We start from the raw sequence: 144,179 nt of genomic DNA, 5'->3' as shown, positions 1-144,179 counted from the left end.
TTAGTGTTTAGGTAAAACCACCTGGCTTCCCTCCCCATCTCCCACCCCGAGTCCTCTACCAATTAACCCTCTTCCTCTGCCGTAGAGAACGCTAGAGCCACGCAGCCAGCAGGGATTTCTGAGGTCTTCAGTCCAGCTGAATTTTAATTTTCCAAACAATGATACGTGATACTTACTAAATTATATAGCTCTGCAGTACTTGTGCATGTTTTGTATTGTTGGGAGTGATGCAACTAAGGCTCCTGCCTCAGGTTAACCAGCTGGTCCCCGGCTGAGCTGGGGCTGGAAGCAGGTCACTTGGGACTCAGCTCGGGCTTAGCCTGGGATCCTCCACTGTCATTTCTGAACTGATGTGGACAGTCTGCTTGTTCCCGACCCTTCTGTCTACAGTAAAGAGAGATCTATATTAAGGTTTGTTTGTTCCCATGAAATCATAAATCCCTCTAGGCAGGTCACTGTATGCCCGGCCCCCCTGAAGTTATGCCGCGCACAACCTGTGAGAGGGAACAGGGCGGGCCTGCTTCCAGGGTTAATCCAATAGTGTCAATTCATCCCTCTGGCATGCATGGAACAGTGCCCTTGGGGGGAAATTATGCCTTTGCTCCTGAGACTGGGGCTCCAAATGCACATAATCTAGTATAACTGGGCCCAGCCGTGTGAAAAGAAACGAGGAAGTAAGGGCTTCTCAGTCCCAGACACCCTGGCTGGGGAGGCCCTTGTGCTCTTAGCCAGGCTGGGCTTAGGGGGAGGTGGATGTGTGGACAGGGGAACCATCCTTAGGGGGCAGACAGGAGAGTGTTTCTGGGGGGCTCTGATGGGGCAGAGCTCTCAGGCCCAAGGCAGCTAGAGAAGGAAGAATTCAGTCGTTTCTGTCTTGACTCAGAGGCAACCCTGTGAGTTTATGAGCTCTCCTCCCTCTCCATTATAAGCTCCGTTTCCTCATCTGTTAAAATGAACAGAGCTCTCCTCGGGCTCATGTGCAGGCCCACTGTCTACTGGGCCACGGACGAAGGCCCTGGCCTTGTGGGAAGAGTCTCAGAAAGGCAACCTTGCCATGGCCGCAGGACCGAGGGCAGAGTAAGGACTAATGGTGAGAATTTCTGGAGGGCACATTTTATCCCAATGGTGGGAAGAAGTTTCTATCAATAATAAGAAAACCCTACAATCGAGGTACGGACTCCCTGGCATCTCGGCCCTCTCTGTCCCTCCCTAACTGAGCTACTGCTGGGATGTGTGTGTGTGTGTGTGTGTGTGTGTGTGTGTATAGCTTAATGACACATCAAAAGTGTGCTGTGCAATTACATTCATGGTAAAAAAAAAAGGAAGCTTTTTTGTCCTCAGGTTCTGTTAAAGTAGATATATCTTGAGCCAACCAAACACTGACCCCTGACTACCGAGTTCCACCCCAAAATCAAGGCTCAGTGGACAACCCAGTTAAGCAGCGCTTCTCAAAAAGTGATCCCTTTGGCCAGACTCACTCATGTCTGGGTATGTCCACATTGGAAAAGCATTCCTACACCGAGTTGCTACGTTGATCTGCCAACGTTGAGTGGGGTAGGCAGACGAGCGTTAACTTCCTTTTGCAAAAGAGGAAATAAATACCTTGCCGGAGGTTGCATGGCCAGCAAGCAGCAGGCCTGGGTGAGGAAGGCGGGTCTTCTGGTTCCTTCTACTAAGCCTTGTCCCGGAAAGGAGTGGGCTGCCTCGGCAGTTGCTGCAGCTCCAAGCAGATAACTGTGGGACCAATCCTGGAAGAACCTCTGGAGCCCGGCTTTGTACTGTCAAAGTGTCCTCCTGCTCTGGTCGGGGCAGAATTTTTAGGAGCATAATTTGGCACTGTGCATGAGAAACTTGAAAGATGCGCTATGATTTGACCAGTTATTTTCATGGCTAAGAATGTACCTTAAAGCAATAATCAGAAATGGACACTAGGTTAAAAAGTTAGACATAGGATTACCATATGACACAGCAATTCCCCTCCTAGGAAATAAAAACATACGTCCGTAAAAAAAATGTTATATGGGAATGTTCATGGCAGCACTGTTTATATTTGCCACTCAAATGAAAACGAGCCAATGTTCGTCCGCTGTTGAGTGGATAAAATGTGACATATTCATACAAGGGAATATTATTCAGCAATAAAGGGAGTGAAGCCCTGACACTTCCCACAACACGGATGACCCTGGAAAACATTCAATGAAAGAAGCCTCTCACAAAAGACCATACACTGTATGATTCCATCTACATGAAATGTCCAGAACTTGTCTCTATAGGGAAATTGATAGAGACGGAAAGTAGATTAGTGGTTGATCAGGGCTGGGGCAGGTGAGCGGGGAGGAACAGAGATGGGCTGCTATGGGTATAGGGCTTATTTTAGGGGGAACAAAAAATTCTAAAATTAGATTGTGGTGATGGTTGTACCACGCTGAAAATACTAAAAAACATTAAACTGTACACTCTAAACAGGTGACTTGTATGGTATGTTATTTGTATCTCATTAGAGCTGTTTTTAAAAAAATGGACACCAGCATGCTGTTCTCAGCATTTTAAAATAATAATAGCAAAATATTTAAAAATAATCCAGATCCCTAGGAAAAACAAATAATTAAAAAATTATAATATATCCATAGATGAAATATAAGCAGTCAACAAATATATATATATTATAAAAAATAAAATATAAAACATATGTAAAGCATGATCCCAGTTTTATCTAATTAAAAAAAATTAAATGTTTTATTTTGAGATAATTGTAGGTTCACACTCAGCTTTAAGGAATAATACAGAGAGGTCCTGTGTACCCTTCACCAATTTTCCCCAATGGTAATGTTTTGCAAAACTATAAGTAGTACAACACCACAACGGATACTGACATTAATACATAAGGCACAGAACGTTCCCATCACTGCTAGGATCCCTCAGGATGCCCTCTAAGGGCTATGCCCGCTTTCTGTCCCCATTCCCATCTTAACTCCTGGCAATCCCTAATCTGTTCTCCATATCTATAATTTTGTCATTTCAAAAATGTTACATAAATGGAATTGTACAGTATACAACCTTTAGTGATTCAATTTTTTTCACTCAGCATAATTCTCTGGAGATTCATCTAGGTTGTTACATGTATCAATCATTCATTCCTTTTTAGTGCCACGTAATAGTCCATGGTGTGGATGGACCGCATTCACCCAGTGAAGGACATCAGGCTGTTTACAGTTTTAGAGCATGACAAAGCTACTATAAACATTTGTGTACTTAAAATTTAAATATAAGTTTTTATTTCTCTGGGATAATGCCCAAGTGTGCAACTACTTGGGGTGTATGGTAGTTGCATGTTTGGGTTTTCAGGTTTTTTTTATTTTTTATTTTTTGCGGTACGCGGGCCTCTCACTGTTGGGGCCTCTCACTGTTTTGGCCTCTCCCGTTGTGGAGCACAGGCTCAGCGGCCATAGCTCACGGGCCCAGCCGCTCCGCGGCATGTGGGATCTTCCCGGATCGGGGCACGAACCCATGTCCCCTGAATCGGCAGGCGGACTCTCAACCACTGTGCCACCAGGGAAGCCCGGTTTTTAGTTTTTTTCTTAAGAAACTGCCAACCTGTTCTCCAGAGTGGCTGTACCATTTTACATCCCTGCCTACAATGCATATATGATCTAGTTTCTCTGCATCATTGTCCATGTGGTGTTGTCACTCTTTTTTATTTCAATCCTGAAGATACATAATGATGTCTCATTGTGGTTTTAATTGGCATTTCCCTAATAAATAATATTAAGCATCTTTTCATGTGCTTATTTGCCACCTGTGCATCCTCTTTGATGAAATGTCTCCTCATGTTCTTTGCCCATTATTTGCTGATTGGATTTTTTTTACTGTTGACTTTTGAGGGTTCTTTACAGATTCTAGATACTAGTCCTTTGTCAAATATGTGGTTTGCAAATATTTTCTCCCAGTCTGGAGTGGACATTCCTGACCTTAGGGAAAAGCACTCAGTCTTTCACTGTTAGGTATAACGTTAGCTGTAGGCTTTTGCAGATGCTGTTTATCAAGTTGAAGAAGTTCTTCTCTACTCCTTTTTTTCTGATAGTTTTAAAATTATAAATGAGTGTTGAATTTTGTCAATTTTCTTTCTGCATCAATTAATATGATCATGTGAATTTTCTTCTTTTGCCTATTAATATGGTGAATTGCACCAATGAATTTTTTTTAAAAATTAATTTAATTAATTTTTTAATATCCACCAATGGATTTTGAACATTGAACCAGTCTTGTATTTCTGGAATAAACCCACTTGGTAACAGTGTATAATTCTTTTTAGATATTGTTGAATTCTATTTGCTACTATTTTAAAATGGATTTTGCATCTGTAGTCATTGAGGATATTGGTCTATAGTTTCCTCTTTTTTTGTACACTGCTTTTGGTGTTAGGGTAATGCTGGTTCCATAAAATGAATTGGGAAATGTTCCTTCTCTTCTCTGTAAGAGATTGTATAGATCTTCTGGATCTGTAGATTTATTTTTGGGGGAGTTTTAAAATTACAAATTCAATTTCTTTGATAGTTATAGGGTTCTTCAAATTATCTATTTCATTTTGTGTAAGTTGTTGTAGTTTGTGTTTTTCAAGGAATTGGTCCATTTCGTCCAGTTGTCAGATTTATGTGGGAGAATTGTTTGTAGCATTCCATCAATATCTTTTTGATGTCTCTAGGGTCTGCGGTGGTATTTTATTTTATTTTGTTCCTATTTGTAATTTGTGTCTTCTCTTTTTATCTTTGTCAGTCTTGCTAGAGGTTTGTCAATTTTATTGATCTTACCAAAAAACTAGCCCTTTGTTTTGTTGATTTTCTCCATTTTTCTGTTTTTAATTTAATTGATTTTGGCTTTTCTCTTTGTTATTTCCTTATTTCTGCTTTCCTTGGATTTATGTTGCTCTTCTCTTTCTAGGTTCTTGAGGTGGGAGCTTAGGTTATTAATTTGAGGTTTTTCCTCTTTTCTAATATATTCACTTAGTCCTATAAATTTTCCTTGCAGTGCTGCTTTAGCAGTGTCCCACTAGTTTCAAAGTATTGTGTTTTCATTTTCATCCAGTTCAATGCGTTTCTTTAAAATTGACTTTGAGACTTCCTCTTTGACCCATGGATTGTTTAGATGTGTATTTAGTGATTTGAGGTTTTCCTATTATCCTTTTGTTATTGATTTCTTTTTGTTATTTGATTCCATATGGCTGGATAACATATTCTGTTAAGATTTTTCTGAACATGTTGAGATTTGTCTTCTGGGGCAGAATATGATCTATCTTGGTATCCATATCTTGGACTATAAGAAAATGCTCATGGACGTACTGTTACATAAAATATATAAATTATAAAATGTATGCACAGTGTGATCCCAGTTTTATTTTTTAAATATACACATATCTACATGAGAAAAATCCTGGAAGGCTATACACCAAATGTTGACTGCTCTTTATTTTCTTCCTTATCTTTTTCTGAATTAAAGTTTAAAAAAATCTCGCTTTTATGATCAGAAACTTTTTTTTTTTTTTTTTTTTTTTAAAGATTTATTTTATTTATTTTTGGCTGAGTTGGGTCTTTGTTGCTGCATGCGGGCTTTCTCTAGTTGCAGCGAGCGGGGGCCACCCTTCATTGCTGAGCCAGGGCTTCTCATTGCGGTGGCTTCCCCTGCTGCGGAGCACGGGCTCTAGGCGCGTGGGCCTCAGCAGCTGTGGCTCACGGGCTCTAGAGCGCAGGCTCAGAAGTTGTGGCGCACGGGCCCAGCCGCTCCGCGGCATGTGGGATCCTCCCGGACAAGGGCTCGAACCCGCGTCCCCTGCATTGGCAGGCGGACCCTTAACCACTGCGCCACCAGGGAAGCCCAGAAACTTTTTTTTTTTTAATAAAAAGAGCAGTGGCTTGTGTATAGGATATAGGTTCAAAACACTGGGCTATCATTTACTTAACACAGCAATCCAGCCATCTCAGTTATTCTTACTGCGCTTCATTTTCAGCATCTATAAAATGGGAATAATAATATCCAAGTTGTTGTATTAAAGAAGCCAGAGCCAGCATTTGTTAAAGCCCTTGGCAAATGCTAAGAACTGTGTACATGTTACAGTGATGTTCTTCTCCTCATGAGGGAACTGGGCTTTTTAATCTCTTGGGTCACTACAATGATTTGCTTTTAAGCGTCCGTGATTCTCTCACTGAAGAGCAAATAGAAGGACAATGGCATTAAAAGGAGTTTGAAGTGTGCTGTGCCCGTGGGTAAGGTTCTGCAAAAACTGCTCTTCTTCAGGTATTTCTGGAAGCCTTTGCATATAATTGGGATTATTAGGTAACTAATTTGGATTTTTTGGGAAAGTTCCAATTTGTTCTTTTAGTGTAAGAGTACTTACCGCACCATGTAATTTCATTTCCGGTGAGGAAAATATGGATATTAAATCCAAAGATTCACCCGAAAGGGGAAGACAAATCCCCGGATGTCTGCCATACACCTTCCTCCGGGCTCTTCCCCTCCCTTCTGGGTCCGTAATCCCCAAAGCAGGTGGCTGTAATCAAGAAGTTCCCAAGAATCAGGATATCAGTTGGATTTTATAACCCAATTTCCTAGTGGCCGGAAGGGAGTGGAACCTGCAGGTGTGTCAGGGAGGGACCGAGAGCTCTGGGGGTGAATGGGTTCCCTCCACTACCACTTAATTTAAAGGTCCTTCTCCTCGCCTCTCTGTGACTCCCAACCCCCCCCCCCCGCCCCGAGCTGGCTCCCAGGGGACTTGCTGCCCTGTCTCTCACTGTCTCCTTGGGAACCTCCAGTCCTGAGGCTCAGGCTGGGTTCTCCCTTCCCTGACCTACACCCGTATGTTCAACATTGTACATTTTATTACTTAGATGACTATTTATAGGTGATAGTTTTGTGTCCATAGACCCTGGACCGTACATTTCTTGAGGACAGGGACTTTGTTTTCTCTTTATGGCTCAGAGGGTGTTCTAGTAGAACCTGTTAGTGGAGTGGTGAACATACAGGTATAGGTTTCCGTAGAAAGTCAGACAAAAACAGATAGAATTAGAGGGAATTAGAGAAAAAACAGAGTTAAGAGGGATTTCCAACTAACAGACATGTTCTTCTCCATCATGTCTGAGACAGAGGACATCCCAAGAAACCCTTCCCTCTAGGGCAGTGCCTGCAAACACAGGGGCGAGGGGCCCTGGACCAGCTCCTGCTGTTCCTGGCCTTGCTCCCGTCCTGCAGCCTGAAGGGAAAGGCTGCTCAGGGCTTTCAGGCCACAGGAAGGAAAAACAGACTGCAATAAGGCTGTGTCCCGAGAGCAAGTTCTTAAACAACTACTGAATAGAGGGGAAAAATATGTCAGGATGAAGTGGAGGTTGGTTGTATTTGGAAAGAAGTGGAAGCTCCAGGGAAAGATGGGGGTGGGCGGGAGAGTCCAGAATGGGATGTGAAGACCAGAGACAGAAGTAATTGAGGGAAAGCTTAGAGTAAAAGGAAGGAGGGATGGAGGGGGCAGATCTTAAAGTAGAGAGATGCTGGTGACAGCAGGGGAGAGGAGGAGAGAGAAAGAGACGGAGGAGAGAAGACAGGGCAATACAGGTCTAAACGAGGGAAGAATGGAAAGAAAACGATGAGAAGGCTTCGAAAGAGAGTTAAACACATCGAGAATCAGAAACAGAAAACCGACAGCACGAGAGGTCTGGCAGAGAGAAGCCCACACATCAGGGGATGGGGGGGCATGGAGGGAGAGAGGAAGTTAGATCTAAAAACAGGGTACAGGATTGGCATCACCACATCTTTTCTTGGCATTTAGGAAGAGCCTGATTTAAATGTTTGCGACTCTTGGACACAGACCCGAGGTGACCTGCGGGGCTGAGAATCTCGACCACCAAGATGACTTCTTGGAACATGTAGACCTTCCTCCAGACCTGCACTGACCTTGAGGAAAAGTAGACTCAAGCTTCTGCTTCTGGACCCTCGTAGGGTGACTCCCTCCACAGCCTGGGATTGTCCCTGCAAGGTGCTCCCGTGGTGTGTTTGCAGACAATTTGTAGGTGCGGTCGGTCACGGCTGCCCTCACTTTCCTCCCTGATTTAGGCAGGCTGCAGTCACTCCATGTACAGTCACGTTATCCACACACATTCTGGTAGAGAAACGGCCTCCGGGATGCTTCTCCCACCACCGCTCTGTGGTCTCAGTGCCACGTGAAGACATCCGATGACTCCAGGGCACGGGAGGACGGGGTGGCGAAGAGAAATGAGACTCGACATTTATGGAGCTTGAGGCTGGGCTGGGGAAAAATCTTGCAATCATCAGATGTAACACAGTAAGGGATGGACTTGGTTCCTCTCAAAGCCTAATCAACACTGAGGTTTTCATGTGTTGGGAATACACACAATGATGTAGCTTGGGCAGTTGTGATGCACCCCACATCTCTTGGGTGACTCGGGATCTCCGGTCCTGGAGATGTTTCAGTTCTGCAGCCCACCTGTTGGTGCTTTCACTGAACAGTAGCTACCTGAAGGCAGGTGTTTCTCATCTCCAGTGAACAGCCTAGTGCCTGGCAGGGAGCAGACAGTCAACAAATAATTGTAAGATTTATAAATGAATGAATGAAACTCACGTTGGAATCAGTATCTGATAGTTCCTTCTCCAAGCACCATGAATGGAGCTTTGTCTGCACAACAGCAGAGACCAGTCCTGATGAAGATGCGATCCCAGATGAAGGAAATGTCCTTTTCCTCACCTACCACCTCCCTTCCAGCAGGTCGACGAAGGTTAGAATTGAGAATGTTGGTGGGGCCGGATTCCAGCATCCAATTTCCTACGCCTTGTTGAAGTCCCCATGTTCTAGGTTAAAGAAATCTTGTTTTTAGCCAGTTCTTTGGAGTTTCCTGACGTCCCTGCATTTTTTTTAAACAGAGCGCTTGCCTGTTGCAAAACCTCTTTGCCTGTTTTTGTTCCCTTTCAGTGGAAACCTCTCTTTGGCGCCAGAACTGAGTTTCCTCACAGGTTTTGGGTTACAAAGAGTCCTCCTCCAGTCCCGGAGCGTCTCCGCTGGGAACACTGTATTATTTTTTGAAATTGTGACTGTGCAGAATCTGAGACTTAGATGAGGCCACAAAGCCTCCAGATCCAAGAACTGAAAATTTACTTTCAAAATTACGTAGAGGACTTTGGACCCAGATTTTTGTTTGGAGAGCCTGGTTCTTGGAAATGCAGCTGGTATCTCTTGGGATATCTTAGAAAAGCTTTCATGCATAACTTCAGGCGTTTACTTACCAACCACCTATGCAAAGCCTGCGAGAGGGGCTTCATGGAATACAGAGGCTCCCCCCACGTAGCCAACGCTCCTGCACAGGTCCATTTTCTCATTTGGTGTTCTCTGTACGCCTCTCAAGATCTGTGCTTATTGTGAAACTCTTTTTCACCCCTGATCAAAATCTTCCCTGTGGATGTTTAAGACCATTTCCTGTGGCTCAGTTCTTCCTGGAAAGGAAGACTATCTTGTTTTTGGCCATGCTGCATGGCTTGTGGGATATCACTTCCCCTACCAGAGATCAAACCCGGGCCTGCAGTGGAAGTTTAGAGTCCTAACCACTGGACCGCCAGGGAATTCCCAGAAGACCATCTCTTTACCAGCTTCTGCCTAATCCCCCTCTGTCTGAGCTGAAAGACCTTAATCCAGTCCCTCTGGAGTATTTTCTTTCCCTCCTTTGGTGGTGCCGATGGTGATGGGGGAGGGGTCCGTGGGGAGAAGTTACAATCTCAGCCCAGGCTGATGACACATTCTGGGCTGTTAGCACCTGTTTTCCAACCAGGTCTGTCGCCTTGGCTGCGATGGCTCAGGGAGAAGTTCTGGGGCTTCCAGCCCGCTACAGAAGGGGTACTGAGGATGGGGCCTGAGCTGGCCCGGCTGGAGACCTCCCCTGCAGGGGCGAGGAAGTCCATGGGGATTGATATCTTTAGGGTGGTCATTTCCCCCAGTCAGGGTGTAATCAGTACCAGCAGCGCTTTCTGGAGAAAGAAGCTCCCCAAAGAAAAATCCGAAGTTGTGTCAACGGGCTGGGTGGAAACAAACATCAGCCCCTCATCAGAGACCCTGCTTTGTCTTCAGTTTGGAAGGATGGAGGGGTCTGAGTGGAAAAAGAGTCTGGGAATAGCAGCCACTCTGCTCGCTGGTGGGCATTGGCCTCAACTGGCAGGACCGCACGCCTGGGGGCAAATGCTCTGCCATCCTCATTGTGGTCCAGGGCAAAGAACCCAGGGACGCACCTCCCCTCTGAAACCCTCTCCTCTGCTTCTGCCACTCTGCTGGCTCCTGGCACCTCTTCCATCCGACCACATGCTTCCGTCTCCGTGGGCACCTGGTGCCCACCATGTTGCAGCCCTGCCCTAGGAGTGAAGGACAGCGTGGGGGGCAGGACTGGGCACGTGGTTCAGGGGGCCCTGTGCAAAACGAAAATGTGGCCCCTGATTCTTAATAATTGAAAAATCGGTAGGAATTTCTGAGAAGGGTGGCGACAGCATAGCATCGAACTAAGCTCGGGGCTCTTCTGAGCGTGGGCTCTGAGCGATGCCTTGAGAGCTTGGATTCTGTCTCCAGCCTGTTTCTCCCCACACTCCATCCTCTCCCAGCTGCCTCGATTCCTGCAGCTTCCTAGGGGCACCGATGACCTCCAGATCTTCCACCCAGCCTGGCCCCAAACTCATGCTTCTGGAATGAGTTTGGAAGGCCCATTACCTGAAAAATCAACAAGACCGAAAAAAAAAAAAGGAGTTTATTATCTTGTCCCTTCTCTCGTGTCCTCCAGCCGTCAAAATGAAACAGAAATCTTTCTCTCTCTCAATTCTCACTTTCAGACAAGGATTATGCCATCAGCCCAGGTGCCCGAGTCCTTCTGGCCTCTTCCTTTCCTGAATCCCACCAAGCTCTGTCTAGTTATCTTCTTAATCCATTTCCCTCTTTCTGCCATTCACTCCCTGTGGCCACTGCCTTGTGTCACACCCTGTCCTCTCTCGCTTGGGCTGTCACCCAGGTTTCATGACTTGCTTCTGTTTACTCCACCTCTAATCTTCATCTTCGAATGGCCGCCAGCATGTTTTCTCCCCCAAATCAATCCCCTGCGTAAAAGTAACCCTTGCCTCCCCACTGCCTGCGGTGTGAAGACCAGACCTCTGAGAAGGGTGGGCAGGTCTTCAACACCTCACCATCCTGCCTCCCCACAATGAGCTCCAGTATCTCTGGTTGGGACACACTTGGTGTCCCCATCCATCCATCCATCCTTGCATCCATCCATCCATCCATCCATCCATCCATCCTTCCATCCATCCATCCTTCTATCCATCCATCCATCCATCCACCCACCCATCCATCCATCTATCCATCCATCCATCCTTGCATCCATCCATCCATCCTTCCATCCTTCCATCCATCCTTCCATCCTTCCATCCTTCCATCCTTCCATCCATCCTTCCACCCATCCATCCTTCCACCCATCCATCCATCCTTCCACCCATCCATCCATCCTTGCATCCATCCATCCATCCTTCCATCCTTCCATCCATCCATCCTTCCACCCATCCATCCATCCTTCCACTCATCCATCCATCCATCCATCCTTCCACCCATCCATCCATCCATCCATCTATCCATCCATCCATCCTTGCATCCATCCTTCCATCCATCCATCCATCCATCCTTCCATCCTTGCATCCATCCATCCATCTATCCTTCCTTCCATCCATCCATCCATCCACACACTTGCTTTGAACAATGACCCTCTGCCAGTTCTCTGCGAGGCATTCGGAGATGAAGTTGATGAACTCAAAGAGGTGACAGCCCCATTGGGAGATCACAGATCATGACAATATCACAAGGTAAGTGCAGAGGTCACAGGTCTGCAGCAAGTGTCACAGAGGACAGAGCGAAGGGATCTGACCCAACCTGGAGGGATTGGAAAGTCAGCCTTCCTGGAGGATTGAACAGGATTAGAAGGAAGGACAGGAGGTGATCGCTCCTTTGTGCCTCTCTGCCTTCTTCCATGCTGTACACTCAGCCTGGGAAGAGCAAATCCAGGCCTGCTTACCCCCCCACCCCATCACACTGCCTGGCTGCTATCAGGACTCAGCTGGTGAGTCACCTGTGTGTAGTCCTTCCCTGCCCTCCCCTGCCCCTCCACTGGCTGGACAGCCGAGGCATTTCCTCCTCCACACATCCACTTTCTCCTCCACCCCCCGGCACTGTCTTGTAACCACTTCTTTACTGATCTTCCCTCCATTTATGGTGAGGTCCTGAGTCTTAATCATCTTTGTGTCCCTTGAAGTCCAGCACGTACACACACGCACACACACGCTCAACAATATTTGTCAGATGAGCAGCATATCACTTGCGCACAAGTCTGGTTTGACCACGAGCTTCATGCTTAGAGGTGCCGTATTCAGCACAGGGAGATGTGGCCCCACCGCCACTGGCATTGGTCACACCTGGCTAGGGCCCGGTGACACATCGACAAGAGAGACTTTGAAACGCTAAAGCATGTCAAGAGGTGAGGCGGCCTGAACGTGTGTCACATAAGAAACTCTGGAGGGAATTAGAGCTACTTTGCAGAGGAGAGAGTGTAGGGCAGGATCTGATGGTCTCAATAGCTGTTTGAAGAACTGACAGAGAGAAGGCGTTCGGCATATTTTCTGGGGCTGTGGAATCTACCCAGGATGTAGGTAGAAGGAAGAAAGACACATTTCAGACCCACATAAGGGAACACTTTCTAAGCATAAGAATTATCCAACTGTTGGCCAATTGACCTTGAACTCTCTAATGGACACTTTCAAGGAGATGCAAACCAGCCGTCTCTCCGGGGCGCTGTCATACTTAGGCCTTTCATCCTGGGTGGGAAATCAGGCCAGATAACTCCTAAGGCGGTGTACAGACCCAAGATTCTTCAAGTCTAAAATTTTATCCCTACCTCAGGCTCCCTGGTAAGAACGTCACGTTGCATTCAGTCAGGGGGATGGAGAGAACGCACCCTCAGGTTCTGAAGCACTGTGCATTGTCACGCCGACTCCAGTGACTGTTTTACTTCTCAGAGGCGCTGAGATTGGGAGAGGTGAGTCTGCAGTACCAGTGTCTGGGAAGCGGCAACAGAGTGCATCAGAAGGTGTTTTTCCATGTGGCAAGATCTCTTTTCTCCTCGGATTCTCTCAGAGTCTAGTGTGTATGACTCATGAAATCAGAGCTGGACCAGGAGAAAACCAGTTCGGGGACTCAGACTAAGACACGAATCTGTGATACCCCTAACCCCGCCTTATACAGGGAGTATTGTGCACTTGTTGGGCAGCTGTAACCAAGAGCCACAAATTGTGGGGCTTAAACAACAGAAATTATTCTCTCCCAGTCCTGGAGGCTGGAGGTCCAACATCAAGGAGTCAGCCGGGCTGGTTCCTCCTGAGGCTGCTCTCCTGGGTACTAGACGGCCGTCTTCTCCTGGTGTCCTCACGTGATCGTCCAACTGTGTCCAAATTTACCCATCTTGGGAATTCCCTGGCAGTCCAGTGGTTAGGACTCTGCACTCTTGCTGCCCTGGTTTGGGTTCAGTCCCTGGTCAGGGAACTGAGATCCCACAAGCCATGTGGCATGGTCAAAAAAATAATAACGAAATAAATAAAAACTGAAAAAACCCTCCACAAATTTCCCCTTCTTAGAAGGACGTCAGTGTTGGGACCCAACCTAATGGCCTCACTCTAACTTGACTACCTCCATAATGACTCTATCCCCAAATAAGGTCACACCCTGAGGTTCTGGGGGTCAAGACTGCAATATGTGAATTTGGGGGGACATAATTCAACCCACGAGGACATGAGTCTCTTATGATTGCCCATCATCACCCCACGATGTGAGTCTGGGGGGAGGCAGCATTCTCCCACAACAGAAGCTTGGAGGCCCAGACATTCCCGAGCTCCTCTCTCCAGTGACAAAGGCCTGGGCCCAGCTTTGGCCAGAGGGATGCCTGCTCAGCACTGCGAACTGATTGGCATCTACTGTCACGAAGACATGGGCCAGGGCAGAACTCTCTCCTGGTGATGGCGGCCTCCTCCAGTTCCTTGGGGCAGCAGGTGCCCCACACTGCATTGCCCTCCAGTGCCTGGGCAAGGGTGGGGGGCCACGCAGTGAGGACCCCATGCAGGGCCCAGGGCTGTGGGAGGCTTCACAAGACTCCCTCTGCAGCCATCCAGGCGCTGGCACAGCGGCTCTCATGGCTCCCTCAACACCAGCGGATGTCTGTCTTCTCTCTGCGTCCTGGCTGCCCACACCCTGCCCAGCAGCTGTTCCCACTTGCAGGCCTTTCCCATCAATGTGCCTTTTGCAGCTCTGCTGGAGCCTCAAGACTTCTGCAAGGTCAGGCTGCCGTCAGTCTCAGGCTGCTTGCTCCGAGAAGCTTCTCTGTGATGGTGGGAAGGATGCTGGCTCTGGAGCTGGTCAGACCCAGGTTCAAACTCTGATTTACTAGATGCGTGATTTGGGGGAAGCTATTTAGACTCTTGAGGCCTCAATCTTCTCTAAAATGGGCTCATTAAAGCAGCTGCCACACTTGCTTGTTTTGAGGATTTAAGGAGCTGAAAATGCAATGCCTGGTGAGCAGTTCACACCGTCCGGTCTCGGCATGGAAGCCTGCCTTCAGTGAGACCTGAACATCTATCCTGGGAGCCCTCCCAACCAGCCTGCAGGGCACGTGATGGATGAGAGATGGGCCAGCTCAGTGTCCAGGGAGATGAGCTTTACTCATAGGCTGGCAGTGTCGCACGAGGTCCATTTCCCCGTGGCGGGTGGAGGAGGGTGGGGGAGGGTGGGGGAGGGTGGGGGAGGGTGGGGAAGGGTGGGGGAGGGTGGGGAAGGGTGGGGTCCCTCCACCAATGCTCAGCTATCCCAAGCCTGCAGGGCAGCACCAGGTGACCAGCCAGGACATCCTGGGCCCACCTGACGCTAGACTCCAGATGCCACCCCTCCTTCTGTACCAAGGGCCTGGCTCCTTCCCCTCCCTGGAGATTCTGAGGCCATTAGAAAGGTGGGAAGAGTGGAGGAGGTGCTTAGGGGACAGTGTGAGATTCCTTCACTGACTGTCTCCACAGGTACTGTCTCCCCGGGCATGGAAACCCGCCATCCTTTCTAGGTCAATTCAAGCGCGTCTCCCAGGACTAGCCCCAAGACATTTCCGTTCCCCACGCTTGGCGGAAGGTGCCCCAGCCCCCCAGCCCCTGGCACCTGGTCAGAGGGCTAGGGGAGGCCTTTAACCGGTTGCTTCCCCTCTGGGTGGGGGGACGGGGTGTCCAGGCACCTGAGAACCTGGTTGCTATAGAAACAACCACCCAAAAGGCAGGATGGTGGGGAGGTTGGCAGGTGAGTAGGGCCCAGACCTTTTTCAGAGACAGGTTTTTTTTTGCTTTGTTTTTTGGTGGAGAAACACATCTTGTATTCCTCATTCATATTCATCGTGGGCAGTCTCCACCCCACACGTGAGTTTTAATTTTAAATTTCTCCAGGGGAACAACGGAGTCATTTTTAGCAGGCTGGTTTGGGGAGACTTTGAGCGGCCCCTGGAATCCGCAGGAGCCTGCGGGGCTGAGCTGTATTTGATTTAAAATTGGAAACAGGAGGCAGAAGAGTGGCTTTATATAGCCTGGGAGGTCCAGGAGCCCTGTACTGATTTATGACAGGCCTGCCGAAAGCACATGGAAGCCGAGGTAATATTTATAAATTCCTTCCCCAAGGATGGATGGAATGTTCTGAGCTGCAGTCAGAAAGCACCTTTTTGGGGGATGAAGGGAGGTTAAGTCCAGTTATTCGTGGACTGAAAGGAAAAGGGAACTTGAGCTTGGAGGGGCTGCTCCAAGTCTGTTCCGGAAACGCAGGCTGCTCTGCAGGCCTGGACTCCTCGCTCAGGTCCTCAGGGCCCCACTCCCAACCTCCTCCCTCCCCCCTGCCCCGTCCTACTCAACAAGGCCAAGGACCTACACCTGGCAATACGGTGACTGCACTTTACCAACAAAACGTCTATCTAGGTGTCTGGGGACAACACAAGTCCTGGCACTGTGGGGAGGGAGAAGGAAAAGAAGATGGAGTGGGGGGGGTGGCGGGGGGGTGGAGAGGAGGCTGAAGACAGACGCGGGTGTGGCCCAGGAGCCCGAGTCCCTGGCCGAGGCCCAGGTGTGACGACGGGACACCCGGAGTGGGAGTGGCCGGTGCCCGGCATGGAGGTGGGCACTGTGAAGGGTTCGCCTGGCTGTCAGCAACCGTGAAGGACTTGCACCCACTGCAGTTTGGACACACCGACCAAGGCAGGGGACCCCCAGATTCAGAGAGCGCCACCCTCTGTGCGCCCCTTGGCTGGCATCCCTGTCCCTAACCTAGCAGTTTGGGAGAGCATCCAGCCACGTGGCAGAGCTGGCTGACGGCCTTGCTTGAATGAGAAAGGACAACAGAAAACATTAAAAAAAATTGTGTCAGGAAAGTAAAACCCAGGGGGGCACATTCAGCTCTGTGGTCCCCTCAGCCTTGATGCCTGATTCCCATCTGCACGCAGAAGGGAGGCCCGTGTATCACTAACCTGTGTGTGCCGGTCCCCCATGGGATGCACTCCCCCCAGTGCTCCGGGTCACGAGAGCCAAGCTGGAAACTGGAAACAGCAGGTGGTGGTCGGAGGGGCTCTGCTGTCTCTGGGGACGGGGGAGAAACTGTCATCTTGGTTCCAGTCTGTTCAGACCCCTCATCCGCAGCCTGGTTTCTGGGTGTCACCGGCACACCCACGGGAGGGACAGGAGGTCTTTCCAACACCAGCTGCGTTCCTGCCCTGGCCCCAGGGGTTCTCACGACAGGTTCTAAAGCCAGTTAAATGCAGGCAGGGTGGTTCCGGGTGTGATGCCAGGAGGCCGGACAGAGATGCAGAAAGACACCTCACCCCTTCCAGCTTAAGTGCTGGCAGGCACACAGGTCCCCATACTTCAGGGCACCCACCAGCAGAGAGGGGATTGAATGCCAGCTCCCCAGCCAGGCCCACACTGGCAACTGTAGACCCGTGGACACTGTGCAGGGAGACCTGGAACCTCCCCTTCCTTACCTCTGCTTCTTTCCCTCCCGCAGCACTGAGCACACGTTCCATGAAAGACACAAGGTCCCTGGGGATGACGTCAGTGCTTCTTTTGGCAGATGGGACCATGATGCACATCTGAGCCTCTGAGGTGACAACAGGCTTGGGTCTCTGCTCATGGCACCGGGGCAGCCACGTCCATGGCACCTAGACGTTCCGTCCACTCTTACAGGCTTGCTCCCAAGCCTGCACCTGCAGGAGTTCAGCCACCCCCGACTGTTGAGGCTGTGGAAGGATGAGCCCAAAGAGGCCGAGCCTGCAAGGCCCCGCGGTCAGAGCACTGGTTTCTTTTCCTGCACGAAGTGGGTTCTGCAGCTGCCCCGCCGGGGCCAGTTCCCAAACCAGACCCTGGCTTTTCCCTTGGACTGTTCCGACGGGTGGAAATACAGAGTGTTGGTGCTGGAAGGATGATAGCAATGGTAGCTGTCATTTATTAAGCACCTACTGCATACCAGGCATGTTAAGATGATTTCTGATCCTCACAAGTGCTGGAGGAGGCGCGATTCTCATCATCAGGTCACGGTGGAGGCCATGGAGCTCTAGGGAGGCTGTGAGTGAGATCAGGGGCACAGACCTGCATCCAACTCCAGCTCTGCCCCTTACCAGCTGTGGGACAGGCTGCTTTCTTAAGCTCTCAGTGTCTTGGCTTCCTCATCTGTAGACAGGGAAGCTGCAGAGGGTGGCCCCCTGTAGGGTGGTAGTGAGTCACTGCACAGGCAGTGTGCTCACAGCAGGGCCCGGCGCCCAGGAAGGGCCGCCAGAGTGTCAGCTGTCACCATGGGGAGGACGAGTGATTTGGGCCCAGTCGGCAGGGCAGCAATAACTACATTCCCAGTCTGTCCGGCCCCAGAGCCCATGCTCTTCCCTTTACATATGAGGAAATGTGCATGGTGGGGAGGGTGTCAGGAAAGAGGACTTGTCAAGATGGGCCAGCTGCTCTGTGACTGTCCCAGGGCTGGTAGCCCTCTCTGATAACCCCAGGTGTAGTGTCCACCCCACGAAAACACTGAAATAATCTCTGACAAGCCCCTTCGGCCTTGGGGTTATCTGATGCCACCTCTGGGAGCCAGGGTTTAACGCGGGAAGCACTGTCTCTTGCTTTTGCACCACACGGGCCCTCTCCAGCCCTGACTTTCTTCAAACCGCACTTCCCAACAACTCGATCATGAATGTAAGAAATCCATGAACACAGACCACTGTTCCTTCCCCACCATAATCGACTCAGATCTTAGAAGCTCTACATGGATTTTTAACCACCCTTTGCTGCCAACTTCTCCATTTTATTTGAAATAAATATTCAAGATTTACCTTGCCTAGACTCCTCTCTGTTCGCTACGCCCATCAATACAAGATTTCACCGCACTTCCAAAAAGCACAAAAAGAGAGATTCCTGCCTCTTTTAAACCCTGAACTCAACAAGGATCATTTCCACTGGAACCAGAGAAAAACAGACGTTTTCTTTATTCCCCTGTGGCCTCTTTCTCCCTTTCAAATTTCCCTCCAAGAAGGTGAATACAAACGTGTTACAACTGACTCCCAGCTTTAAGAGACAAATCACCTCGCTGCGGTTTGGCACAGAGACAGAAGGGAACAAGAGAGCGCAGGGGAGTCGGGGGCGGGGAAAGGAGGTGGTGTTTCTCAGGAGGCCAGACCCTGGTTGTCAGCCTCCAAGAGTGCCCCTCGCCCCAGGGCCCTGGTCCGCAGTGGATGGAGGTACCGGGTGCGCTTTAGGGATCCCACGTGGAGGGCTCCCGGAGGGCACACCGCGCCCTCCCTGGGGCATGAGCGGCCAGTGAGGCTGTGACCATCCTCCTGCCCTGGTCGGTGCACAGGGACATCCCTGAGCTTCTGCTCCCGAGGGATGGAACATTTGGGGTTTGCTGGGCTTGGGAGCGGCCTGTGTCATCCTGCAAGGAGAAGGTGGGGAGGTAGGCAGGAACGAGGAGAGGAGAGGAAAGGGGGACAGACAGCTGGATCAGGTCAACCAGCGGAGGAGCAGTGCCCGGAGGGGCCGGGGGAACGGAGGCAGGTCCTCCGGCGCCACGTGCAGAGCCCGGACACCCTGGGTGGGGATGGGGGTGGGGGTGGAGGTGGGTCTGTGGCCGCCCTTGGAAACCAGCAAGCGCATGAACACCTCGTAGCGTACCAGCTCGTCCCCGTCCACGTCCGCCGCCCGGATCATCTCGTCCACTTCCTGGTCTCTCGGCTTCTCGCCCAGCCGGGTCATCACGTGCCGCAGCTCGGCCGTGCCCATCAGGCCGTTGCCGTCCTTGTCGAAGACGCAGAAGGCCTCCCGCATCTGGTCCTTGGCGTCCCTGCCCTTCACCTTACGGGCCATTAGGCCCAGGAGCTCGGGGAAGCCCACGGTGCTGCTGCCGTCGCGGTCCAGCTCGCCCACCAGGTCCTGGAGCTCGGCCTCAGTGGGTTTCTGGCCCGGCGACCGCAGGACGGTGCCCAGCTCCCGCGTGCTGATGGCGCCGTCTCCGTCCTCATCGAAAGGGGAGAGGGCCTCCTTGAACTCGGCCACCTGCTCCTCGGTCAGCTGCTTGGCCCTGACCGTTGCGGGGAGGAGGTCCTGCACACGGACGTGGCCGGGCGCCGGGAGGTGGCCGGGTGCAGGGCCGGCGGCTGGTGTTCTGGCCCCGGCTTGACTTGCTGGCGCTGAAGAAGGAGTTGGGATGCCCCTCACCGTGCACGCGCCCGGCCCTGCGGTTGCCTGAAGTCCAGGTCCTGTTGGAACAGGAGTCCAGGCCCAGGCAGTGGGCCGGCCGGCTAGTTGCACTGACGCCAGCAGCTCTGGGAAAGGCTGGGCTCTCCTCCCCACCGCCCAGAGTCCCCGGGACCAGTGGGGACACCTCCAGAGAGGCTGGTAGACAGCCTCTAGAGAGATGAGTTCTGGGTTTGCCTACCGGAATCCCCCCGCCCCCCCCAGTCTTCACACCCTCCACTCAGTGAAACCACTGGCTCTGAGCTCTTCCCTGCCTGCAGCTGAGGGTTTTGGCAGGAGGAAGAACAGAGGTTGTCTTTGCCTGAAAAGAACTCCCTTTCCTTTTCTTTGGTTTCCGAAGTCTGAAAACCTTAGGCTTCCCAAGAGGGTTTTCAGAGGAGGAGAAAAGAAAAATATTTTTTCTTTAGATAGAAGCAGGCTGTCCCCAGATCCTCCAGAGGCTCATATGTATTCCAACCACAACACAGCTAGTTAGCGAGGAAACTAACAGAAACAAGCAAGATAATGAGATACTTTCAATAAATGCTATCAAGGAAATAAAGGGTGGTGATGGACAGCAGGTGGGGAGGGTACTTCTGCAGCGATGGTTGCGGAAGTCTTCTCTGCAGAGGTGGCACACAAGGGTGACCTGAGGGGGAGAAGGGGCCTTCCAGGCGGAGGCCAACAGGTTCCAGGTCCAAAGGTGGGAGAGGCTCGGTGTGGCCAAGGAACAGAAAAGAGGCTGGTGCAGCTGCAGCCCAGGGTGAAGGGGAGAAAGCGGGAGATGAAGAAAGGAAGACAAGCGAGATTTGTCAGAGGCGAGAGGAATTCACGTTTATCCTCCAATGCATGGGAACCCCTGCACATTTTAGCAAGGCCATGGCTGAAAGTCTGAGCTTCTGGTTTCGGGAATGGGAATGGACAGAGCTGAAGAAAGGGGTGTTTTTAAGAGGAGGTTCTCGAGAAGGTGAAGTGGGATGCCAACCAGGCACACACGCTCAGAGCTCGACTCCCAGGAAGCCCGGGGAAGGACCAGCCACGGAGTGAGAAGAGGTGGCTTTGCCTGTGGGAATCCATGCAGATCCAAAGTGGTGAGACCCAGAGGAGCCAGCGAAGGACGGAAGGGGAGGAACGAGGCCGGATGCTGCCCAACTTCGAAACTTACTGTCGAGCTGCAGCGATCCAGGCAGTGTGGTGCTGGCTGGAGAGCAGACAAGTAGATCAGTGTAACCAAATAGGGAACCTAGAGAGGGACCCCTATCAAGAGAGTCACCTGAGCTTCGACAATGGAGCAAAGACGGTCTCTTCAACAAATGGTCTGTAGTTTGAGTTTGGGTTGGGTTTAGATGATGACCTGTGAAAGAAAGAAATGACAAACTGAATGCTTTAGTCCTAATGTGTCTCCCCTCAAATTCGTATGCTGGGGGGATGTATTCATGAAATGCTGCAAGGGCAGGAGCAGGAGAACCACTGGACAACGGCGTGTAGCTGACAGCGCCCTGGGGAACCAAGGGCCAGCATCATGATGAAACTTGTGCCTGACACTGTCCCACTGATGGACTGCATCCTGCCTCACCTACGAAGGGTAAGTGGACAACAGGTATCTGCAGGTTTCTGGGTCATGGCCTGTGTTCTTCAAAAAGACACGTTGAAAGGGAGCTCAGTAAGGGTTTTAAACAGAGCTGCTCATGACTCACAAGGCACAGGGCTGTGACAACTAAATTGTTGCAACTCGCTGGTTAGGAAACTATGACAGAGGGAATGTTTTTAATTTGCTAGGCTTCTGTATTCTCCCCCTGCGGCCTCTCAGTGCACTGATTCCTTTCCCTCCAGCATATACTTGTGGTCTTAGGACCTATTTAAACATTTCAAAATTACTGGGGACTCTAAAGAGCTTTTTAAAATGTCTGTCAATATTTACTGGGTTTGAAATTAAAACTAATAAAATTTTAAAATATTTAAATATATTTTTATGTATTTATAACTTTTAAAAAACAAATAAAAAAACCCATTACACGTCAATACAAATAACGTAGTTTTATAAAAAAATTAATTACACTGTATAAAAAATAAGAGTGGTACCTAAAAACATAATTTTGCAAATCTCTTTAATGCCCGGATTTATGAAAGCATGTCTGCTTCCGCACTTGATCTGTGGGAAGATGTTTTGATGTGAAGTGCATGATAATCCAGCTTCACACAGCTATGCACAGCTGGCAAAGGAGAGAGCATTTAATGACCCTTTCAGGTAACTGTGGTTATTCTTCGTCGGTACCATATCAAAATTTGACAGGCGGTAGCTTCTTAAAGGTTGGTTGTAGTGTGAACTCTGAAACCATGCCAACGAACTTTTCATCCTGTTCCATTAAAATCCATCGCTCACTCCTGTGCTTTGAATGGATCTTTTACTCATGCATGATTCTGTGATGCTATGCATTGGTCATTTGGAAAATCCTGAGTTCTGCAGATCTTCTGCATGTTGAATCATTGCATGTATAATTTTAAAAAATCACATTCATTAATATTACCACCAATCCCATTAGAAAAGTCTTTAAGTATTGGGAAGTCTCAAGCTCACAGTGGCAAATACAAAATCTAGAAAGTTCTAATTTTCATTTGGATGCTGAAATTTATTATTGCAACAAATACTGTCAGTTATTTTCCTTGAAGTGCTAGGCTCACTTCATCGCTTTTTGAGAAAATGCCAAATACCAAGTTTGAGTAACCGCAGTTTGTCTATCAGCTGTTTTTTCCCCAAAAACTGGTGTTCCATGAAAAAAGCTTATCTTGTGACTTACGTATGCACACAAGTGCTTTTCTTACAACAAATCATACTAGACTACGCAGCAGAGTATTAAGGATGTGCACGCAAGGGTTGAAATAATAATTTTACTACTTCTGCAAGAACGTTCTTAAATGAAGCTGGCTTTTTAAAAACTTGAGACCATGTGGTGGTGAAGGCTATAATGACTGCTGGTACAGGAGCCTTGATTCTTGCTAAGGGGCTGGTGATTTCACCCACCAGTGCTCTGAGCTCAGTGCAAAAAGCTGACACGGTGAAAGTGGCAAACCGTGTCTGGTGTTACGAGAATAGTTGTGACCACCCAGGCTTCCTGAAAGGGTACTGGGGACACCCTCCCCTCAAATAGATCCGTGGAACACACTTGGAGGACCACAGTGGTAGAGCTGAGAATCAGGAGTGAACCCGGTGTAGAATTGCCTGGGCTGGAGGTGAGAGGCACCGAGGATGCTGGGACCCTGGTGGGAACAGCGGGGTTGGCCTCACAGAGTATAGTGTTAATAAGGACCTCAACAGACCCACAACAGGGGAGGGCCTGCTGCAGCTACTTCCTTAGAAGAGCAGATGACCCAGGGTGTTGCCTTCCCCCCTGAAATGGTGCTACTACAGCTTCTGTTAAACAGAATTTGTGCCTCTCCTGCTGGGCGCTATAGAGAAAGATATAGATTGGGATGCTTAGTCTTTTCAACCAGCTCCATTCCTGTGCCCTCCTAGAATGGGTGTGGCCACGGGCCTCTCTCTCTCCTTCTCTCTCTCCCTCTTTTTCTCCCACCCCCCTATTTCCATACAGCCACTCACCAGCCCTAACATTTACTTATCTACTTCCTTTCCCCCCAGCAAAACGCAAACACCTTGTCTTAGTGTTATCATGTTGCTATAACAACATGCCACCCCCGGGGGGCTTGTTAACAGCAGAAACTTATTGCTCACAGTCCTGGAGTCAGGAAGTCTGAGGCCCCGGGGAGGCCTGGCGGGGGGAGGGCCCTCTTCCAGGTTGCAGACTTCTTGTGTCCTCCATCACTGGATGGAAAGGACCTGGGCTCTCTCTGGACTCTCTTTAAGGTCGCTAATCCCACTGATGGAGGATCCTCCCTCCGGAACTCATCACCTCCCAAAAGCCCTGCCAACTAATACCATCACCTGGGGGTTAGGATTTCCACATATGAATTTGGCGGGGACACAAACACTCAGAGCATAGTACACCTTTCCAGTGGAATATTTATGGGTCAACTGCCTGTTCATTGGGCAGTTACTCTGTAGCAAGCGTGTATCAGGCACTTTCATTCCTATTGTCTCATGTCTCCACGTTACAGATGAAGGATGTGAGAACTAGCAAATGCATGAAGGTCAGATGACCAGCAGGCTGAAAACTCAGGACCTAGACCTTCCAATTCCTACCGCTCCCCGCCTGTGGCTGTTGTCTTCGCGGTTCTCCCCAACTCAGTCTTAGACCTTCTTACTCGGCACCTGGAAAACCCACTCGGGAGGCGGGGGACTCACGCGCAGTAGGTATCCTCCATTATGGGAAATGTTGGGACACACCTGCTGGTGCAGAGCCCTCCTGCCAAGCTCCTTGGGGATCCACCTGCCAACTGAGCCCCTGCATTTGATGTTTGGAGAGACCCTCAAAGTTAACATGACAAAGTGGAGCCGTTGGTCCTCATCTGAACCTGCTTCCCCTCAATCTCCCCATCTCTTAAAAAAAACCCGTCCGGTTGTTCAGAACCAAACCCAGAGCCTCATCTAATTCCTCCCTTTCTCTCACACCTCATACCCCATCTTTCAGCTTCACCTCGACACATCCTCTGTGCCAGGCCGCGTCATCTCCAGGCAGGACCACGGCCCCAGACTCGTAATGGGTCTCCCCTTTTGTGGTATTCTTCAGTGATGTCATTTTCTGCTGAAACGCTATAATGGGCTTTCTTTGGGTTTCAGTAGAATCCAAACTCCCTACGGTGGCCCTCTTGACCACATCACCACAACACTCTGCTCCAAGCACACTGGCCTACTTTCTGCTCCTTGAACACTCCCATCCTGATTTCCACCTTGGTATCTTTGCACGAGCTGCTCCATCTGCCTGGACACTCTGTCCCCGACATTCAAGCGGCCGCTCTCTCTTGTCACTTTAGTCAAAAGTCAAATATCGCTTCATTGCCAAGCCTTCCCCAACCGCCCACTTCTAATTAACCACCCTCCTCCACCTCATCCCTCTCCTGTCTTATTCTTCTCCTTTATTTTCTTCATAACTTTTACTTCTACATTGATCTTCCCTGTGGACCTGCTTCCTTTCTGTTTCTTCCCATGTAATTTTCACAAGAGGCAAGGCTGCTTCTGATTTCTTCCCCTGCCAAGCCCTCTGTGGTAGGATGGCCCCCGCGCCCAGGAGATATTTGCTGAATGAACAGAGTACAGGAGGGTCCGCCTTGCCTCCACCTGCAAGAGGATTGGACCCGTGTCTCTCTTCAAGCCCTTCCCTGTGGTTCAAACCCCATGGGGTGCCTCAGATGCTCTTGCCCAGGTGCCCACTTTATCCACTGTGTGGCCTGTCATCTCCCCTTACTGTTCGCAGGTTTGCCGAGTGGCTATGTGGGGATGGGTGACCTCTGTGTTGACCCCTGGGAGCAGCTGCTGATGCTTTACCTTCTGTACCTCCACCTGTGGCTTCTCCCCAGTTTCACAGCCCTGCACTGATGCTAGAAATGTGCACCCCACCCCCATGCACACAGTCGTGCTGTCTGGGCCTCAGGAGGATGGACTTACCTCCCAACTCCCTGCAAGCCGTCTGCTACCTGGCACTTTTGTCCGACTTGCTCTTTATTATGGGATGCTGGCCCAGCTCCTTAGAGAGGCCCGAGCACAGTCAGGGTGATGAGGCCTGGCAGATCCAGCGGAGAGCGGACTTCTCCCCTCAAAGCCGAATGTCCGACTGGTATGAATCTAGAGGGACCAGGCGGAGGAAGGGCTCAGGACGGAGGTGGGAGAGGGTCCTGGGAAGCGGAGCGTGGCCCAAGGACCTGGGGTAGGGCCTCCATCTTCTCCCCTGTGGCTTTAGGGACAATCTGGAAACTCCCAATAGCTCCTTGGGGTCTCCCCGATTCCAACCCACTCTTCCCAGGGTGAGTGCAGGGCTATCCCTCGTCTCAGGCTGTCTTTGGGGTGTTTGGTCTCAGCAGCTAAAGTTCCTACCTCTGACTTTCCATCCCTAAATCTCCCAGAAATGATGAGACACACCTGGGTTTGTGGGGGGCATGCAGCTTGCATTGCTGTTCTGGGATCTTTGCAGTTCACAGTCTAAGAAGCAACAAGACTGACAAAGACAAACACGGGACGTGGTGATGAGACACCGACAGTGGAGTTCAGGCTCACCTGGGGACAGCGGTGGCCTCTGTACCGCGCACGTATTCTTGACCAGCTCCTCTACTGCTTCTTACTTTTCAAGGCCGGGAGGCGATGGCGACGCTTTGCTCTACTTTCCGACTTCCACTGACCACGGGAAAAGCAATGCTTTCTTAGTCACACTCGTTGCCAGGAGAGGGTCTTCTCAGCTGGGGGGAGGGGGGGGGCTCCTTGTGTGGGAACCAGGGGTCCTGGCCCGTTCTCACCTCCCACCGAAGGCCATTCCAGCCTCAGAGCCTGAGCCAGCTCTGAGAATGACGTTTGCTCAGTCTTGGTCTTGTGTGAATCATCAAGATTCCTCCAGGCCTGTCCCGGGCTGGGCTGCAGTTTCAGTTCAGGGAGGAGACCACTGATCTGGGATCGGAGCTGTGCATCGTTGAACTGAAGTCTGACAAATAACCAGGTACGTCATCTTCCAGGACACAGGCACTGCCTTGTGCCTCCTACTCAGGGATCACACGCTGCCGGGTGGTTTGCGTTTATGACTCGAGGCCTCACCTGCGGAATGAAGTCCGCCGAGTGCGGAGGCAGCCAAAGGCCTGGATTGTTCTGAGCGTTTCCTGGTCTTCCTGGGTTGGTGGGTCCTCCTGGCAGGTCCTGCTGCTTTCTCCAGGCGTCTGGTCTTCAAGTCAGCCTCCAGGGTACACCCCGGGGCCCCACCTGCCTTTAATCCTTCCACCTGCACCCTCAGTCTCTGGGGGCCTCATCGTGCTTTCATGCCCAAGGCGACACAGGGACATAAAGTGGCCTGTGTTTAACTGCTGAGAGCCACTTTGATTCAGGATTAAACCATCACCAAAAACCAAAGCACATCGGTGCTAAATCTCACAATAAAAGTAGCCGAACAAGTCAAAGTCTGCTTTCCTGGGAAAAGGACGATGTTTTGTGATTCCTGAGGGCTCAGTAATCTTTCCCAAGTAGCTCGTCCTGCAGTCACTCACTGCCTGCCCTGTCCGTGGGCAGGGGAAGGGGTTCCGGGCTGGCCCCGGGGCAGAGGCCAGAGGAGAGCAGGCTGGAGGGGCCAGGGCTCACGTGTATGACCCGCCCGCCTTTCAAACTTCTATCTGATGTTTTGAAAAAAATTGACAAACCGAAACGATGACAGGGACTGATATTGCGGAGGCGCTAGAACTCCGTGCTACAAATCTTTTGATATCAAGACGCACTTGGTAAGTGGTTAAGGAGGCCCGTCAGTTCCTCTAAGTCCCCATCGCGAGGGGGTGGGGGGCTGGGTGGCGGTGGTGCTAATTACATTGAGGAGAACAAGCTGCTCTCCCCCGAGGGGTCTGGGACTCACTAAGAGGCTGGAAAGGTGTTGGTTCCAAGTTCCAAGCCTTTGAAGTTTACGGTGGTGATGAAAACCTTTGTGTTTAATACAGGAAGATGCGTGTGCGTGCGCGCGCGTGAGCGAGGACATGCATGAGGCTCAAGCCTTCATGTGTGAATGCGTGTACCTAATGGTGAGCCCGTGAGGTGTGGAGGAAGCAGGAGGCTTGGGGCGTGAGCTGGGCACCTGGACAAGCCATCAGAAGGAGCAAAGTGGCTTGGAAAATCACAGTTCCAGCTCCCTTTGAGGTCATTCATCCAGTGGACTTGAACTTGGTCTCAGAGACCCTTGGACTCTGCAGAGGTCCTTCCAGAGACGCCAAGGAAGCAGGAGAAGGTGAAGCGGAGCAACTCGATTTCCTTCCTTTCCCCACCGCCAAGCAGGAAAGTCTGCTTTTAACTGCTTCATCTGTGTTGGGCAAATTGCAGCTCTCTGGTTCACGGTTCTCACCTGTAAACTGGGCGCAGCGTGGCCCAGGGCACTGTGCGTCAATGCATGGAAGGTTCAGGAGGGTAGCTGGAACAGTAAGAACCCAATGAATATTAACGATTATCTGTCATACGAGTAAGATTTCATTTGCAACGTGGCTCAACTGCTAATGAAATTCTGAAAGCTACCATCCAGTGCAACACCCTCATTTTCCAGACACTATAACCCATCAAGTGTGAGCAGTTACCCAGGTCTGTACTACTGCTTAGTGAGGGACAAAAATGGGCCTCGCAGTAGGATCTCCTGGCTCCAAGGCAGGTCCTCTTGGTGCTGCCCAGGACGGCTGTCCTTGGGGAATGGACCCGAGGGCATTTGCAGCTGCAGAGGGAATCTCTCTCCAGCCCCGGTCTCCCTGGAGGAAGAGAGAGTGTCTGGTCACTGCAGGCTCTCGAGGTCCAGCTTGGCTCTGGCATATCTGTTGAATGAATGACAAAAGCTCTGACCAAGGTCACACGGCTGTGCTGGGATAGAACTCAGGTCTCCCGGGACGAGTGACCGACTGGAATTGGGTGAAGGCGGGGGTGGGGGGCGGGCTTGGTGCCACACGTGGCCTGTGTGATGGGGAGGATGGGGCGAGAGGGCTTATGACGCTGTGTCATCAACTGTGTGGTCCCAGCATCCCAGGGAGAACCAAGGTCCAGTCCTGGCTCTGAGAGCCACCAACAGAAAGCCCTCCATGTGCCCGCCTGGGGACGTTGAGACAGGAGGGGTGAGCTCAGTGCAGGGTCTGTCTGGGGACCTGGCACCCCACCCTCCACTACCCCCTCCATCCTCCATTTCCTCACCCAGACCACAGGCTTCGTGCCTGATCTGAGTTCTTGGGAGAGAAGGGACTAAAAGCTGGAATCGCTATTTTCGCTAGTGGGGCGCTAGCAGAACCAACATTTGTGTGGTCTCTGTAACCAACTGGATGCAGGAGAGACGGGCCTCCTGGCACCTGGGAAAGCTGGCTGCTCTGTGGTCAGCTCTGGAGAGCATCCCCGGGCCTGGGCAGCCCCTGACCCCTAGACCTGATGGCATGAAGGCCAAGGCAACCTTTCGGAGGGAAGCCTCGGGAGAGAAGACCCTGGGCGGGCACTGTTTTCATTCCAGAAAGGACATGGATGATGCATGACACGTGAAGTGCTGGGGAAGGGGAGGGTGCTCTGGGTTGGGGGGGAGCTCTTCATGGTGGCCAGTAAGAGAAAGGGCCCCCCAGGCTGTGCCCCAATCCACCCAACACCTTACTAAAAATGAAACAGGGTGTTCCAAAACCGTGGCTTCTAGATACAAATAAAGTCCACTTGGAGGAAGGAATTGCAAATGCATCTCAAGGGAAAGTGGTGTAGCTTGAGGAAACAAACAAAAAACCGTGAACCCAATATTTAGAACTGGTTTAGAGCACTTTTCACTGTAAATGATAACAGCTTGGAATATACTCCAAGGGAAATGGGCCAGTATAAATGACAGGCTCTACGAACAAGAAAAAGAGAGAATCACATAACAGCAAACACCTGCCTTTTCTGATCCTGCGGGCTGTGGAATCAAGCAGGCGAGTCAAGCCAGGATCTGGGGGAGGGCGTGGAGAGCAGGACAAGGAGAACTCCGGCCAGAACAGAACAGAAGGATGTTAAAATTATAATAAAACGGAGGACCAAGGAAGGAGAAAAAGCTCCACTCTCTTTTCAAGATGCCAGAAAGTGGTCAGGCATGCTTTTAAAAAGTGAAGAAAGCTATGAAAGGAGAGTTAAAGGCTAGAGATCTTCAAAACACCTGCATTGTTTCCACCTGTTCACCAAGCACAGCCATTACTAACACGGGTGAAGAAATTGGAATAAAATTAGGGGAAAAACCTCAAGTTCAAAGGAATCTGCGGAGCCAGAGATGAGGGTCTCAAGATAGAGAGGAGGTCAAGCTAGATCAGAGGGCAGCTTGTCATACAATGTTCCGGAAGATAGGAGAACAGTGGTAGACTTAATGAGTACTGACGGCGGCAGGTGATGCTGAAAGGATGTTGCAAAATGATGGCGTTCTCGGTAAAATTGTTTCCAAGGGCTTCATAGAGAAGTCCTGAGAACCGCCTGTGTACCACCAAATCCACTGACCCAGTTAGCTAATTGAAACTGTAAAACTGACTCGAATCAGGTAACCAGCATCATCTGGGCTGTGCCGCCCAGCCAGGCACTTGGTGAGAGGCAGAGAGTGGGGATTGAAACACATCTCCTTCAGGCTCGTCTCTGGTCTTACCATCAATCCACAGCCCCCGCCCTTCTGCCAGAGCAAAGCCAGGTCCCTGAGCAGAGCTGTGCCCGTGCTTTGCCACAGTTCATGCAGTCAGGTGTTGATGGAGTGGTCGAGCCTGGCTGCCAGCTCTCACCAGGGCTCCAAGGGCTGCGGGGGCAGGGCCTGGCTGTCCTCAGCAGCTGGCGTGTGAAGGTCGGTTATCAGAAGCTGAGCTGTGCCGTGATGCGTGATGCGGGACAGAAGGGGTTGGGCTCTGCAGTTAGGCAAACCCAGATGCAAATTCCCGGCTCTTCCATGAACCTGTTTTGTGACTTCTCTGAGCCTCAGTTGCTTCATCTGGAACATAGGAATAAACAGTGAGGACAAGATGAGATCACCCTTTAGAGCCCTTTGCATGGCACCTGGCACACAGGAGCTCAGGTGTGAATATGAACGTCACCCTCTCCCCCAGATAAATGGGGCAGAGGCATAGGCATGGCTCTACCAGGTTAGGCAATGAGGTGTTGACAGGCGGGGATGGATGTCCAAGGAAAGGGTAAAGCTGGTGACAACTGACATCACTGAACACAGATGCAAAAGGTCCTCATCAACCCATCACCGAGGGTGGGAGAGTACCAGGGGCCGTGTTGTATCATGTACAGAGCTCTCCCTCACTGTCGACCAGTTAAAGCTGATACGAGGCTCCAAAGCAGGAAAGAGCAATTTCCCTAAAGAAAGAAGCAGTATGAGAAACACATTCTGTTTCTAGGAAACTTGGTTGGCTGGACAGGATTGTGGCAGAGAGACCACGGCTATGGTGGCATAGAAAGGGCTCCTAGGGTCTTATGATGAGGGAGGATGGAAAGGAGACACACCAGCTGTGTAGATAAGACAAAAGCCTCAGGGCCACTTCTTAGAATGTAAAAGAGTTAAAAGAGTTACGAGAGGAGGTAGGTGTAGGAATGAATCCCACCAGAGGAAAAAGAAGGCTGAGATTCGAGTTAGGGGTGAGAGGTAAAGGGCGTCTGGATTGGTGAGACCGTGAACCACGGCGGTTGGGAAAATTGCAGTGATGGATAATCACTGCAAATATGTAGATGGTTTTAATAATTAAACATCTGTCCAAGAAGAGACCTGGAAACGTATCTGTGGCTTATGTACAGGCTTTGGAAGCAAGATGCTCAAGGGACCCAGGGCGGTGGTGCTCAGACGCGGGATAACAATAAGGGTGGGTGAGCTTGGGAACCATGAGATGGCTGGTGGGAAACAGGACCCGACATCTACCACAGGGGAGGCGAAGTTACCTGCCCCAGCCTTGTGGGGAGCCAGCCCCGTACCCACAGCTTCCTGGGTCCAAAGGCAGTGATCAACCACCTGCTCTGTGGCCTCGGTGGGAGCCCTGTGTTCAGGGTGTGGGCCCAGCAGGGCTCCTGGGAGGGCAGCCCGATCACCCGCCATCTCTACTGGCCTGAAGAAGGGCGCGGAGCCAGGGTTAGTCTCCCGGGATGACAGCGACTCCCACACGGTGTCCGCTCTCGCTTCCCGGGGTGGATCTCCCTGGGCAAGGGCAGGGCAGGGCCGTCCCCGGGGAGACTGGCACAGGGGGAGGGACGGGCAGGTCCCTGCAAGTCGGGGGAGGCAGAGGAGCCTCCAAGACCTGTCCTGCAGGTTCCTCGGTATTTCACCCACAAAACCCAAACAGCAGTGGACGCACTGGCGTGTATTCCCGGGTCAGGGCCCTGGGAAGCTGAAGCCACCTGCCCTCGCGCTGGCTCTGGAGGCCTGCACACCTCCCACCAACACACACTCATGCACACACGTCACTCTCACACAGACACACGGCTACTGCACGTGAAGCCTCTTCCGCCCCAAGGGCTCACCCAGCCGCCCTGGAGGGGGTCACCCGTCCTGTCACAGCTGCAGGGGACTCAACATCCTCCAGGAAGGGGATGCCCCTCCTCCTGCAGGGTCCCCACGGCCCAAGCTCTTGATCTAAACTCTGCTACACAGAGCAGTGGGCAGAGATGAAACAGGTAAGACCATGGGTCCAGGGAGTTTCCTAAACGGGTTTCTGTGCTTGGGGCTGACTTAGTAAACCCACGAGCCAGGCCAAGTTCACAGCTTCAGCCACCCGATTCTACATCCTCCTACCCCCTAGCATCTTCAGGGGCTGCCTACTCCAGCCCAGTGCTTTCCAGTCTTCCCGCAGCTCCCAGGCAGGACCCCTCTGAGATCGTAAATGAAGGGGCCCCTCCTTCCTGGTGTCTCTGTAGAGAACCCTGGTCTTAATAGAACGGAATCAGAGAAACTGGGGAGCTAGAGGAGGAGTATTCTGCAGGGACAGGAAGCCTTCTCCTCAGCTCTGAAATCACACTTTGAACATTCAGTTAATAAACAAGTCTCAGCACCACCTGTGCACCAGGCTCTGCATGCAACTGGCTCCGCGCTTTCCCTAAGCAAAAAGGCAGGCAGCCGCATCCCCGCCTAAGGATCTGCCAGCCACACTGGGCTGGAGGGCGATGACGCCCGCAGTGCCATTCTGGGAGAATCCCACTCAATTCTACCACCATCTGCCCTCCACCAGCCCCGCCCCATGGGATGAGAGCTGGCCAGCAGCCCCGAGAGAGCACAGGAATGCTGGACACAGCCCTTCCACTCCTCCAGTGTCTGCCATGTCCACTGAGGGAGGCTCCTCTCCCCTTCCCACCCGTCTCTAAAATTGGGAAATCCCTCTTGAGCCCCCCTCCCCAGCTTGGCCAGGGTCCCTGTGGGAGTCACATGGGCAAAAGCCTCTGGGGTGCCGTGGTTGGCCATCGGGAGTAGGTGAAGCCCGGGGTGCCTGCCACCTCTCCTGGGCAGACCGGCCGCTCCAGTTCCTGCATTTCTCGGCTGTCCCTCCCTAGGAGGAGGATTTCACCCTAGGACGTGGGGTGGGGAGGGAGTCTTCTTGCTCCCTTTGCTCGGATTTTCAGAAAAGGAGCGGTTCCCATCCTGTGGCAAGGCTGCCACTGGAGCTCTGTCCTCACGCCGACAGAGCCTCGGTCCCGCCGCTTGTCCCAGCTCTGACGTGAGCCCCTTGGGCGGGTTGGCAGCAAGCTCTGTAGAAGGTGCGAGAGACATGGCTGAGCAGCTGTCCAAAGAGCAGGCGGCCGAGTTCATGGAGACCTTCCACAGATTCGACAAGGACAAAGACAGTGCCATCAGCACCCAGGAGCTGGGCGCCGTGATGCAGGAGCGGGGCCTGAACCCGTCAGAGGCCGCGCTGAAAGGGTTCATCGCCAGGGACGATGCAGACGGGGATGGTGTCATCAGCTCCCAGGAGTTCCTGGCAGTGATAGCCAAGGGGGTTCAGGCCCGGGCCAGAGAGGATGACCTGAGGACAGCCTTCCATGCCTTTGACCTGGATGGCGACGGCCACATCAGCATGGATGAGCTCAAGCAGGCCATGGCCCAGCTGGAGGTGTCCCAGGAGGAGTTGGACATCATGATCCGGGAAGCTGACGTGGACCAGGACGGGCAGGTGAGCTACGAGGAGTTCGTGCGCGTCCTCATGCTGAAGTGAAGCCTCCCGACCGCCGCCCCCTCCTGCCTGACGCCGGGCCTGCTGCGGGGTCCGGCCCGGCTTCTGAGCCGGGGACGCCAAGGGACAGTCTAGGTGGTGGGTGGGAGGGGCCTCCCCGTGGGGACCCCTGGCCTCTCCTGGGCCCGGGATCTGCTCTCTGTCCGGCGAGACCTCGTGTGCTCGTACGACGGGGGTGCTCCGTACCTCGCAGGGCTGTTGTGAGGACCCCAAAGTGACGTGGTGATTGGAATAAAAGGGATCTGAGCTTCGAGGTGGTGACACTGCGCTTGAATGGGGGGTGTCCAAGGGCCCCAGACGATGGGGTTCTGTTGAGCCTCTCCCTCTTTCACTTGGCCCTAGTGGGGGACACGGCCAGTAGACCCCCGTCTGATGCCCGTGGACGAGGAGGCTGGTGAGCGCCACGGGGTGGGAGGGGGATGGAGGGGGATGGAGGGGGATGGAGGGGGATGGAGGGGGATGGAGGGGGATGGAGGGGGATGGAGGGGGATGGAGGGGGATGGAGGGGACCCGAGGGTCTGCCTAAGCTTCTGGTCAGGACCTGAGGCCGGAGCCTGGACCAAGGGCTGGGACATACCTGCACCACAAACGAAGTTTATCATCCTTTGCATGTAGCCAACTGTTCTTCAGGCTCGAGCTAAAAGAAAAAGATGCGTGTGTACATGCGTGCATATGTGAGCGCGTGCACGCATGCGTGTGTTTGTCCTGCCTTTGAGACATGGGATCTTCTACAGTGAAGGTGGTGGCCCCGGAGGACCGGCCCTGCCCCACCTGAAGGAGGGCAGGACAGGTGGGAACGGGAAGGACGAGAGGTGCTGTGATGGGTAAAGGGCAGGGGGCTGCACTTGGGGGGGCGTTTCCCAGTCAGATCTGAGGAGGACACGGCTCAGGGAGGAAGGGGCCCCCCCAGACCCCTTGGCTGCAGCCTCTCAGGGCCTTTTTGTGGTGGGGGGCTCTGAAGTGGCTCCCAGGCTGGGGAGCGCCCATGGAGGGGTGGGGGGAGTCCAGAACATGGAGATGGGAGACGAGGGTCTGCCTGCAGCACCGCCCCCCGCGTCAAGCTGAGGTACCATTTGAACTTGGGTTTCTGTGCTGTTGCTGTGTTTTTAAAAAACTCTCTTAGCCGGGGAATTCCCTGGCAGGCCGGTGGTTAGGACTCTGTGCTTTCATTGCCCAGGGCGTGGGTTTGATACTTGGTCGGGGAACTAAGATCCTTCAAGCCATGCAGCACGGCTAAAAGAAAAAAACAAAACAAAACAAAACACAAACCAAAAAAAAAACAGCAACGAAAATCATCCTAGCCAGAGCCAAGGCAAAGGTTCTCAGCGCAGGGTGGGGAGAGGCAGAACCCGCTTACCTGAGGAGTTATTGCAAAATACCTGCCCGGCCCTTTACCATCCCCCTCATTCCGGCACGTGGGCGGGTGAGTGACAGCTCTGTCCCAGTGCAGTGGGAGCGGTATCACGCTACCCAGGTGCAGCTATGGTATCGATGAAGTTGTTCCATTTGGGGACATTTTCAGTGGGTCACTCAGCCTCCCGTGACCTCACAGAGGGCTGCCCCGTCCATCCTAGCCCTGACTCAGGGTCTGGCCGAAGTCCTTTCTTTGGGCCTGGGTTGGAGGGTGGGGAGACAGAGAAGAAAGGCAGGAGGCTCCTGTCCCTGAGGGTTCTGGGGGGGAGGGGCTGGAGCATCTGGAGGAGATAAGACGGGAGACAAGAAGTGGGGCACAATCAGAGGAGGGGACGGTGGCAGCAGCAGGCACCCATCCTGGATGGGGGTGGTTCCCCCAGGTGCTTCCCCCCGCCAAGAAAGTCCCCATCCTCTTAGGGACGCAGGTCATAGAAGTTAGTTTCTAAATGAGAGGTTCCTAAATGCCAGGCCGGTCCAGGAGGAAGTGTTCCAGGCTCTGTGTGGAAACAAGAAAAATAAAGACGTTTTGACGAACCTAATGTATTCAGTTTCTTAAATTCTGAGAACATGCTCTTTCTATAGTTTGTGTTAAATGTCCTTTCTTTCATGAAGTGACTATGATGATAAGTGATAGTTTTGTGAGTTTTTTTTCTTTCACGTACTTCCTTCTGAAGTGTGGGGAATTCCACAAGTGCCCAACATTAATTTTGACATCTTACTGTCCCATGAGGCCCAAAGCTCTGAGGACAGTGGCTCAAGTCTGTGGAGTATAAAACTGGTTTTCTTTCCTTAAAAACACTACTCAGTAAACTCCAAGTTCAGGACTGGTGCTTCCTCTGGAGGAGGAGGAGGGATCCGGGAGGCTCTTGATCAATGCCTCCAGGTTTTGCTTCCTAGGCTGCCTGGTTCTAGGATGCTAATACAGGGATGTTACTTTATTCTCCATATTCTCGTGTGTGTAAAATATGTTCTACGGAGAACAATGCAAGCAGTTCATGGACGGTTAGAACTTACAGAGGGAAGGAGAGAGGTAAAGCCACCAGCAGTCCAGGGAGGTGGAGGTCAGGCTGGGGTGAGAGGTGGGACCCCTGAGGCTCATCCCTGCCGAGCTGTTGCCGAAAAGTGTTCGATGGGGCCACAAGGCAGGAAGAAAGCAGCAGAAATATCTCTTCATCTATTGCCTGGGGAACAGAACGGGAATCTGGGGGTCTGGGAGAGGAAGTGACTTACTTCAGGCCTCGGATGAGAGAAGGACCTGGATGGACCGCAGCTGCTTTCCAGGGCGCGTCCCGGTGGGCCCACCCTTGGAGGAAGGAGCCCTGGGGAGGGGTCTGGTGGGGACCAGGGCTTCACCATCTTCTTAAATCTGCCGGCCTGTGTTTTAGTGACTTTCTCTTTACACCGGACACTGCAGGGGACAGAAAAAGAGCTTCACGTTGGCTCCAGGGGGCCTGGATAACCTTGGTGGTGGTGGTGGGGGTGGCCCAGGTTACCCAGCCCCTAGTCCTGAAGCTTCCCTGCCCCATCTAGACCCCGAGAGGATAAGGAGAGCGAGCTAGAAGCCTCCCAGGAGCCAAGGCGGCTCGAGGTCACATCAGGAAACCAGGGGCTCCGAAAGCCACCTCTGAAAATCCATTTGCTGAGACTAGTTCTGCAAATGGTCCGCTTGCTGGTATTTCCCAATTTCCCAGAAAATTATTTCTAAAGACACTTCACAGGATTACAGGGATTCACATTGGATAAGATGTTCTTAGCCGTTGTTGAATATTTCTCTGAAGTTTTGTTTAGTTTGATATTTCAGTTTTTAGTGTGACTGTGGCTTGGAAATTGTTTGAGTTGCTGTCAGTTCACCTAAACATCGAACGATCACCTGACAGAGATGAACAGTCGCATTTCATCGCCAGCGTGGATGCAGAGCGGAGCTGACCTGTTCGCTGCTGTCCTGCAAACAGGAGCCGACACTCACCCCGAGTGCCTGGAATGTGAATCACACAAAAAACTGACATTTGGCTAAGCAGAACTGAACTGATACATTTACGGGAACTGGTTGGGGTGAAACCACTTTGGTGAAAACAAAACTAATCTCAACTAAAGCAAAAATTCCTCCAAATCCTTCCAGGCATTAACTTTAATGAATTATGCTACCTCTGGTCAAAACAGATGTTTCAAATTCCATATACTAAATAATACATTTTCTTCACTGAATTGTCCCTGTATCTTTTAAATCTTAATTTATATCTATTCCTGACAGGCCTTCTAAGGTCCATATCAAATGCCTCCTCCTCCAGGAAGCCCTCCCGAACAGGACCTAGCATGCTGTGGATCCTTAACATATACCCTTAACATATACCCATATATACCCATATATCCTTAACATATACCCTTAACATATCCTTAACATATACTAAACATCTCCCTCTAATATGAGTCTCTCAAAGTGCATCTCGTATTGTAATTCCTTGTGAACAAGGCCAAGTCTCCTTCCTCAGGACCCCACATAACAAAATAAAACTCATCAACATTTACCCTAGATTGTAAACCCGTTGAGCTCAGGGCGTGTGGATTTCTGGATTGGGGTTGGTTTAGTACAAACCCTCCCACCATCTGCACTAGATGCCCGGAGACCTGGCAGGCTCCCTCCCACACGAGGCATGACCTCTGCAGGGAGGAGGTGGCTCCCGTGCTGCCGATGGGGTGAAAAGGAATCTCTACAACTTCACACTCGACGGGAAGATGTGTGACTGGAGAGAGAGGGCACCTTATGCCCCGGCTTCTAAGAACCATGAAGACCGTCCGCATATGATAACATCCCAGCTGTTCTGTATTCGGGTTCTCCAGAGAAACAGAGCCACAGAACCGGTAGGGTCTGTAGAGACACGAGGAGATTTGTTATAGGAATCAGCTCATGCATTACGGAGGAGGCAGAGAAGCCCCAGGACCTGCCTGCTGTGGGTGGAGACCCGGGAGACCTGGGGACGTAGTTCAGTCCAAACCAAAGCCTGAGCCTCGGGAGCTGACAGGGTAAGTCCTGATCTTAGTCTGAAGGCTCAAACCAGACCCATGTCCGAGGGCAGGAGAAGGTGGATGTCTCAGCTCAAACCAGAGAGTGAACTTGCCCTTCCTCTCCCTTTTCGTTCTGTTTGGGACCCTCAGTGGATTGGGTGATGCCTACCCACAATGGGGAGAGAAATCTGCTGACCCCGGTCACATGCTCAGGGCTGCTGGACACACCCTCACACACGCACCCATTAACAGTTTCCCCAGCTCCATTTAGCCCAGCCAAGATGCCACGTTAAAGTTAACCATCACAAAGTTCTTTCCCTCTCGGTGTAGGAGGGAAATAGATTCCAGGGCAGGTAACTGGTAGGACAAACAACCATTTAGATGTCAGGCCACTTGTACCAGTTGATAAGATTTCAGATCAATGCTTCTCTCTTCAAGCACCCCACTCCCCCCCCCAAAAAGAAGTTAAGACTATGTTCTCAATAGATACAGGCTATGCCCTAGATTCTCAGGAACAATCCAGATAAATTATCCAGCCCCATTTTCTGTCAACCTGTTCGGGTTCTGAGTTTGGGGGTCATGAATATGGCTGCCCTACCCCTCCCCTTCACCAGGACTCTGCTGGGTGGTCACGCTCCAGAGGGAGCAGCCCACTCCTGGGAAACCAGGGCCCTCCCCCCACCCCCGGCATTACCCAGCACAGGTGACCTCACCTGCCCCTCCTGTGTTCTGCTCCGTTATTACCACAACTTGGGAAAGGGCCCGAGTGCCTCTGCAAGCTCCGTCTTGCTCACCTGCCGCTGTTGGCTATCTCGAGCGCTTGGGTCTCTTTCCCACTCAGATGACCCCGCCCTAGGGCACTGGCACGAGCTTCCTGCATCACCTTTGCCCTTCCAGCCCAAGCCTTCTCTATAAGCTGTGATTCTCACCCCTAGTTGCCAACTAAAGCACCTGCAGAGCTTTTGAGAAAGGCCACGTGTGGGCCTCCCCCTCCATGATGTTATGACCCTCTCCTTGGTCCAGGGATCCCAGGCTAAGCCACCTGCTTCATGCTCCCAGGTGCTTGTATGGCCAAGGTTGAGAAGCCAAGAAGAGTATGAAACCCTTACCTGCCCCGAAGCCATGGTTCTGCCCAGTGCCCCAGGCCTGAGCCTCCTCTGGCCCACTAGGAAGGGGGCGCAGTGCTGGGGGGTGGAGCAGGGTGGCGAGCACAGGCTCTGCAGCCCACACTGGGAGGCTGCTGTCACCCAAGTCCAGTCTGAGTCACTTTGGGAACAGACAGTACTCTGCTGGGTGACCCACGGCCCCCCACCTGCTCTGCCCCCTGAGAGCCAACATGGAGCCCCCACCTTTCTGACCTTTGGCCCAGAAGGAAGTCAGTTCTTGGGGAGGGGATGCCAGTGCTCTCAAGGAGTACTAGTTTTCCTGCATCCAGACCCGTGTGGTCACGACAGCGAGGTGGTGATGGCGGTGACATTCACTCACTCATTCATTCCTCCCACAGTGTTTCCTTGAGCCCCACGCCTCCCCGTGGGCCTGTGAGGATGGGGGGAAGGTCACAGCAGGCTCAGGGGGAGATGGGAGCCGCCCGAGTGTGCAAACAGGAGCCAACACTCACCCCGAGAGCCGGGCTCCTGCTGGAGCTCAGGGACTCCTTTGTCCTTGCATCTTCCCCTCCTTCTCTCTTTTCTTCCTTCACCATTATTTCCTGACACAGTGTTAGGCGCTGGTGATGCAAGAAAGCCTCCACTTTGAAAGCTCCCTGTATCGGGGACTAACGTGAGCACAGATGATCGCTGCTGGGGAGGGGGTGCCCACTGGAGAGCTGGTACCCCCTGGGATGGGGACTCACCCTGCCGGGGGCAGAGGCAGCTGGACATGACGTTTCAGCCGGGTCTCTCAGTGTCCAGGGCTTCTAAGACCATGTGGGTAGTGGGCATTTCAGGCCCAGGGAGAGTTCGGGGTTCACTGGAGCCAGGACTGCAGAGCCTGCCTTTTAAGCACCCTCTGTGCCCATCTTTAGGCTCGTGGTTCGTCCTGGTCAGAAGCAGCCTCATACCTTTGGGGAAGGCGCCAAACACCTGGACCCCGTGCTTGTCCAGAGAAGTGTGGGCTGCCTAAACTGCTACATAATCCTCTCTCCTCGAAGCCACTGAAATTCTGGAATCTGTCTTTAAGGACGAGCCTCCTTCCCAGGGCGATGACCTTGGGTGGGCCTGCACTGGCTGAGCTGCCCCTGCTTCAGAGGCACCTAAGGTCTGGAGAGAGAAAGGAGCTGGTGGGGCCTTTGGGAAGGGGGTGTGCAGGAGGGGGGCTCTGCTACCTTAGGGACTTTGCCTGAGCTGCTATCCTTGTCATTGGATCTCAGCCCAGAGCGCCTGCCTCACTATTGACGGTCGTGCTTCCACTCCAGGGAGCATGGCTCCGCTCTGTCCCTTGCTTGTTCCTCTGTGTCCACCATTCCTCCCCCCGCCAGAACATGAGTGTCAGGACCGCTGGACTCCATGCGTCCTGCGCAGTGCTGTTATCCCAGCGGCGGGGCTGATTTCATAGGATGGATGAACAGCATAGACACGGCCATTGCTTTCATTTCCAGGCGCCTTACCTTCTCGGTGAAGGGTAGAGATGGACTGGAACCTGCCCAGAGAAGGGTGACAAGGAAGACACTGCAGGGGGGGCGTTCAGCCCAGAGCAGGAAGACCCGAACAGTGGCTGCTGCACAGCTGAAGAGCCGCCCCTGGAAAGGGGTTCGGACCTGCTCCAAGCGGCCCCAGGGCCGGCATGTGTGCTGGGGGCAGGGGGTGAGGTGGGGTGGGGAGCCCGACGGCAGCTCAGCAGGATGACGCTCCCGGACCGCAGGGCCACCCGAGGGGTCTGGGGCTGCCTCGGGAGACGGGGGACAGAGGAGTTCCCTAAGATGCTCGGGAGACATTTGGGAAGGACCGTGGAGGAGTCTCACCCATCCCGCGGGTCCTGGGCTGGATGGACGTTGATGTTCCTCCCGTTTCTGAAGTTCAATGGTTCTGTAGTTTGGGAATCGTTTAGAAGGTGGGTCTAAAGATCCTTGTTTTATTGGAAATACTGAGTGTTACGGGCTGCATTTTGTGTCCCCCCAAATTTATGTGTTGAACTCTAACGATGTGTGAAGTTTTCTCTGGGAAACAGACCCTGGACAGAGTGGGGAAGGCCAGGGATGGAAGGGTTGCTTCTACAAGCCAGGTGTGCCGAGGATGCAGACAGCCACCAGCACCCCAAGAGGCGAGGAGGAGACTCTCCCCGGAGCCTCCCGTTGGGAACCAGCCCTGCCTGCCCACAGACACCTGGCCTCCAGATCTGCGAGGACAGAGCCACCAGGTTTGCGGTCACTCATTCCAGCAGCCACAAGAGACAAGTATAAGTGGGTAAAAAGTGTCCAGTACTTGCTCACAAATGCATGTCGAGGAAGGAGTTCCCTGGCTCTCCAGGGCATCGCCCAGCAGAGCCAGCGAGTTTCTCCTGATGCTCAGGGACATCTGAGCAGCTCCGCCCATCTTTGATCACATCTGGAAAACAAATGAAGCAGCAACTGTGGTTTGTTGGGTGAAAACACAGTTTGGGGAATAGCAGGGGTCCGGGGTGGGAGAAAAGTTGGGAGGCGTCAGATGCGAGATTCTTGAAGATCCTCCACTGCGAGGCCAGAGCAGGCGGGGGGACAGAGGTCTCCTAGGCTGTGGGGCAGCCACACGCCAGGCCCTGGAAGTGAGAGCCAGGGGTTTGAGAAGGGCTGGGGGGGCACCCACCCCCCAACTCCCGAGGCCGAGCCCCCCAGCCCCCAACTCCCGAGGCCGAGCCCCGTTAACCCCGGGCAGAGGGGTTGGGTGGCGGGTGGTCTTTGACGTGAGGATGCAACCCTGTAACTGAGGCCCAGCTGTTCCCTGGGGCTATGGCCCAGGCAAGGACAGGCGTCATGGTCCCTGAGGGGAGAGAAGGCAGGACAAGGCACCCTATCACCAGGAGAGGAGGCCCAGGGAAGTCTGTGGGCATGGCGGGGTGGGCTGGGGGCACCAGGGCAGAGGCCGACCCAGACTCTCCCCCTACAGCTGCTCAGAACACACAAGTGGCCTCGGGGTTCGGGAAGGAAGGGCAATACATTTGGTGAGGACTTACTCATGCCCACTGTGGGTGCGGGAGCGAAGCTGACCTTGTTAGATCTCTGGCAGAGCTCTTGGCCCTGGTTTGCTCGTTTGCAAAATGGAGGTAGCAACAGCTCTTCCTCTGCGGGCTTTATCAAGTGGTAGTTGGACTCCAAACCAGCTCGGATCTGGTAAAACACAGTGCAGAGGCAACCGCATGGGGCCTCGGTGGTGTGTGCGTCTTGTCGCAGGCTCCCGGGTCCCTGCAAGCGTGTGCAGAGCCCATGGGCTTCCGGACCCGAGAAGATGGGCTGGTTTCACTCCAACATCTTGGGGTGGAGCCTGAACAGTCCTCGCGACTCCACTTCCTCCTCTGGGTTTTCCATGAGGCAGAGGGGATTTCCTGGCAGGAACCACCACGGTATCTGTCAGGGCCAGTGGGCAGAGATATTGGAAACACAGCCTGTTATCGCTCCCCAGACAATGCTGGTGTCTTGCTCCGTGGTTGGTGCTAGCAAAAAAAGAACAAAAACAAAAACGCTTTTTTGGCATACGCACTTTTAGACCAGAGGATTGTGTTTGCATGTATGTTATGATTATTACGGGGTGGGGGCGGAAGAGAGGGGAGAAAGAAACAGAAAAGTAACTTGTAGACTTTTTTTCTTTTAATTTTTTGGCCATGGTGCGTGGCACGTGGAATCTTAGTTCCCTGACCAGGGATCGAACCCATGCCCCCTGCAGTGGAAGCGTGGAGTCTTAACCACGGGACTACCAGGGAAGTCCTAAACTGGTAGATCTGAAAGGGAGTCCGTTGTTGACTAAAGTTTGGGGCCTGATGGTACCTGAGATGATTTTAGGACTTAACCTGGCAAAGGTAACAAAGGAGAGAGGTGACCTCCCTTTCAAGGCAAGAGTGTCTCGGGCAGGACTTACCGTGTTGCTTTCAGGATGGTGATTGTTATTGTTTCCTTCTGGTTATAGCGAGGGAAGCTGGTTTTCCACTTATAATCACCATCTTTTAAATACACTTACTAAACGCAGAATGTGTCGATTAAAGAATAGCGGGTAGAGAATGGTTAAAAAATGCAGAATTGTGACTGTGGCTCTAAATGACTGGGCCTGGATGTGCTCCAAACCTTCCATTATACTGAGGATGGGCTGAGGCCACGGAAGGGGTGGGCTTGAGCGAGTCCCAAGAGGAAAAGATGAGTGCCTTGGAGAATGAGAAAGACAGAGGATAAGTGACAGTGAGGGATGCAGGAGAGAACTTCACCTACATAGACTCTTCCAGGGGGAGCCGGGGGCAGGGCAGGCACAGGTGGGGGCAGAGGAGCCCTGGGCCTCGAGCTCCTGCAGGTGCAGCCAGCCTGCCTACCTTGGCTCTCCCCCTGTGGAGGGGGCACAGCACAGGCACTTCCTGACCCTTTCTCAAGACCAAAGGGAGCTCAGAACTCAAGCCAGGGGCCAAAATCTGGCTGCAGCCACGGGGGGACCTTTTTAAAGATTCAGCTTTCAAAACTTCTGATTCATTTCCAAAGGTTTGCGAAAACTCCCCAAGGTCTCAGAACTTGTTTTTGCTCATCAAGAAGAGCACCAGGGACCACTTCCTGCGTCGTGACCTGTAGGTTTCCATCCAACCCAAAGGGAGGCGGAGAAGCAGGGGGTGGGAGGGGGATGGTCACTGTTTGGTCTGAAGTGAGGAGAGAAGAGAGAGGGCTTGTTCTTCGGGTCCAGGGGAGGTGGAGAACGAAGGGCCAGTTAAGTAACTCCAGGAGGGAGTTCGGAAGGCATCCAGAAAATATTCTCAATACAAATGAATAGGTGACGGTCGGCAGGTCATCTGGTAAACCTGCCCAAGCTCTGACGCCAGCGGCTTAGCCAAGTCACTGCTGGAACCTTCTAGTGTACACAGAAGTCTGGATGGAAGGGTAGTGAGGAGGTGCAGAGAGAAGAGAGCCTTTCTGAGACTACCCTGCAGGCTCTCCTCTGCATCTCATTCTCCTGCTGGGCCTCCCAGCACATTGGGGACACGGCTGCAGAGGCTGGGAGACAGCCCTGCTTCTGAGGAAAGGATCTCTCCGGAGACTGAAGAAAGGACGTCTCCAGGGACTGGGTGACGAGAGTCCTGCCCGGGCCTGGGGGTGGGTGGGAAGCTGTGTAGCTGAATTTAAGGGGTCCCCTGGGGAACACCAGGTAGAACCTGGGGGAGATTGCAGACACCGCCCAGGCTGGATGTGGAGTTACCGCCGCAATTAGTGCAAGAGCCACCAGAAGCGTGAAGGACAGGCCGTTGGGGGAGTGACTACCGTCCTGGCCAGTAGGCGGGGGCAGGTGATGCGTGGGTGAGGGAGGCGATCAGCCTTGAAGCCAGTCCGTGGGGCAGTGCAGCCCAGAGCAGCTCGGCTGGAGTCAGAGGAACGGGGCGCAGCTCTCAACCCAGCAGACAAGTCAGTCCTCCGCTGTAAAGTCAAGAGATTGAGTAAGACCGGGGCTTTCAAGGTCAGCTTGTTTGCCTTGTCCAGTGGGATGCAGGATTCAGGGACAGAGGGCAGCAGGCCTTAGACCACAGCTGCGTCTGGTTGATGTTTATGACCTACTCCCTTGTTTGGGGCCCCGGGAGACGAGCCTTGGTTTCTCTTCCTGAGGTTTGCACTAACCTGCTCTCTCTGGTTTGGTCCAAACCCCAGGGCCTAAGAGCCCCCTCGGACCGGGCTCTCCCCAGGTCTCCCCACGACAGCTCCAACCCAGCTCACCTATCAGGGTCTGTACTTACCTATCACTACGATAAGAAGTTCCGTAAAAACTGTTACTAAACCTGGCTCAGTTTGCGTAGCAGCCAGACACCGAGGCACTGAGGTTTGCAGCCGAGAAAGAGCAGAAGCAGCTGGACGAGTAGACTGGAGAACAAACCGCAAATCTACGTCCCTGAAGGCGAGGGCCTGGGGTATTTATGGGGTAAGGAAGCAGCGTAGTCTGAGGCGTGGGGCGTGGCAGAAAGGTGATTGGAAATAAGAAAAAGGTGAGTTTCATTGTTGTTCTGAGCAGGTGTTAAGCTGCAGGCTTTTCCACGGGAGCTTGTTCAGAAGACGGAGGAGTTAGCAGTTCTGAAGGTGGCGTTTTGGGATCCTGATGACAAAAGGTCACTAAGCAGATACTTGTGCATGCCCAGTTGGAGGATCAGTGGTCCTAAGAAGCCTTAAGTGGCTGGGGCTTGAACTAGACACAGCTGACTCCAAGTTCCTGGAAAACAGCTAGGGCAAACATCTTATTGTTTGGGCTCCGTGACATGTGGAGGACGTTCAAGTCTTTCGTGGCAGCAATGAAAGCGAGCTTCATAGGTGAGGGCAGGTACAGGTGCAATGGACTTAACTGGACGTCACCCTCGGCTTCAAAACCTTCATCAACACACACAATCTCACAATTTCTCCAGGAGCAAATCAAAGAGTGGTTCTGGCCCAGCATCTTTGATGAGGTTGCATCATCCAAAGGCTCGGCTTGGGGCGCGAGGTCTGCCCCCCACCCCGTGTCTCCCTCACGCGGTGGGCAAGCTGGTGTTGGCTGTGGGCACGTCAGTTCCTCCGCCCGGGGGCCTCTCCACAGGCCAGCATGAGTGTCCTCACAGCATAGTGTCTGGCTTCCTCCAGGACCGAGTAAGGCAGAAGTGGCTTCAAAGTCACATGCTGTCATGTCCATCTTATTCTGTTGGTCATGCAGACCAGCCCGGATGCATTGCGGGAAGGGGCTGGAGAAGGTCTGAATTCCAGGATGGGGGCTCATCGGAGGCCTGGCTGCCACAGGGCCCTCGCGGGGCTGGAAGTCTTCAACCAGATCGTTTCCTGTAACACTGACTCTTGCTGAGGCAGAGCTGAGATAATTTAGCCTTCCTGGTTCATTTAGCAAACACGTCCGAGCACTTTCTCTACGTCAGGAGAACTGGTGGGTAGGACACAAAGACCAGTAATCTTACAGACGAGTAGAGAAGGTGATGCTCACACTGGAAAGTGTTAAATGTCACAGGGGTAGCCACAGACCCCCGGTGCGGTGGGGACGCAGCGGGGGGATGGGTCTACAGGGGTGTCAGAGGCCTGCAACAGGGGAGGCCTAGCTGGGTCTGAAGGATCAAAACCGAGGGTGATCATTAACTAACTCCATCGCACCTGCCTTTACTAATCAAGGTTGTTTTAATTGTTGCTACAAAAAACTTGCTTGTTCTCCAGGCCGCATGGAGCCTAAACAATAAGATGTTTGCTCCAGTTTTTTTCCAGAAAGTTGGAGTCGGCTGCATCTAGTTCAGCTGAGCGAGAGTCAGCTGTGTCCAGTTCGAACTGAGCTGGTTAAGACTGGGTGGGACCACTGACCCTTCAACTGGGCAGGCGTGCATGTCCACGTGGTGGGTGACCTTTTGAACGTGCAGAGGCCTGTAGCTTAGTTACGCCTGCGCAGAACGACCATCACCACACCTTTTCCCAATCAGCTCTCCCCACGCTCCCCATGCCTCAGATCACCCTACTTCTTTAGTCCTCATCCCTTAAGTGCCCTGGCCGCTTGCCTTCGGGGAGCCGGATTGGAGATTTGTTTTCCTATCTCCTCGCCTGGCTGCCTTGCAAATAATCCCTCTCTTTGCTGCAAACCTTGGCGTCTCAGCATTTTGGGTTGCTGTACACGGGGCAAAACAAGCCTGATTCAGGATGAGTAGGAGGTCACTAGACAGAGGGAAGGAGAGAGAGGGGGAGGGAGGGGGGAACAGCTTCCCAGGTTGGGGAGCCAGCCTGGCTGCTGCAGGGGAGGGAGGCTCAAGGTGCCGGCATTGCCGGGTTAGGGTGTCACTTTTCACTGCTCTGATTTTGGCACCTTATTTCGCATCCCTTTGACCCATGCTGTTCAGCAGGCATATGCCAACAGCTGCACTTGTTTGTTACTGCAAAAAAGAAACTCACTGCAAAGTTCTCAGAGATCCAGCCCCAGAGGACCTAGCCTGTAAGTTAGAGCAGCAGAGAATGACTGCAGAAATAGTTTCCTCTTGTGGAAAAGATTCACGCCCCTGCCGTGCAGGCAAACATCATTTTGTGCTGCAGGGACTCTGCCTAGTTGCTCTCAGATGGGAGGTGCGGGAGTGTGTATTTACTTGCCTGTGTGTCATTTTCCTTTGTTTTGGGCAAGTGCGCTGCCCGCTGGGATCAGGCACGCGTAGGTCTGAGGGAACACACCTGACTCAGGCCTGCCGGTCCCCGGGCCGCGTGAAGGCGGTGCTGGGTTTCCAGCTACCTCTGCTGCCCTGTAAGAAGCATGTACCTTTGACGCTACGGAAACATCACCTGCTGGCTATTTGTCTATCCCTGTGGTTTGTGACGTTGGTCCCGTGTGGGTTTCACTGCTGGCTGTCTTGGGCCACATGTTCCTTTGGGGCAGAGACTCTGTGCGAAGGTGCCCCCCGCCCCCGTCCCTTGCCTGGAGGGCACTGAGTACAGGCCCTGGAAACGGGAGAAGAGCAGGAAGAAAGTGGGGGCGAGGGCTCCACCCTACACCTCATTCGCCTGTATCTGCAGCGTCGACCTCGGGGAACCGCCTGCCCTTCCCCCTCCCTCTCTTCCCCGTCATCACAGCTTCCACGTGTTTTCTCTGACAATCGGGTGAAGAGCCGAGCGCTGAGCATCACACCTGGAGATGGCCCGAGATGAACATCCAGGTGGGCCTGCGGGGGTGCCTGGTAGGGAGAAGGCGGACCAGCTTGAACTCAATGCTCGACGGTTGGCGAAGGTGCGCAATGTCAGCTAACAGCCTTTTTCCAGTCCTGGGGCAGTTTCTAGGAGCGGAGGGGGGCCTGGTGCCAGCCACTCAAGTCACGTTCAACGGGCAGCTATAGCCCGAGCCGCTGGAGGGGAGAGAATTACTTCAACCAGAGGGCTGCAGCCTGCTCCTTCCTCATTCCGTCCCCCAGCGCTGCCGGGGAGGGGGCGATTGGCAGCCCTGGGCCTCTGCCCACGGGGCACAGAGGAGAGGCCCCGCTCGGACTCCAGGCAGAGACACAGAAGAGGCAAGGGCCTCTGCCCGGGGCTGGTCCACCCCTGCTCAGCTGGGACAGAGGCAGCTCCAGCCCAGACTCAACAGGGGTGGACAAACGGCAGTTCGGAGCCCCTCTCACCCAGACTGCGGGCACCCTGGGCACATGCCTGCCTTAGATCCTGACCCTTCAGGAGCTGGAGGTGCCGCTGCCCTGGGTGGGCGGGGCCTGCGATTAGAGCCTGAGACCTGGCCTCTGGGTGCACAATGTCCCCGAGCAGCCGTGGGCTGAGAGCGAGGGCTCCTGGCCCGGTCGTTCAGGCAGACGGGCCTGAATCACTGTGCTAGGTGCTCGCCGGCAATGCGTGTAGAACGTGTGCTCTGTCACCCCAGTTTTGATCTCTGTAGACAGTCTTTGAAGGATGTGTGCTCCTAGTGGCACATTGGGACTGGGTAATTTTTTTCTTTCTCTTAAAAAAAAAAAAAACAATATTCTTAGAGCATCTTTAGGTTCATGGCCAAATGAGGTGGAAAGTGTAGAGTTCCTGCATCCCTCGGCCCTCATACCCGCGGCCTCCCCCACCATCACCATCCCCACCAGACGGCACATTTGTTATAACTGATGAACCTGCATGGACACGTCATCCTCACCCAGAGTCTACTGTTGACATTAGGGTTCACTCTTGTGTTGTATATTCTGTGGGTTTGGACAAATGTATAATGACGTGTATCCATCATTACAGTAGCATTCAGGGTAGTTTCACTGCCCTAAAAACCCTCTGTGCCTCACCTATTTATCCCTCCCTCTCCACTAACCCCTCAAAATCAATGATCTTTTTACTGTTTGCATAGTTTTGCCTTTCCCATAACATCAGTATAGTTGGAATCATACAGCATGTAGCCTTTAAGTTTCCTCCCTGTCTTTTTCGTGGCTTGACAGCTCATTTATTTTTAGCGTTGAATAATATTCCACTGTCTGGATGCACTGCAGTTTACTTATCCATTCATCTACTGCAGCACATCTTGGTTGTTTCCAAGTTTTGGCAATCATGAATAAAGATGCTGTAAAAGCATCCATGTGCAAGTTTTTGTGTAGACATAAGTTTTCAACTTCTTTGGGTGAATGCCTAAAAGCATGATTGCTAGATCACGTGGTAGGTTGTAGTTTGGTTAGACTGCCAAAACTGTCTTTCAAAGTGGCTGCACAATTTTGCCTTCCTGCCAGCAATGAATGAAGGGTTCCTGTTGCTCCACAGCCTCGTCAGCATTTGGTGTTGTCAGTGTTTTGAATCTGGGCCATTATGATGTTGAATATCTTTTCATGTTTGCCACCCGTGTATGTTCTTTGGTGAGCTGTCTACTCAAGTCTTTTTAAACTGGTTTGCTCATTTTCTTATTGCTGAGTTTTAAGAGGTTCTTTTTAAGAGGTTTTTTGTTTGTTTTTTGGGTATATTTTTGGGTAACAGTACTTTATCAGATGTGTCTTTTACAAATACTTTCCTCCAGTCTGTGGAGCCTGTGGGGTCTGAGATGAGGGTATTCTCATTCTCTAGAGGCAATTTCTTTTTTATACTTTCCTGAGTTATCGAAATTTTCCATGATGAAAATGTATGATTTTATTTATTTTAGTTTGGGCTGCGCTGCTGCGCTCGGGCTTTCTCTATTTGCGGCGAGCGGGGGCTGCTCTTCGTTGCGGTGTGCGGGCTTCTCATTGCGGTGGCTTCTTTTGTTGCAGAGCACGGGCTCTAGGCGCACGGGCTTCAGTAGTTGTGGCTCATGGGCTCCAGAGTGCAGGGTCAGTAGTTGTGGCGCACGGGCTTAGTTGCTCCATGGCATGTGGGATCTTCCCGGACCAGGGCTCGAATCCGTGTCCCCTGCACTGGCAGGTGGATTCTTAACCACTGCACCACCAGGGAAGTCTGAAACTGTACGATTTTTAACAACAGAAAAAATTATTTTTAGAGCTCTAACATTTTGCTTTGAGATATATATATATATATATAATATATATACATTTTGAAGAGCAAATATCAATTCTCAGAGGAAATAGTTAAATCTTCTGGATTGAAATAAGGACTACGCCACTTGAAACTAAATGTGAAAACAAGAGCAAGGAGTTAAAAAAAAGAGGATGTTTGTGCCTTACAAATAAAAACCACCCAGAGGAAGACCAGGAACGAACTGGAGAGCAAATGTAAGGACTAGGATATACAGCTGGCACAGACTATCATTGACCTACTTAAGGAAGACTATTACTGTTATCTAGGGTAGAAACATGACCTTTACATTTATTATAAGACTTAGAAGAGAGCCTTATGTAGGAAATTTACAGTTCAGCCCATCTCCAATTTTCCTTTCTTCAGGTACCATTCTAGCAAGTTGCTAAGATGTTTTGAAGGTGCGTTTTAAAGGTTTCCCTTAAAGACTTAGTGTTTAGGATAATGACCTTGTTGTTTCCATGAAGTGGAGTACACAAAACCAAGAGATTTGATAACTTATCATGATCTAATTCTTTAGAAAGATCATTCTGGTTGCTGTATGGAGGGTGGATTGAGAGTGGTGAGGAGTGGAATGTAGGGACCAGAGTTTACTGCAGCTCACCCTGGGTGGGATTCTGAATGTGATGTGAAGTCAAGGTGACGCGGCTCAGAGAGTGAGTGGTCATGGCATGTGAGTGAATTAGAGGAATCAAGGGTGGATGGACGGTGGTGTCATCTACTGAGATGGGGGAAGGTTCAGGGTGGCGGGGGAGAGGATTAGGGGTGGACAAGCAGTGGTCCTCTTGGGTCACGTCAAATGTGAGATCTTAGATTTCCAAGTGGGCACATGGGAGAGGCTGCCATGCCAGGTGGCGAGGCTGGAGCTCACGGGAGGGGTGAGGGCTGGAGGTGTCCTTTGGGAATTGTCAGGCACTGGTGACAGTAAAGTCATGGGAATGGATCAGGTTTCCCAGGAGCATAGAAGAAGAGGTCTGGGGACCGAGCCCTGTGGCTCTCTGCCATTTCAGGTCTGGAAGAGAAGGGCCCAGAGGAGAGAAGATGTGAGGGAGGGAGGACTAGGGGAATGTGCTGGCACGGCAGCTGGAGGACGAGGGCCTTCAGGAAGGAAGGTGGTGCCCGCTCCCAGGGACCGAATCTGGAGAATTAACCCAGAGGGCGAGGCCTACCGGGGACGGGAGGGATGGTGGGTTTAAGTTGGCTCTTCTTAGAGGAAGCTGAGGGGTAAGGCACATGCTGCTCGGGGCCACATGGGCCGCAGTGCGAGCTCCAGGTGCTCAGGGCCAGCGTGAAGGGCGGACGAGGCCTGCCAGGAGGGGACCCCAGACAGTGGGAGCCATGGGGACGGACGCATATGGTCCTCGAGCTGTGCCCGCTGGTCTGCCGGGGGCGTGGGGCTGATTTTGCAGAGTGCTGGGAGCACAGCAAGAACGAAGACTCTCAGGGCCCGTGTTTGGGATTTGGCAGAGTGGGGTTGGGGAAGCGCTGGAGACACCCTCTACCGGGAGCGGCTTGTGTCCTGGAGGGAGCAGGCTGGGGGGAAGGCAGGCTGGGTGGGCACCAGGCAGCAAGTTGGGCCTGTATTCAGAGGGACGAGGGAGCCACCTGATCACATAGGTTGTGGGTAACACAGCGGATGACACCAGGCGCTGGTCAAACCTGAGGGTGCGGGTCTCTAAACGCACAGAGAAGCCGGTGTTTGAGGGGAAAGAAAGGGAGACAGAATGTCCAGTTAAACCTCTGCTTCCTAGTTTAGCGGGGGCAGCACCCTGGTTGGAAGGCTGGGACCAACAGGCCTTGAGGCCTCGGCACAAGCAGAGAGCTTAGAGGCCAGGGCCGTGGAGCCCAGGTCAACCCACCCCCCATTTTCTAAACCAGGGAAACGGGGTCACGTCTTTTCTTCCCCTTCACTCCCAACACTTCTGCCAGCCCTGCACCACCCTCTTCCCTTTCAAACTGAAAGAGCACCTGTGGCCACCTGGGTGGGGGGACACCGACAGGCCACCCTCTGCCACCCCTTCCCTGCACCCCAGCTTTAACATCCCCCCACCCCCAGACCTCCTGGGACGGCAAGTTGTGAACACAGTAAGTGGAGTAAACAGCACCAGCAGTCCGAGCCCAGTTTCCAGCTCCATCTTTGTCACCTGCCAGCTATGAGGCCCCGGGAGATGCTTTGACTCTGAGCCTGCACCTGCATAACAAAGAAGATGGCACTCAGTCTGAGAAGTATAAGACATCAAGGCTGGAGAGAGCTCTGGTTTCTGGTTTCCGATTTGAGAACAGTGTCAGCTCCTGGGAACAGAATGAAACCAGTTTCTGCAGAGCTGTGTGAAGAGATGAACTGACCGGGGTTGTACCTGCTGCCTATTGGAACCAGACACGAACCTCTGCTGTGGTCACTACTCATAACACACTCGTTTCCAAGGTCTGCGGGAGTCCTCCAAGGCGGGTCCTCTGAACCTCCGTGGGCTGGCAGCAGAGGCGGCATCTTCAGGGGACACACACAGGCCGGCACAGGACTTTAACCTCAGCTCTGCTACACACCCGCCGGCTTATCCTGGGCGAGTCATGTGATGTTTCCAGATCTCAGATGCCTCAGCCGGTGAAGAGGGGATCAGACTAAACTCTGTGTGAGGTTCCAGGCCTGACTTTATTGATTTGTCTCTCCTGGCCCTGCCCAGAGAGTGAGGGAAACAAGACCCCCACCCCTGCCCCCAGCAGCAGCTACAGAGGAATCTGAATTCCGTGGAAGGTCAGCTGAATTCTTCGAAGGTAGCTGATTTTGTCTCACTTTCTGGGCTACTCAGCAGCAGAAACATTACCAGAGATTGTAATGCTGTCTCCTCTCTTAAGGGGCAGAGATGTAGTTAACCAACTGGCCCTTGCTGGAAATTCTCAGGGTCAGGCCGCATGGAGTCACTTCACTGGGGACCTGGGAACATCTTTCTCACTGCCTCAGCTCAGGGTGGAAAACACGTTCGTGTGCCTGGGAAAGCGGGCAGGTGAAGGAAGCAGATGATGGTAGAGGGAGACATACAGGGAAAGGAAAGTAGAGGGAGGAAAAGGCTGTGTGGATTAAACCAGAATGCAGATTAGTCTGATCCTGTCGCCAAATTGTAACAGAGGACACAAATGTTGAATTTAGGCAAAAGGTTTGTGTATCTGTGAGAGGGTAGAGAGCAAATCATCTATATTTGATAAACATTCTGCCTTTATTTTGAAAAGTGAAGACTGGGGGTTCAGAGTGGGTTAAGAGACTGAGAAGTTGGAAACATTAGGATCCTGGAATTTCATTAAGTTCTTTTTCTTTTTTAACTTCTGCTTTTTTAGTGAAAAATGTCACTTATCTTCAAAAAGATATGCAAAGAATATAATGAATTCTCATGATCTCTCATCCTGTTTAAGCAATCCTGAACTGCTGGCCAATCTGGTTTCATTTTTATCCCTAACCATGCTCCTGCCCTGTAATTTTGAAGGAAATCTCAGACCTCATACAATTTTATTGGCACAGTGGCTAAGAATCCTCCTGCCCATGCAGGAGACATGGGTTTGAGCCCTGGTCCAGAAGATCCCACATGCTGCAGAGCAACTAAGCCTGTGTGCCACAACTACTGAGCCTGCGCTCTAGAGCCCACGAGCCACAACTACTGAGCCCACGCGCCTAGAGCCTGTGCTCTGCGATAAGAGAAGCCCCCGCTCGCCGCAACTAGAGAAAGCCTGTGTGCAGCAGTGAAGACCCAACACAGCCAAATATAAATAAATTTATATATAAAAAAACCCCCATATCTAGGGGACTTTAAATATCCAGTCTATCCTGGATATTTCAGATTGTCTTATTTAAAAACAATTTGATTTAGGATCCAAGTAAGTCCATACATTGCAATGGTTTGACATGTCTCTTAAGTCATAGATACCTCCATCTTTCTCTTTCAATTTTATTTTGTTGAAGAAACTGTCATTTGTCTTAATTTCCTGCAGATGCAACTCAGGCTGATTTTCTTGGGAAGACTGCTTAGGTGGTGGGGGGCACCACTGTCAGGAGGTACGCCGTGGCTGGTGGTCTTTATTAATGGCTGAAATCTAGATCCATCAATCCACCAGGGCTTACAAAATGGTGATATTCTATCATGCCTTCTTCATTGATTAGCTGGGCTACTGCTATAAAGAAAATCTTCCCTTCCTCAGCTGTTCAGTTACCCTGAGATACAGTTTGTAGAGGAAAAGGCAGAATAAATGCTTGATTTTTTTAAAATCAGTTCTCAAAGGAGTAAGTTGGTTTCATGAGATACTCCAAAGGCGATTTAAAAGGTTGTGCTTTTTCTTACAGACTCATTTTGAAGCTATGGATTTAAACATTTATTTGTTACCCTAGTGGATGCTCCCATTGTCTCAAAGCGTGCATGCTAAATAAGATTATGTACCACCAGACCTGAGGAAACCACCATATCTGGTAAGTTCCTCAGACTTGCAGTTGGTTCTGGAGTTGCTCAAATATGCAAGCAAAACCCCAAACTCCTCTGATCTAGGAAGTTCTAGACTCTAGGACTGAGGGAGATTTACTTTGCTAGGATATTCCTCTCATGGGTATTAGCTTCAATGGACAAAGGAATGCGATTCTTTCAAGGGTGTTCGCTAATGCTGATTAAGAAAAGCCCAAGTTTGCAGGCTGAGGTATCACCTACTTTGAATCCCAGGACTTCTAACCCTAACAGACAATACTACCCACCAGTTTCCCCTTTAGGGACAGGCAGGAGTTCTAATAAGGAAGAGAACTGGAGAGATGCCCCCTTTGGTCTGTATCTCAGTCATCAAGACTGACAGATGGGAGCCTTAGCCAGGCATTGGCAGATGGCTGTAAAATGAATTCAGTAACATTAGCATTAGCCATACATATACTGTAGAAAACCAAGTACTGTGCTGGGTCTGCATGTTTACTCAAGCACTAAACATAAAGTAGAGCTAAGCCAGCACAAGAGTGGCGAGTCGCCTCCCGGATCAGCTGAGAAAATGCCAGTCTTAATAGATTCAAGGGTCATTTAGTGACACTGGTGTCCCACTGGCTGACAGTTAATCCAGATACCCGAGCTTCCCCTCCCACCTGTGTGCACACATCCTAGGTTGAGCCCTCAGTTCAGAGAGACTACCCTTTGCTCAAAATATACAAACATGCTCATGGAAAGAAGTTAAAAGAAAAACTGTACTTACCTCAACTCAGACTCTGAAGAGTTTAAAGGTAAACTGAGAAGCTAATAGATATATGTCAGTACTTACTATATAGCATTTACATAATGGCTACTGGCTAGATCAGTGATTACTAAGTGCTGACCCAAGGAATGCACTGTATCAGAATCACTAGGGGGGAGTGTTTACAAATATAAATTATCAGCCCTCTACTCCCACCCCCCAGATACTGACTCAGTGAAACAGGTGTAGGAATTGGGGGAGGGGAGCTAGGGGGTGCGGCCCAGTTACCTTTATTTTTTTCAAAGTACCCCTCGTGACTCTGATGCCCAAACAGGCTTGAGAACTACTAGGCTAAATCGTCAGATGTTCTCAAATATAGATGCAATTTATGAAGAGTGTCCATTCTACACAATTATTCAGTTTCTGGGTCTTATTTTTTCCCTTGAGTGAACCCAAGGAAGCTAGAGTTTTCAGTAAAACATCATTTCATTAACAATATTAGAACTACTATTGTTTCTACAACTTGAGGCTGATCAAGGTAATTCTGGAAGAGACTGTATCTTATAACATCTCTACAAATGATTAGAAATCTGCTGATTTTTCAGATCACAACCACTGATATAATCTACACTACTGACTTTGAATTTCCAGAGTTAGAAACCTGAGATACCTAAGTTAAAATCTGAAATTAATCAAATTAATGAGGATGCTTTGCTAATAGCTTTACTATTGTATCCAGAAAGTGGCCAGATGTTCAGCTGTCTTCAATTCAACTGCTATTTCTGATTATAATGTGTTCTAAATGGTTTAATAAGATTCAAAAAACTTGACCTAATTGAATCTTTTTCTCTTACTTTTCAATGAATTTCAAAGGTGTAAGTATTTATGACTTTTTAAAGAACTTTGTGAGGCTTGCCATCACCCCCTTTGCTATACCAACGCATTCTGGCAAACGTCCCCCAAACATCCACCAGCCAAGAAACCTTTAAGGGTGATTATGTGTGTGACTTTCTTTTTTTAATTGTATAATTCATTTATACAGAGAAATCATTTGGATGTAACTATTTACAGTCTTTTTCAATTTTCATTTCCACTGGCCAAATATAGTTCACATAATAGTCAACATTTACTTGAGCTGATAACCATTACAAATCTGCCATGACATAGGGCTTTTAGCACCCCGCCTTAAAGACTACGATCTCATTTGAACAGAAACATTTCATAGTAAAAGATTCACCAGTCTCTTATGAATACATCTGCCAAAACTGATCTCATATGGTCAAATTTTCAACACATTTTCTTTTCAAACCCATTATTTGCACGTATTGTAAACCAAGGCAAATACAGTTCACTTCCCTCAAGCCTTCTACAACTTACTACACACTCTCAAGTTTAGCTTTTACTATCTTTCATAAATGTCTGACACAACCAGACATTTTTTACTTTAAGACAAAACTACACTCTTTTTCCCTCTTTTTTTTTTTTTTTTAATACTTATTACCAGCCAACTTCCTTCCCTCTTGCTTTTCAGACAATATTAACTTTCCATGAAATCCTTAAGGTGGTTTTCTTTCAGTAGTCCGGAATATACTGAGTCATTTCATGTATGTTCTAACCCTGAAATACTACACTTTAAAAATTGCAATTTTCTTAACTGGCTCAAAAACAGTATGGCTTGATTTCACTTGGTAAAGTTAATATGATTTAAAAAAATACACACACACACACACACACACACACACACACACACACACACACACATTTTTAATCAAGGAAGAAAAACACTTTAAAGACATGCCAATTTGAAAAGGCATCAAAGTAAAAAAATAAAAGCAAATACTAAAAACTACTTTACAATGAAAAAATTAAATAATTGGCAGGTTAAATCAATGAAAAATGAGGAATGTGCAGTGAAAAACAAACTAATAAAAAGCATTCCAGTTGGTAAAATGGAAAACCTATTAAGTTTTGTTTTTCCAAGGAACTTATGTTTCAACATAAATTCTGAAATATTGCAAACATATATTCCAAGTAGATCTTAGATGCCGATGTTAAAATTTCAAATTCTGCATGCAAAGTTTATCAAATAAACACTGGTAAAATCCTTGTATTTGCAAAATTTTAAGCTTTGGCCAATATTATAAACATCACAATTGGTATTAAAAAGTGATGGGGCTTCCCTGGTGGCGCAGTGGTTGAGAGTCTGCCTGCCGATGCAGGGGACACGGGTTTGTGCCCTGGTCCAGGAAGATCCCACATGCCACGGAGCGGCTGGGCCCGTGAGCCATGGCCGCTGAGCCTGTGCGTCCGGAGCCTGTGCTCCACAACGGGAGAGGCCACAACAGTGAGAGGCCCGCATAACGCAAAAAAGAAAAAGAAAAAAAAAAGTCACGATGAATGCAGAATGAAGAGAAAACCCATTTCATAAGTATTTCATTTGATTAAAAATACCAGACTTACATGTTCTAGATGATCTGAGGAAAAAAAAAAAAACACTGCAGTTTAACAGTAATCTGCATATATATCTTTAGCTGCCATTAAAAAAAATTAAAAAATAAAAAACCACCACCAAAACCCAACCAAAAACACAGAAAATGTGAAGACTGGTATTAAGTAACCCTGCAACGCTCCCATACTCACATTACAAGAAAGAACAACTGTACACAGTTATAAATAAAGTCTCTCCCCCGGTTACCACAGAGCTTCCTTTACACCAGTGTCTCTTTCCGCTTGCCACCGACCTGGGCTTTGTCCCTGGCTTTTCGGAGGCCAGCCTGGGCTCGGGGCGCTTTTGTGCCCTTAGCATTGTCTGCTGTGTGCACCGGGGTGCCACTTTCGGAAGCGTCTCCATCAACTTCCACCTGAGTCACGCTGGATGCCGTGGACGCCCGTCTCTGGGCCCTGGCATTGCTGGCAGGGGGGCAGTTCTCTCCGTACTCCTCGTGGGGCTCCGGCAAGCCCTGCAGCTCGGAGGGGCTGGTGGCCTGTCGGGAAGGGGCCATGGCAGCTCGGATACAATTGAACCACTGCTGCTTGTGGAACACATCATTGGCTTGTAGAGTGTGGGACTGGCCTGGAGAGGGGTCTTGGAAGCGAACTCGAAAGATATTTTTAGCTAGAAAAAGAAAAATTAAAAAATGGAAATCAGACTTAAAAAGTTTATTCTAGATAAAGTGAATATGGGTGCTGGTATTTATACAGCATGCACATGTTAGGCAGATACATTACATAGTGCCTAGATGTTACTTATTAGGTACATGTGCTGGTGTCAGAGCAGCACAGCACCTGCCAACTCAAGGAGTGTAATAGGTATAGGATGATGGAACCCATTTCATTGTTAGTTTTTTGTGTGGGGACAGAATTCTTATAGATTAAAACTGAGTTTATGATTATTGAAACTATTTTAAAGCGTGTATTTTTACCTTTATCTGAATTGCTGAAAGCCCCTCGAAAGGACCCTCCCATCCTCACATCTCCATCCTGCAGGTCTTCCAAGACCAGCTCCTGGATTGGGATTGGCTGCCGGTAAACCTGGTAGGAGTGACGCTCGTTTCGTGTAACAGGCCGAGTCAAAACCAAGATGTCTTGAAACAGGAAAATGTAGAGTTTCTGGAGAAATGAGAAAAAAAAATGCTTCCTAAATATGGAACTTTGTGACTTTAAGTTGACTGAAATCCATTGTAAAAACAACTTAATTTGATCTTACTAATTTCATCAAATTGATTTACTAAGATCCCCCTTACAAATGACTTCATAACGATGGTGATTTTAAAGTTATGTATGTTCTCCTCGGAGAGCTTTTGTCATCACAGACTATATGCAACTTTTTTATCCGTGTGTAACATTAGATTCAGCAGCAGCTGAGCAAACGCCATGCACCACAAAGACCTGACTGTCGGTGGTAACGTGACTGGAAACACCAGGACTATACACCACAGTCTTCTAACAGGGTGAGAATTTAAAAATGTAAGCTGGTAAAAATGTTAATTGTTCTGTTTTGTCCCACATAAATTTAAGCTTTTATAGAACAATGAGGCCTCATGATAGAAATCAGAGATGAAAGATTAACTCTTTTCCAAAAAAGAACCTCAACTTACAAATTGGGCTTCTGAAAAGCACGTAATGAAATAAAAATACCATCCCATGCTTATACTTAGTTCTAGCAGGTACCTTTGTAATTAAGATTTAAAAAATAAGTTTGCTCTCATTCAATCTGCTACAAAAATTTGTTTAGTAGTGCTAAAAACTACTTCTATTACTATAAACTCTGCAAAAAATTTTTTTGAAGGATATGCTTTTTTATTGAACATCATAAAACTAATAATTTATTTAGAAAGGAACCCCTAGCCAAACAAGTTGATTTATGCTTCAAAACTAAAAAATAAATGATTACTGATTCTCCACCAAGACATTTAACTTATTCGGTAATGACAGAAACCAAATGTTTGCTTTACCAAAGCTGGTAACATAAAATCCAGTTACCTTCTTTCAGTATGTGATGAGTTTATTTTATAAACCTGCTTCATAATCAATGTGGAAAAAAATTAAACAGTGAGAAAAGGGCAGTAACTGCTCATTTCATATGTTAGTGTCCAAATGCACTTACATGTCCATTTTTATTTTTCAGTTCCCCATGGCAAAGCAATACTTTGCTAGCTTCAATTCTAGGGTCCTTCTGCTTTTCATCCAGATACTCCAGCTTGTCAATATAATACTGGCATTCTGATTCACCTTTCTTCAAGTTGATATCAGAGAGAACTCCTTGTATTATCAATATCTAAAAATAATAAAAAAAAAATCAATGTAGCATTTTCAGCATATTAGTTTATTTTAGTCCTGTTTCCCTACAGGACTAAAATGTCACATTAAAATGATAAAATGTTAAAGCTTGAAGGGACTCTAGAAATCGGGTAATTCAGCCGTCCCTTCATTTTACAGCCTCAGCCAAATGGGTGATTTGCCCAAAGTCACACAGCTAGCTGATGGAAGAGATCAGATTAGAATCCGGTCTTCTAACTAAAATATAAATATAAAATGTGTTATGTATTACACATCTCTTTATTAGTGCACAGTGCAGTAACATACGAGAACTTAAAACGACTACAGAAAACTTCACTGTGCTGATTCAACATGCAGACAGTGTGAGAGTATCATTGTATATCTTTCTCAGGCAAGCTAATATGTAAACTTGAAAAACGTAAGAATCACTTATTGGACTACTTACAGCTTCCTCCAGAAGCTGAACATCAGAGTGGTCTTTTGGAGTGTGTCTAAGAATTTCTTTCAACAGTAAAGGGTATTTAACGAGGCGGCTTCGAGGAATATCTAGGAAGCTCCAAAGATCTAGTTTTCGACTGAAGGGAGACTCAAGACATCGCTGGAGGAAGTCTTGGACTCTTGGATCCTGTTTCTTTTGATCAAGAAGAGCTTTGGCTGCCAGCTGGTTACTGCAGTAGCCTTTGTAGGCATTCAAGCCTGGCAACTGAAGAGTAATAAGAGAAAACAAAGTATAATGAGTTCCTGTTACAATTTAGTCCATTAGTAAGACTGTGGACACAAAACAGAAAACTTATAGCTATTCTTTTTTTTAATCAAAAGCTTATTATATGATCCTTTGAGGTTTATCACAGTAGTTCAGAATCAGTTTAACATTTGAAAAACCAACATAATTTACCATAGAATACTTATAGCTATTCTTGAAAGTTTTAACAAGCTGTGAAAATTCTCCTGCAGGTGATAATGGGGGTTGGATAGTATTTCGGGCCAATCTGAGAATGCCCTTTTTCAATTTCCCTAATATGGCTAAATCCAAACAAAGACTCATGCCTCTTACTTCCCCAGCCTCAGTTACATGCTGGTCTCCTGTATTCCCAGGACACCTGAGCCCTCCTCTCTCACATTCTTCAACAGCCTTGAGACTGGTTATTTACTGCCTGTTCTCTCACTTGACTATAAATGCAGAGACCATCTTTTATCACTGAATCTCTAGTCACCCCTCCTAGAACAGTGGCAGGCATCTGGCAGGCACTCAAATGTTAACTGAGAGAATAAAACAGATAACTGATGGTATATAATGTGGGAATTCTGTCTAAGGAGGAACATATTCTTCAAACAAATGAAACTGCATCATTCATGAAATATTTTTTAAACAGAGACTATAACTTCTACAGCTATGTAAATTTGTTCAGTTTTAACGCCTTATTTATCTGATTTTAGAATCCAGTAACTGGATCAAATCAATGTGATATTGATCATAAATGACAAGTCTGGCAAATCTGTATAAACCTATCTGAAGGTAACAACTTGCTACATACCCAGTTCACAAGAATGTGACCAATCTGCTCTACTGTTCCACCAGGCTTGGTTGCTTCTCCTATTCTTGCCAACAAATCTGAAGTGTAAAGAAGCAGAAATGCCAATAGGTTTATTTAAAAAATAATTCAGGGAGGAGCAAGATAGGGGCAGGGGATTAAGAGGTACAAACTACTGTGTATAATATAAATAAGCTACAAGGATATATTGTACAGCACAGGGTATATAGTCAATATTTTATAGTAACTTTAAATGGAGTATAATCTATAAAAAATCTTAATCACTATGCTGTACACCTGAAACTAATATAATATTTAAATTAACTATACTTCAATAAAAATTTAAAAAATATTCAGCACTAAGTTACAAGTTTAGATTTAAAATTACTTGTTACTGCTGTTCAGAATCCTATGAAAATTAGGTAGCATATCTTACCTTCATGCAGGGGTATATAAGCGTCCAAATCACCAAATATCTGTGTGAGTTCCTCTTCTGACATAATAGACAACTTTAACATGGGGTCATGGTAGGCCTGTCAGAGGGGAGAAATGTGTCACACAAAGAGATCAAGCAAATAAAACATGATGAGAGATCTGTACTTGAATGCAAGCATGACGAACTATGTAAAACTAGTGTGGATTCTATTTTATACATAAAAGAAATTAAAGTATATGTTAAGCCCAAAATAGACTTACTGATATTCATATTTGAAGAGATGCATCTAATAAACCTCATCTAAAAGAAGTATTCACCAGTAGATATTCTCTACTTTTCAACTTCTAAAGGTAAGAAAATCATCCTTTAGAATTTGTGAAACGTAATTTTTAAAAACTATGGCACATGATAGAAAGTTATTTACTGACCTTTCTTGCAAGCTTGAGATCCTCAATTAAATCCTGTTCACCTCGGGACATTTCATATATTGCCTAAAAAAAAATCCAGCAAACATCATAGATCACTCCTCCCTTTGAGAAACAAAAATTATATACAACTGGTATTTACCATTTAACTGACGTTTTGAATGGCGCTTTTTAAAGTGATTCCGTCTGAAAACTAATTCAGAATGGAATCTCAAATTAGCGGATGCCGTAGGTTTCATAATTCTACCCCATCCGAGTTGTTAAACTGGATGACCATCCCCCATCTCAGGTGCTGCTCAGCATGTGTTATGAATGGCATTCAAGTACAAAAATGCAAGTTTATCTTGCCATAGGCATTAGTTTGCTATTCTTCTGGCAAAACATATGTTTAAGAATCAGGGTCGGGGCTTCCCTGGTGGCGCAGTGGTTGAGAGTCCGCCTGCCGATGCAGGGGACACGGGTTCGTGCCCCGGTCCGGGAGGATCCCACAGGCCGCAGAGCGGCTGGGCCCGTGAGCCATGGCCGCGGAGCCTGTGCTCCGCAATGGGAGCAGCCACACAGTGAGAGGCCCGCGTACCTCAAAAAAAAAAAAAAAAAAAAAAAAAAAAAACAGAATCAGGGTCTATTTTTTTTTAGTTTAAGCCAGTACACATGGTCTTGCTACTGAGCATGGCACACCTCCTGACGTTTGATCTCTCTGGAGGTTAAAGACTGCTTCATGTTGACGTCTAACATCTCCGACCACAGGGCACTGCTTCTCCTTTTGGCGGGCGCCGGGACTGTAGATCTGCTGGATAACTTCTGGGCAGAAGCGGGGGATCTGTTGTCACCACGAAGGGTAAATGACTGAAAAGAAAAGAAAGAGGTGAACGAGAAGAAGGTTTGGAGGATACAGGAATTATTACTTTTTTTCTTAAAAAAAAAATAGAAAGACAAATTAAAAGCAAGGTTCTGAGAATTTCTCTATGCATAAAACAATCATTTATCCAAGCTTCTATCTAGCAGTATTCTAAATATTTATCAGTCAAAATTCTCTCTGGGAATAAAAACTATCAAAGATCTTGCTTTGATATAAGATACAAACTAATATAATGAGGTTATATAAATATTGTTCTGGCAACAATATGCCTTACCAGCACATTCCAAAAAAGGAAAGTTATGTTTAAGTATAATAGTAAAAACCTGTTTGTATGACTCAAAGAAAATGCAAATTTTAGGCTTCTATAAAAAGTCCCCTCACTACATTACTTGTCCCTACCTGTATGGTTTGACCAAATCGTCTGACGGCTCCATTTCTTACAGGAGAAATTAAATTTGCCAAGGATGTGACCCGAGCTAGAGGCCGAACTCTTTTATTGCTTGGCTCCTGTGAAAACAAAAACAAGTTATACTAAATGTGTGTTTAGGTGTAATGATTTCAAACAAGTTTGGACAAAGTTAAGCCCTCTCAAAAACCAGATATTTGTACAGTATAAAACGCAGAAACATGGAACTCTGAAAATGAATGTTGTTTTTCATTGTTGAAATACAAAGAACACTAAAGAATAACAGTAATTTATTAAATAATAAATGGTATAAGAAAGGCCAGTCAAATATCTGAACATCACTCTGAGAACATAACATACTATCATTAAACAGAAAAAAACCCAAAATTAAAACAAACAATTAGATTCTAAAAACCTTTAGAAGCTTTTAGCTTAATATAGAGAGTAACTTTTAAAAAACACCTCCTTATTTAGAAAAATTTCAAACATACACAAAAGGGGAGAACAGCATAATGGACCTCATGTACTTAATCACTCAGCTTCAGCGGTTTTTAGTATAACAATTTGTTTCATCTCTGCCTCTACTGAAATATTTTAAAGCAAATGCCAGACATTCTATCATTTTACTCCTGAATACTTCAGTTAGAGAATAGCTTTTAAATGAACACATCTGACATTGGAATGGGTCAGCTCTAAAGGCAGTGAGGTAGGTCCCTGTTGTGGAGGTATTCTAGCACAGTTAGGACAGTGGTTAAGAGGACACTCCGCCTCTGGAATCAGACTGACTGGGCCCAAATCCTGGTTTGGACACTTGATAGGAAACATCCTCGGTCCCAGTTTTCTCATCTGTAAAATGGGGTTAATATTAGAACTTCTCTTATAAAGGTGTTATGAAGATTAAGGTATGTTTAAAGGGCTCAGAACAGTTCTTGGAGCATACTAAGTTTTACCCATTACTAACATTCTTTCTTAGGAATATTTCCACTTACTATGTAAATGCTGGTATTTATAAATAATTAGATCCTCTTTCATACATTTAATTAACTTCAAGGAAAAATATATACAAATTCAGAGGACATATTATTTTACATGTATTGTTTTTAAAATAATAATAGTATAGCAAACATCACTTATCATTCAAAGACCTCAAAATTTTACAAATTTTTTTATTACTCTAATTTTACTGCTAGGAAAATGGAGGCATACCATTAGGTGACTCACACAGCTATTGAGATAAAGAAGGCCAGATCACAGAACAGGCCTATCCTTTATGATGTCTATGGAGCATAATTATTTGTTTATATTTGGTGCCTTTGACAATTGTGGCATACTTGACAAAATAATTTTAATGAGACTTCAGAAGGATATACGATAAAAAATTATATAAAAATTACCACTTAAAAATGACAGATAAAAAAGTTTTTTTCCTAAGAATTATTTGATGTGACCAATCAAAGAATTGATCGGTCATAAAAAAGAGATGAGGAAAGTGAGTAAAAATAATTCCCTAAGAATAATTTAAAAGTAAAGTGGCAGAAAGGGTTAAAATCCTCTGGAAAGAAACTTAAATGATTTGAATATTCAAAGAAGCAGTTAGACTTATTAAAGCTCCTAAAGGTATATACACATATGAGGAGGGAATGTGACCCACTAAGGTAAGAAGACTTTGTGGGCAACCAACAGAGTTCAGGCCCCTGAGTCCTTAAGAGGTGGTGCTGTAGACCAACCCTCCCCCGCCAAAATAATTAACTCCAAAGTAAAACTATGACTATAAAGCCACTAATGTGCCAATGTTAAATGAACCGAAAAAGAAGGCTCCAGGATATGTAGTAAAATGACACTGTGTGGCCAAGGCCATGTGTGGATGCCTTTACCAGACCCATCTGTGCGAGACTGAAGCGACACATGCATGGGCAGAAGGCGGCAGAAGGCATTCCTTTCTCTTGAGTAAAGACAGGACAAAGACGCTTCTGTTTGAATGGGGATATAATTACCTCACAAAGTAAGATATGCCAACGCCAACTAGAAACAAAGCAGTTGTCAGAAAGTTCTGTTCCATAGTTTGGAAAGAGGTTAATTCCTCTTCCTTGTTTAGATCATAACCCATTTGACTTCCTAGTAAATCATAAAATATTTAATTTCAATTTAAAAGTGTTTGGAAAGGTGCTCTTCCCAGTGAATTTGAAAGGAAACGTTAGTTTAGCTGGAAGGAAAAGAATATTTGATATCTAATTTAATACATAAAATCAAAAAATTCTTATCTTTGGATCAGTACAACTATTAATTTCCTGGTAATTTAAAACTGTGATATTTAAAATAAAAACTACAGAATTTAGATTTAGATAATTAAGTGTAAACATATCTAAAGCACCTTTCTGAAACTAAAACTCTGAAATGTGGATTTTGTCTCTTTAGTGTGTCAGGATATAATGCTAATAAGCAGTATTTTGTTATTAAATATGTTCCACAGTCCTTTAGAAACCCACCTATAATCTCACTTCTTCACAAAGAGATGTTAGTCTCAGGGCTGTATCTAATCTAAAACGTCTGGTAAGAGCGCCTGGCTAGCTCAGTGAGTACAGCATGATACTCTTAAATCTCTCTGTACCAAAGTAGTGCTGAATCAGGAAGTACATGGGGGAGGGGGTGGGGTGGGAGGACACCTTGTACTTTTCACACAGGCTTTTAAGATCCAAAAGTAACTTTCCTGCCTTACTAAAAGTTCATATGTGATGAATGTTTGGCAGACACAACACAAACTTTTAGCATATATATTTACTTCAAAAGTATGAAGAATTTTAATGAATAAAATAACTCAAAAAGTGTGACTGAAATGTAAAGGCATAATACTGAATATGGCTCACGAATTTCAGGATAAATACATTATTTGAAAAAAATCATACAGACAGCTTTTGTGGAAAAGTGTTATGAACTACGCATTCACAGGTCACCTATAGGGTAGGGACAAAAAATTGTCTCTTTATTGATTAGAATTTGGTTCATGTGAGCTACAACCAAAAGCAGTTTTTCTTTAGAGGTCTAGACGAGCCACTTTATTTTGATTTGGTGTTTTGAGAGCTGGGATTCCGCCCACCTCTGCCCCTTTGCAGACACAATGCAGGTACAGGGTCTGGAGGTAAAGAAGGAAGAGAGGAGTAGGACTCTACCTATCTTACCATCACCCAAAATAAGGCTTTCATAATGGTTTTGCTGCCGTGGTTGTTTATTTTTGTTTTGGAGCATTGTTAACAGCATTATGGTAAATACAAGAAGCTTAAAGAACGAGTACAGATACTGAAACTACACACCCTCCTCAAAAGACAATCTGAAAACTTACGGGAATAGATAAAGAACACCAACAAGTTGTACATACTCAAGGAACTTTTTCTACTGTAGGCAACCTTTCACCAGGGCTAGAGTTCACTTTACGAACTGTAATATTCATTTATGTTGTTTACTTAGGTTACCTTTTAACCACACTATCTAGTTTAGCCAGGCAATCACATGCGTTGTTATAGGGAATCTGACTTGAGACGAGTTTTTAATCAATCTATTTATTTTACTAATCCAGTTGTAGTCAGATTTTATGCCTTAAAATATTTTCTGGATATCTATAAACAGAAAATTGTTAACATCAATTTCAAATCTTTTACTGGAATGTACCTTGCACATAAAAGCAACAACATGGAAAAATTCTGTTGTGAACCCGGTTTTTTTGTAAAACGTTTTTTTTCTCCTAATGATGTCACATAAGAGAATATATTCCAGGAGGGTCTCTTCTAGAGTCAACCAAATCAAGACACACAAAAAAAATGTGTCTGGGTTTACTCATTTGGGTTACTAGATAAATAATTTTCTCCTCTACCTGGCAAGAACTTTAAGAAGAATGAAAAGAAAAAGTTATTTATAAAAAGATAAAGATGAGTTATCTCACAGGATGTCTTCCCTTTCCTCTTAGTAATAGAAATAGTCAAATTTAGTTATTTATTTAAGGCTGTGTTGCTAAAAACCTGACAACATTCCTGGTGTTTTTAATCTTTGGAATAAAGGTATGCCAGAACATGGCTGGTGTCTGATACCAAACAAAAAGACTAGTTCAAAAGACTAGTTCAGTTTTAGTATTTACACTGATGACCACTTTTGAGAAAACAGAAACATATAAACAAAAGCCAAAACCAAACAAATAGAAAAACAAAGCCAAATCACACCAAATAAAAGCATACCTTTGAAAGACGGCAGCTATTCTAACTACCAAAAGGTGTGCGTATGTATGATACACAGCTATACTGAGATATACAACACATTGCACATATTTAAAATGTATAATTAGACAATTTTGATATATGTATACAGCCACAAAACCATCACCCCAATGAAGATAAGAAATATAATAATATAGTATAACCATGGAGTGTATATATATTGTGGTGTGCTATATAAATAGAATGCCCACAATTAAGGCAACTATCAAAATTAAATAAAATGGCATAAAAATCACTTATTTTGATAAATGTTCATAAAGACTTTAAAAAAGTACGACTTACGTAATTAAAGCAAGGAGGGCAGAAGCACCTAAATAACGGTTTGTTGGCTGAAATATTTTAACACATTTTGCTTTCTTAAGAACAAAAGTCACACACAATGAACTTATTAGACGTGGAAAGAAAAATGAACACTAGGTCAGATGGCATTTTGTTCACTAGCACTAACTTGCAAGGAAGGGATTCTTATTTTCCTACTCCACAAAGCAGTTCTTAAGACTTACTAGGTAATATAAATAAATGCAGGTCAAAACCCCCCCAAAACCAAAAAACCCCAACCAAACAGAAAACTGTATTAAGCATCAGAAATGTGACCAATTTAACCAAACTGAACAGCATATACATTTAAAATATTTTTCTTTTGTATAAAAGTTTGTGTACACTCAAGCTACACTATGCATAAATAGTTCCTAAACACATTTCAAACCTGCATGTAAATCAAAGTCATACGTTTTAATACTCAGTGAGATCAAAAGTTAAGTTTAACAATATACTGTTAATAAACTGTTAAACATCGTTCAAGTTCCGTGGAGTTAGAAACCTTCCTTTGGCTTTTCAAGTCTCACCTCCTGCTCTCTGAAGGACTGGTTGTTCACATCGAGGACTCGTATAGTCCTTTTAATAGGTAGGAGACCTCCGACCTCATCGTGCGCCACCATGCTTTCCGAGTACCTCACGCCCCCAGCCCAAGTCCTCCCGGAGGCTAAGTTCCCGGCTCGGCCCGGCTCGGCTCGGTTCAGCTCGGCTGGGCGCTCAGCTGCCCCGCGCAGCCATCACCCAGCGTCTCCAGCGTAGCGGCTTCTGCGGGCGCTCGAGACACCAGCAGCACTCCAGGCTCTGTGGGCGGGGCCGGCTGGGCCGGGTCTAGTGGGCGGGCACCCGAGGGACACGTGACAGCCCTTAACTGACAGCGGGGCACACCTAGGCCTCTCCGCTTTCTCTGCCAGAGAAAGCTCTTTATCAAGAGGTTTGGAATTTCTATAGTGAGACCAGAGGGGAAAAGGAAACTGGGTTACTGTAAGGCTTTTCCTGATTTAAAAAGCATTCCCAAAGACAAATGAATTGCGTATCTAGGTTACCTTTCTTAGTACTTAGCTGCACACAGGGATACTTTTTCTATAAAACCCTATTTCCTAGAAAATAATTTAGAACGGACAACTTGACAACTTTAAGAAAATTGTAATTCAGAGTTAAAAAATGTATATACTAAAGAAAAGCCTAATTATCCAGGAGCCTTGCTTTTATATTACGTAAGTGCAATTTCTAGTCCAAAGCCTTGCATCTATGAAGCAACCCTACTTCTGTTGGTTTGATAGGCCTGCAACAAAGCAGAGTTTCTTCTTTAACAGTAAGTACTGTATTCGATTTCGAAAAGTAGGATTTCCTCTTAACCATATGCTACTATGAATGATATGATGCTGATAATTTGCAAAAACATTTCTATTAGGATTTATTAGGGTCAGAGAAATCTGAGAAATCTATGTAAAAGGCACTATTCTAGATGCTATGGGTGATAGAAAAAAATAGGTTTCATATACGCTCCTAAAGCGCTAACAGACCATTGTGTAAAGCTAGGCCACACGAAGAGATAAGTAATGCAAGACAGCTTTTGACAAGTCCAAAATAAGCTGTACAGCTAGCAAGGAGTTCAGGAGAAGAAACCAATTCTGGCAGATGAGATGAGGGTGGCAAAGACACTAGGGAAGAGGCTGTAACATGTTGTTTCAGTACCTTGAAGGTCATGTTATTTTTTTCAAAGGTCTGAGCAAGGGAAAAGTGCAAGGCTTTCCCAAAGGAGCATGAAAAGCAAACTCACAGCCTGACGTCTCAGGCTGTGGGTAAAGACAGACGAGCAGAGGGCTTTACTGAGCACGTGAGAGAGATAATGAGAGGTATGTTGTAAGGTGGTGTTTAAGATGGCTTGAAAGATGGCTGGAACCATAATGCAAAAATCACAGTCAGGGATCAAGAACTTTGCCTAAGGTAGGACCAGTGGGAAAGGAAAAGGATATATGCAAGAAGTCAAAGATGCCAACAACTGTAAAGTTAGGAAGGGTAACTGTTAATGCAAATAAAGAAATACAGAGGAATAAGCTTTGAAAGAAAATTCTGGGTTTCATTTTAGATATACTGAGTCTTGGGTGGTGGAAAAACATGCAAATAAAACTATTGAGCTAGAACCTGGAAATGTTGGACAAGGACTTGAAGAGGTCAGAGGGTGGATTTAGACTGGGGAGTCGGAGACACAGGGATCAGAGTTGAAGCTCTGAAGTGAATGAGATGCCTGGGGGAGAAAATCTGGACAAAAAGAAAAGAGGCCCAAGGATCTAACTTTGGAGAGATGCCAAGGGAAGAAAAGGTGTTAGTTACGACAAAAAGATTAAGATGGGTAAGAAAAGATTCATGGATTTAGTGATTACAAGTTTAATGAAGACCTCAAGTGTGCTAGTTCAGCAGAAGACAAAAGAGAAAACCACAAAGGTTTGAAGAGTGAATAGAGCAGAGTAATAGTGGACATAGACTATAATGACAAATAATCTATAAAAAACAATTTACTAAGGTTCGCAGGACAGTGTTACTTCTTGCAGGAAGAAAGAATGCTGCCCTTACATAAACATCAATGTGTTTTGCATTTGGGATGATGTTCTTAATTTGTCTTTCTGCTTTTAGACTTTTGAAAAAAGTAATGGTGATTGGTTATATTTCGTCAACTATTCTTTATTACCAGGTCACACCTGGGCAACATGCGTGATGCAGTTGGCCTTGAGAGGCTGTTTGTGGTAGGTAGTTCCACAGCATTAAAGTGGAAGCACCTGAGAGATCATGGAATCCAGTTCCGTAATTTTACAGGTAAGAACGCTGATCCGCTTAAGCCCTCAGAGTTAATAAGAACCCAGTAGTCTGGTTCAGTTAGTTTCATCAGTTAAAAGATGGTTGCAAGTAAGGCCAATACTTTATGGCTACTTAGTTTCATAAGGGAATAAAGGACTTATGCAGAGTGGGAGTGAGGAAAGAAGTTGCTAGGGCATTCTCATGGTCTCTTACCTGATGTCTTTCTCCAAACTATGTTTTTCTATTTAGTTCTGATAGAGGTAAGACCAAGGTAACGAGGGAAAAGGATATCTCTCATTTCTCTCCTTCAGTAAGGATCCGAAGGGTAAAGGTAGAAGTCTTAAATGCAGAAATAGCCTGCAAAAACCAAGTAGGGTCTAATAGTGAATAGTCCCAGTAGAAAAATCCCAGCTCACCAAACCTAAAATCTTAGTTTCATTTTGGATGTTCAGGTTTGTGGTCTAAATATAATTCAGACAACTGTAGACAGCATCTATAAGAGCAACAATGGACAAGGAATGTTCAGTTAGCACTCTGAGCCATGAGCCTGAGAGAATCTTGACTCTAACAATGCTCTATAAAATACAAGGGCTGAAAAGGTCCTTTGTGATCATTAATTCATCCTCCTCAGTTTTCTTAGGAGGAAACTGGATAGTGAGGAAAAAGAAAAAGGAAATGTGAGTCCTTACTCTGTGCCAGGAGCTTTATGCATATTATCTTATTCAACCAACTTTATGAAGTATGTATTATTACCTTCATTTTACAGATGGAGGAAACTCAGAAAGTTTAAGAAACTTGTCCCAAGTTGCATGGGTCATCAGTGGCTGAACAGGTTTGAATCTGGTCTGCTCAACTGTGGCTGCAACGTCTCTTCCCCGTGAGACAATCCGTGTACCACCTTCAGCACCGGTCTGTACAGCTCAGTGCTCAGGCACTGCTAGTTGTCATTCTACGAGTTAGGAGCAGAGCTGGGTTTAAAACCCAATCTCCTAGTCCCAGGCTAGTTTTGCTAAATAACTGCCAACATTTTATAGAGAAGGAAAGCATAAAACCACAGTAGAGAGATTACTTGTATTATAGGCAGGTAAATAAAAAGATAGTAACAAAATAGTTCCAGCTGCTTAAGTTTTAGAAGAGATCCTATTTCAATCAATGGTTTACTTTACTGATCATGTTATTAATAGCAATTATTTATATGACTTTCTACAATTGAAACACAGATTGGTTGAGTGTCTTTTCTTTGTGTAGAAAATCTAGAGTTTATAAACTTAAAAACATAACTGTGTTATCTAAAAATAATAATGCAGCTTTGTTTAAGAAATCAAGTTTTTGATAAAATTACTGTTTTCCAAAAACCAGGTTTAGTTATAGCCTCTGTTCTTCTGTTTGTATGGAGTCTTCAATGCTTCCTTTCCTAAAATTTGAATAAGGTAAAGAGAGAGATGTTTCCCTTCTCTACAGAAAAAGGACTATTACCCTACTTACCGTTTTTCTCCTTTTAATGTGAAATTAGAATTCTGGAATTTAGAAATAAAGCTGAAGAATAATCATTACTTTTTTTGGTACAGATATTTGTTTTTATTTACTTTTGTCTGGAACAATAACAAGCAATTGGAACTTAGGCTAGGAAAGCCTTATTATGGGTAAAGAAAAAACAAAATCTAAGCTCTCTGCTGCCCTCTACAAGGGATATTGTGAAATGCAATTGCCAACCTACTTTTTTCCACTTTATGTTTGTAAGGGCTTATATTGATAGTAAAATTTTTATCTTTAGCCCTATGTAGCTCTCATGTTTTATATTGATAAATTAAACATATATTTTAAAATTGTACAAGTGTATAAAAAGATTCCACAGTTCACAAGAAATATTTTAAGGACTTTTTCTAAATATAAAAAAACGATGTTCCATTTTAAAACTCTAGAGTTCAAGATTACAAATAACTACTATGTATCTCACTAAAAATAGGTTAGTTAAAAACAGAATTTCAAATCTTACTAAAAAAGGAAACACTGATTGAAATATTAACAAGATGGAACTTCTGAGGAATCAGAGTTCTAAAATATCTAGTAATAAGTTTAAAAACAACACTAAAACAGGCAGTTACATTTGGATGAGATGAGCATGAAAGAAGTTAGTAATGAAGTTGTACGTGGATTTGAGTTCTTAAAAGTCATTTGGATTAAAATTTCAGTATGTCCAAGCTTTACTAAGAATTTACTTTGGGAAAAGATCAACTCAGATCAGTTAATACTATTAGAAAGACTAAGAAGCTTGGTGTTATCAAAACCATGGTTCTTTTTGCAATGATAATACAAGCAGCAAATAAAACTGAGTATTGGTGCTGTTAGTGGTGACTTTTTATTTCAAGTACACAGGGATCTTCCAGTATCATGTAAAGATCGCTTATACTTATGTAACAAAATGTTGAGTGGGATTTTCTGCCTTTTTTCCCTGAAACTCAGCTAAGGTCAAAACCTGACGACCAACAACACTGTCTCGCACCGGCCTCCTGTTTTCTCAGCTCATTTCTTACTCCAGTTGTTGCTGCAGCAACCAGCCCCGCCTCCAACAGGTCCTGGCCTCAGCTGCGCCCCTCTTGCTTTCCACCCTTGGCTTCTCGGATGCCGAGTGTGGCATTTACACGTGTAGCCTGGAAGTGTGAGGGATTAACACCCCATGGGACAGCCACTGACTAATGGAGCACAGGAGCTAGTGGATAAAAGCCCCTCTTCAGACCCTTGAGAAGACAACTGTGTGGTGTATTTTACATGGCTCTTTAGAAGGTCCCATAATTAGATGTGTGCATGAGCTGCCTCCTTGTTCCCTGGCACCACACCTGAAAAGAGACTACCTGTCAATTATCTCGCGTCTCAGGCTCTGATTTCTGGAGGGAACACCGGCTAAGACACTGACACTGAGACTGGCACTAGAGATTAGACACACCGGATGGGATTCTGGAACTGGTCACTCATTGATAAAATGGTGATAAGGACCAAGATATGAATTGGGTACAGATGGAGCAGTGAAGCAATGACATATGTATAGCAGTGGTGACAAATGAACAACATGGGGGCAATAGTAATTGTAAGGATTGCAGAGTTGGCTGGCGTTTGTTAATTGCTTTAAAAGCCTGAAAAAGTAGGTGGTAACCTTCAAGTTCTCAGAGTCATTACAGAGGGAAAGGCCAAGTGGGAGCCCCTGAAATTTCACCCCCTACACCTGGGCCAAGGTAATAAACCGAAGCAATATTGCACACCGAGAGAAAACGCAGAGATGGCCATCAGAATTACAGCAGGTAGGAGTGGTAGTCTCTACTGTATCTCCATTCAGTTGATCTGTGTGCCTCCTGCAGCGAGATGGCCTGTGATGGCTAACAGTGGACCACTGAAAACTTAAGTGGGAGCTTTAATCTCAACTGTTGTGCAAGATGTAGAACCTTTACTGGGACAGATCAACACATCTCTAGTATTTGGTATACAGCTATTAATCTAGCCTGTGTGTTCTTTTCAATAACCATTAGTAAGGAGCAAACGTAGTTATCTTTTACGTGGTAAAGACAGCACTCTACATTTCATGTCCTGAGGCTGTTAACATTTTTGTTCTCTGTCACAGAGTCCACAAGGACCTTGACATCCCATAGAGCATCATGTTAGTCTAGAATACTGATGACACCATACTAACAGGATGTGGTGAATGGGAAATGACAAGTATTCTGGACAGTCTAGGAAGTCAAATGCATGCCAAGAAAATTCAAGGGCTGCCATATTAGAAAAATTTTAATAGGTCCAATGGCCTGAGGCTTTCTGGGATCTCCCCTCCTGGGTAAAGGTCAAATTGTTGCACCTTGCATCCCAGCACTAAGAAAGAGGCATGGCACTAGGTTGAAGAGAGCAGATACTGCACATGGAAATTCTGCTCTGACCCATTAATGAGGTAATCTGAAACGCTCACAGTTTTGAGTAGGATCCAGAGCAAGAGAGGCCACTGTAGCAGGTCCAGGCTGGGTGTCAGGTGCCCTGCAGGCCATGTGAGCCAGTGTATCTGATCAAGCTTGAGATGTCTATGGTAGACAAAGATGCTGTGTGACGTCTTTGGCAAGGCCAGGAAGAGAAATTCAATGCAGATTCCTAGGGTTCTGAAGCTAGGTATGCTTTCCATGGCAGGAAACCACTTGCTGTTTGAACAGCAGCTCCTGGTGTGCTAGCAGCCATAGTAAAGACTGAGGACCTGCCCACGTTACATCATGTGACTAATGCAATTAGAGCCGCCCCAAATGAACAAGGCCAAGTATACCAACTGAGTCACAGGATTGGCCAGGTACCATGGAAATGGTCATTTGGAATCAGGCCTGAGCCAGTCCAAAGGGCATAAGTAAATTACTGAACAGATTGCCATGTTATCCGGTACATTACACTGAAATTTCCCCTTCAACTCCTCATCTGTTGGTGGGGGTGGGGTGGGGTTCTCAATAATCAACTAACATAGGAGAAAAACTTGGCCCTAGTTCACGGGTGGATAGCTTCATCTGTTGTTTTGAGCACGATTACGGACCCATTTAGGGATGGTAAAGCTCTACCCAGTGGGTAGAGCTGTAGGCAGCACATGTGGCTGTTCACTTTATACAAAGGGAGAAAGGGCATGAAGTACTGATCCATACAGGCCCCTGAGAAGTGGTGAATGGTCTGGCTGATTGGTCAGGGACTTGGAAGGAGCAAAATCAGAAAGATTGAGACAAAATATTTTGGAGAAGAGGCATGCAGATGGACCTTCGGAGTGTGCACAAAGTGGGAGAATCCCTGTCTCATGTTAATGCTTATCAAGAGTACAGAGGTGCTAGTATTCTGGAGGCATTAGTTAAACAGGATGATTTATCTCGTGCATATCAGCAGGTCTCTCCCTGGGACTATCCCAGCAAAATAAGAAAAGGCCTGAGAAATAAAGCTGTTGGTCTTTGGGGCCCTGCACTTTTCATGGAAAGAGATTATTCTCTCTTCTCCTCAAGCCCTCCATCCTTTAGGGACTCTCAACAGCAGAGAGGGCCAATATGGCACTGACTCCACATGAGTTTCCGGTTCTACCAGTATGAGGAACAGAGAAGAGACTGGGGAGATGGTCTTACTGGCATGGTTGCATCAGGGTAGGCAGACCCTACCCTGGGATGGCAGCATGCACTGGAAGGGCTGTTGGTATGATGCTTGCTAAGGTCATCAAAAAGATGTGGCTAAATCTTGCAAGAGACTACCAATACCTAGGGGAGTTTCCCAGAATGGATTCCTCATTAGCCATCACTCATTCTCATTGATCCCATAGAGGGAAATTTAGAACAGAAGTTACAGCCAACAATGAAAAGGATTGTAATCTCATCCAGTAAGGTGACTATCTTATTTCCAGTCCTTTCTCCCTGCCTAACATCCTGGAGGAGACTGGGTCTTAAGGAGGTGAAGAGAGGTATTCAAAGACTAGAATACATGTCTCCCCCACAGATTTCTAGAGTCGCAGACAGCTATAATCTATGACCCCAATAGGATGTAAGCTTCATGAGGGCAAAGACTGTTTTGCTCTCTGTGTCTGGCACATAGTAGGAGCTCCAAAATATATTGATAGAAATGAGTGAGTGAATGAATGAATGAAGATCGAATATGCTGGGGAGTGGAGAAGAGCTACGAATGAAGTTTGAGATTAAAATTTTATCTTTAAGTATACAGATAACAGAGGCTTAGAATGGCTATATAAGTTATACAGTCAAACAACTAGTAACACACAACTGTTAAGTCCAAAAGTTAGAGTTCATAACTTCTAAACAAGCTTCACTGGCCATAGCATAATTTCATTTGATTTATGGCTTATTTTATATTAGTTAGTAGAGCAAATAGGAGATGTTAAAAGAAATATAATTAATATCCCCAGAAACCTAACAGAGAAAATATATTAATAAAAAAAAGACTATTATGAGAAAACAAAACAAAGAACTAGAGATTGTGGAAATTAAAAAGAAATTGTCAAAATAAAAATGTCAATAGTTAGGCTAAATAGCAGAACAGGCACTAATGAGCACATTAAGCACATTAGCACATTAAGGAATTCTCCCAGAAAATAGCACAAAAGACTAAGAGATGGAAGAATTAAAAAAAAAAAAGAAAGAAAAAATGGAAGAATAAAAGAGAGTAATAAACATATAAAGTAATTCAAGATGTTCCAGATATTCCAAAATCTTCTGAATAGGAGTTTTAGAAGCAGAGACCAGAGAATAAAAGGATGAAAATAAACTAAAAAACAAGAAAATTTCACAATGCTGAATTAAATATTAATCTTTAGATTAGGTAGGTTGGTAGGTTGTGTGTTTCTAGAAATTTGTCCACTTCATCTAGGTTATCCATTCTATTAGTGTACAATTGTTCATAGTACTCTTGTAATCCTTTTTAATCCTGTAAATTGGTAGTAATATCTCCACTTTCATTTCTAGAATTTAGTAATTTGAGTCTTGTCTTTTTTTTCCTTAGTCATTTTACCTAAAGGTTTGTCAACTCTGATCTTTTCAAAGAAACATATTTTAGTTTCATCGATTTTTCTCAATTTCTCTCTTGACTGTTCTATTCCCTATTTTATTTCAGTCTACTCTAATCTTTATTATTTCCTTCATTCTGCTAGCTTTGAGTCTAGCTTGTTTGTCTTTTTCTGGTTCCTTAAAGTGTGAAGTTAGGTTGTTGATTTGAGATCTTTCTTTCTTTCTTTTTTTTTTTTTTGCGATACACGGGCCTCTCACTGTTGTGGCCTCTCTCGTTGCGAAGCACCGGCTCCGGACGCGCAGGCTCAGTGGCCATGGCTCACGGGCCCAGCTGCTCCGCGCCATGTGGGATCTTCCCGGACCGGGGCACGAACCCGTGTCCCCTGCATTGGCAGGCGGGCTCCCAACCACTGCGCCACCAGAGAAGCCCCTCTTTCTTTTTTTTTTTTTTCTTTCTTTTTAATGTGAGCATTCAGAGCTATATATTTCTCTCTTAGCACTGCTTTTGCTACATCCCATTAGTTTTGGTATATTTTGCTTTCATTTTCATTTGTCTCAAGGTCTTTTCTAATTTCCCCTGTGATTTCATCTCTGACCCATCAGCTGTTTACTAGTATGTTGTTTAATTTTTACTTACTTGTGATTTTTCCAGTTTTCCTTCTGTTACTGATTTCTAGTTTCATTCCACTGTGATTGGAATAGTACTTTGCATAATTTCTATCTTTTCAAATTTATTAGGACTTGTTTTGTGGCCTAAAATATAGTCTATCCTGGAGAATGCTCTATGTGCACCTGAGAAAAATATATATTCCTCTGTTTTGCAGTAAGATGTTCTGTATTTGTCTGTTAGGTCCAATTGGTTTATGGTGGTGTTCAAGTTCTCTATTTCCTTATTAATTTTCTGTCTGGTTGTCTATCACAACAATTGGAAAAAGGTTTTACATATTAATAAAATCCAGGGCTAACAAGAGTATAGGGATATGTTTATTATCATAGACTGATGGAGAAGTTAAATCTATCAAATTTTTCTGGAAGGCAAATGAACAGTATTATCAAAACTGAAATTTGCAACCCAGCAATTCCACTTCTGGGTAACTGTATTAGAGACATAAGCATGGTCCCTCCTTTGTGCACAAGCAAGAGGTACATTAAGCATTATTTTTAATGTGGAAAGAAAAGAAAAATATACTAAAGGGCCATACTTAAAGGACTGGTTAAGTAGACTATGGTACTTTAATAATATGGAATACTATTAAAAAAAAAAAAAAGCACGAGGTAGCCCTATATGTAGTGATAAGATATAAATAGCAAAAGCAAGCTATAGCATAAGTACAGGATAATCATATATATGTCACCATTATACACCCTGTGTGAAAGTAGGTAAATAAACAGAAAAGGACCTGGAACACATAAAATAATAACTGGTTGCCTCAGAGGATGGAGGTGATAAGAGGGGACTTGAAAAAGTTGTTTTACTTTTGTACAAGGACAATGCATTTGTGTGTTACTTTTACAATTAAAAAGCACACAAAAGTATTTAGATGCACATAGCAGTCTAGGAATGATTCATAGCTATCTAGGAATGATTAAGTTTAAGGATAAATAGCTCTGGATTAATGGCTTTTTAGAGCATTATCAGGAATAATTGTTTTATATTTAATTTTTATATTTTAAGTTAAGAGGAACCATTTTGATATACCTTTGGTTTCTCTTAACTTTTATCACCTGTACCAGCAGTTGGCTTTATTTTCTGGACTTTTGTCACAGAGAAACAATGTTTTATTATTTTACAGGGCAACCAGTAGAGATCACAAGTTATATCAAAATGCAAAGTGAAGGGCGGTAAGGTAGCCTTGTTCAACAAGTTATATCAAAATGCCAAGTGAAGGGTGGTAAGGTAGCCTTATTCATAAGTTAAGTCACCAGCTTTTGTGTGTCAGCTAGCTTCAAACTTTTCAAATCTGTGCCCCAGGAAAATAACCAATTACCTGTCATAGTTATTAAGGAATAAAATACATAATTTAGTATTAGGCTTAATCTAAAATTGCACAGTACAGCAATACTCAAAATATAACACTTCAATAGGCTATTTAACTTTTAAGAAAATGAGATCCCCAAATCTGAACGTTGAGAAAAAGAACGAACCGTTCATATATTTTAAAAGATTTCTTCTGAAGTGTTTTGGTTTGTTTTTTGATCACTGACTATCAGAGTTAAAGAACTTCAGTCATAAAAATGACTCAGTATTACTCATCCCAGTATTATTTCACATTAACAAAGTAAACAGTCACTTCTGACTCTTCCTATCAGGAGAAAAAGGCAAGGTTATGGCTGCTAGGAAACAGAGCTGAGAAACACCTTTGGAATGTGTTTTTTTTTTAAATGAATAAACTTATACATACCACAGTAGTAAGACAACCTGATAAAAGATAGTGCTGAAATTTTACTTAGAGACAAATTTGATAAGCAATCACAGCTTCATAGCCAATGATGCATCACATGATAATTCAATTAATACTAAATTCTTCATATAAGATATCCTAAGTCAAAATACATAACACAATGCTCATGTTACATCCTTACCCAAATCCAAGGTCTTATTTCATTTATTTGACCAATATTACTTATCTGTTCATTCATCAAACAGATGGCTATGAAATATAGAGGTAAATAAAGTGAATGATTTTCAGCAACAGGCATTAAATGATCATACGAACTGATTACATTTAGCTTATTACATACTAACTATCGTACTTAGATGAAAGCCCACGCAAAAAACGGGTTGGGGAGTCGACACAGTATCTATTTTTGGGGGAAGGATAAGTTTAAGAATGCCATACTCTAACTCAGTAGTTTTCAACCCTGGCTATAAGCAAGAATCACCTGGACATCTTAAAAACAAACAAACAAAAAAACCAAACAAATTCCCTCCTCCCCAGATGTTCCTAGGTCCCAATGTCATCCACCCTCATTCCTTACACCATCACCCCACTTTCACATAGTCTGGGATAAGGCCCAGCAGCACATTTCTTCCCCTAAAAGCTCCCAGGTGACTCTGACCTGCCGGCAGGGTCGAGCACCTCTGTTTTGGCCGGTCATTATTTTCAAGGTATATATACAGCTTAATGCTACTGTGAACTTCATTGCTAACTTCTTTCCTCCTCATGGAATCCTAACTTGCTCCTTCCCCATTCAATTCTCCCTACCAAGGGGCATATAGGAGAAGTAGCCACCCTAGGCGGCTGGGGGCATGAAATACACAAAGAGAGGTAAGACTCTGGGAAGGGCTCCTGGAGATAATGCCTGAATAGCGGATAAAGAGGCATAAGCCAGGTAAAGAAAGGGAATGAGGATGTGCAAAGGAAAGGGAATAGGAAGTATGATACGAAAAATTCTGGAGCGATGGAGTAGGGAAACTCATCATAAAGGGGTTTATATGTTAAGTGAAAGATTTGATTTTTATCTTTAAAGCAATAAACAGCTTCTGAAAGAACTCAAGCAAGGTACTAAAAAGACCAAGTTGTGAAGAAAGATCAATATGGCACCATAAAGAGGCTATAGGCAGGGAGGCCAGTTACAAACCCCTAGAAGCAATTGGATAAAAAGTTCTGAACATTAGGACTGTGATCTGGCTTAAGGATTCAGACTAGGAGTCATCAGTTTTAGACAGCAGCATCTACTGACTGAATGAGTTCTCCGAGAAGGAAACTAAGAAGAAAAGATTGATAAAGATGGAACCTTAGGAATGCTGTTTTCATTTCCACAGCCATTACTCCAATTCAAGGCCTCTAGACTATACCAGACCATTACTAACCTATACCAGACCATTACTAACCCATACTTTCTATACAGATGGAAAGACTATACTTCAGAAAATCATTTCAAGAATCCAGAATGTTGTTTCTGTTGATTTTCATGTGAGATCAATAAATTCTTCAGCCTATCATTTATAGCCTTCAACTAAGTGGCCAATTAACCTTCTGTACTTCATTTCTTCGTTCTCCTATATTTCTTTGACTCTTTCCAAATCATTTGTTCATCATTATATTAATATAACTGATTTTAATTCCTGGTATTTGTAGATGCCCCTTCTCTATCTGGGTTGGTCTTCCTAAGTTCACATTTGCTTTCATAACAACCCAACTCCAAACCAAGACCTGCAAAATATCTTCTATTACTCTCATTCCTCCTTCTAATACCAACTGGTACTTCTGCACAGTCTATTGTAATCTATGCAGGCATGATTTTGTCAGAGGTTCTTGTTTCCTGTTTGTATATAATCTTATCTCTAAGGTCCAGTATGGTGCTTGGAACATTGTGGGTGCTCCATGAATGTTTGTGGAATTTAAAAAAAAAAAAAAAGAGGGCTTCCCTGGAGGTGTAGTGGTTAAGAATCCACCTGCCAATGCAGGGGACACGGGTTCGAGCCCTGGTCTGGGAAGATCCCACAGGCCGTGGAGCAACTAAGCCCTTGTGCCACAACTACTGAGCCTGCACTCTAGAGCCCGTGAGCCACAACTACTGAGCCTGCATGCTGCAACTACTGAAGCCCACGTGCCTAAAGCCTGTGCTCCGCAACAAGAGAAGACACTGCAATAAGAAGCCTGCGTACTGCAACGAAGAGTAGCCCCTGCTCACCGCAACTAGAGAAAGCCCATTTGCCTAGTTGGTGAGTATTAGTTCATAATATAATATCTACCCTAAAAATTATAGTAATTCAAATAATTCCAGTAAATTCAATGTCAATAAAATCTGCTAAAATTACATTAGGTTTAGAAGAATGCTGAATTTGCCTTTCACCACACTGGGAACAAAATAACATGAGGCAGAATTCTGGGAATAAGGTGGTGGCAGTGGTACAGTTTTACAATTTTTCCAAATCCTTCCATAAGGACATGTAGAGCAAGTACAGCAAAACCAAAACCCAAAGTCAATATGCACAGCACTCTGTAACAAGATATACATCTCCATGAATCCAAAAATACACGTTAACATGGATAAACTAACAACAACTCTAAGACCTATATGGTATCGGATGAGAAAGCAGAGAAGAATAACAAAACATCTGCCAGATCTGAGTAGAGAAGAATCCCCAAAACTATTAACAGCTCCTCACTGCAGAGTGAGGCAAGCCATTCTGAGAATAGCAACTGCAACTGGAAAGAGTTTTATATACTCAAGGGTGACAGTAAGGAGTTTGTGACTGGAACACCTGAGCGTAATGGACTTTCAAAGCTCACTCAAAGGACAAAGCCCTACACATGGAGCAGGTTCTGGGAAGATTTCAAATACAAACACAGTAGAGTAGAGCTGACAGATACAGGAAAGAAAAAGTTCAGATAAAAGTTGAGGAGAAAAACAGGTCCTGGAGAACTCAGAAAGTATATCTATATATTTATCATTTCTTTCTTTTTTTTAGCCACACAGTGCAGCTCGTGGGATCTCAGTTCCCCAACCAGGGACTGAACCTGGGCCCTTGGCAGTGAAAGCACAGAGTCCTAACAGAAGAGGAATTTTTAGAGTCATGAAGCTCTGCTGACTCATTCCTTCTTTCTAAAACTATTTTCACATAACAATGACCAAGAAAAAGAATCATAATCAAATCCAATACAAATTTTTTATATTAAAAAAAGATATAGGGGAAAAAACATCCCTACAAAAAATAAAGGCATTGGGGCTTCCCTGGTGGCGCAGTGGTTAAGAATCCACCTACCAATGCAGGGGACACAGGTTCGAGCCCTGGGCCAGGAAGATCCCACGTGCTGCAGAGCAACTAAGCCAGTGCGCCACAACTACTGAGCCTGTGCTCTAGAGCCCATGAGCCACAACTACTGAAGCCCGCGTGCCACAACTACTGAAGCCTGCGCGCCTAGAGCCTGTGCTCCGCAACAAGAGAAGCCACCGCAGTGAGAAGCCTATGTGTTGCAACGAGGAGTGGCCCCTGCTCACTGCAACTAGAGAAAGCCCACGCACAGCAACGAAGACACAACGCAGCCAAAAAAAAAATAAAAAAAAAAAAATAAAGGCATGGTAGAAAAACATACTCACAAAAACTATAATATTCCAAAATTAGCTATGAAGGGACATAAATCAGAATTAGAAAGGCAATAAAATTAAGGAAAGAATGAGGCAGAAAATACCAAAACTTGAAACCAGACAAAAAGGATGCCCGAATGCTTTTTCATTAGATTATCTCATTTTCTAGGGCTGTGTACCTTTTGCTTGATTCACTATTTGCTATTAAGGTTTTTTTGTTACAACTCTGTAAGGGTAGATGTTAACCCTGTAGGGACTGATAGCAATGTAAATATATTTGGTAGGCAGACATGTAGATGAAGCTATTAATCTATTTTGTATCAAATTTAGCAATTGTACTCCACCATTCCTTATTTCAGTTATTAGAATACTTCAGTGTTTCCTATAGCTCTTTGACCAGCTTTACCATTCTGTTGGCTTACTCATCAATACATTAATACACTAATCTTTGACAGGTCTTCACTCTTTAAAGAAAAACAAAAGGCAGATAGAGCGACTACCATAGCAAAACAGAAAACCCAATAAACACCAAAAATGAGAGTGCTTCCCCCCACACCTTTTGTTGGTCAGATGGAGGCAAACTGAACAGCTATGAGACCCACATGGTTTCAGCATCTGTGCACAGAGAAGCAAAGGGAAGGCAACTGGGCTTGTCTGATGGCCCCAAGAATAGGGGAACCCCCACAGTGGTGCACTGCGAACAGTGGTCTAAACTGGGAAGGATTCCAAGGACCAAAGCCTCACGCCATGGGCAAGAGCACTCCCAAGTAACAAGGTTTATTGGTGCTGGAGCAGTCTGGGCCACAGAAACTCTTGAAACTAACACTGCACTGAGAAAAATTTCTAGGAGTAGGATCCAAATTGAGCAGAACAGGTTAACAGAAGCAAAGACAAGAAACAGTCCAGATAAAAGAGAAAGGGAGCAGAAACGAACGATTTCAGAAAACATGAGGCCATACTTTTTTTTTTTTTTTTTGGTATGCGGGCCTCTCACTGTTGTGGCCTCTCCCGTTGCAGAGCACAGGCTTCAGACGCGCTGGCTCAGCAGCCATGGCTCATGGGCCCAGCCGCTCCGTGGCATGTGGGATCTTCCCGGACTGGGGCACGAACCCGTGTCTCCTGCATTGGCAGGTGGACTCTCAACCACTGCGCCACCAGGGAAAAGCCCCATACTTTTTTTTTAATAGATCTTTATGGGAGTATAGTTGCTTCACAATACTGTGTTAGTTTCTGTTGCACAACAAAGCAAATCAGCCATATGCATATACATGTCCCCATATCCCCTCCCTCTTGAGCCTCCCTCCTATCCTCCCTATCCCACCCCTCTACGTCATCGCAAAGCATGGAGCCGATCTCCCTGTGCTAATGCTGCTGCTTCCCACCAGCCAACTATTTTACATTCGGTAGTGTATATATGCCCATGCTACCCTCACTTCATTCCAGCTTTGCCCCCGCCCCCCCCCATGTCCTCAAGTCCATTCTCTATGTCTACCTCTTTATTCCTGCCCTGCAACTAGGTTCATCAGTACCATTTTGTTTTTTAGATTCCATATATATGCGTTAGCATACGGTATTTGTTTTTCTCTTTCTGACTTACTTCACTCTGTATGACAGACTCAAGTCCATCCACCTCACTACAAATAACTCAATTTCGTTTCTTTTTATGGCTGAGTAATATTCCACTGTATATATGTGCCACATCTTCTTTATCCATTTATCTGTCGATGGACATTTAAGTTGGTTCCATGTCCTGGCTATTGTAAATAGTGCTGCAATGAACATGTGGTACATGTCTCTTTTTGAATTATGGTTTTCTCAGGGTATATTCTCAGTAGTGGGATTGCTTGTCATATGGTAGTTCTATTTTTAGTTTTCTAAGGACAAAGGAGGCAAGAACATACAATGGAGAAAAGACAGCCTCTTCAATAAGTGGTGCTGGGAAAACTGGACAGCTACATGTACAAGAATGAAATTAGAACACTACCTAACACCATATTCAAAAATAAACTCCAAATGGATTAAAGACTTAACTGTAAGACCAGAAACTGTAAAACTCTTAGAGGAAAAATGGTCTTTGACATAAACCACAGCAAGATCTTTTTTGACCCACCTCCTAGAGTAACAGAAATAAAAACAAACAAATGGGACTTAATTAAACTTAAAAGCTTTTGCACAGCAAAGGAAACCATAAACAAGACAAAGAGGCCATACTTTTAAAAATCACTTGTGAAAACAACACAAGAGGGGCTCTAGAGTCATGAAGCTGAAAACAGGCTACCATGGCCCACTCCTCTCACCTAAAAATACAGGAAAGGAAAACTTCATGTACTTCATAAAAGAATCATGAAACCCATTTAAAACTACTATAAGAAAACAAAATGTGGAGTAGAATAATGTCTTTATAGCCTAAAATAAATGAAAATTATAGAAGCTATGAAAGAACATAAAGTTCAGAAATTAGGTAAGTGGAGAAAGGAGGATTTGAAATGAAGTGATAGAAGGAAAGAATTAAAAATAAAATTATTTCAGAATGAAAAAAAACAATGACTAATGCATTGAGAGAAAAAGAAGGTAAAAAAGGAAGATGAATTTAAAAATAAAAAAGACAAAAAAATGTTTTGAAAGAAAGTGATAAAAAGATACAAAAAGAAGACCCAACCTAAGTATAAAGGGCAGGGAGGAGAGGCAAAAACAATAGAAAAAATACCAAAAACTATAATTCAAGAAAAAATGCTCCTAAAACAAAAGATGACTTGAAACTATATTATTATAACTTTTCAACAGTGGCACTTTATACCAGAAAACAATGGAGTAAAATATTTAATATATTCAAGGAAAGAAAATATGAGCCTTAGATTTCATATTCATCCAAACTAACCTTCAAGTATAAAGGCTGCAAACAAACTGATATGAACATTCAATAACTCAGGGAATACTGCTCCCATGAACACTTCCTCTGAATTTACTCAACTCTAGAGCAGGGGTCAGCAAACTTTTTCTGTAAAAAAAAAACAGTAAATATTTTAGCCTTTGCAGGTCACATGGTCTCTGTCACAACTATTCAACTTCTGCCACTGTAGTGTTTTTAAAAGCAGCCATAAACAATATGTAAATAAATGGGCAGGTCAGATATGGCTTGTGGGCCACAGTTTGCTGACCCTTGTGCTAAAGAATGAGCTTCAGAAAACCAAAAACCTAAAAAGGTATAGATATAAGGACTGGTGCTGATCATTAAATATATACTTACCTGTAGAACTAAGTCTAAATGGTGGTTATCAGGGTACACAGCATAGTTTATAATGGCTGAATGTGCTGACCCTGGAGATAACAGCAAAACTATTTTTTTAAAAATGGAGAATGATGAGTGTACATGAAAAGTAAAATAAGCACTTATTACTTTAAATATATTAACTTAGAATAAAGAGAGATTACTTCAGTCAGAGGAGAGGAGAGGAGAGGAGGGAGAAGAGGTGCTAGTTAATTAAAACAATGCTCACAGGAATGAACAAATCTACAATAGACAAAAAGAGAGAAGTGAAGGCATCATAGAAAGATAACCAATAGAACAAATACATGAATCTTCCTAAACGCTGAAAGATATAACAAAGCTAAAACATACAAGTAAAACAAAAAGGAGAGAATAAAACAGAACACATAAGGAAAGATAACATGCTATTGTTTATCCAAGAAAGTGAGATATACAACATATGCAATTACTTATAATTTTAAAAAGTGGAAGGATAAACCATGAAATTAATAAAAGGAAAAAAAAAACATTTTGTATAGAAGAAAGAAGTAGGGTAGAAGAGCCAGGGATAGAAACAAGAATCTTGTAGAACTGACTTTGAAATTCTACACAATTTTGTTACATGGTTATAAGAAAAATTAAATTTAAAAAGCAGTATTCTTAAAAATTGCAAATAAAGTGAGTTGGCATAACTACACATAGAAGAGAACTAGTTCAATAATTTTAAAACATAAAATTTATATATCCTCACTATAACCTATATATAAAAAACAAAAAATGTGAAACATAAAATTTTTTCAGTAATTTTATCATTTGTAGTAATGTGGTAGTAATTTGTAATAATGTAGATTTGTCTTTGAACCAAGGGTAAATCAAGTGAGTAATTATGTCAGTGTCCCACAGAAACCAGATTTTCGGTGCAGGTGAAAGAGATCTAGACAGTAAGATTAATGAGATTAAGTAAAAGATCCATTAGCACTGAATTTAAAATATCAGTATAAACTCATAATTTATTTTATCTTAAAAAGTATATATATATTTTTAGCTCTGTCCATTAAAAAGGCGTAAAAACAATGATCAACTGGTAGCAACAAGTGTTCAAAATGCCCAGATTTTAGCCTCTAAAATCAGGGCTTTTAGAAATGACCGATTCCAGGTATGGAGCAGGAAAAAAAGAAATGTACAAGTTGGCTTGGAATAACCTGTCATCCAGGAAGAAAAGGAGGCCATTTAGCCTCTAGATATAAGGTGAGGGTCATGTCAAAAGGACATAGGTAATCAAAACGTTGTACACCTTAAATTTATACAATGTTATATGTCAATTATATCTTAATAAAGCTGGGGGAAAAGGACATAGGAGCCCTCCTGAGGCAGCACTCAGAGACCGAAGATGGGAAAATTTGAGCATAGTAAGAGTAATAACTAAAATGGATCAAAACACAAAAAATGTGTTCATATCCATAAGTTCATAATAATATTAAAAAGAAAAATCATTAGTTACTTTTAGAGCATTTTAATGAATAACTCATTATTTTTGAAAACTGATAAAGGAAAGGAATCAAACACTTGTCCTACCTTTATTATAAATCAGTACCTTTGAGTAACCAAGGCTGATGAGGGGAATTTTCTCTTTACAGAAGTATTCCAGTTAATAAACAAAGGACTGATAAAGGCACAATATAACCCCTTTGCAACCTCCAATGAATAAATGGATCTAGGCAATGATAATTAACGTTGGGAACATCACAAAAAGACATTACATACCTTCTGAGGGAAGTACATAATAGCCCCAAACACTCTCTAGATCTAACTACCAATTTATCAGAAATACAGAGAAAAGAGGAACACAGGAAATGATACCATGGGGATGCAGTCACAACTTTTCAGGCTGTGGAAAGCTCCCCAGGAAAAAAGACATGGTTCCCTCAACAACAACAAAAATTTGCAAGAAAACAAAGAGCTAGAGAGGAAACCTATATATCAAAAGATACTAAAGAGATATAATCAATCCCCCTGTATGGACCTTACATGAATTACAATTCAAACAGATAAAATGAACAAAAACAAAACAAAACATGTTTAAGACAATCAAGGAAAGTGAGAACACTGAATCTGATGATACAGATGAAATAATACAATGTCTAGGATTTGCTTCAAAATAATCCAGGGGAAGGTAGGTGAGTGGATAGATGATATGAGACTGATCTGATGGTATATTAATTATTGCTGAAGCTGGGGTGAAAAAAAGGAGGATTGTCTTTAAGTAGATCTGACCATGGATTTTATTGTGGCAAACTCTTATTTCTGCATATGATTTCATTTGAAGCATACCTAAAAATACTCAGGGTTGCCATTCACACCTTTTTCTTTCTTTGAAAACAAGATTTAAAAAATGTAACTAAAACTGTTTTGCAAACAGCCTAACACTTAAAACACATAATTCTTCTATAAAGACATGTACACATACCCACAAAATCTGGATTGCCAGATTTGCTAAAATGTTGATGGGCAGACCTATAAAAATTTAATTTTTAGAAAATACCTTGTCTTTAAAAAGAAGCAGGGACTTCCCTGGTGGTGCAGTGGATAAGAATCTGCCTGCCAATGCAGGGGACCCAGGTTCGATCCGCGGTATGGGAAGATCCCACATGCCATGGAGCAACTAAGCCTGTGCGCCACAACTACTGAGCCTGCGTGCCATGACTACTGAAGCCTGTGCGCCTAGAACCTGTGCTCCGCAACAAGAGAAGCCACCGCAAGGAGAAGCCTGTGCACCACAATGAAGAGTAGCCCCCTGCTCACCGCAACTAGAGAAAGCCTGTGTGCAGCAACGAAAACCCAACACAGCCAAAAATAAATAAAAAATTAAATCTTAAAAAAAAATTTTTTTTCCAACCCTTTAAAAAAGAAAATAAAAAGCAGCAGCTGCCATCGTTAAACGTGATGTCAAACATTTTTTTAAAATCTCACTTTAAAAATGTATAACTTTTCCATAACAATCTTTTTAAAAAGGTTCCTTAAAACCAAGATGGTTCTGTAAAACTTGCCAACTGACAAAAATGAAATAAGTAATTTCAAAGATGCCAGAATTTTGGACTTAACTACAATTTTACAGAAGAGGATTATTTGGGGGGGGCAGTTTTTAAAAATATTATTACATTTTTCTTATTCTTTTTAAAAATTTTTATTTGAGTATAACTGATTTACAATACATTATTAAATATAATTATTTACATAATTAAATAATTAAAAATAATTATTACAATTATTAAAAATAATTATTTTTAAGTTTGCACTGGGTTTTAGTTTATCATAGATCACACATTGGACACCCCTGGGCTACATCTGGCTTGTAGACAAGTTGTTTGGCTTGCATAGCTTTTTAGGTTTGGGGGCTAGAGCAAAGGAGCAGCTACCTCTCTTGAGGAGAGGCATGGTGCCCTTCTAGTTCACCACAGTCCCCCACCTACTCCTTTCTCTGCATAGACTACAGGCCTGGTCTCCTTAGGCATGTGAGTTTGTGTTCACTATTATTCTGAGGGAGGTTTTCTACTTGTTCTTAACCAAGAAGTAGAACAGAAAAAGAAGGAGATCTGTGACAGCCAATATTATTCAGTTTTGCACTTAAAAAATGCAAAATGCAAAAACCCCAGCATTCATTATTTTTACAGCACAGAAATAAAATGCTATCTGCATACTCTTAAATGCTTTTCCTTGCCAGAGCAGTAAGGCTTACCTTCAGATCAAGGCTGCTAAGGCTTATGACATCATCATCTTTTGCTCTTCGTTTTCTTTTCTATAAAAAAGAAAAAATTTTATTCTTATATAGAAGGCATGCATGTTAGTCCATTAAACAAAGACCACATACAACTAGAAAAATCAGTTTTAAAAAGTGAAGTCTTACGCTGTATTCATAAGAAAATTATTTTTGTGAGGGATGCCCATAAATTATCGCCAGCACATACTATATACTTTCTAAAAAGTCCCCTCTGACTAAATCATCCCTTGCTGTGAAGTGATTCCACCCTATTAAAAAACTTACTTATCTAAAGTTTTTCAGAACAGAACTCTTATGTAAGTCAAGTCTATACTTGTTAGAGAAAAAGTAAAATATGTTTTATATATAAAGATAACAAATTTCTTAAAAAAGGAACACATATTATTTATCCTATGGGGGGGTTGATTTCACTAGGAAAAAAATATCCTTTTCTCATGGCCCAAGTAATTAAGATTTGTTGCCTGAAGCAGGATTTATCAGGTGGAAAATGAACATGCATGTACCTGGAGTACCTTCCAGTTATCATTCATCACCTTCATTCAGCCCTACTGGTGCCAGTAGTGACAAAACTGTGTATATAGCTTTAAGTTCTGGTCCTTAATCAATACTGAAAAAGAATCCTTAAGTAACGTTTCTTCCCTTAAACCTCAAAATAACTTTTCAGGTTACTTGTGATACAGCCTAGCTCTTGTGAACTCTCAAAACTGACAAGCCAGGGCTCCCTTCCAGGACCTGGCCCCACCCTGAGGAGAAACTGTTGAGAGCAGAATCAACATAGAGCAGGATGGGGGCAACTGAGAAAAGGAAAGATAAAGTCCAGATAGAAGTGGGGGAAATATATGGAGCCTGGAAGTCTCAGAAGCAAGCCCCATGAAAACAACAAAAGAGGGAACTCTATGAAGTTAGAAAAGCTATCTGCACCAAGCCTCTTTGTAAAAGTTCAGGAAAACTAAATTCATATTAAAATGAACAGAAAATTCCCCAAGTCAAATTCTACACAAAATAACTGTAAGAAAAAAGAGAGAGAATAAGGGGCAGAATAACATCCCTACAGGGAATGAAGTCACCTCAAAAGGAAATGCTCACAGATGCAGAGCAAACCTATAAAATACTATTTCGAACTTAGCTAAAAAGACATTAAGAAAATGATACAAGACATGAAAGAACAATATAAATCAGAACTGGGAAAAACTAAAAAATGAGGTGACAGAACTCAAGAAATCTCTATTGATTCTAAGGTTATATCCAGAAGATGCAGCAAAGTATGAATAATATGATCCTAATTTTGAAAAGCAAACTAAACAAAAATCCTGCTTATGTGTATCTTATCTGTGAGGCTGTGTATTTGTGAATAATTATTTGAGCAAAATATAGAGGGATACATACAGTGTTGGTGACATGGGTTAGTGTGGAACTGGGGGAATGGAAGGACTTACATGGGGAGAAGAGAGGAAAGGGGGAGGAAACTGCCAAGCAAAAAGAAGATTGTACTGAGGGAAAAAAAGCATGTACAGGATCATACTTATGTATTTATATAAAATCTACACATGTGTGGGCATATGTATAAAGAAATTTAACAGATTGTAAAACATTCTACTATATTTTCTTTTAACTATTTTAAAGTTTCATTTTTCATATTTGTATATTCAACCCATCTAGAATTTATTTTTGTATGTATGTGGTATAAGGTAATTTGGCCAACTGTCCCCACCCCTAACATCATTTGCTGAGAGCACCATTCTTTCATAACGCCTATGATACAATAAGTTCTCATAAGTCGGTTTCTGGGTTCTCTATTTCACTCCAACGGTCTATTTATCTACACTTGCACCCATATAATGCTGTGTAATTTCTGTACCTTTGGAGTGAGTCTTAATAGCTTATACGCTCAGTCATAATGCTCCCTGATGGGTACACTACTTTCCCGGTCCTGGGCCTTCTATTTCTCTGCATGAATTGGGATCTATTACATTCTAATGAGATTTCTATCAGAACAGCATTGCCTTTATGAATTAATTTGGGAAGAATGGACATTTTTATGCTATTGAGCCTTTCCTTGTATGAAATGGTATATCTGTCCATTTCATTAGGTGTCCTATGTTCTTTACTAATGCTTTCCAGTTTTTCCCATAAAAGTCTCACCCATCTTTTCATAGATTTATTCCTAGTTTAAAATTTTTTTATTTCAATAAAAGCATCTTTAAAAATTACATTTGTTGGGCTTCCCTGGTGGTGCAGTGGTTGAGAATCTGCCTGCCAATGCAGGGGACATGGGTTTGAGCCCTGGTATGGGAAGATCCCACATGCCGCGGAGCAACTAGGCCCGTGAGCCACAACTATTGAGCCTGCGCGTCTGGAGCCTGTGCTCCGCAACAAGAGAGGCTGCGATAGTAAGAGGCCCACGCACCGCTATGAAGAGTGGCCCCCGCTTGCCGCAACTAGAGAAAGCCCTCGCACAGAAACGAAGACCCAACACAGCCAAAAATAAATAAATAAATTTTTAAAAATTACATTTGTTTGTTACTAACATACATACGTGCTATTGATTTCTTTTTATAACTTTTATGGCCTTGCTCAAACTCTTATTAGTCCTAATAGTTGCTATTAATATTCTCTTGGATATTCTATGTAGACAATCATATTGTCTCTAAGTAATGAAATCAGACTGTCTCTTCCTTTCTAATTTGGGTACCACTTGTTTTCCTGTCCTACTGTGTTGGCTAAGAGCGCTAGTACAATGCTGCATAAATATGATGACAGCATGTTTTCTAAATTTAAAGGGACTGTCACTATCATTTTATCATTATGTATGTTGTTTGTGGTAGGTCTCAGGCTAAGGAAGTTCTATTCTATCCCTGGTTTGCCAAGAATTTTATCATGATTGGGTGTTGATTTTATTTTTTCCACTCTTACTTCTCCTCTTTTCTTTGATTTACTCTATTGTTCTTTTTCTCACCTCTTGAGTGCTTAATTTTTGTTCTTTTCCCTTCTTAAACTATGTATTTAAAAAGTTATAAATCTCCCTCTTAGTACTCCTTAATCAATCACATTCCAAAAGTTTTAATACATGAACCGTTAGATATTTCTTTTGTCACAGAGACCTCTACACAAGTGTTTTCCCAAGTGAGATGCATCTGTCCCAGACGATATGCAAGGTAACTTTCCTGGAATACATGAGGAAAATGTTAGAACTTCATTTTTATGTATTTCTTAATCCTTAAAAAATAAGCTTTACTAAAATTTAATACACAGATGATGAGCTCATCATCAACCACATTTAAAAATGTGAGTTAAAGATAATGGCAATCTTATCAAATCCATTTTAGAAGCCAGCCCCAAACTGAAATTATCCCGACTATTTGAAATATACATTTATGTCCACTATCATTAATCTCACCCTAAGTGAGTACTGAGCTTTGAAATATTAGCTAATAAAGTTGCTACATACCTAAAAATTATAAATAAATATATCAGGGGTAATGCTCAAAATATTTTTGCTGATAGTCTTGCAAAATCAAATTTGGAGGCACTTCTCTACTAGTTTTTCTGTTTAAGTTTAGGTTCTTCAACTAGTAAGGGAAAGGGACCAAGATGAAAAAAGTTTGAAAGGAAAATGTGGAACTGCATTAAAATCAGGAGACTCTTACCATGAATGCTTTACTGACCACTTAATGTATGTAAATGCTATTATTCACAGAAATCTCGAACAGGAGTCCCCAACAGAAAAACAAATTAAATACAGCAGAACAGAATACAAATGAAATGGCACATCCTCAATACATGCACATACGTAAAGTTTGGCAAACTAGAGGCAGAATCGTTTTTGCTATTTCCCCCAAATAAGAAGAGATAAGAATCATGTTCTATTTGTACATATTTTATTTATATGAGTATTGTGAAGTAATGAGTATTTAATTATAAAATCCCCCAATTTTCTGGTGTCACTTTGCACAAGATTAGATGCCTCTGTAAAGTCTCATTCTAAAAATAATGGAGTCCCTCTATACTAAGATGACTAATAAAAGATTCATTCATTATATATATTATCTACAAGCATTTTTATATTTTTCAACCAAGAAAAAAGCTGTTAGAGTGTGTGCATAAAAATAGCCTCACGTTTCATTAATATAGTCTCTTAAGTTTAACACGGGTAGGGATGAGAGAAAGAATTGCATAGAGTTAAAGATGAATAGATCTGATACTTTTCAAAATATATTTTATATTTAATTGAAATAAAAATTTCTTTCAGTTTGTTAGCAGAAAAGAATTAAATTAGGCTGCCAAAGATGGTGATAGAAACTCTGTACTTCAAGGTTTTCAGAGGTATAGACAACTGAGCTGTACACCAGACTGAAACACAACCCAGGAATTAACTAATGTCTTGAAATAAAAAACCTAGGTGTCTACTCACCAAAGTGAAGTCCCAATGGGGGCCAGGTGTTAAAAATGTGAAGGAGCTACCTCTCTGAAGGGAATATCTGTTAACAGAAAATTCAAACAATAAATACACTGAGAGTAACTTCAGTAAAATAAAGCACTAGACAGATAAAAAGCTATCTTTTTCATAGTTTCAAAACTGTTCAAAGTAGCCTTATTAGTCATTCAATTGTAGAAATAAGAGGAAGGGTATGTAAAAAAGAAACCACAAAAAGTAAAAAATCAGGGTATAGGTTCTGGTCATTTTCAGAAACTTTACAAAAATGAAAGGAGCTTTATAAAATTAGTGAACAGATTAAGAGTATTTAAAGAAAATAATTCAAAACAAGCAGAGTTTATTCTAGGAACATACACATGGCTCAATAATATGAAATATATTTATACAATATACTGCACTAATAGGTTAAATAAAAACCAGTAAATGATGCAAAAATTACTTGATAAAATTCAGCATTCATGCTTAATATTTTAAAAATAAGAATAAAAGAATACTCTTAACATAATAAAACCTAAATGCATTTATTTTGTATTTCATGTTTAAATCTCTTCCATGTACTGATTTTTTTTAAAAAATTATGATTTAATAAACCAAATAAAAAGCTTTGAATAACTATATAGGAGACAAAGGTCTCAAGTAAGATTAAAATTTGACTAGGATTTTTTCCTTTACTACTAAGTGATACATTTTTATTCTGTGTCATCTTGTCATTCAATGTAAAGAAACAAAATAATCCTTATGACAAAAATCTGTCTTCACCTTTATAAAATATAAACCTCTATGTTTATAAAACAAAATGACAAAAATCTGTCTTCACCTTTATAAAATATAAACCTCTGTCTTCACCTTTATAAAATATAAACCTCTATGTTTATAAAACATGTAGAAAATCACGAAACATAGCTAGCACATGAAATAAATTTTATAAACTATACTTATGAGAAAAGCAAAGGCTATTTATTCAGAGCTTGCTACAGCAAGGGAGATGGCCACCATCACTTGCGTTTAGGCAGACTCAAAGGCAGGCTGAGCAATGAGAAAGCTTTACAGTGGAAAAAAGGGAAGGCTTCTGGTGTACCCTGACTGGCAGGGGGAAGCTGTAGGCAGGCTAACTAGGACTAGGGTATCCTATGTGATTTACTGGGTGCAGATTTGATTTGCTCTAGTTGGTTTTAAGTTGGAAGCAAGGACAAAAATTAGGGAAGCTGGCAGCTACTGATCAAGTCCTGGCCATCTGGGGCTGATTATTACAGAAATTACTGCACTTAGCTTCCTGCATTGTCAGGCCATTGTCCACTTGTATATTCTGTCTCTCACCCTTGACCCTCATAAGGGGTCTATAAGTTACAGAAAACCACAGATGGCCATTATTTCTACAAATATTTAGAAGCTTAAATCAAACACAAAAACTTTTATAGTTTTCTAAGCTAAATATAAAGCAGAAGTTTATTTGACAAGGAACACAAGTGAAAATGGCTACAAGGAGAAAGAGGATAGCAAAATGGCTTCACAGAAGAATTAATACTTAAGTAATACTAAAGCTGAATCAAAGAGAAATAGCAATTAGCAAAGCATACAAGAGCCAGGAAGGCTCTGTGGGGAAAGGGAATAGTACATGTTAAGGGGGAGTGAACTGAATTATATTCAGGAAACTGCAAGTAGTTCCTTATGTTTGAGTATCAAAAGAAATAAAAAAGGGCTAGATCATGATAAAAGGCCTCACATACAATCCTTAAAGAGTATGGACTTGATCTTGAATATGTACGGCAACTGTCAGCAATTGAGTTCTAAGAAAGAAGAAGGCTGGATTGGAAGAAGGCCACACTGGTCAGGAAGACAAGTTAAGAGGCAGTTCCAATATTGCTTACAACAGATGGTAAGGGGCAGAGGGGCAGCAGCAAGGTTAGAGAGGAAAAGCAGACCAGAGAGAGGGCTCAATGGCATAACTGGATGGAGAATTCTTTTCCTCCCTAGGCCTGTTCAGTTACTATTAAGGTTCCTGACATAGCGAAATAGGATGACACTAATAATAATTAGAAACAGTTGCACAAAGATCTTAAGTTTTTTTTTTTTTTTTTGCTGTACGTGGGCCTCTCACTGTTGTGGCCTCTCCCGTTGCGGAGCACAGGCTCCGGACATGCAGGCTCAGCAGCCATGGCTCACGGGCCCAGCCGCTCCGCGGCATGTGGGATCTTCCCAGACCAGGGCACGAACCCGTGTCCCCTGCATCAGCAGACGGACTCTCAACCCCTGCACCACCAGGGAAGCCCCCAGATCTTAAGATATTTAAAGCAAACATTTCCTAAATAATTATTTGGAGCTCAAAAAAATTTTTGAGGGCCTCTTTAGTGGAGAAGAATAACCTAAGGAACTGATGATTTCTTGCCATTGCAGAAAAGTCAAGCAACAATGAAGAAAATAGCATGATTTTTGATAAAACACTAAGACATCAGCAATAAATTATAATTCACATGACTGAAGAATACATGGGGGGCTTCCCTGGTGGCGCAGTAGCTGAGAATCCGCCTGCCAATGCAGGGGACACGGATTCGAGCCCTGGTCCGGGAAGATACCACATGCCGCGGAGCAACTAAGCCTGTGTGCCACAACTACTGAGCCTGCGCTCTAGAGCCCGCGTGCCACAACTACTGAAGCCTGCGTGCCTAGAGCCCGTGCTCCGCAACGAGAAGCCACCGCAATGAGAAGCCCGTGCACTACAACGAAGAGTAGCCCCCGCCCGCTGCAACTAGAGAAGAGCCCGCACACAGCAACGAAGACCCAACGCAGCCAAAAATAAAAATAAACAAATAAAAAAAAATAAAGAATACATGGATATGGTATTATAGTATACATAGATAATATCAATAATATTATAAGCAAATGCCAAAAGATTACAGGGAAAACAGGACCTTCATAACTTATGAGTCCACAGAGCACACTTTTTAAAAACACTCCTCTAGGTAAGTGCTATCATATACTACACAGTTAAAAAGAGCCCCAGTAGGGACTGGGTTGAGAAGCAACAATTATGATTTCCCAGATTATCTTTAATGTAATACAAATATTCATTACAAAGTAGTAATCATAGTGGCACTTAAAACAGTCAATAAACACTTCCTTTTGGATATAAGACAAGTATTAAGGAGAACACAAAACCAAAGCTATTCATTTCTTTATTCCCTAGAATTGTCCATACTGACCTCAGAATGAATCTGATGTTTGAAAGCTGGAAAGAATTAGCTGTTCGGAATTTTAAACAGGTCAACAAACTGGAAAAATATTTCCAATTGGATGGCAAGATTCTTTCCAGCACCAGTTGTAATCAGCTTTACAGTAATGCTATTTTTTCCTATTTCAGTAACAAGTACCTATTTATTTTGAAAACTCATGTAAAACAGGAACCCAAAAAACAAATTGTGCCCTGAAAGCATGTGAGTCAGTGCCGGCTTTCAAAAATCTTGGAAAGATATATAATCATTTTTTCACAGGGTCAGACTCAAAATGTAATACAGCTATTTTAAATCCTTGTGGGAAAAATTTTTGATTTCATAAAACATTAAAAATGGCCTTTCTAGAAGATACCCAGTACAGTCCATTTAAAAGGGAGCTCAAAGGCTGAAATAAGAAGTGACAGTTCTTCATCTTTTCAAGAATTTTTGTCCAATCCTTTTTTTCATATATCCAAATAATTACAACATTTAAAGCATAAAATAAACTAATACCTAAAGGAACTAGCTTGGTATATTAATTGTGTTTCCTACTAACCCCATTGTGATTATTCCTTGGCCTCTAACACATTTCCTTTTGTATCACTTGGTGTGTTTTCAAACTATTATTTTTACACTAAACTAAATTTAGTCTAAACAAAGCGTAATTAAAATGGCAAAGTTGATGTTCAAAAGAAAATCATCCTGTTATTTCATTCTTAAACCGAATTGTATTTTCAGAGATTATGACTTGTGTCACTGTCCTCCTCTATCATGGCAGGTAATTAAGAGCTGAATTGGATTTATAATGGCAGATTTATAAATGGCAACATTTTCATAAAGTGTACCAGACAATATAAGTGACTATTCTAATTAAAAAGGAAAATAAACCACAAAAATATAAAGATACTGGCTTATAATAAGATAGGTATTTAAGGTTTTACAATGAAAATAACCAAAATGAGTTAGCAAAGTAATGTTTTTTAAAAAGCAAGCTAAATAGAAGGGCTAATGATAGGAGTATAGCAGAGTAGGTCACTGAAATTAGCAAAAAAGAAGACTTGAGGCATAGGGGCATTTGAAATATGACAAAGTATAACTGAAAAGTTTTTGGATGCCTCCAGATCTGTTAAGAAAAATTACTTCCTATGTGAAAACAAGAACACAGTATTACTGATATGCAGCTGTTGGGTGCAACTCAAACACATTTCTCAGCCTGATTACAAACAACTATACGTAACTCACAGATAGCTAAATTAAAAATGTAATCTGTAAATGCCAAAGGTACCATGAATGCATCAATCTTATAGAATGAATGGTGTAAACTATTCTTTATAGATAACATTTGTTGGTATTTAGGGTGCTGAACTACTCAGTGTCTCAAGTGCTTTGCAAATTAGACAAACAATGACAAAATTCACTTATCTGGGTTTAATATCTGAGGAAGCAGACATCTCCTACTGCTTTGACTGCTTAGCATCTTAAGGGATTGTCTCCTCTCCACTTCGGAAAGAGCCTGGTGGAGCTGATAATCATGTAGACTATCTCCTCTACCACACTGGGGTTTTCTCACCTGTATCTGAGAGTCCCAAGTAACAGATACATCTTGGAACATCTCTAGTCCAGAACACAGCTGAGCATCTAGAAACCAGCATGCACACACATTCCAGACATCACAACATCCTACACTAATACTCAAGACTATCATTCAATGCCTTTGCGTTACGAATTTCTAATATACTTATCAGGTTGCCTTGCCCACAGCATCAGATTCAGGAGACAGGGTACAGGGGATAATGCCAGCAGCAAGTAATAGTGAGGGAAGAGAAAAATATCTAAAAGCTACTTCGTTAAAAATCTAGTAGCCTTTGGAAAACAGTTTGGCAATTCCTTAAAAGGTTAAACATAAGCTTACCATATGACTCAGCAATTCCAGTTCTAGGAATCTACCCAAGAGAAATGAAAACATATGTCCACACAAAGACTTGTATGTAAATGGTCACAGCAGCATTATCCATAATAGCGAAAACTGGAAACAATTCAAATCTCCAGCAACTGGTAAATGGAGTAACAAAATGTGGAATATTCATTTCATATAATGGAATACTATTTAGCAGTAAAATGGAATGAAATACTGATACATGTCATAATATGGACAAACTGCAAAACATGCAAATGCAAAAGATTATATATTGTATAATTCTATTTATAAGAGATGTCCAGAAATAGACATTTATAGACATGGAAAGCAGATTAGTGGCTGCCTAGGTCTGGGGGTAGGAGCAAGGACAAACTGCAAACAAACTTGAGGGAGTATTTGGGATGATGAATGTTCTAACAGTGAACTGTGTCTATAAATTTACTAATAATCACTAAACTGCACACTTACAATGGGTGAATGTTATGACATGTAAATTATATCTCAATAAAACTGTTAAAAAGTACAGTCATTTCAATGTGGGAGGAAACAGCCTTAGGAGCTAGGTGGGGGCATCCTTTTATTTTCAGCAACTAGTAATATAAATAGTAATAATAATGACAATCCGGGATTATCAAGGATTGGCTCAATTTGTGTTTATATGCCCTAATTTAGTTTTTTAAATGTTCTGAAAAATAGTCCATCCAAAAAGTTAAATTCCCTTAAAGGCAACAGGAATCCTCAGCTCTAAGTTAACAGAACAGCTAGCTTGGCTTAAGAATATACCTTTAACCCTGGATGTCCATTCTACAAATTCATCAGTTTCACTAGGAAAACAAAAGTCAAAGATCTAGCATTGTGCTGTTACCAACTATACTGTACCACCTCTACAAAAACTGACAACAGAGGTAATTGCTAAATATTCCTTGATAGAGGGTAAGTAAGTTATAGCTCTAGTGCTTCCTGCAGAAAACGAAAATAATGACACAAGATTTCTGGAGTATTTGCTGTGTCTAGGTACTATTCTAATGTTTTACTTGAATTACCTACCATAATTTTCACAACCTTATGAGACAGATACTATATGAAGTGAGATTTAAAGAGATTAATCACAGCCTTATGAGATAGATACTAATAATGAGCTAGACACTATGAAGTGAGACTTAAAAGAGATTAAGTCCTCAAGAGCAAGAGTTTGAACCCAAGGAGCCTGACTGTAAAGCCTAAACTCTTTAAACGCTAATGTTTTATTTGGCTGTGGGTCACAGTCTCAAAGAGTGTACATTCCCAGAGAAAATAATTAGCTGAGTCAAAGCTGGGGCTAGAACAAACACAGTGTCAGGAAAACTGGGCCAGAAAAGCAAGCCGCCTTCTGAGCTATGGGCTGCGTGGTGGGGCCCAGGGCTGCCTGAGGACAAGACCCTGGCCTATTACTACCCAGAACAAAAAGAGAGGGACGGTGGCGCAGGGGTTAAGACTCCACGCTCCCAATGCAGGGGGCCTGGGTTAGATTCCTGGTCAGGGAACTAGATCCCACATGAATGCCACAACTAAGGAGCCCACCTGCCGCAACAAAGACCCTGTGCTAATTAATTAATTAAATGAAAAAAAATAATAAATAAATAAAATTTTTAAAAAACAAATAAAATCAAAAAGAGAGGGACGGAAGAGGAAAAAGGAGCCAGAGGCCTGCCACATAAGAGGCAGCTGCACAGAAAGCTTACACCCCAGTGGATTCCAGACGTCTCCACTCTTTTCTCCCTAATTATCTTGCCCCTGCCATATCCTGTAGTAGTCATCACACACATTATGTTCAAAAAAATTTATTTACACGCAAATGTGTGTACACATGTACGTGTATACACACACACACACACACACACACGCTGCCTAGTTTCACTATGAATTCCTGACCACAAATTTCAAGTGATCCTCAGTTCTGCTCAGCAACGCTATTAGATTTCCCTTGTCATTTCCTCGCCTACCCTCTGAAATAACTATTTCAAACCTTTCTCTCTTTACTCTTCCAATACTCCTTCCCCACCCCCACCTCACTAACAGCTTTGACTCTGCACCTTATTATATTATATCCTACATATTTACACTGTCCAGTCTACCAACCATAGACCTTTTCTTCTCTCTTGTTATAGTGGATAAGCTCTATTATTTAAGGCCAAGCCTTCCACTTGTACACTGGGTCATATCCTTGTTTCTCTACTCTTAAAAGCAGTCAGAGACAAAGAATAAGAATTAGATATTAAATATAAATGAATCAAGTGTAACGATACAAATTCCAGGAGAATATCCCTTCTGAATAAGGGAAAATGGCCAGTGTAATAAGGTTGTCTTGAGGAAAAGCAATTGTGTGATCAATCAGGTTGTGAACCAAATTAGCTTTGCAGAGAACAATATTTTTACTTGAGAGAATGACTAACAGATAAACTGTCATTTGGACTTGAGTATTTTGCGGACATTTATCTATAATGAAGTATTGCTGCTGCCAATGATAAAAATTTGAGCTTTCAAATGAAAATCAGAATTTTTTGAAAACTGTACCCATCACTATGAGCATGGCATCCTCCCAATACTTAAAAGCTTTCACATGAGATTGGTGGTACTATTAATAATTGTGATTTTCTGATAGCATGTAACAGTACGTATCAACCTTTAGAAGATTTGCTTAACTCCCTGTGCCAATATTTTCCAAATGACAAATGCATAATGTCACAAAATCAAGGATGGGTAAAATAGATCTATTCAAAGTTTTAACAGACCAATGGATTTTAATGTAACAGAGAATGAAAAATTCATTGCTATGGTTTCAGATTCTAAATTCCAGCCACCTGTTAAGAAACTACCACTTGTCAAGCTCTGGTATATTATCAAAGAATATCCTCAATTACCTGAAAAGCCTATTAAAGTACCCATGCCTTACTGAACTGAAAATCTATGTCAGGGCAGATTTTCTTTATCTACTAATATACTTCATTCTCTATATACTTCAACTTTATACATTGCAACACATTATATACAAGGCGATATAAGAATCCAGCCCTCCTCTGTTAAGCTAGATTATCAGTGATGTCAAACTTATAGAACTGCTGCCCTAGAGAAAACCTGCACAGATACACAGAGGAAATGTACCAAAAACAACAACAAAAAAGAAACTAAAAACCAAATATACTGTATACAATATACCAAATAAACTCCATCTGAATTATGAAAAGAGATTTTAAAAACTATTATAGCTAATGATATTTCATTGTATAAAAGTATAATGTATTTAATTTTCTCGTTTTTTCTAAACTTATTATAAAAATGTGTTGTGATATACTACTTTGTACATACATCTACATATGCTATGCAACTGCTTTCTTAAGATAAATCCCTATAATTGCTTGGTTTAAATATACACCTTATTAAAATGTTGTTTTCTCTACCAGATTTCGCTCCAATATACATGCAGTGAGAGTACCAGAAGGAAAGGAGAGAAAGGAGCAGAAAAAAATATTTGAAGAAATAATGGAGCAGCAGAGCGGTGACAGGAGGAGGCAGAGGAGGGAGACCTCTAGGGAGGGTCTGTCCAGCACCGTCCCCCTCGGCACCGTCCCCCTCGCCACAATGCCCGAGCTGCCGCCATGGCTGCCGCTGGAGGAGGAGCAGAACATGGCTCTACATTCAATATTTTGCAATAAACAATAATGGAAAAGAATCTGAAAAAGAATATATATGTATAACTGAATCACTTTGCTGTACACCAGAAACTAACACAACTTGTAAATCAACTATACTTCAATTAAAAAAAAAAAGACAACCCACAGAATAGGAGAACATATCTACCTGCAAACAATGTATCTGGTAAGGGACGTGTATCCAGAATGAAGAGTTCTTATATCTTAATAATAAAAAATATAAATAACCCAATTTTAAAAATGGGCAAAGGATGGCTCACTAAAATTGGCCACATGATTCTATTCATGTGAAATGTCCAGAAGAGGGAAATTCATAAAGACAGACAGTAGATTAGAGGTTGGGGTAAAGCAAGAAAGGAGTGTTGGGGAGGGGGATGAATAACTAAAGGGTATGGGTTTTCATTCTGAGGTGAAGAAAATGTTCTAAAATTGCCTGGTGATGGTTGCACACGTCTGTGAATCTATAGGACAACAATGAATTATACACCTCAAATGGGTGAAACTATAGTATGTGAACAATGTTTTTAAAAAAGGTGATATTTTCCTGTATGTTTTTTTTTGTGTGTGTGTGCTACGCGGGCCTCTCACTGTTGTGGCCTCTCCTGTTGCGGAGCACAGGCTCCAGACGCTCAGCGGCCATGGCTCACGGGACCGGCCGCTCCACGGCATGTGGGATCTTCCCGGACTGGGGCACGAACCCTGCATGGGCAGGCGGACTCTCAACCACTGCGTCACCAGGGAAGCCCATCCTGTATGTTTTTTGTCTTTCAAATCAGTGTATACTGAGTTTGTCTAGAAAAAGTTATAATATTTACATTGTCATATACATCAATCTTTTTCATTACGATTTCTGGATCTGATGTTATGCTTAAACAGTTGTCTTGCCCCACTATTAACTGACACTATCTTGTCAAACTTCACATCTTCTTGTAGATGATCTTATATCCTCTCCCTCCAAGGTTCTTCTAACTTCATTACTCTCCTCATGCTGCCTTTGCCACCACCCTTTTCTCAGCTGACACCATTTCCAACCTCACACAAAAAATAGAACCCTGGTGGGAAAGCCCTCAAATTCCTGCTTACAACATACCCCATCCCCCAAACTTACCTAGCTCTTAGCCAGGCTAGATTCTCTACCCTTAATTTGGATTCCACCCTTTTCTGCCTTGCTGGTCACTTGTTTCATCATCTTTTCTCTCTTGTCTCTTCAACCTCTCCCTGTACTTGCTTATTCTCCACCGCCCCCACCCCATATCAAGTTTACCCCTTCTTAAGATTCTACCCCACAAGCTTGCGTTGCCTCCATTATTCTTTCTTGCTCTCCAGTTGCAGCGAGAGTTCTTCAAAGTGGAACCCACACTTAGCGTGTCAAGTCCTCCTATCTCATTGCCAGCCATCAGATTCAAACACTCATCTAGGCTACTGCAGATAGAGTTCCCACCAATTCATCATCTTCACTTGGGGATTTTTAACTTGGTATCCATAGTTGGGCTGCAAGGGTCCACAAATCTGAAATTTTATGTATATGAGCACTTTTTAGGGAATAGTTTTCCTAAGATTTACTGTCATGGCATACAAGGTCCCTTGATGATGCGACTCTTACTTCTTCAGTATAATCTCTCATCACTACCTCCTCTCTCCTACACAACTAGCGTCAAGCCACAGTGAACTAGTTACGATACCTAGAACTCATCATGCTCATTTGCTTAAGGGCCTTTTAACATTTAACATCCTTCCCCCATATGATGTCACCCATTTACACCTATGGTCTAAACTGGTCCTCCAAGACTCAGGGATTACTACAGGGAATCATCTCCTGTCCTCTCCAGTCAGGGTAAGTTCTCCTTTTATTTGCATCTATGGCATCATATATATACAGCTATAGTAACTGTTGTCATACACTATTATAATTATTAACTTTCTTCCCTATATCATTATAAGTTCTTCCAGAATAAGGACAGTTTTTTCCATCTCCATACTCCTAGTGTCTAACGCTCACATATTTCCGGAACAAATCACACTGCATTCTCTTCTCAACCCACTACAAACATTCTAAATTCAATATTTTAACTGTTTCATGGAAACTATCCGAGGTCAATATGCTCTTCTCATTAGCAGATTTAATGGTCTTTTCATTCCTTATCTAACTAAACTTTCCAGTCCTTCCTTATAAGTCACATTTGACATAGTTTCCCATGTCCTTTCTCAAAATCCTTTCTTACATTTGGCGTCCTGGATCCTGAGCTCACTTGGCTCTTTCTTACCTCACCAGCTGTTCCTCTGAGCATCCTCATTACCCCGACCTTTAAATGTGGGGAGTGCCTCAGGGTTAAGTCCCCAATCTCTTCATTTTTTAAAAATAAATTTATTTATTAATTTATTTTTGGCCACGTTGGGTCTTCATTGCTGTGCGCGGGCTTTCTCTAGTTGCGGTGACCAGGGGCTACTCTGCCTTGCAGTGCGTGGGCTTCTCATTGCAGTGGCTTCTCTTGTTGCGGAGCATGGGCACTAGGCGCGCGGGCTTCAGTAGTTGTGGCACGCTGGCTCTAGAGCGCAGGCTTAGTAATTGTAGTGCACGGACTTAGTTGCTCCGTGGCATGTGGGATCTTCCTGGACCAGGGCTCGAACCCGTGTCCCCTGCACTGGCAGGTGGATTCTTAACCACTGTGCCACCAGGGAAGCCCCCCAATCTCTTCTTTATTCAGACTCACTATCTAGATGACTTCGCAATGCTGTGATTTCAAGTCTGCTTGCTGACAACCCCCCGATTTATACCTGGTTACACAGATGCATTCACTTTATGAAATTTCACTGAGCCAAAAACATTTATGATTCATGCCCTCTTTCATTCGACTGTTACACTTCAATAAAGCATTTTTTTTAAAAAAAGAGAAAAAAGCAGAAAAAGAGAAAAGAAAAAGGAAAAAAGAAACTGGTGTGATGAACTCCTTAATAAGAGTCTTATAACATATCCCAAGGCAAACTCCCCAGGTCTTTCCTTTGTAGGAACATGGAAACCCATTCTTCTGGTGCTCAGACCAAAAACCTTGGAATCATTCTTCATTCCTCTATTTCTCTTAACTCCACATTTAATCCATCTGCAAATCCCGTCAGCTCTACTTTCAAAACACAACCCAAATATGAATATTTTCCACCACATCTACCACTCGGATGTTTCAACTGCAATGGCCTCTTAGTTGGTCTCTCGGATTCTATCCTTGCCACGTAACAAAGTGATTCTCTTAAAAGACAGATCACATAATTTCCTACTGCTTCCCAACCACGGATTCAAATTTAAAGTCCTTTTGGCAGTCAACCATATACTACCCGATCTGGCCCTAGTCATCTCTCCGACCTCATCATCTACCTTTCTGCCCTCTGTTTCACTCCACTCTAGTGACCCTGGCTTCTCTGCAGTCCTTGAACATACCATATAGATTCTACTTGCACTTACTGCCTTTCTCCCCAAATATTCACATGGCTTTGTTCCTTAATTTCTTCAGATCTCTGCTTAAACATCATCGCTATCATCAGAGAGGCTTTTCCTTGTGATGTTTTAAAAACAGCAACATGACCCTCTCCTTATCTCTATCCCCCTTAGTATGCCTCTTCACAGCAATGACCACCTGATATTTTATTATTTATTTCATTATTGTCTTTCCTCCCCAAGCAGACTTTAAGCTTCAGGAGAGCAGGGAGTTCATCTGTTCACCAGAATTCCCAGTATCTACAACAATGTCTGGCACTAGGTAGGTGCAATGAATTTAACACTGCCCCACTTGATGTTTTTGAAATTCTATGTTCATTTTCCCTTAACTAGGCTTTCCCGATTCTTTCCCGATTCTCCTATTTCTCAGTCTCAGAGATGATGACATCTCTCTCTCTGCTCTTTCACTTCTTCTTAAACTAGGCTGTAATCAGTATAAAAGTTTCAGGCAAGGGTTATCGTAAACTTCAAAATAAAAATCAGTATCTAATGAAAGATACTGTTCTCTCTGCATGATAACTTACAATGAGTTTATAAATGCCTTGTCCATGAAAGTAAGGTGTTTTCCTTTCTCTCAAAAAGGGTTTGGCGGACCTCCCTGGTGGTGCAGTGGCTAGGAATCTGCCTGCCAGTACAGGGGACACAGGTTCGATCCCTGGTCCGGGAAGATCCCACATGCCGCAGAGCAACTAAGCCTGTGTGCCACAACTACTGAGCCTGTGCTCTAGAGCCTGTGTGCCACAACTACTGAGCCTGTGCTCTAGAGCCCCTGAGCCACAACTACTGAGCCCATGCACCGCAACTAGTGAAGGCTACGCGCTCTAGGGCCCATGCTCCGCACGAAGAGAAGCCACCGCAGTGAGAGGTCCGTGCACCTCAATGAAGAGTAACCCCTGCTCGCTGCAACTAGAGAAAGCCTGCACGCAGCAACCAAGACCCAATGCAGCCAAAAATAAATTAATTAAATAAATTTAAAAAAAAAGGGATTGGCACATGCAGGCATGACTGGAATGTAAATTATGTAAGGAACTGTAGTTTATCTCAAGTAATAATGTGAAGTGGACCACAGTGCTTCTGAAAAGATGGAGCAGAGGTGGAATTATAGACAAAAATCAACAAATAACAGTTAACATTTGTTGAGAGCTCTCTGTGTATGGGGTTACACACATGACCTCACTGAATTTCACAACTTACAGGAAGTGGGTACTATTATAATCCCAGTTGACAGATGAGGACACAACTTCAGGGATGTAAGGTCCAACCGCCAGTCACTGGAAACCCACCCCCTGCAAAACCGTGAGGGGAAAGCCACGCCTTTAGCACTTTTTCACCCTCTCCTCTTGCAGACACAGCCTCTGAAACCCTCGGCTAGTGTCCTTCCTTTGTAGACACACGGGACAGAATGTGAAATGTGTCAACAGCTAAAAAGTCGGCGACCATCCTCTTTGCTCTCTTTACCCAGGAGGCTGGGGCCGTGAGCTGCGCTGAGCACCGACGTGGCCAAGGCTCCAAAGGAGAGACTCTGACCTCGGCAAAACTTTTCATATTAATGCTCGTTTTTAGGCTAAAAGTTTGCTGTCTGGTAGAAGTCCTCTGGCTCCAGGGACGATTCCCGTCCCCCGACCCCGCAGTTCCCCGGGGGCATTTAGGAACCTTCCCAATTCCGGCCCGAAACCTGATGGATGTTTAGAGGATCTCCAAGGCCACCTGAGGGAGGTGGGGAAGGAGACTGGAGGGAGGGGGAAGGGGAGAGGTAGGAAGGAGAGGAGTGGGAAAAGGAAATAAAGGACCAGGGAGAAGATGATAGGAAGAGGGGTAGGAGGGTGAGAGGAGGGGGACGAGGAGGAGGAAGGAAAAGAAGGGGGAGGAGAAGGAAAGGGGGAGGAGAAGGAAAGGGGGGGAGAAGAGGGAGGGGAGAGAAGGGGGAGGAGAGTAGGCAGCCCGGCCCTCCCCTGCCCCTCCCCTCCTCCCACCCCCTCCCCAACCTCGGACCCAACGCTAGGGGTCCCCAGGCGCCGCCGCCCCCAGCGCTCACCTGCCATCTGGCCCCGGCCCGGGGGTGTCGGCCGAAGGCTCTGCGGCGCCGCCCGCGCTGAGTCCCGAGGCCCGGCGGCTTCGCCTCCGCGGCCGGCTCTGCTCCTGGGCCGCCAGCTCGGGCTCCATGGCGTGAAGGGGGCGGCGCGGTGGCCGGGTGCCCGGGAGGCCCGCTGGGAGCCGCACGGCGCCCGGCCGCTTCGGCCCGGAGAAGGGTTCCTGTCAGGAGGGCGCCGCCACCGCCGCCGCCGCCATCGCCATCTTCCGGGGTTTGAAAATGGCGGCCGCGCGGCGACCAGCCAATCAGGGGACGGCGTGCGGTTGCTAGGAAACGTGGAGTCCCGCCCCTCTCCTCCTACCTCCAGGCGCCTAACTTCATAGAAGCTAGAAGGGGAGGGTAGCCGAGGGGGTCACCCTGCTGAAAACGCGTGACCTGGGATTTAGTTCTGACTCCATTCCTAAATCCCCAAGACCCGATTAGTAGTTCACAGTTCATTAGGACTTTCACCACAAGCCACGGCAAATTGGAAGCATTTTAGAACTTTCTTAGCATGTGGGGAGAGGTTGAAAGTAAAATGAGGTTTGCACACGCTGAATTATTCATGTGAGATAAATCCCCGGTCACCAAAGGTATTGGAAAAATGTGTTCTCAGGGCTCTCTCTAGGAAACCAGTAAATCTGATTATGAGACCTCCTGTCTCCAGAGCAGAAGAGTCCAAGTGCCTTCATCCTCTAATTATAAGAAGGCACTACAGCACGTAAAGGACCTTCTCAAATAAAAAAGAAAATTGTTAAATAGCACATTCTTTGGTTTAAAATACTGCTTTCTTTATGTCAAAGGCTTTAAAAATCACCTCCCCTTTCACACTCTGATTCCCCTTCTGGGAATCTATCCTAAGAAATAAAATTGTATATACATTGAAGGGTAGCAATATATGCCACCTTAAACATGCTGCTTTGGAAGGAGGATTATTTTTAGCTGCAGGCACTTGAAGAACACCAGGTGCAAGAAGGGCCTTCTGACCTCCCCCCTTCTTCATGAAAGCAGGAGATAAATCTCCCCTGTGATAGCGGCCCTCCCCATATCAGGAGGATGGGGGGAGTCAGAGACAGAATTCTCTACAAACAGAAATTGTTTAAATAACTCTTATCTTCCTTTGGTCTCCCCGTGTATTTTACTTACTCTTCCACAATTCCCTCTCATTGTCCAACCTCGTACATAAGCACTAAGGTTTTGCTCCTTCTTTGGGTTTTTATTTTCCTATGGAGGATCCTCTGTACATGTAAAAATCTGTTTGCTTTTCTCCTGTTAATTCAAATTCTGTCTTTTTTTTTTTTTTTTTTTTTTTTTTTTTGCGATACACGGGCCTCTCACTGTTGTGGCCTCTCCCGTTGCGGAGCACAGGCTCCGGACGCGCAGGCTCAGCGGCCATGGCTCACGGACCCAGCCGCTCCGCGGCATGTGGGATCTTCCCGGACCGGGGCACGAACCCGTGTCCCCTGAATCGGCAGGCGGACTCTCAACCACTGCGCCACCAGGGAAGCCCCTCATACATTCTTAATACAAGAGGAGGATTCTTTCTTAAAGACATTTGTTATTTTCAACCTAGGTATACGTCGCAAGCAGATTTGTATAAGCTTTAGAGAATTCATCGGTAGTTGTGCACAGACTTTATCACAGGGTGTTCAGGTAGGCCCATCACAGCTCCTCTGACACCAGAGAAGTGAAAAACTGAAAAGAGGCTGTGCTGCTTTAAGTGTCTCAGCCCTCAGGTAGAGTCACTTTCTGCCCTTTGATAAAGCTTACCTGGGCGGCTCCTCCTGTCAGTACCACTGGGCAGTGGGGCACCTGCAGATCAACATGGTAAGTGGCTTCTATGTTGCTGACAGTGTTGCTGTCAACAGTTGTAGCAAATTTTTTTCATCATGTGTGTCTCTCTTTTCCCCCACCAAACAATTCTTCATGGATTCCTGACACAAGAGAAGAAATGTTTAAAGAGGCATTTGTTTCTTTAAATATCTGTGTTTGGATCAGATTTGAATCTGCTCTGAATCTCATCTATTCATCTATAATTCTGCTGCTTTTAGGACAAGCTTTGTTGATTTGTAGTGGTTCACTGCCTTTAACGGAAGCACTGAGGCAAGATCCTCTCCTTCCTTTAGTTTTTACATTTGCTTTAGACTGAGTGTGCTGGTTTTTCTGTAGAAACCAGTGGCTTCGTTTTTAGTAATGCTTTCAGAGTTTCTGGGAACTTCAGACCCAGGTCACCGTTGCTGAGCTCATAAATGTGAGGCTGGGTGAAGGGCAGGGACCTCTATGTTGTCCTCTCTTGAGTCTAGTTCTTTGAGGACAATAATTAATACAGTTACTTACAATAATTCTGTTTGGGGACCACCTCTTATGATCCACTTTCCTTTCACTCTCGGTTTTTTATTTCTTTTTTTAATTGACGTAGAGTCGCTATACAATATTATGTGTTACAGGTGTGCTATATAGTGATTCACAATTTTCAAAGGTCATACTCCATTTGTAATTACTATAAAATACTGGCTCTATTCCCCATGTTGTACAATGTATCCTTGTCACTTATTCTATACCTAATAGTTTGTACCATTTAGTCCCCTACCCCTAAATTGCCCTCCCCCCTTCACTCTCCCCTCCACTAACCACTAGTTTTTCTCTATATCTGTGAGTCTGCTTCTTTTTATTATATTCACTAATTTCTTGTATGTTTTAGATTCCACATATAAGTGATATCATACATGTTTGTCTCTGTCTGACTTATTTCAATTTTTCAAGTCCATCCATGTTGCTGCAAATGGCAAAAATTTGTTCTGTTTTAATGGCTGAGCAATATTCCATTGTGTGTGTGTGTGTGTGTGTGTGTGTATATATACCACTTCTTATCCATTTATCTGTTGATGGACACTCAGGTGGCTTCCATGTCTTGACAATTGTAAATAATGCTGTTATGAACACTGGGGTTCATGTATCTTTTCGAATTAGTGTTTTTGTTTTTCTCAAATATATACCCAGGAGTGGAATTGCTGTTTCATATGACAGTTCTCTTTTTAGTTTTTTGAGAAACCTTCAAACTGTTTTCCACAGTGGCTGCACCAATTTATGTTTCCACCAACAGTGTTATTATCTCTTATGTTCCAGTCACAGTAATTTTTAGTCTCAGAATTTTTAATTCTTAAATGAAAGCAAGCATTCGAATTGCTTTTTCATCTTTGATCTTCTCACCCCATTGGACTTTCTCTCCAACATTTTAAGGATGTTTATTTTATATTGTTTTGCTCTTAAAAATTATGCCTTCCTACATCAGGGATCCTTGCAGTAATGGAAATGCTCTGTCTTGAGTGTATCAGTTTTGATATTCTGGGTGTGATCTTGCAAGATATTTCCACTGGAGGAAAACAGGTAAGGGATCCATGAGCTCTTTCTGCATTATTTCTTATAACCACACATGAATCTACAATTCATATTTATCTCAAAATAAAAAGGTAATTAAAAAACTGTGCTGTCCTAGTAATTCCCAATAAGCTTTAAAGCAGCATTTATGAATGTGCTGTGATATCACTACTGATATTCAGTGGGCATTTGACAGTCTTTATTTTATATAGTGTGACTAATATTTTCACAGATAGTTTGGAAAGGAGGAAAAGGCTAAGAATAAGGTGGAGATAGCCTTCTGTCCCCGGGACACAGTTATGAGATAAACTCAGCTGCTTCTCAAACCAGGATGGGCAAGATTGGTCCTTCTTGGGCCAAGTATTCCTGCCAAGTTAAAAAAGCTGTTTCCCTCCTATGTCTGTATCACTTGGGAGAACAGTCCCCATGAAGATCAGCAATTGTTTTTCATGTTGGCGATTATTTTTACTGTGAATATTAAGAGCAAGTACCCTGTGTGCATGACCTGTTGGACTGGGTGGAAAACAGCCGTGGAAGGATGTTGTGAGAGAAATCTACATGCAAGTGGTTTTAATGACGCAGAAACAAGGAATTCGCCGCCCCCCTCCACCCCCTCCACCCCCACCCCTCCGCCACTTTTAAGTTTGTACCTAAATCTAGGAATTGGGGTAAGTTTTGATCTGATCACAGTAGCTAATGTACTGAGATCATCTTAAGTCCTTTGGGAGGAGAGAGGATTGAAGCTGTGCTTTACAGACTCAGGTGTTAGAAGGCTGTTGATGATGGAATATGTTGTTTTGATTTTTCTGTGCCAGATAGAGGTTGGAAAAATTGGTTGGTACTAAGTGAAGTGCTTTGTAAATTGAGTTCACTTCCTTTGTCGTGAGAGACATGGTTGCATACAAAAGAAATCAAAGGGAAGTTCTACTCAGGTAATGAACTTGAATTCCTCGTAAAGCACAGAGTTCTGTGTTATGCCCGTGACTCAAGGAGACAAAGTACAGGGTTTTTATGGCTGAGCACAAGCAGAGTGAGCAGAGTCTGGGTCAGATGGCAGGGCTGTGACTGGCCACAGAGACCTCCCTCCCCTCCTCCAATCGGTGGTCTTTTTGTGGTTGAATCTCAGACCTTGGGAAAGTGCAGCCACGGACAGACAGAGGAGGGCAGTGTTGCCTATCAGCATATCAGGCAGACAGCCTGAAGGGTCCTGATGATGCAGTAAACAGACTTCTCACCCTGTAAGACCCTCTGCACAGACTTGTTCCATGACCATTGGCAATCAAAACACAACGATATTAAAGCCAGCAATTGCTGTCCCCTTAGATTTTTAGGATTTAACTTTTTCTCCCCTCTCTTAGATGAGTAGGTATTTAAATTACAAAAAAAAAAAGTTATTTGCCTTAAAAAAAATAAAAGTGAATGGTAATTTAAAAGTGGGAGAGGAGAGGGGAGGCTAATGAGGGTGAAGAAAATAGGTAAGTTTAAACAGGAAAAAAAATTCTACCCAGATGTTACTAGAGTTAATATTTTGATGCATTTTAAAGACTTTTTTTCTGTGCTTATTTTTACTTTTATTTTATTTTATTTGTTTATTGATGTATAGTTGATTTACAAAGTTGAGTTAGTTTCTTGTGTACAGCAAAGTGATTCAGTTATACATATATATATTCTTTTTCATATTCTTTTCTATTATGGTTTATTACAGAATGTTGAATACAATTCCCTGTGTCATTCAGTAGGACCTTGTTGTTTATCTATGTTATATGTATTTATATTTATTTCTCCCCTCTTCCCCTTTGGTAACTGTAAGTTTGTTTTTTATGTCTGTGGGTCTGTTTCTGTTTTGTAAAGAAGTTCATTTGTATCATTTTTTAGATTCCACATATAAGTGATATCATATGATATTTGTCCTTCTCTGACTTAACTTCACTTAGTATGATAATCTCTAGGCCCATCCATGTTGCTGCAAATGGCATTACTTCATTCTTTTTTATGGCTGAGTAAGCTTATTTTTAAATGTATTTGACATCATACTTTATATACAATTATATAACATACGCTTTCACGTAACATTTTAACATAAGTATTTCCCATGTCATACAATTTTTTGGTAACTGTTGAAGGTTTGCATAGCATGCCATTGTATCGATGTACTTTCCTTTAAATGCCCAACAATAGGTAAATGGTTAAGTAGATTGGTTCTTGGTTTTTACTCTTATAAATAATGATACTGTGAATGCCATTGTGCCTAAATCTTTGCATTTTAGATCATTTCTTTCTTTTGTAATTCATTTGTTTATGTCATTTTCCTATTTATCTAATAGATGTCTCAAGTATTTTTTAATTGATGTATATAAAATTGCCTTATGTATAGCTCATATATGAAGGGCTATACATAAATCCTTTTTTTTTTTTGCGGTACGCGGGCCTCCCACTGTTGTGGCCTCTCGCGTTGCGGAGCACAGGCTCCGGACGCGCAGGCTCAGCGGCCATGGCTCACGGGCCCAGCCGCTCCGCGGCATGTGGGATCTTCCCGGACCGGGGCACGAACCCGCGTCCCCTGCATCGGCAGGCGGACTCTCAACCACTGCGCCACCAGGGAAGCCCATAAATCCTTTTTTATATACATCAGTATTTTTGTTTGTTTATTATAGTATGGAGTTTTTACATTTTGGGGTTATTAAATCTATAGCATGTTTCCTTGGTAAATTTTGCACTACTTTTAAGCTTAGAACATCCTTCCTTATTTAGAGCACATATGAACAGTAAATATAAAATCTCAAGATATGAGATTGACTGCAGTGGGTTTTAACATATATCAGGCTGTACATTGATTTTGGTTTTATTCCTTTCCAATAACTAATTTTTTTTCTGGGTGAGAAAGCTTGATTTTATTCCTATATGATATGTCTTAACTCATCCTTAGCCCATTACACAATAGATGCTTAATTTATGTTGTGTGAACTGGAGTCCTTGGTTTACTTGTTCCTGAACCTTACCTGTACCTTGGTTTTTGGTTTCCATGAGACAGTTTTCATTAGCTTTATCACAAAGTTCTCTTGCTGGCATACGCTAGCCTGCTTTCTCTCAGCCCTGAGTGGACCTGCTGAGTGATGTAGCTCGTATTATCATGTTAGGAAGATACACAGCTGTAACTTAAATACTACGGCTCATTTCAGAGGGAGTGCCTGTCTGTCCACATTGGCCAAGCTGGCGTCCAGATTGGGGATGCCTGTTGGGAGCTCTACTGCCTGGAACACGGAATCCAGCCAGATGGCGTTGTTCTCGACGGCAGGCAGTATCCGCAGGCACATGCCAAAACGGAGCCTATGGGTGCATCTTTCGATTCCTTCTTTTGTGAGACCAGAGCTGGGAAGCACGTGCCCAGAGCACTCTTCATGGACCTGGAGCCAACTGTTGTAGGTAATGTACATTTTACGTTCTAGTGTGTTTAACCGGGTCCACAACCCAAACAAGCAAGTATCAGTGGGTGGGATCATCAGATTACATGAATCTATCTGAACAGGATCATATGGCCCTTTTCCAAATTTAGAGCATCTCTCAGTGGACACTTAGGGTGATCAGCATGACAAACAAACCCAAAGGGAGGACTAGCTTAGCCTTCTTTCTCTGTGTGATGAAAAGAACAAAAACCTTGTTAGTTTCTCCACACAATCGACTGTAACAGAACACTAAATCTTTTCCTGGGTTTGAAAGCCAGTTGCTAGAAGCTTCTGACAAAGAATCTGAAATTTGGCATTACCTGCTTTTAGAGAATAGAATAGTTGAACATGATTCCAAAGAAGGAAGGAGCTAAATAACTCTTCTAATTGTGGGGAAATGATGATTAATGATTATAAAATGATTACTTACGATTATTAACAGCAAATGTTGTAGTATCTCGTGCAAAAACACTTGAAATGGAGCTGGCGAAATGCTGGGGAGAGAAAGGGTCTTGCTGACTTCAGAGAAGACTACAGAGGAGGGTGGGTTTGGGTTTGGTACTCTGTATCAATTATTTTCCGCTGTGTAAGAAATCGCCTCCAAACTTAGCAGTTTAAAAGACCAACAACCATTACTTTCTCCATGAATCTGCAGTTTGGACAGGGCTCAGAGGACAGCTCCTCTGGTCCATATGGTGTCAGGAAGGTAGACTCAAGTGGGAGCCGGAAGATTCACTTTGAAAGTGGCTCACTCGCTTGGCTGGCGAGTTGGTGCTGGCTGTTGGCTGAGAGTTAAGCCAGGGCTGTGGGGTCTCTGTGGGCTGCTCGTGCGTCCTTGTGGCATGGTAGCTGGGTTCCAAGAACAAGCATCCCACGAGAACAAGGCAGAAGTCCATGCCATTTTTATAACCTGGCCTCAGAAGTCACATTGTGTCACTTCAGCTGTCCTCCATGGGTTGAAGCGGTTACAAAGATCCATCCTGGGAAGGGATATAGACCTCACCTCTTGATACAGAAATAGTGAGGTTCTAGAAGCACAAGTGAGATAGGAAATATCATTACAGTCTTCTCTGGAAAATACAATCTGGATTGGAGTTCATTTCCTCATCAGAACGAAGTCTGAATCAAGTAACAAACTGATGGAGAAAGTACGTTGATGTCAACGTGAGGGAAAGGATAGAAAGGTTTTTTAAATTAATAGGTGGAAGTTAAGAAATGTCAAGGCCAAGATTTATATTGATTCAGTATTACTCTGCTAAATGTTGTGAAAGAATTAAAAATAAGGAGCTACTGATGGCTTCAAGAACAGGCAAGACTAGTGTGGAACCTGAGAGAGGCAGTCACGTCATATTCTGACTTGAGTTATAAGTGCCCTAAGAGAATATCTGAATTTTCATTTCAAACAAATGGGAGTTTGCAACTGTGAGCTTTAGCTGGAGTCTGGTGTGCCATGATCCTGGGCAGGGTAGAATACGTCCCCAGAGGACCTTGGTAAATGTGGCTGAAGGAGCAACGTGAGAGCCCACACCCCAGCATTGTGAATATTGTAGCAGATATTTTAACTTGTGCTAATCCAAAGACCTAGGCAAATAGGAGGACCCAGGATCAGAAGCTAAGCAAGCTGGAGGAGAGACAGTCGGCAGGCAAAGACCAGAAGAAATTCCCCAATCCTCTAGAACTCAGCCTGGAGGGAGGGCAATTTTGAGGATCTTGAGCTGGTCCAAACAAAACACCATAAGCTCCAGGGTTTAGAGAGGAGGCACTGATTTTCCTTGTTTTATTCAACAAATAAAAATGCCTCATATGGCCAGACACTATCTTGACATTGGAGAGATATATAGTATCAGTCTTCCTGGAGCTTACATTCTAGTGGGGAGCAGACCTATAAAAGCCAAATAGTGTGTCTGGTGGCGATCGGAGCATGGGGAAAAACAAAGCAGGGCCACAGGGGAAGGGAATATTGCGTGTGAGCTGAGGGGGCTGTTTTTCAAAAGGAACGTCAAGGAAAGCTTTACTGAGGAGGTGGTGTGTAGGAATCTGAAGGAAGTGAGGCCTGAGCTTTACCTCTATGGAAAAGATCAGAAAAGACCTTATGGACCAAGTGATAGTTCCTCTGAGTCTGGAAGACTGGGCAGGGGGATTTTAATAGTTCACAGGTGAGAGAGATGGAAACCATGAGCAAAGACACATCCAGACACCCGTGAGTGTTGTTTCAGCTTGAAAATGAGGAGGACGTTGATATAGGGGAGTCCTAGAAGGCTTAACCTGGAATGGAGGGTAAGGAAGCCAAGGAACCATCAAATAATAATCATGTTTAAAAACCACCAAAGTCCCTGTGGATGCTGGTTAAGGATGCTGGGCCAGGTACATGGTCTCTGAGCAGGGTGGAAACATGGCAGAAATTTGTATACTTGTGAATGGTGGTGCTATATCACTGATCTCCCAGAAAGTGGATTTTACTGAAGGAATTTATGGAACTAACCACCCTCAAGAACTCAATTGGACATTGTCTTGAAGAAGCAGGCTTCCATAGATTCCCTACTTAAACTGAACTCAGCCTTATTGCTTCAGGTGAGAAGCAGGTAGTCTACCTGGAATTATATGCCCACTTGTTTGTAAATATATCTTTAAAACATCCCAACTTTGGTGGTTGTTTTTTGGTGTGCATATGTTAGTTAAAAGTAATTTCAACTCAGTTTTATTAAATTTAAACATTTAGGGGTGTACCAAATTGTGGTCATATACATGGTCATACACAGGAGAGCAAGGTGTACTGAGGGGACCACCTTGCTCTTAGAAAATGAATGCTTTTCCTCTTAGGCAGGAGCTTCTAGGTATCTGATGCCAAGGCCATTGAGGTACATCTGCATAAATACATGACATGAAGCCATTATCATTATTATTTGTAATTGTTATATGGGCCATGCATCATGCTCTGTGGTCTTTAATCCTCATGAAAACTCACTGGGGTAGGTCTTGCTATCATCCTTATTTGTGAGAGGATATAACTGGGGCTTAGAGACACTAAGTAACTGCTCTATAGCTAAGTGAGGAAGGCCAGCCATGCACCCAGGGAACTGATTCTTGAGCACATGCTCTGAACTGCTATGCAATGCGTATCCCACCCGCTATAACCAGGGCAACATTCCCAGAGCCTCCCTAGCCCTCAAATACCGCTGCGTCGATCTTCAGGAATCACGCTGTTTGGATAATTCTAAGGTAGGTGAGTGTGACCTGGCCCTTGGACATGCTGTGTCTTGATGTTTTCTTGGTTTAAAAGGGAATGAAACCAGCAAGGGTTATGCTTGGTTGTATGGAATACTGACATCTTCACGCTATTTCCCTGCTTCAGGCATTTGTGTTAACTGCACCAAGTGGTGTGGGCATTTGAGTTTGCATGCTTCTCTCTCTCTTTTTTTTTTAACATCTTTATTGGAGTATAATTGCTTTACAATGGTGTGTTAGTTTCTGCTTTATAAAAAAGTGAATCAGCTATACATATATCCCCATATCTCCTCCCTCTTGCATCTCCCTCCCACCCTCCCTATCCCACCCCTCTAGGTGGTCACAAAGCACCAGCTGATCTCCCTGTACTATGAGTCTGCTTCTCACTAGCTATCTATTTTACATTTAGTAGTGTATATATGTCCATGCCACTCTCTCACTTTGTCCCAGCTTACCCTTCCCCCTCCCCATGTCAAGTCCATTGTCTATATCTGGATCTTTATTCCTATCCTGCTCCTAGGTTCTTCAGAACCATGGTTTTTTTCTGTTTTTTGTTTTGTTTTTTTTAGATTCCATGTATATGTGTTAGCGTATGGTATTTGTTTTTCTCTTACTGACTTACTTCACTCTGTATGACAGACTCTAGGTCCATCCACTACAAATAACTCAGTTTTGTTCCTTTTTATGGCTGAGTAATATTCCATTGTATATATGTGCCACATCTTCTTTATCTATTCATCTGTCAATGCACACTTAGGTTGTTTCCATGTCCTGGCTATTGTAAATAGAGCTGCAATGAACATTGTGGTACATGACTCTTTTTGAATTATGATTTCCTCAGGGTATATGACCAGGAGTGGGATTGCTGTGTCATATGGTAGTTCTATTTTAGTGTTTTAAGGAACCTCCATACCGTTCTCCATAGTGGCTGTATCAATTTACATTCCCACCAAGAGTGCAAGAGGCTTCCCTTTTCTCCACACCCTCTCCACCATTTATTGTTTGTAGATTTTTTGATGATGGCCATTCTGAATGGTGTGAGGTGATACTTCATTGTAGTTTTGATTTGCATTTCTCTAATGATTAGTGATGTTGAGCATCCTTTCATTTGTTTGTTGGCAATCTGTATATCTTCTTTGGAGAAATGTCTGTTTAGGTCTTCTGCCCATTTTTGGATTGGGTTGTTTGTTTTTTGATATTGAGCTGCACGAGCTGCTTGTAAATTTTGGAGATTAATCCTTTGTCAGTTGCTTCATTTGCAAATATTTTCTCCCATTCTGAGGGTTGTCTTTTCATCTTGTTTATGTTTTCCTTTGCTGTGCAAAAGCTTTTAAGTTCCATTAGGTCCCATTTGTTTATTGTTGTTTTTATTTCCATTTCTCTAGGAGGTGGGTCAGAAAGGATCTTGCTGTGATTTATGTTGTAGAGTGTTCTTCCTGTTTTCCTCTAAGAGTTTTATAGGGTCTGGCCTTACATTTAGGTCTTCAATCCATTTTGAGTTTATTTTTGTGTATGGTGTTAGGGAGTGTTCTAATTTCATTCTTTTACATGTAGCAGTCCAGTTTTCCCAGCACCACTTATTGAAGAGGCTGTCTTTTCTCCATTGTATATTCTTGCCTCCTTTATCAAAAATAAGGTGACCATATGTGCGTGGGTTTACCTCCGGGCTTTCTATCCTGTTCAATTGATCTATATTTCTGTTTTTGTGCCAGTACCATACCATCTTGATTACTGTAGCTTTGTAGTATAGTCTGAAGTCCGGGAACCTGATTCCTCCAGCTCCGTTTTTCTTGTGAAAGCCTCTTTTTAAGCATATAACTAATCATATAGATTGGTATGCTTTTCCAGCACACAGCTGGCTCTTTATCTTAAAATGCAAAAGTACCATGCATGTGTGGTGGGTTGAATGTTGTCCCCCCAAAACTCTGCACCCACCTAGAACCCTAGAATATGAGTTTATTTGGAACTGGGGTCTTTGCAGATGTACATAGTTAAGATGAGGTCATACCAGATTAGGGAGGCCCTATGTCCAATGATCTGGTTGGATATATGGGTGATATATGGCCCATATAACAATTATAAATAATAATGATAAAATTGGCTTGATGACATGTATTTATGCAGATATACTCCAATGGACTTGGCATCAGATACCTAGAAGCTCCTGCCTAAGAGGAAAAGCACTCATTTTCTAAGAGCAGGGTGGTCCCCTCAGTACACCTTATGAGAAGAGAGAACACACGGACAGGAAAAGGGGGCATTGTGATGGGGGCATGATGTGATGTAGCTGCCGGCCAAGAACTCCAAGAACTTGTATGCAGTCACCAGAAACTGGGAGAGAGGCATGCGGCCATTTCTCCACCAGAGCCTCCAGAAGGAACCAACCCTGTCGACATCTGGACATTGAACTTACAGCCTCCTGAACTATGAGGCAATAAATCTCACTTGTTTTAAGCCACCAAGTTTGTTGTATTTTGTTACAGTAGCCCTGAGAAACTAATAAAGGGTGTATGACGGAAAAACGTGCTTTCAATTTATATGGGGATAATTATACCTTTTCCTCGATTAAGAAGGGCCAGTTGGGCAGTTTAAATCCATTTCTTTATAGGACATTAGAAGAGAGAAAGCGAGTCAGGGTTCAGGGCTGTGCAAGAGTTAGGGGTGCGATGGAGTGGACTGCACTGACCTCCTTTCCTCTTGGCAGATGAGATCCGTGCAGGCAGGTACCGCTCACTCTTCCACCCGGAGCAGCTCGTCAGCGGAAAGGAGGATGCTGCAAATAACTACGCCCGTGGTCGCTACTCTGTGGGGCCAGAGATCCTCGATCTGGTGCTGGAGAGGCTCCGAAAGCTGGCAAGTGGCTCCTCTCTCCTTCCACAGGCAGTGCCTGTGTGCCTGTGATCCTGCGGGAACCGCCCAAGCAGCACTTTCTACCTACGCCTCCATCACCACCCAACCTCTCCGCTGGGAGCCTCCTGCGCATGCTCAAAGCTGGGCTGGTCCTGATGTGGGCACTGACTACCTTCCTTACTAGGCAGGGGAAAGAAGCCTTTGCACTTACTGTACAGCCCCCATCGACTATTTTGTTTTTCTTTTTATATTTATGAGGAAATATTTTATTTTATCTCCCCCCATTTTATTGAGGTATAATTGACCTATAACATTGTGTAAAGTTAAGGTGTACATCATGGTGATGTGACACAGGAATATATTGCCAAATGATCACCACAGTCAGGTTAGTTAATACATCCATCCCTCACATAATTACCTTTTTGTGTGTGGAGACGACAACATTTAAGATCTGTTCTCTTAGCAGCTTTCAAGTTTACAACACAGTGCTGTTAACTACAGTCACCATGCTGTACATTAGATCCCAATAACTTAATCATCTTATAACTGGAAGTTTATATGCTTTGAGCAGCATCTCCCACCCGACCCCAGTTCCTCACAACTACTATTCTACTCTCTGTTTCTATGAGTTTGGCTTTTTTCGATTCCACATATAAGTGAGATGATGCAGTACTTTTCTTTCTCTGTCTGACTTATTTCACTTTGCTTAACTGCCCACAAGCTCCATCCACGTTGTCACAAACAGCAGGGTTTCCTTCTTTTTAGTGACTAGCCCCCATCTACTCTTGCTTCTGCTGACTCATGGCATATCTTTTTATCAGAGACTTCCAAAGATCTCTAAAACTTGTATTTTCCAATAGTTACTAAGATCTGTAAAGTTAACAGGAGGCACATCCTACCTGGAGATCAGTTACTCTTTACTGACAGTTAATTCTTCCCTAAGGACCTGTGTCTGGAGAATCCTTTGTCTAGTAAAAATTTTGGTATTTGGCATAATCATTAGGGAATACAGTACCTTTTACACGAGCACAGTAGATTGGGTAAGAAAATGAAAGGTACTTCATCTACTGGGGGGGGATTATATTACTTCAATATTTTGCTTGTCATTTTCTTTGTTTTTGATAAAGACCTTACTTTAGATCACATACAGATAAATTCATCAGGGGTAGCAAAAGACAGTTGAATATTTATGCTTTGCTTACAGTAAAACTCTAAGCACTTCCCCCACTCCAGAAGTAACTTCTCAAGTATGTTTCAAAGTAAATATGTTTGTGATGAGTTAGTGATGGTAAACCAGTTCTTTCTGAAAGTTTCTGTTTGTTTTGGGGTACTAGTTGTGTCCCACGGTTACCACTGCTTCTGGGTTTATTTGGCTGAATTCTTATGTCCCTTCTACTTTCCCTAGGCGGAACAGTGCAGTGGTCTTCAGGGATTTTTGATTTTCCGAAGCTTTGGAGGCGGCACTGGATCCGGATTTACGTCTCTCTTAATGGAGCAGCTCTCCAGAGACTACAGCACGAAGGCTAAACTGGAGTTTTCTGTCTACCCAACCCCCCGGATCTCCACGGCTATAGTGGAGCCTTACAACACCATCCTCACCACCCATCCCACCATAGAGCATGTGGACTGTACCTTCCTGGTGGATAACGAGGCCATCTATGACATATGCCATCGCAAACTTGACGTTGAACACCCCTCTTATGCCAGCATCAACAGGCTGCTGAGTCAGGCAGTATCTTCCATCACTACTTCCCTCCGGTTTGAGGGGCCCCTGAACGTGGACCTGATTGAATTCCAGACCAACCTCGTACCTTACCCTAGAATACACTTCCCCATGACCAGCTTCGCCCCCATCATCTCTGCGGACAACGCCCACCACGAGGAGCCCTCTGTGTCAGACATCACAGCTGCTTGCTTCGAGTCCTCCAACCAGCTGGTCAAGTGTGACTCTCGCCTGGGGAAGTACGTGGCCTGCTGCCTGCTCTACAGAGGGGATGTGGTCCCCAAGGACGTGAACACGGCAATTGCAGCCATGAAGACAAGGAACTCTGTCCAGTTTGTAGATTGGTGTCCAACTGGATTCAAGGTGGGCATCAATGGTCATCCCCCCCGGGCAGTGCCGGGAGGGGACCTGGCCGAGGTCCAGCGGGCTGTCTGTATGCTGAGCAACAGCACGGCGGTCGTGGAGGCCTGGGCCCGCCTGGGACACAAGTTCGACCTCATGTACGCCAAGAAGGCGTTTCTGCACTGGTACATTAGGGAAGGCATGGAGGAAGGCGAGTTTGTAGAAGCCAGGGAAGACTTGGCAGTCTTGGAGAAGGATTACGAGGAAGTGGGGCGAAGTTTCTGATGCAGATCTGACTGGTGACAATGAATGCTAAGCTTAAGTGTCACGCTTTACACTTAAAGGCTAGAGTTCCCTTGATGAGCAGAAAAAGGAAATTAAGTCAAGCGAGACCCCGAGTTCCAATCAAATGGGTCCATATTAACAATGAGCCCACATTTCCTTGTCTGTTAGTGTCACTCAGCACTGCACCCTGTGAACCTTCTAAGATTTGGAGTCCTTTGAATTTCTGGGGCTCACCTTTTTTTTTTTTTTGTCAGAATGGAAACCTGGCTTTCTTCTTTGCTTTTTCAACCAAGTGACTGTGAAACCCTAAAGTGAATGCTCTTCCTTTCCTGTTCCTGAGATGGAAAATAGCATGTAATGATTATTAATGTTATTTTCCCATATATATATTTTGTACATTGATTAAATAATGAATATTTTCAATATGAGTCTTTTCCTTCTTCCAAGGCCTTAAGGTCTCAGTTTGCTTTTTATACAGACGAACAAATAAACAAACAACAAGAATATTCTTGGGTTTTTCAGAAGTTTGAATCCGTGTGTGCTGCAGGTCAGAAGGTGAAAGTGATTTCTTTCCGCTCCTCTGTCCTTGAGGACGTGTTCTGGAAGCATGGCCAGCAGAACCCTGCGTGGGAGCCATTTAAGATGTTGAGAAAAATTGCAGATTCTTGAGCTTCGTTATGGACTTGCTAAATGAGAAGCCCTGGGAATTGGAGGGAGGGTCATCTGAGGATTTAAGTTCAAAAACCACTTCATGGAATTAACTTTGGGTATTAAACTGACTCATGTTCAAACAGGTGATAATTTAAAATGGACAAAACAGCTATAAATGCATTAAAACGACTAGCTAGATTTTAAAGATCCATGATGTTTAGTCTACTAGTTGGAAGTAAGATAAGACACTGCAGAGGTGCTCGCTTGGGCTTAGGTGTTGCTCTCGAGCTGATTGTAGGTAGGTTTCAGGTGCCTCGTTCATCTACAGCGCTGACCTTTCAGCCTGGGCCCTCCAGTTATGCTCTCTTGGTCTCCACGTGGTCTGTGCTTTTGGTCCGGCTGGACAACTGAAGGTAACAGGCTCTAAAGCCTTGGCTGGAGGCCTAACGTTGTGGTTCTTGTTGTGAGATTTATCAAAGTGCAATGCTACCACCTTCTTTTTGCGTGTGCCACCTGGACCCGAGAACTGCCGCTCCATCTTTAACACTTTCCTGGTAGATGCTTTTACAAACCAAAATCACTGCGCTGAGATGTGGCCTCTAAGAGCTTCATTCCAACAATGTACCACTTTGCTTATTTTCAACTCACACTGCTGTCACCACGGAGGCTAATGACTGCAGTTTAGTGGAAGTATTTTTTAGACACTCTTCCCCATGTTCACACGCATTCCTTTCAAGCTACACCGCTCACCCCTTCCCAGCACGTTTTTTTTCTTTTCTTCCTCTCTCCTCTGCCTCTGCTCCTTCTCACTACTTTCTCTCTTCTTTCCTTCTGTGACCGTGGGGTGTAATTCCGACTTCAAACCCAGATCAGACGTCACCTGTTGCCTGTGGCCTCTTGGGAATATAGGGAGAGTGGAGATACACTATGAGGTTTCTCACTATATTGAAAATACTGTAGTAAATTCTCATTGATGATATATATTTTTTCATGTGAATATCCTACATAGTAGTCTGAACGTTTAGTAGGCTTTTACTAAGAAAAAATATTTTTATGTACATGTGTTATTCCTCTCTTTGGACACTGGAGGGCGCTAGTGAAATGCTTAAATAATTGCCGTTCGTATGTTTTTTTTTAGTGTTCTAGAGGGCACTTGCATATGTGTGTGGGGGGGGCGTGCGCACATGTGTGAAAAGACATTTAGAAAACTCAAAAAAGAACATTTAGAAGTTTCCTTTTGTTTTTAAAAATTAATAAACTACTAAAATTAAGCTTAAAATCCTAAACATTTCTTAAATTTTTAAGTTCAGCTTGTAAATCTTATTATTTCTAAGTTTAGCAAAGTTAAATAATCACTTTTAAAGGGAATATGTTTGAATTTTTGGTGCCCTTTGCAATCTTAGATAAATGTTCAAATATTTTAGTTTGTATTTATAAATTTATTTTATTTTAAGAATTTTAATTGTCTGACAAATTTTCCCAAGTACTCTAATTCTTTTAGAATTTGAAAAAGAATATATACATGTATATGTATAACTGAATCACTATGCTGTACACCTGAAACTGTCACAACATTGTTAATCAACTATACTCCAGTATAAAATAAAAAGATAAAAAAATCTAATTCTTTTAAAATCGAACAAAGTAAACTATAAATGTGGTGATTAGTATTCCTATATGTTCCAGACTGTCTATAAACTAGTAAGATTTTTATTTAAGATCACAGGTGTAAATTATTTACTCAATTTACATATTTAAAATTGGAATTATCAGGCTGACTATGATTCTTTTAGGCCAAATACTCTTAAATATTATACATACTGCACTTTAAATGCTAATTATGCACAGATTCCTTGTCACAAGAACTTTAATAATCCTTATTTAATTAACTCATTCACCAATTATTTACTGAGTGCCTGTCATGTGTTCCTCATTATTCTGACCACCGGGGATAAACATTAAGCCCTCCCGCCCCACCCCTCAAAAAATCCCTGCCCTCATCGTTTATATGGTAGTGAAGGTGGGGTGAAAGATAATAAACATGTTAAATAAGTAAGTTATATTGCATGTAAAAGGTGATGGGTACAATAGTGCACAAAGGAAATAATAGAGCCTGGTAAGGGGAAAGGAGGTTGCAATTTGAAATAGGGTGGTTACTAAAGGCCTCAGTGAGAAAGAGGCATTTGACAAGGAGTTGGAGGAAGTGACACAGGGAGAATGCAGATGCCTGGAGGAAGAACATACCTGGAAAACGGAACCTGCAAAGGAGACTCAGAAGGAGGGGCTATTGAGGAACGAGGGAAACAGAGTATGATGTCCTGAAAGCCAGGCTGGAAACAAAGTGTGTGCGGGGGGCAGGTGGTGGTTCAATGGGTCGAGTGATGCTTACAGATCAAGAGGCGTGAGGGCGGAGGCTTGACCACTGAATTCAGCAACGTAGGGGTTCTGGCTGACCTTCGTGAGCAGTTTCAGTGGAAGGATAGGGATGGACGTCTGACTTCGAGAATGAGAGGTAAGTAGAGGGAACTTCCAAGGGAGCGCTGTCAAAGGGAGCAGAGGGATGGCCACCGCCCGGAAGGGGTCAAGGGCTTGTAGGCTGTCGTGTAGGTTTCTGTGCCGAACCAGGCAGCCGGTGGGGCGACACTGACGATGTGGGAGGAAGAAGGGCCAGTTGTTGGCTCAATATCATAAGCAGGCGAGAGGGGATGGGAAGCTGGTGCAGAGCACGGCGTGGCCCTCCACCAGGAGTGGCTGGGCGTGGGGGTTTCTAGCGTAGAAACAAGGGCAGAGTGCGTGAGTCCAGGTAGGTAGATGTGGGGTGGGATTGTGAAATTTTGCTTCTGAAGCATCCAATTTCCTTGGTGGAGTAGGAAGCAAGGTCACCAGCCGAGCCTGGATAGGGAGGATCTATGAGAGGTTTGAGGAAAGAAGAGGAGGGAGAGTCTAGGACAGTAGGCAAGTGAATGGTGTAGAGAGATGTGGCCTAATTGCTGAACAGCTTTAAGAGCCCATTTGAGGCATCTTGTCAGGATTTTAAAGTGAGATCAATCAGTGGTGTGTGTGTGTGTGTGTGTGTGTGTGTGTGTGTGTGTGTGTGTTAAGCTGTGTTCAGTTTCAAGGTGCAGGGGCAGTATGGTGGAGTGTTTGAATTTCTCAGGGTTTAATGAATTAGGCAAAGCAAAAGTGGAACAAGAGAATGACAGGTGTCTACAAAAAACAATGATAATGATTGACCACGGCGTTTAAACTGGTAAAGCGTGAAGAGATGTTATGAGCAGAAGGTGAGGGACAGTGAAAAGGTAGCAGGATCAACGGATTACTGGTCTCAGTGGGGCTGAAAGACCATTGGAGTTGGTGTCCTAGAGAAAGCGAGCTGGAGAGACAGGAGGGGCCGGTCCTACAGTGTATGATCTGTGAGGATGAAGTCTGGGGTGTGGCCATGGGATCGCGTGGCCGAGAGACGGTGTTGGACGGGGTCAGGGAGTAGACCTGAGACCCGGGATGTGGGGCAGGTCATCTTATGCATGTTAAAATCACCAATCGTCAGGGCAGGAGGGGTGTCAGAGAGGTTGGTGAGCTAAAATGATCAGGAACTGAGGCAGGCTGACCCAGGTTCTGGTAAAGAACAGTGTCAACAGGGTGGTTAGGCTGATTCGATCCTAAGACATGAGGTTCAAGCTGGGGGATGATGATTTAGGGAGGAAGGAGACAGGACTATCTCCTGGGGTTAAAGATGCTCGCCCCTTAAGAAAACACCATGTCATCCCATAGGCTTGGGGTTACCTTCCCAAGATAACTTTTTTGTCTTTTGCCTTCCCAGCTTGCCGAGGCTTCTAAGTGATGCTGACTAGGCTGTGACAGGATCTTGGCAGCTCTCATGGACGTGCTGAACCCTAGGCAACAGTCCATTACAGAAACTTCATTAATTAAAGGACAAGGTGGGATCATTGTGTCCTATGCCTGAAACTAATATGACGGTGTATGTTGATTACACCTCAATAAAAATACATTTAAAAAAGAACGAAGTGTCCCATAGCGCACCCTTAGATTTGAGTCTAACTAACTAACCTAACTTAGTTTTCAAGTCTGATTCCATCTGTGGTTCTTACTAAGGTGGCTAGCTACACCATTTGATTAGGTTTTGTCTTTCTCTGGCTCTTAATATATAATCAATGTCTTTTAGTTTAATACTACATATGTTTGAACTCATGTACCTCCCATTTCTTGGAATTACATAAAATGTCTGATTGAATTCTGGATATCACTCGGCTTTCCCTGATTATTTGGTTACAGCTTCCAAAATTATTTCACTGCCATGAAGCCGGCACCGTTGTCAGCTCTTGGTATTTGTTTGCGGGGTTTCTTGTTGGGTAGAACATTTGGAGATCCTGTTATGCATGCACTTGTCTCCTTGGAGAAGGTTCACTTGGCGTTTGAGCCTCACTTTATTTTAAAAAGAGAGCTTAAACCCGTTTTTTCAAGAGAGCTCAACACAGTTCTCCCCCTTCCCGCGCCCCCCCCCGCAAATGATTTTACAAAGTGAAATCGAGAGTGAATCTTGGTTTTACAAGGTGAACTCAAGGGTGGCAGATGGCAGCGGTAGTGATCTCTGGATGTGGCCTTCTCCCTTCTCACATGTTGATGTGACTGTGACGGGGTCCATTCTGGGGACTGGAGCTCGGACAGCAGAATGCTGGCCTCAGCAGGAGCCCCCGGCAGGAAACCTGTGCTTTCCCACTGTTCTTGGTGGGTCCAGCTTTGGCAAATACTCCTTAGTTTATTAAGCAGATGCTTCTGTTCACATTTAAATCACCTGTAAGGCTCTGAGGGCATTCTAAACACCAGATCCACCTGCTGAAGACATAATAAGCCCTAGTATCTGTGTGGGGCTTTCCCAGCTGCTCCCACGTTTGTGGTTCACTGGGGCTCGTGCTAGCCCTGTAAGACAACAACGTGGTTCATGTTTTTATCCCCTTTGTACACGTGAAGGGCCAGCTCTGCATGGAGGGATGAGCAGAGGCTTTGTGGCCAGAGAGATCTGACTGTCACTTACCAGTCGGGAGACCTTGGACAGTTCCCTCACTTCTCTGGGCACCAATCTCTTGCTTCAGGTGCAAAGCTGAATCCTCTAGGATTCTGTTACATATGCCATTCCCCTTCCCCTGCCAGTAAACCTCACCACCTCAGATACATTTTAGCTTATACGTGATGGTGTATTTGCAAAAAGAGCAAGAGAAAATCTGGCATTTGCAATGATCTGTGCTTTCTTTTTATTTTAATCACCCTTTTGATTGGAGCTTTTGTGATATAGGTACCGTCATTCAAAACAAAGCAAAACAAAACCTTTTAAAGTTGCTTATCTAAGTCCGCTAGAGGCTGCTGTTATCAAGGCTTTGCTCACCTAGCCAAAGGTCCTGAGGAGACAGCTGTGAACTTGGGCGTGCTTGGGGGTACCAGCTGCAACTTTTAAGTTCTCCTAGCTTTCGGTTGTTCATGGAAATGTCACACCTGCTTGATTTTTTCCTTAGCCAAGCTAATCTCCTGCTTCGTGTCCTTTGCACCTTTGGCGTGAACAGAATATGCACTATTAAAGCAAAAATAAATATTAAATGCAAATTTTAAGAAATCTACAAAATGGAAAAAAAAATAGTTACTTTAAAATATACTCATGAGAACTCCATGAGGTCACATTCATAAAGAGATTTCATGGGACATCAGCACTGAGGCAAGTTAAAGGGTTTGCTCAGAGGCACATAAGAAGAGGAACCCAGACTCAAGGTAGGTATTCTGAGTCTCGGGCAGGATTCTTTCTGCTCTATCATGAGGGTTTTTTTCCCAGGATGGAAACAACGCTTGCATTTCGGTTTTTTGAACATTGGTTCTGTTAAGAGATGGGGTATTTTTCATTTCAAGTTTAGCTTAACATTTCAAAAAATGCAGTTTCGCTTTTGCCCATAATGTCCACCAGAAGCAGGATTGTTGAGTTAAAGGTAAAGTGAACTTGTGATTTTAATAAGTATTTCCAAACTGCCTCTCAGAGTTTATATTCCCGCCAGCCAACAGTGGAGGAGGGTGGCTTTTCACCTCATCAATCACCGTGTGGGCCAATTGTCAAACAGGGACATTTGCCTATTTGATGGGTGACAAATTCTATATGAGTACAGGTTTAATTTGTTTTCTTAGCAATGAAGTTTAGCATCTTTTCATACATTTAAGGATCATTTGTATTTGTGTGTGTGTGTGTGTGTGTGTGTGTGTGTGTGTATGATCTATTCATGTCCTTGCTTATTTTTGGGGGGGGATTGTTCTTTTCAGTTTTTAGTAGCTCTTTATATATTTGATCAGTAAGCCATCTGTGTTTTACATGAGTGGCAAACATTTTTCAAATCTGTCATTCATTTGTCTCTTTCTGTCTGGTGGTGATGGGGTTAGTTGCTGGTGTGTGTGTACGTGGTTTATTTTATCATGCGGAAGTTCCTTTTATGTATTCATGACTTGTCACCATGCAGAGGTTTTGCTGCCAGAGGCCATCAGAGTTCTTGCCGATGTCCATGTCTAGTGAACTTATACTCATATTAAACCTTCTCATCTTGCTCTGAATTCCTCATTTTTTTTTTACACTAATTGCTCTCACGTTACTGTTCATCACTTATATACTCCCCAGTGGTATCTGCTTCTTTTCAAATTTTGCTTTTGTCTGTTCACTTAGACTGTTGAGGCATGGAGAGCAGAGGCCTTGCCTCCCACATCAATATCCCCCGCTGGGTCCAGCACTGGGCTGGACAGTGACCATGGGTTCAAGAAGCACCTGTTAAAAATTGGTAGCCCAATCCCTAGCAAGCATGGAGGAGCTGAGGATGTCTCCCATTAAACCCAGGGGCCCACTCGGTAGCAGATCCCAGGCTGTGTCCCTGGGTGGGACCAGGCCATGTAGATGGCTCTTGATCGAACGACAACCGGCACAGTCCTGCATCTTGGCCTTTCCCAAGCTCTTCTTCAGCCCCCCTAAAACCTCCAGGAACCATTCCTGTCCTGGGAGAGTTGGAAATGGGCTCACATGTAACCTCCCTCACTAGCTGTCCCCTTTCCAAGCCCGGAGGCCTGAAAGCAGCCGGCTGAAGGAAGAGGAATTGAAACCAGCCAGGGGTTCAAGTAGCCATCGGTTTTAATGGGGGTGAGAGGGGAGGGGAGGGAATGCTGAGTGCCCTCATCTTCTGGCCTTGTCTGGGGAAGGTGGGTGTGTGGAGGGGAGAGAGGCTCTGCATGCCCTCTTCTCGGGCATTGGGTCATGAGGGAGCAGTATGGAGGGCAGGAGCGCATGACCTTTGCCTCTCATCGTGGGGAAGAGAGAGGAGATGCAGAATGTAGGTGGAGATATCAATGGCCTGGGATCTGTGAAGCGGGGACTATACTGCATTGGTGCGTGCATGTACAGAGGAGCAGGGAGCTGGGCCAGAGGCAGGAAGAAGCAGAGGGGTTGAGCAGTGAAGCAGCCTGCAAAACAGGGCAGATTCTTCCAATACGAACCAACCCTCCCCTCCACCCTGACCTCTGTCCCAGATGGGCCGCCCTGCTGCTGGCCTCTGCTTCTACTTCTTCCGCCCAATCTGGGCCATCAGGTGGGCGTTGGCAGCTGCCTTGGCTCGTAGGTTCTTGGCCTTGGCAATGTTGAAGAGGATGTTCATGATGTTAGTGGGGACATCGAGGGAGAGCGTGAACTTGGTGCGTTGGTCACTCTTGGCCTTGTCCTGGTACAGCCTCCGCCGGAGCTGCGCCTGGGACGGGTATTTGTGCCGGGTGCTTCTAGCCCCACCGCCACCCCCAGAGCCAGGGAAGGTCCTTTTCTCCTTGTCTTTCTCCTCCTCCTTCTCCTGGTCTTCTCCTGAGAGTGAGTCTTGGCTGGGCAGGGAAGGGAAGCTTCTCTTGCTCAGCAGGGGCGCATCCTCCAGCTGGCTCTTCTTGTTGAGGCAGCTGAAGATGGGCTCGGCTTTGTACAACTTTTGGGAGAGGCCTGTCCTGGGGGCCCCTAGGAGCAGCAGCAGTAGCAGCAGGAAGTGCGCTGGTATCAGCATCTCTCCCTGTAGCAGAAAAGAGCAATGTGGGAAGAGGGTGTGAAAGGGGGCTTAGGGCGCAGGAGGAAATGGATCAAATCCAGTAGGGCTTTGTTCATGTTCAACTTCACTGGTTGTCAAAGTGTGGTCTCTGGACCAGCAGCACCATGTGGAAATTTGTTAGAAATGCGAAGAATTCTCAGGTCTTGCTCAGAGCTAGTCAATCAAAAACTCTGGGGCCAGCAATCTGCACTTTCACAAGCCTGATGATGACTGATCCTTGCTTTAAATAATCCAAATGTATGAACTAGCTGCGTAGCATGCAGGGAAAGCAACACAGACTCTGCAATTAGTCAGGCGTAGGCTCAAATTCCAACTTGGTCCTTATTTGCCTGAGGGCGGTGGGCAGATTGGTTAACCTCTGAGAATGTCAATTTCCTCATCTGATAATTGGGGATAATAATAACTACCTCATAAAGGTTAAGTGAAAGATTAAATTAAAATGGAAAAGCTCCTGGTCTAACGAAATACTTAATGAAGACGGTTGGTTCATAACTATTTATATATAAATCATCTCCAGGTCCTATTACGATAAGATTCAGTACACACACAGCCATCTCAGAAGTGATCTGTCTATATCTATATATCTATAAATATACTATAAATTATATAAATAATATAATATAAATTATACCAATTATATCAATATAATATAAATATAGATATACAAATATGCCAGGTAATTGGATCCTGCAGACCAGTATCTTTGTTGGGTTGTGTTTTTGGATTTTCCGTTTTTTCTATACACCATTTGCTCCATCCTAACCCAGACAGGCTCTCCTTGCCTTGAACTCATTCTAAGTCAGCAGTTCTCAAGCTTCAGAGTGTTTAGAATCATGTGAATGGATTGTTCAAACACCAGCTGCTGGGTCCCATTCCAAGCATTTCTGAATCAGTAGGTTTGGGGTGAGGCCTGAGAGTCTGCATTTCTAACACATCCCTAGACGATGCTGATGCTGTGGGTTCATGGACCACGCTTTGAGAACCACTTTCTCAGTGTTCCAATCCATCTCTGAGCTCCTTAGAATTGTGTGTCCAATTCCCTGAGAACATTTTACAGGGGTGTGTGTTGACTGTGGAAAAGTGGACTTTTTTTCCCTGTCAATATTGTGTCAATAACCAGACTTCCTGCTTTATCATTTACCGAGGAGCTCCTTAGTTGTTTTGCATAATAGTAGCATGAAATGTGGCTTAGCTTAGAATTAGCTGCCTCACACCTTGGAGGCATCTTAAAGCCTGGAAGAACTTTCAAAGGGCTTGTTAAGGCTGAAAAGATTTAAAAAACCAAAAACTAATTGACAAAGAAAGGGTTAACACAGGGTGGGGAAGTTGTTTTCTCTGTCATTCTATCCCTTTGTACCCCGCTCCTTTCACGGACCAGACTCAGCCCTGGCCTCCCACTAACTTGCTCAGCAATTAAATGCTCTGGGTGCCAGTATTTCCATCTTTGAGATCAGGGGATTGAGTTCCAGGCTCTTCCCTCTCTCTCTATCTCCTTGTTTAGTTTTGTTTAGCATTTGCAGCATAAAAGAACAGAAATGTCATTTTCTCCTCACTAAAGTCTGATTCCTAAGCAAGTTTCTCCTCTTATGTTCTTTGGATTCTTTTGCCGTTACCCTAGTGCAACAACACAAAGGTTTAAGATCTCCCTCCTACCTGCTCTGAAAACAAGTGGTCCCCGCCTAGTTAGATTTAAGAGGTAAAGTTCTACATCTTTATTTTTATCATTTGGATACCTGAAACTGAGCCATGCTTTGGGGTTATTATAAGCAGTGCTTCTCTGAAGATACACACTTACTTCTGAGAGCTGTGACAGCCACGTCACGCCCTAGGATGAGAGGCACTGAGGAACCTGGGCTGGCCTGAAATTCAGAGCACCTGCAAGGGAGAGAGTGCTTGAAGGAAAAAAGTGAAGCGAGAAGGCAAATGTACAACTCTGTGGCTTCGCCCAGTGCCAGCCCCGTTTTCTAGCAGCGAGGAAGGCGGAGATAGTCCCCATGTTACCCAGCTCGTCTGCAAACACTGATAAGATGTTGAATTAGAAAACACTTTATAAAACGTAACTGCTGAACCTAGGGGGCATTAAAGCATTTCAAAAGGTATTATAGTAATGAGCTGTGGACTCGTGGAAGCACTTATGTGTCACATATACACACACAGACTTCCAAGCAATTCACCCTCAAGTGAGCAGAGAGGGTTCACTCATGAAAGACCCTTCCCCCCAAGAGGGAAGAGCAGCCAGGAGAAAGTTGACATGTTACAGATAACACTTGTCATTGGCAGCATTCGCATTCATGGTCTTACTTCATTCATTCTCAGAAGAGGGGTGTGCACGTGTGTGTGTGTGTGTGCGTGTATGGGTGTGTGTTTGCTGGATTGCTATGTTAGAGGAGAACATTGCAGACAGGATTTCTCAGAAGACTTGGACATCAGATGGAGACAGCAAACATCCATCTTTATGGTCCCCCCCTTCACAGGTGGCACCTAATCATTACAGACATCTGTCCCCTCCCTCCACTGTCCCCAGTATAGCCAGGGGAAAAGGGTTCTAGGCTTTGAGGGCAGAGGACTTGGGCTGGGAAGCTCCCCTACCCTCAAATGCCTTCCATCAACCACTTAACCTCTCAGTTGTCGCATCCTAAAAAGGAGACATTACCTGCCTCACAGGTTCATCGAGAGAACGAAAGGAGATGCCCTTGGTAACCAATAAATGCAAGCATCGTCCGGCTCGGGCGGGCAGCGGGGCATTGTACCCTGAAGTCTCTACCCCATGCCTTCCCCCATCCACTCCATTTGTAAACACGATTTTCATATTCACAACTAGACTCTGTTCAGAAAAATACATTTGTAAGAACACATTCTGCCTCCAGTCTATTACCTTTTGCAAAGCAGGTCTCTCTACCAACGAAGGGAGGATCATTTTGCCCCCCCTGAGAAACTTCCCCATGGTCCCTTTAGAGCCAACTTCTTATTTAAAACACAGACCTTGGCGTTCAGCACGGTGCCCCCAGGGGCGTTTGCAACTCTCATCTCTTACCCCATCCAGTCCCCAGCATCTCCTGCCTAATTTAGGGCAAATCAATTTATCGTTCATAAAGAAGTCCCCAACCAACACCTTACCCGTGAGTGGACTTCCCTCCGGAGTGGAAAAGCGCAGTGAGATGTGCAGCAGCTTCAGGACCGGGGGATCTGCCCCAGGACCATCCCCCCGAACTTCTGTCTATGCTGGGGTCGCTGACTCCTTTTCTTGTATTGTTCGTAAGTGGGCCGTGGTATTTCCTCTCTATGGAAACCACTCCACTCCCTCATGTGTGTGTGTATATAAAAGTGACAGATCACAGGGTGGATCGTAAATCCAGACGCAGTGTCTACACTGGGATGCGATTCCGTTTAAAATACAACCAAAGCAGCTGTCCGCGTCATGGAGATGACAGGCTGCCGGCATCCTCGACCCCTCCTATCCACATTCCCTCCCAGCCCTCCCATCACTTCCCCCTGCCCTTCCTGCCCTAGCAACTCGATTCACTGATAAAAAGGAAAAACACTCTGTTGAACTGAGAAGCAGCTTCTTTGAAGAGTTTTATTACTCACCTTAGTTCTCATTAACTTCAGCTTTCCCGCATCCCTGTCTCTACACCCCTCCTTTTGGAAACCTGGCAGCAAGACCTGCTTGAAAGTAGAGAAGAAAGGTCCTCTGCTGTCCTGTGATTCTTGTGGGTTCTGACTTGCAGTGTTCTCTCTGGTTGCTTACAAGGCTCTAGATGTTTGCGTTCATCAAAGGGCACGCAGAGCGGGTAGACACCTACCTAGAGCTTTTGGTGGGAAATCACTGGAACTTTACCCATTTTTATTTATCTATTCATCCAATATCTTTAGAGCACCTGCTGTGTGCCAGGTCTTGCAGGACCCTCAGGAATTCAAAGTGAATTAAGACCCCCGTTCTTATAAGGCATTGGCAGTTTAGAAAGATATGTAAAAGCAGGATAATTTCTGTGTGGCAAATGCCATAGCACGGAAGGGAGCATCCCTGTCCTGGAGACTCGAGACAGGTAATGTACCAGAGCAGAGCAGAGGGACTGCAGACAGAAAAGAGGCCTGGGATGGAGAACGCAATGCAGAGAGGGACCTGCAGGAGGCAGGTGGGCAGGAGGTAGGGGCACTGCATGTGGCAGAGGCCGGGCTCACACTGGGAGGTACTATGAGTTGAATTTTACTCTAAATGTAATGGTGTAGGTGTAAGGGGATTTAGGCAGGTGACTCCCTTATTTCACAGCTGAGACTGTGAGAGAAGTGACTTGTGGGGATTACACAGGCGCTTGGTGACTGAGAATCCAGGTCTCAGGTGGGCCCAGATCTCTTTTCACATCCACCTTGAACCTCGGGCTTAACCATCATGAAGGGCCGTGCAAGACCACGTTCTCTCCAGGTCTCCAGGCCAGACCACAGCTCCCATCCTGGATGGGCACTTTTAGATCTTGAAATTCCTCTATGATGATGAAGAGGTGAGTGGACTTCTGGAATTATCAAAACTCTTCAGTGCTCACAGGTATCTGTGTGAAACACATGGAAAGCCCTTACCCAGAAGGACCCCAAGCTCTGGCAGCTTCAGCCTTCATTGTGGCTACATGGGGATTGGACCTCATTTGCGCTCCTTCTTTTGGAGCTGCCTGTCTCTCTGGCTGGCCTCCTCCTGAGGTTAGTGGCAGCATGGAACTAGGAGATCTAAATTCATTCTTTCGTATATTCTGGTCTTTGGGAGAAGGTTGTTGTTTTTGTTTGTTTGTTTTTTCCATTTCAGATCCTGAGGCAGTCATGGAGTTTGTGTAGGTTGAGGGGTAGAGAGATGGAAATCTGAGTTTCACTCCCTCTTCTGCCTTTCTGAGCTCTGACATGCCAGGAGGGCAGTCTTGTGAGGATACCAGACGCTGCTCCCCTCGAGCGGGGATCCTCAGCCTTGGCCCTCCTGATGTTTGGGGCCAGGTGATGTGGAGGGGCTGTCCTGATGTTCGGCAGCTTCCCTCTAGCTACTTGATGAAGTATCAGCCCTCCCCTGCCCAGCTGTGATGACCAGAAATGTCTCCAGATATGTCCCCTGGGGGCAAAATTGTTCCCTGCCCCTCTCCCATGCCATGAGAACCACTGCCTTAAGGTATGGGGTTTAGGAGGAGAGACAATGGACGTTGCCTTCTCTTTTTGTGATCTGCTCTGACTCCTCTCAACTTCCTAGGAAACCTCCCCACTTGACGTTGGAGCTCCATAGCACCAAACCGTCTTTGTGTCAGGGGCTGGTGGCTGTCTGCTGAGCCTGCCGGCCCGTGTCCAGACACAGATGGGCTCTTGTGTTCCCACTGGCCCATCCCAGGTCATCTTTGGGATTGGCTGATGGCTCCCAGGAGCTCTGAGGGTGTGAGCAGGCAGGCTCCGGAGGGGATGCTCACAGACCTGGGCAGTGGGGGAGGGTCCTAAAGGTACTTTTCTTAGAGAAGAAAACTTCAAGAAGCAGTCTGTTTGCTTTATAGCTTGAAAAGTGCTTCCGGCTGCATCTGAGGGAGGATTGGGGACAGTCTAGGAAAGAAAGAGGACGATTAGTGAGCAAAAATCGCCAGCGTTTTGGTTCATATAAATGATGATTTCCCTTCCCACCCTTCTCTGAAGTGCACACGAAGCATTCTGCTATGCTGGCCCATTTCTCTGGCCTTGGTGAGCCATTGGTATTGAAGCCGAATCCAGCCTCTGTACCCTGACACCGAATTAATTCTCAGAGCAGAGTTTTGTGTGAAGTAGAAAAGAATAGCTTTATTGTTTTGCCAGGCAAAGGGGGCCACAGCGGGCTGATGCCCTCAAAACTGTGTGTCCCAACCTGGAGGGGGTAGTGAGGAATTTTATAGTAATGGTTCAAAGAGGGCGTGACCAGCTTGTGGACATTCTTCTGATTGGTTCGTGGTGAGGTAAGTGGGAGTCAGCATCATCGACCTTCTGGTTCCAACCGGTCTGGGGTCTACGTGCTTGTGGGCAGCACACGGTTAACTTCTCCCACCTGGTGGGGGCTTCAGTGTCTGAAAAACAGCTCAAAGGTATTGTTATGTGTATCCCTTGAGGGGGAACCAGGACCCTGCCCCAAAGCTGCACTATTGTTTCTTGACTGCTCCTCCCCTGTCTCCCGGTCCCCTCCCTTCCCAGATTAGCATCTGTTTGAACCTGCCCGTTGGAACTCAGGGAAGGTCGTGGAGGCTGAATGAAGCCTATTTCCTGTTATCAAGAAATGGGGGACACAGAAAGGCTTTTGTGCCTAGGAGCCCCACAGGGCCCTGCTCGGTATCGGTATCTTCCATGAATTCATCTCTATGAATGAGGGATGTAAATACTCGGTAAAGAGTATGTGGAGGGCCCAGGTGGGGAGAAAATCTGATCGGCTTCATATATAGATAGAAATGGTTCTTACTTATAAAGCTCATTTCACCAAAGTGCCCAAAGCACTTACACATAATAACAGAATTATTTTCTTAACATCTGAGCTAGGCAGTAAAAGAAAAAGGTAAGAAAAAGGAACTAGGGAATTGGAAGGATGCTTGATTTATAGGAGAGAGGCTTTACCTTGGTGTCAGGAGAAAGGGTTTTCACTTCTGCCTCAGTTTCTAGCTTGGTGACTGGATTGGGACGGTCACTTACATTCTCTGCTCCTGTTTCATAAAATGTAGATTAGTGTATCTTCCTATTTTTCTAAGGTCAGTGTCAAGATAGTATTTGTAAGAACTTGATAAAGTTTTACGTGGACACAGTATTATTCATCTTTATTTTTCAATTCTCCCCTTATTTCCCTTTTACTGATTTTTAGTTTACTTGACTCCTCAGTTTTTGGAGGGTGTGTTTTAATCTCCCATTGTGTTTGTGGGTTTGTCGATTTCTTTTGGTAAATCTGTCCATTTTTGCTTTATATATTTGGAGTGTTGGGTACATACAGATAGGCCCTTTTATCATTTTACTATAAACACTTTCATGCCAAATAAGGGTTGCCTTGGAGTCTGCTTTGTCTGATATCAAAATTGCTATTCCAGTTTTCTGTTGGTTAACATTTGCTTGGTGCATTTTTTCCAGTTTTTTTCTGTGTCAAAATTCTTTTGTAGATGATATATACTGAAATTTAAAAAATCCAATCTAGCAATCTCTGTATTAACAAGGCATTTGACACATTTGTACTAGTAGTGATCACTGATGTGACACATTTGTACTAATAATGATCACTGATGTGACACATTTGTACTAATAATGATTACTGATGTATTTGGATTATTTTCTGCTGTTTTAGTGTGCTTTCTATTTGCTCTGTTTTTTTTTCCTTTGCTTTATTCCTGTTTTTCCTTTTCTGTATTCTCCTAGATTGATTAATTCTTCATTTCATCTTTCCCTCTATTATTTTATAATACAAGCATTTAAAGCTACAATTTTTCCTCTAAGCACTGTTTCACAATATCCCACAACAAATGAACAGGGCTCCCTTTAACCTGCTGAAATTATTCTGGTCTGTTGGGTAGGGGAGACCCTTGCCTTGACTCACATTTTTCCCAACAGGCAGGACTGATTTAATGACTAATATTAGTACTTCTGCAATAATAGCGCACCCATTACACTGCATTCACGTTCAGTCCTTTCTGATATGGGTTCGCCAATGCTCTCTCCCATGGGCCTATCAGAAATCGGTTTCATTGGACTTTGCATCCACCTTGCAACCAGCAGCAGTGGAAACAGGTGGGGAAAGTTCCAGCCTGTCTCCATGTCCAGGTGTCCTGGCAAATCACAGACATTTTATGATCCTCTCTGATGGACTTTTGGTGGCTGATTGATTCCTAGAGCGAAGCTCCTGGGGGCCGCTGGTAAGAGGCAGCTGCCTCCTCAGGGCCACATGAAACAGAGCATCAAAGCTCTCTGTCTCCCTCCAGGGAAGGGGGGACGTTGCCTTCTTGGGTAGCCTTGCAGGGCTGTCCCGTTGTCGCCTTCCCAAACATGGGCCCAATCAAAGCGTTCTGATTACCTGACGTGTGGACAAGGTGATCAATACCAACAGATCCACTTAGGGGATATGTTTTCTCTAGTGACAAGGTGACTTCTCCACAAAGCAGCAGACTGGGCAGCGTGCTCCCAGGCAGGGGGCCCAGGATGGCGAGCTCACCCGTGGTTCTGCACAGGGGCCGAGTCAGTAGTCATGTTGGCCAAGCAGCCCATATTCTTCCAAGGGCAATAAACTCTCCTCTGCCACCCCCAACCCTAAACGTGTTTTGGAACCTCTGTCTACATGCCTGCAGGTTAATCAGGTACTGCGCTCAATCAAGTCACCAATCAATCAATCAGAAATAAAGCCAGTATGTTCCTATCTGCTGTGAATTTTAATCCATTTCCCTTGTCAAGCCTAGGCTTTGAAGTTGGCTGTGGTCCATTCCTGCCTGTCTCTGTTTGTCTGTAAGCAGCTTGAGACTAAGATTTATGCCAGGAAAGGTACAACTAACACAACATCTGAAGTTTAGTAGAGACTCAACAAGGAAAGCTGTAGCTGCATACACACACACACACACACACACACACACACACACACACACACACAATTGCAATCAATTACATATACCTGAACAGATATTCTTTAGGTATTTTAAATGCCTTTGTTTCCATGAACTTTTCTAGAATCATAGAGTGTTTGGCCTAAAAGAGAGGTCATGCTCTAGTTCAATCACTTAGCTCAGGTCACACACAGGTTACCCTCATAGCTCAGGCCCCCGACACGAACATTCTCGAGGGTCATCTTCTTTTGCAAAGCTGGATGAGGCTGCATTTCTGACCATGAGGAGGGAACAGGACTTGGCCTTGAGAGTGAGGGATTGTTTCGGACATGGAGTCCCTAATTGAAGATCATATTATTGTAATGAAATTAAAATTAGAGATTATTAGAGATTTATTCAAAAAGACAAGTTGTAGGGAGTCAGACTGCATTGAGATTCCGTTTTATCTCTAATAATCAAGGAAGGGTGAAGAATGTATGCGTGGGTCTCCACAGCTCGAGGCTGCGTTAGCAGGGAGTGGTACCTCTATAGTCGGCTTTTGAGAGTGTGAAGTCATACAATTAATTTCCATTATAGAAGCTGAAGGAGTAATTCAAATTTCAAGGAGTACGCTTATGTGTATATATATGTGTACAAGACAGGGAAAGTAGGGGGAGAATAAACAATGGATAAATCTGCAATTTTGGCCAGTAATTGTTAGGAAGTTAGGGAGAGAAGCTGCTATAAGCAGGTTCATCCCATGATGCCAGATCACTGGCCAAATGGGCAGGGTCCTCCACTATTGATGCTCTCTCTTGTTTTGTTCTACAAGTCAAAAAATAAACACCACTTTGCCACTTCTGCCTCCACCCAACAATGCCCCAGATTCCTTACTCCAAGTAAAAGGAGGATCATGAGTAGGATGAAAGGCAGCTGTCTTGTTAAAGCTTTCCCCCTCTATTCTACTACGTAGAAACATTCAATAAATTCAATCATCCCTCCAAATCAGGTTTATTGGAAACCTACTAAGGACAAGGAATATAAGTGCTAAGTACTTAGTACTAAGTATTATAGTAAGTACTAAGTATTACAGGAGTCTGCTGCTCAAAGTGTGGTCCTTGGACCCCCAGGCTCAGCATCCCTGGGAGCTTGTTAAAGATGCAGAATTTCCGATCTCATCCCAGACCTAATGAATCAAACTCTTCCTTTTAATAAGAGCCTCAGGGGAGAAGAGCAGCTATGGGAAGCACTAACAAATGGCTTTATTTTTATTAATTAATTAATTAGACCTTGCCGGGCTGCTTGCAGGACCACCAGGGAATTCCCACAAATAGCTTTATTACAGGAATATTTTTGTAGACATGTTTGAGGAATCAGGTGATTGAATGAGAAGAGAGCCTTGCAAGAAGACTAGAAATGATCAGCTTTTTAATCCTTTGTGGGACACAGCTTGACTTTACCCCAGGGAAAGCCGAGGGGAATAGTGTCACTTTGCTCCCATTAGGGTCTGTAGCTTTGGGAAGGACACCATGTTACCATGGTGGGGGGCTGGAAGTAGATGAAATTAAAAGTACTGTTCAGTAAGACACCCCAGAAATAGCTCGTTGGGCCTTGGGGGCAGTGTGGACAGTAGGTTCCATATTATCAGACCAGGGCATGAGAAATTGGACTTGTAACCTGAGAAAATGTGGGTACATGTATTTGTAGCCATAGCATAGATGTTATTTTATATTCTGCCCTTTCTCCCCCTCCCACTGCATTTTTGAACATTTAAAAATCTGCTTCTCTTTCTGCTCATCTGAGACTTACTTTCCCACCCACTCTGTGTCACAGGGACAATACATTCCCTACCCTCAATCTCACACTCTGTGTACCAGGTGGATGGCTTTTGGGGTTGCTCCAGTTCCCCTGTGGGAAAGGGAGGTCTGAACAGTCATCTTGGTGAGCAGCAGGCACCTTCTCAGGTCCCAGGGTTTGCAGAAACTATCGCTAATGTTGTACCGTACAGAAGGCAGAGAAGCCTGGGTTGAACTTGAGCTGCTAACGAGAACATCACTGCTCTGTGGAGTCTCCCTGCGGCAGCTCAGAGGTGAAAATGAGATCATCCCA

The 144,179-nt window shown here is 44.8% G+C and overlaps 4 protein-coding genes across 5 annotated transcripts; 2 read left to right on the top strand and 2 right to left on the bottom strand.

Annotated features, from left to right (window-relative positions):
* Positions 1–33,177: 33,177 nt before the first annotated feature.
* LOC309818589 (calmodulin-like) lies at positions 33,178–33,621 on the top strand (the record flags this gene model as incomplete). The annotated part of the gene is made up of 1 exon (XM_082648346.1): positions 33,178–33,621. The coding sequence occupies one exon, from the start codon at positions 33,178–33,180 to the stop codon at positions 33,619–33,621; it is 444 nt and encodes a 147-aa protein (XP_082504472.1).
* Positions 33,622–56,343: 22,722 nt separating this feature from the next.
* Positions 56,344–109,736, bottom strand: NET1 (neuroepithelial cell transforming 1). 2 transcript variants are annotated; one of them, XM_082649268.1, is made up of 12 exons: positions 109,499–109,736; positions 95,137–95,203; positions 90,684–90,743; positions 63,779–63,886; positions 63,199–63,366; positions 62,524–62,586; positions 62,096–62,192; positions 61,663–61,739; positions 60,573–60,830; positions 59,955–60,125; positions 58,771–58,957; positions 56,344–58,463 (listed from the first exon to the last, which is right to left on the bottom strand). In XM_082649268.1, the coding sequence occupies exons 1-12, from the start codon at positions 109,624–109,626 to the stop codon at positions 58,057–58,059; spliced, it is 1,791 nt and encodes a 596-aa protein (XP_082505394.1). In that variant the 5' UTR covers positions 109,627–109,736; the 3' UTR covers positions 56,344–58,056. The 2 variants fall into 2 exon arrangements, with proteins under 2 accessions (XP_082505394.1, XP_082505395.1); XM_082649269.1 differs by lacking the exons at positions 90,684–90,743; positions 95,137–95,203; positions 109,499–109,736 and adding an exon at positions 68,893–69,134.
* A 14,183-nt stretch (positions 109,737–123,919) lies between these two features.
* On the top strand, positions 123,920–124,780 carry TUBAL3 (tubulin alpha like 3; the record flags this gene model as incomplete). Its single annotated transcript, XM_082649579.1, has 1 exon — positions 123,920–124,780. One exon carries the CDS (start codon positions 123,920–123,922, stop codon positions 124,778–124,780), a length of 861 nt encoding a protein of 286 aa, XP_082505705.1.
* An 8,240-nt stretch (positions 124,781–133,020) lies between these two features.
* Positions 133,021–133,503, bottom strand: UCN3 (urocortin 3; the record flags this gene model as incomplete). Its single annotated transcript, XM_082648759.1, has 1 exon — positions 133,021–133,503. One exon carries the CDS (start codon positions 133,501–133,503, stop codon positions 133,021–133,023), a length of 483 nt encoding a protein of 160 aa, XP_082504885.1.
* Positions 133,504–144,179: the final 10,676 nt, after the last annotated feature.

Source organism: Grampus griseus (genome assembly GCF_964374135.1).
Source record: "Grampus griseus genome assembly, chromosome: 2".
Lineage (NCBI taxonomy): Eukaryota > Metazoa > Chordata > Mammalia > Artiodactyla > Delphinidae > Grampus > Grampus griseus.
Note: the sequence above shows the minus strand (reverse complement) of the source record. Positions and strands in the feature narration are given on the sequence as shown.

What these genes read in the sequence shown, in the direction of transcription:
- NET1 (XM_082649268.1), bottom strand. Translation starts at nt 109,626, where the DNA reads ATGGAGCCCGAGCTGGCGGCCCAGGAGCAGAGCCGGCCGCGGAGGCGA. An exon ending in GGGCCGGGGCCAGATGGCAG is followed by an intron (nt 95,204 to 109,498) that starts GTGAGCGCTGGG and finishes TTCTGTTAACAG; the next exon opens with ATATTCCCTTCAGAGAGGTA. An exon ending in GATTTGGTCAAACCATACAG is followed by an intron (nt 63,367 to 63,778) that starts GTAGGGACAAGT and finishes TTTTCTTTTCAG; the next exon opens with TCATTTACCCTTCGTGGTGA.